At 37.9% G+C, this 120,221-nt stretch overlaps 1 protein-coding gene across 3 annotated transcripts; it reads right to left on the reverse strand.

Moving 5' to 3' along the window:
* Positions 1-2,184: 2,184 nt before the first annotated feature.
* LOC139733914 (rho GTPase-activating protein 21-like) lies at positions 2,185-117,810 on the reverse strand. Of its 3 annotated transcripts, XM_071644727.1 has the most exons (17): positions 117,478-117,810; positions 107,896-108,866; positions 52,104-52,263; positions 51,136-51,322; positions 42,254-44,057; positions 41,708-41,855; positions 32,611-32,743; positions 32,122-32,281; positions 30,660-30,755; positions 23,858-23,986; positions 22,465-22,533; positions 11,119-11,287; positions 10,441-10,613; positions 9,752-9,907; positions 9,076-9,289; positions 8,020-8,361; positions 2,185-7,393 (listed from the first exon to the last, which is right to left on the reverse strand). In XM_071644727.1, the coding sequence occupies exons 2-17, from the start codon at positions 107,938-107,940 to the stop codon at positions 5,559-5,561; spliced, it is 5,820 nt and encodes a 1,939-aa protein (XP_071500828.1). In that variant the 5' UTR covers positions 107,941-108,866; positions 117,478-117,810; the 3' UTR covers positions 2,185-5,558. The 3 variants fall into 3 exon arrangements, with proteins under 3 accessions (XP_071500828.1, XP_071500825.1, XP_071500827.1); XM_071644724.1 differs by lacking the exons at positions 107,896-108,866; positions 117,478-117,810 and adding an exon at positions 97,889-99,435; XM_071644726.1 differs by lacking the exons at positions 107,896-108,866; positions 117,478-117,810 and adding an exon at positions 62,833-63,045.
* Positions 117,811-120,221: the final 2,411 nt, after the last annotated feature.

Here is a 120,221-nt window from a genome sequence, read left to right on the forward strand (position 1 = left end):
CCTTTTTCGAACAAGTTTTTCATGGATAAAAAAAAGTCTCATATGAAACACCTGTAGCACAATACCTCAGTCACTATAGCCACTGCATTATCATTAACCATCACAGTTGCAATACCTTTGTAATCATACAATTTCTACTTCTCCTAGTTCTCATTCTTAATTTCTTTAATCCAAAGCCATGACTACCATCACCATAAACATTCATGACAACAGACCCACTCACCAGCCTCCTTACCCACTGAACAAAATTCCATGTTTCATGGTGACAGTGAAAATCAGCATTAAATATCAAAATCAACAGTAACACACACAAACCACACTGGCATTTCAAAGTTTTTGACTCTGTTCAAAATATTTTATTCTAGCAATATGTCGACCAAACTAATGTCTTCCTTTGTATAAATTACAAACACAATACAAAACATAACAATGAACATAAACATTAAAATACTCTTGCATTTTAATCTCTTAAGAAAATGGCTAAGTAGCTGGTACAATATATTTGCTTTATACAAAATAAGAATGCTAAAATTGTAAATCCCAAAAGAGGGTGTCTTTCTTTTTCTTTTCTGTAGTAAAAAGACCATGTCGCCCAGTCTTGCTATGTTAATCCACGCATTTTTATAACACAAGTTTCACAATACTTCATCTTCATCTGCAGAGGAAAACATTTTTTTCCAAATGTTTAGGCAATGCTACTTCAACTCAGATGAAAAGCCTCTTTGCAATACAAATACAATGTATGTGCCCTACAAATGTCCCCATCAATGATCAAGGAAAAGCCATGTTTCATAGACATCACAACAGGACATGCTAACCCAGTAACAGGCTATCAGGTTGACATCGTGTAAGGCATCATTTATGTGTTTGGATTATTATTACTTTTGTTCTACTATTTTCTCTATTCCCTTCAACAGTAAATATCAACAAGATGATGAATAATCCACTACAATGATTTACAAGTAGTCAAATGATTTCAACTATGTAGAAGAAACAATCTTGTTGAGTGTACCATGTTTGTTTACTAACAAAACAAAAGTTGAAATTAACAATTGCTGGTTAAAAAAACCAACAAAATATATAAAAAAATATAGCGCCTACACTTGGTAGTAGCATCTTGCAGTTTAAACAAAAATCTTGTCATTGATATTCCAGCATTTATTGATTACCCTTTCTTGTGTAAGCACTAAAATCCACTTACATGCGTACAATGCACATAAGCTCACATAACATCTGAAAATTTATGAGTGTTTTCAACCCAGACAAAGGTACCAGCAAAGCCAAGCAAACCACTGCTCCTCATCATTGCACACACACACACACACACACACACACACACACACACACACACACACACACTCTCTCTCTCTCTCTCTCTCTCTCTCTCTCTCTCTCACATAAACAATCATCGATTTGATAAGTGTTCATCTTCACAGCTGGCTAGCGATGTAGTCCCTCAGTGGATGACAAGCAAATACATTGCACAATCTATTTACAGTCTTTTATATATACAAAAGTTCTCGGTTGCAGAGATATCAATAATTTTATTAGCACATGTCAAGTGGTTGAGGAAATCAGAGTTTTGAGAAAAACGCCTTCAAACTTTTCCTTCCGACGCTATCATAATCAATGGGAGGTGAGACACTTTTCACCGCTTTGACCTCCGCGATGTTCATTGACGCTTATCGCCAGCGGTCTACGCACGATCCAATCCATAATCAGGATGCCACGCACTGACCAATAAGATCACTCCCTCGTTGCTAAGGGCGGAGTTTAGCTGCGGCGCTAAATCCAAATCTTCGGACACGTTTCTGTTACGTTGAAAGTCGAAAAATCATGGCCCAGAAAAACACTGATTTCTTGCCTTTCCTTTGATCATTTAGCTTCAAATTTTCGGCAGATGATAGAAAAACCATTAGACTACAAAATTATGCCAAAAACAGAAATCCGTTTGTTTTAACCAATTTTGAATATGTGACTTCAAACTTGATTTTCTTAGCTCAGCCGTCAATATTGTATATGACTAAAGATCCTAAGATTTTACTAATTAAAAGCAAAAATGTCATACAGATCTAATATGCTAAATTGTAAACCACTTTTATTTATTCATTTAAAAAAAATGCATTGAAATGCTTAATTTATGATTCAACCTGTCAACCTTGGACTCCTCAATCAGGTATTTATCTAAATTAATGTTTCATAATGAATCAATACATACAGTATATCATGAATTGGCCAGATGTCATAGTAGATGCAGTCTTTGGCTTTGTTCCATTAGTTTGTGTGTATCCATGGCTGTTAGTCCTTTCACTTCACACACTGACTGAAATTCACATAAACTAATGATGTTGTATAGAATCCAGGTTATGAAACCTGTCCATTTCTATTTATAAGTAGTCAATGTTTTACTGGCAAGGCAAATTATCAGAATATTTTCCTATAATCATTTATGTCTTCTGTTTGCAAAAATTGAATTGTAAGGAAAACAATGCCATCCAAAATCATGCAAATTATTTGTAAATTTTCATATCAGTAATAAATAAATGGGGCTGGGGTAGCTACAATAAGAGAGGAATTGACCAAAATATCTTGCCTATAAAGTAAAACAATGGCAAACCTGCAGACTTGGTAAGAAAGTGTAATTCAAGTTCTCAACCAATTACTCCCGGACATGACTTCCTGATATGTCTACTGAAATAATACAATTTGAGTGATCACTGAAAAGGTGGCAAAAAGAATGAAAACTGGTATGAGAAATGTAAGTTATCTCCTAAAGAATTGGCAAGGTCTGAATCACTTCTTGTCATTGTTATAGTCTATCATGCCTTCAATGAAATGGTATCTTTTTTGGTTAGATCTTTTTTTGACTCTAGGATGTTCTCTTTGATATACAATTCTCAAATTGTTATTTCACAATCACATATGGAATTGGATTCTTCCTGGGGCAACTGAAAATAAAAAGACTTCCAACAGAACATCACAAGTTAAACACTGGACACAAAATCTCCAAACTGAGGATCAACAATGATATGAGTGCTGCAAGTTATATTATTATCTCACCACAGTTTCACAATTTCACTGGCTGCATATAAGACAAAGTGTGCATAAAAATAACCACAATGGACAAATCACACTACCTGGTAGCACGTATCAATCTCTTCTCTGGCAACAAGCCTATATAAAAAAACAAACAAACAAACAAACAAACAAAATCCCCTCCATGAAATTCATAATATAGAGTGCCAAGTTCACATAAACAACCAATCCATTCATGAAGAAAAACAGTAATACCTCTGATATTCTCTAATTACCAATATGTCTGTACATTAGATTTCCAAAGATAGCGCCTGTGCATTAACACTGAGTAGAGGAAGTCCTTGGTTACATGCCAAAATACATGTTATGAAATGCATTCTACCATATCAATTCATCTGACCAGGCCAACAATACTGAAAAAGAATTTGAGGTTTCAATGAGTAGAATGTCTGCCCCAAAGTTTTTGATACAACCTTCCTAGAGAACATAAACCCAATAAATGATAGACATGATAGGGATTCCAAACATTCCTATGAAATCTACACAAAACATATGAACACCTTAAAGTTGCTTGGGACGTTAACATTGAACTGGAACATTCACTCCATTACTTCGGTGATTCATTATGGGGCATGCTCAGCACACATTGTCTTACATACAGACTGGATTTTAATGTGACATACATGGTCTGGCAAACCCTTAAGTGTACTTGGCACTGTCTGAGCCAGATATCTACACTATTTGACTTTAATAAGCATCCAGTTTGATCCATCAGCTGACAAAAAAAAAAGAAAAAAGAGTGATCAAAATAAAAATCTGTTACTTTCTTCATGAGCCATAAAACAATTATACACAATATTTTTGTTGTTTTCGTCACTTTTAACAAAGTGTTGTTCAGCCTTATTTCATCATTTACATGTACATATTTTATTTAAAAAAATCTTTTAAAAATAACACAAGAAAACTCACAAATGTGTGGCTCACACTAATACAGAGACACCTCTCTCCAAAAAGTGAAAGCTGTAACATCCAGAAAATGTGACATTTGCGAAAAGGTTTGGGAGGTTTAAGTTGTGAAACTTTTGAATTGCAAATCTGAAACTGAAAGGAAGGTAGCATTTTTTCTGCAGTGATACATGTCGGAGGCTCAAAGCAAGTCATACAATCTGTTATGAGTGGAGTCTCTTCTATGCCACGTGACTTGTATATCTGTTATGAGAGGAGTCTCTTCTATGTCACATGACTTGTGCAACATTTCCAAATGATTATTTCTTTGCATCTCCCTTTTTTTCTTTCTTCTATTTTCTACAGGCAGCAATTACTGTAAATAGCAAATCATTGTAGAATAAAACAATAAAAGAGAAAACACAAGCTTTGATTTGTTTTCATGTCAGTAGACCACATTATATGATGTCTGGGGAAAAAACTGCAATGGATACACCATTGCACTTTATAACCATGAGACTCTTAAGTTTATTTCTTTCTTTTTTTACTTTCTAACAAAGGGTGTGCTTGTCTTGAAGACATGCACTAAAATGTAAACCTTGCTATAACTTAAAAAGAATGTCAAGGAAATGAAGGTCTGTCTTCCTTTGTAGAGTAAATGATCAGTATGAGAAAATCAAAACTCATCTACATAATATAGTCACATATATCAGGTCTCTATCTGTAGTTTCATTAGGATGATGTACTGCAATTAATGACTTGTGTTTCTCTCAATTTTGTTTTCTTATCTTGAACTATATTTCACTGATTAGATAATGTTGTCTTTGCAAATTCATTTTTTATTCAAATCTTCTGGGTAACTTATCCTTCCAAATATGTATATACTCAATGCATACAGCCATGTCATATAAATGAGCATTCCACAGTAAAGTTGACAACACATATCAAACATTTGCACAATTGTAAGATTTCAAACAAATATTGTAAATGCCTGGCACAAGGTGCGTTCTCCAATTTTACAGTCGAGAAAACAGAAACTAACAGAAGGTGAACTTCGCAAGAATTCATTTCTTATCACTATCTGCCTGGCTGGCGACTTACAGTAGCACCAATAAATAGACACTTCATAGATTCATTCTGTGCCATGACTAATAAGTTATGCTCCATCTAAATGTGTACCAATGTTGCTCAATGGCACATTAACATCTCTAGAGTTGTTACAAATCAACCACGCTTTCACCACCTAAATTTTTGGAAATCAGCATCAAAATTTCCAAACAGACAAAACATAAACGCAACATGCTTTTTTTTTCACTACAATTATGGCATAGACCCGTATGACTTGAAAAAACTACATGTTCCATGAAATTACAGACAATGAAGACAAAAGCAATATCACTCAGTAACATTGTGATATTCTATCATACATACACCAAATCTCAAACACAAATTTTTTTGTAGGGTTAGGGGAAAAAGAGATATCCGATATATACTGAAATATACAGATTTTCTTTGGCGCTATGTACAAAGGTTCATAAATTACACATTTCAAAGGAAACACCAACTAGGCTCTTTCTCTATAAGTAGGATTCAATTTCAAAGTATCTGGGCATTCTTGAGAGTTTGTGCGGCTGAGTATCATTGTTAAAATCAGTGGTTCCAAGGATGGGTGTACTCTTCCGTCGCAGTTCCTTTTCTCTCCGTTGCTTCTCTGTCTCCATGGGGTGTAATCTGGCAATGGAAGCCTGCACGGTGCTCAGTAGGTTTGGGCTGCTGGTCGTGCTGCGCTGGCGCTCTGTCTCCAGCCATGACTTGATGTCTTGTGGTTTTTTGGCCGGTGACTTCACATTCTCTTTGCCAAATGGCTTTAACCTGTCAACTGCACTCATCTTTTGTGAGTCTCCCTTGGGAAAGAAATGCTCTGTGATCGCCTTCTGAAAGTCTTTAAAATCTTTGCCACCAACAGTGTGACGTCGTCGCCTCTTTTCACGCTGCTTGTCCCTCAAAGAGGCAGTGTCCTTTGATGATGCCTTGGGGCTCTTCCCCACCTCTTGTGCTTTGTTGGTGATGTTGTCACGGAGTGTTGCTGGGGTGGTCTCTCTCTTCTCCATGGTCAGGATGACCTCGATGCGGCTGCATTTCTTGGGTGAATGAGAAGGAGAGCTGCTCTTGCTTGACCTGCTTGGAGATTTACTGATGTCTCTTGAGCTTCTGGGTGAGCCAGAGTGGGGACTGGAGCTAGAGGAGATTTCTTTCTTGGGGGAGTCCAGTCTACGCCTCAATGCTTCTGATCTATCCACAGAATTGCTCCTATAATGAATACCTCTTGATTCCTCGCCATGAGAGTGGGCTGGAGATGACGGGTCCTTGTCGCCGACCAAACTTGTTGGCCGTGACGCGTCATCCTCACTCTCATGTTGCAGGACCCTCTGCAGACGCTCCTCAAATGTTGCTTTCATGGACTGCAAAAAGTCACTCTCAATGTCCTTCTCATCAATGTGGAGAGGTGAGCCAAGTCTGCTCCCTCTGTCTGATGATGTCTGCTTCTTCGGTGAGTCCGTCTTAGAATCACACGCTGAAGCAAATGCATTATTATTGTTTGATGACTTGGAGTGAGCCGTCACAACAGATTTTTCTAAGGGCTGCTTTCGACCCGTTGTTGGGCTCTCCACACCTTTCTTTGTGTAGTCCATGATTTTATTTGACATAGCCGATAATTCACTGCGAAAGTCTCTGGCATGGAATAACTCCTCGATATTCGTGCTATCTTCTTTCTCCAGATCACGTAATGCCTCCTGATGCTGACGTTCGACACGCTCACGTTCCTTGGAATAATCAGACTGCACCCAACCCTCAGTCCTGGATGTTGCACTGGTAAGGGATTTCAGTTCACGCTCAAGGTTTACTGGACTGCCACTGTCAGATGATTCAGACAATTTTCTTCCCCGTGTCGATCCAAACTGGAAATTCTGGTAGTATGCTCGTGGATGGTATGACCGATTTGTAGAACCAAACAAAGATCCCTGAAGCAAAGAGTCCATTTCCACTGGGCTACCACTTCCATCGCTGACACCTCCCACCTTGGAGTCTGTGGAGCTCTGAGAGCTGCGTCGCAGCACAACTTTCCCTGGGGTACTCCCACTCCTTCCACTGTCAGCATCAGGTGACCTGGCAGGCCCGAGGTCAATGGTGACTGGTGCCTGGCTGACGGTGAGCTTCAGGGCTTCCTGGTCATGGAGCTTGATGGTGTGTAGCTGGGGCTCTGGGCTTGGCCGCCGATACTTCACCTCTGGGGTGTCTGGAGAGGTGAAGGGTTTGCTTGAAGACTTCATCTTGCGCTGGGCAGCAGCATTCACAGACATGATGATATCTTTGGTGTTGAACATTCTTTCGACATCAATGTGCAATTCTTCTGCAGTTATGAGAGAAATAAGAAATTGGGGAAACATTTTCGATGTAAAAAATTAAAACTTGAAGACATTTAGCTTATATGCTTTTCCAAAAAGAAAAGAATATACACATGCTGTTGTCTTTTTCATTGAGGCAAACTTTAAACAGAAAGACTACTATCTAACCCACCAGAATCTCAATGAAAACACAAAAATCAGTGCCCTCCTCACTTATACACATAGTTTGAACAGATGTTTCAAGCACTTTCAAAAAGATTTCTATGGGCACAGCTATAAGCTTTCTCATTTGACTTTTCCTATATGTATACCATCTGCAATCGTTTGCTGTTTGCTCGGTGAAACAATTTGAGTTTACATGTTGCCATTATCCTTTTCTCTTTTTTCCCAACCTGTATCATTCAAACATTGTATACCAGGTACATAAGAATAATGTACTGTTATGAATGACCTGAAAACAATCAGAGCCTGCAATCACTACTATTGTACATTTCCTTTCCAATGAAAAGAAAAGATGAAAATATACATTACATAGATGCAGACTCATCAGGAAGCCTGCAATTTACTGCTCTGATAGTTGAATATACAGCTAGCTTCAGGACAAAATGTAGGTAAAGTTAATTCCTCATACCCATGGAAGATGTCTTCAGTGGTGGTGTCTTGTCCATCAGGTCTTCTCCATCCTCCTCCTCCTCCTCCTCCTCCTGAGCTGCCTTCTCAGCCAACGGCATTCGCTTCTTGACAGGCTTCTCACCCCGCATAGCATCACTCGGCACATCCTGCTGGCTCTCAACATCATCACTGAAGAACCAATCACAGTGCTGGATTAAACTTTCCACTATCTTGCACTGGTCAGACATGTCTGTCACCATGGTAACCATGCTGTCATCACCTGAGCGTACCAGAGTGGGGCCAAACACAATGGCTAGGTTGCGCACCTCCATGCGGTTGACATCAGCATTTGCAGCCACAACTTAAAGAACAAGGCAAAAAAAGAGAGATTGTGAATTTATTTCATGTCAATGGTCAAAGCAAAACATGGGAAGTGAGCAAAGTGATAGAAACTACAGATCTGACCAGCTTTGCAAAACTACATGTACATTTTGAGGCCACTGGAATGAACAATCAAGAAGGAACCTTTCACATTTTATTTTTAAATGTCACTAAACTTGTCAGTGTTTGAATGTAAAAACTCTGCAGAAATTCAATGGTTATGAATAATGTGATATCTTACATCTAATTTTACACAAATTAGATATGCTCTCGTTAAAATGGTTAACCTTTTGAATTCTGACAAACATGTTTCCAGAGGCAAGTCAACAGGCAATGTGAAAACATGGGTAGGACCAATATCATTTTCAAATTCAACTGTTTTGGACCTTTAGCAGGTTTATAATCCAAATGTTTCAGAGACACAAGCCTTGTGATATATTTGCCACCTTAGTATGGTAGAAATAAAGCAGATTTTTTTTTTTTAAATATTCCCTGTTGCATCTAAAATAACTGAATCTAAAATAGTTCATGTAAACCCTTCCTCCATATAAATTTTTCTGGTAAACTGTGCGCTTAGAAACATCTGTATTAAGTGCCTTATAAATGTATTGTATTATTATTATTATTATCCTCTTTGTTTTTGTTTTCTTCTTTTCCCAAATTTCTGTTCTACCAGCATTGACTACATTGTTACCTTTGAGATGATTGGCCAGGAACTTGAATGTCTCATAGTGATGGTCAGGTAGGTTGTGAATCTGTCGTCTCAAGGCCCACATCCTCTCAGAGGGTTCTTCCAGTCGATTGGCTGCAATGAAGGCTTGGTACTGGGCGTTAGGGACCAGTGGGTTGGGCAGCTTACGGAAGAAGAGCTTCAGGAGACTGCTGATCACATTCACATCTTGCCATCTCTGACAGAGGTTTGTAAGAGAGCAGGGAAACCCAGCAGTTATTACCTGCAACTATCACACTGCCTTTTATCACATGTCTCAAGTAATTCATAGTAGTCAAGATGAGCCTGAAAATTAGCAACTGAATGATTATGGCCCAGAGTTTGAGGAAGGTCAGTGGATCAGTTTACTTCATGCTGCAAAACAGCTGGTAGAAGCCCATTACTAACTTAGATTGGGTCTTTCATAAATCCACTGATGACATTTTAACCCTACTGAATATCAAAAATTTAACATAACACATTATTCTGGACACAAATACCACCAATGTAAAAGCCACAAAGGCCAACAATAGATGTACTTGTACAAAGATTGATTTCTTCTTAAAGCAAGACATTCACATTTCTTAATAGAATTTGGGCGAGACAGAAAACTCTCTGTGAAGAAATTTTTGAAGGATCAGTCATAAAATGGGACATTTACCTCATCAGTGAGATCAATCTCATCCACTCCTTTCTTCAGTTCTTCCTTAAGGTATGTGATTCCAGCTGTATTACCCGGCACTCGATACACACCCACAAATTCCAGCCCCTTGGCCTCCACGATGGAACAGCAAATTTCCACCACCATTGGTACCAGCTACAATAAAAATAATAGATACGAGGAATATCCATGCCAATATATAACAATTATACAATACACTTTAATTGCATTCAAATTTCAACAGCATGGCAGGGTGTTTAACCCGATAAAGTGGTCCTGCCTCTCATCCAACTGGACCCCATGGAAGACCAGCTTAGTGTAGGTGAATATGGGCTATCCAGCCATCTTCTCGCATGGAAAACGAACAAACAAACAAAACAAATAATGATTTGAAACTAAAGTGAATGAGATAGATATAAATGTCAAATTTACTCCATCAGACTGCAGATATTACAGACTGGTTCTTAATACATGAAAAGCACCTTGATTATGAGATAAAGATAAAATTCAGGATTGTTTTTTAAACTTGTGTTCTATTTCTCATATCCATCTTTCATATGGCTTTACAACGAAAGACATAATATCAAGAACAAGACATAACGAATTTGTCACAATCGTATGTATGAAAATACATGTTCAATATACCATCAATGTGTAGGGCAAAGCCTTGGTATAGGCGTATCACTCACCTCATTGGTGTTGGAAGATGTACACTGGTCTAGGGGGACACCAAAAGTGGCACTGGCCTGAGAGTTGTCATCAAGAGGGTGTGTGTAGCCACTGGTACGGACACGCCCACGTATGTGTCGCTTCATGCGATCAGCAAAGCTCTGGCTGGCCTTGGCCTTAGCAAGCATTTCCTCTGTTCAAGTAAAAGGGCCAAGAACATTAATGCCATACACATAGTTTATACATGAAATCTGGTACAACTATACACTGACACAAATGTCAATAAGAATTTTATATACAATGTACAGTATTCCATTTGCCAAATTCATGGTGAGATTTCTTTGCTATTAATTGGAGTAATATTGTACAAACAAAGTAATCAAATTACATCAATTTGACTGTAGAATATAATATTTATTTATATCATGTATTCACAATACTATAAATGACTTATTTCTACTGCTGGGATATATAAGACCCTACTTTACTACGTTATCTCTGTGACATGAAAGCATGCAGCTTCTAAGTTCTTCAACTGTCTTCATCCTACTTCAAAATTCTTACAATTGCCCATTGAATTTTACACCTCTCTGTTGCTTTGCATGCTCAAACTCTCCAGCTTCTTGCTACTTTTGATCTATCATTCATCATTTTTTTTTAATGTGACTTGCGTAGTAATTGGATGGAGGAAGAATTACCTTTAGCTGTGGGTCTAGGTTTGCTTTGTGTGCCACTAGGGGACACAGATTTGAAGAATTTCTTGCGGTATGAACTGGGGGACGGGGCCTTGGCTAGGTGTGAGGAGGAGATAGGTGAGTCACCCTTGCCAGACTTCTCCGATATCTGTGACAAGCTGTTCTCCTTTTCCTGTTCAATGAGAGAAAATATATCATCACTACTATATCAATCTCTTTGACATCTCACATGAAAGATACAATTTCTAAGACTCTATTATGGCATAACTTTGATCTCAGTTTATGACACACAATTTTCATGATGACCATGGTCATTATGATGACCATGTGTCATCATAATGACCATCATAATGACCATGGTCATTATGATGACCATGGTCATCATAATGACCACTTTTACACAGCACCACTTGCTTCCCAAGAAAAGACTGTATATGCACAAGAGAAACTTGTAATTATGAAGAAAAAAAATAGGAGACATTAGACTTTATTTTCATGGGCAGTCATTTGGAGAAAAGGGAAATGCATGGCATGACACACATCCTTAAATAAATATTACTTTTCATGGCATGACACACATCCTTTAATATCACTTTTCAGCATCATGTGTCCATTCTTGAGTCACTATTAAAAATGACACAAAATTGTCAGCAGCATACATCATTACCAATATCATTTATGTCAGAAATTTTGCTTCATTGTGAAAATAGGGCACAGTACTATGTATTTTGATGAAGAGCTAATATGATGCACACATGTTCCTATTGGAAGTTTTGAAACATGCACAGAATAATTTAAAGTAACAAGCCTAAAACAGTACACTATACTGTCAACACTAACACTGGGTGCACATTATGGTTGGCCATTATTACCTAAAAAGAGCTTTATTCATTGTTAATCATTCATTTCTCTTGGCTGAGGCTGGTGTACACACAAATTACCAACAATAAACACCTTGGACTGTTTTTATCAATCCCAGAAAAGAAGCACTGATTTCGAAGAACACTTTAGACATTATTCTCCTGTGTTGGCACAAGCAAAGTTAGACATAAAAGTTCCCTGCCTGTTTCTACCTTGTCTGGACAATTTGGACCATGTACAAAAAAAAAGCAAAGCTAATGTTTGAACACAGTATATTTAGGTGCATGTTTTAATAGCAGGATGTGAGATTTGATGCCCTTGATAAAGCTAGGGACTGACAGCATTTCTTGGCAAAGCCATGCACTTGCCTCCTGATAGAAGAGTGATTATAATACAATTCATTTCCAAGCCATGCTGCTGTGTGCTGTATAATCTACAAACACAGGCTAATTCTATTTCTGGCACATACAGGGGCTTTTTGGCAATCAGTGAAGAACACAGTTTTCCACAGACCCTGTATACATCGTACTTTGCTGGGGCATGACTTGGTGGGAAAATGGCTCACACATAAGAGCAACAAATCAAAATTGAGCAAAGTTTAAGAGAAGAGACTGTGAAAACCCAATCGCCAACCCCTAAAAAGTCAGTCCTGTGACACAATATGGTTAATATGTGTTTATTTTGAAGACGCCATCTTGTAATGTAACTACATAGACCAAGACACCATCTTGTAATGTAACTACATAGACCAAGACACCATTTTGTAATGTAACTACATAGACTTCTCCTGTTTTGATTTTTTTCACGAAATCATGATACATGGTGTACTTTCTTCTTGCTTTGTAAAAACAATGGGTTTCATTGTGCCTTGTAGTTAGTATGGCAAAGAGACGATCTACATGTTAATCAGCCACAGAGAAAATAATTTGGTCTAAAAATATGAAATTTGTGATGTACAATCACATGATTGGCAAACACATGACCAGCATGAGAATCGTGCAAAACGTGCCCACGGGATGTCATTCTGTACCATGTAATACGGGTCATGAGTCCTAATGTCTGCTTAGTACTATACTGGGTCCTACCTCTCATGACATTTACCAACACTGATCTTAACATAGTTACTTCCCACACACACAAGACAAGCTTACATCCAATGCACGATATGAAGTAGGGCTTAAAGACTCTGACATACACTGATGATTAAAACCTTACAACACTTTCTGTTATCAAACTACAGAAGGAAGCCAGTGCAATTAAAGGCAATCCATACCATTCTGGGAACTTTTAAGTGCAGAATATTTTGCAACATAAAATATCAGTAAATTTCTCACCAACAGAACTAGAAGGGAAATTTGAACTCAAAAACATTTGGAGGAGACATTACTACATTGTACATGCACGAGAGAACTCTTATTGGAAAAATAATAAAAAAAGGCAAAGCAGTTCATTGAAAATGTCCTAATGCACGAAGTTAGTTGTGCAAACGTTTCCAATGTTACAGTAGCAGTGCTAACACAGAATCTATAGCAATCTATATTTGACAATACAAGCAAACATACACACATACAAGCACACAAATAAAAACTATACCTCTTCAATGACAATAGTCAGCTTGTGTTCTCTGACTTCTATCTGACTCCTAGTTTCAAAGAATGGTTCCATCTTTCTCAAATAATTCCTGGGGATCCTTTGGGAGATCCAGGATGTAGTTTTGAGCACAATACCAACCAACAAATGTCACAAATCACAGAAGATATCAGAAGTCACTGATCCCAAGGTGGATAACAGCAGGTGACAACAAAAGTTCCCACAAGAAAGGCACAAGTTGAATTCTGTAAGCTTGTCAAGATGATATCAGATACAGGAAGCTAAGAGATAAATGCCAACAATGGTAGGAGTCAATGCAGCCACAGTGTGTTCTATCAGGGTCAACCATCCTACTACCAGCATCCCAATGTTATCATGCATTAAATGTCAACATCACATTCAAATGCATGACTTTATAGGGCTGCTCCACGGACAGGGAGCAAAGGGTGATGATTGGACAGATAGGAATGGGACTGAGGCTGTCCTCTTCCACAACAACAGAAGGAAAAACCATCACGGCTGGCATGATGGGGGTTGGAGTGCCCGGCAGGCATCGTCCATCCTGGAAAACGGCTCTACCTCTCACGGTAGCCAGAAGCCCGCACGCTTTGTTTGCCTATCATAATCGTAAAAACTGCATTTCAGAGAAGCACAGCCAGACATTGGGTGATGTAGAGTTCAAGAGCAATCTGACTATCTCCAAAACTATGGAGAAATCACACACAATGGATGTCAACAAACACTGACAAGGATCAACAAATCATAATTTTCAGGAGACAACACAGCAGCTAGCCCCGCTATGAAGTGTCAATGTGTCCTCCAAGATATACCAGCAGAAAGAGGAGGATGAAATATGACATCAAGGTGTACTAAGGAGAAGAGGCCAGTGATTGGTGGAAACAGGTCTTAAGTAGTGGATGACAGGAAGCTGTCTGGAGTAGTAGCCAACATTAGAGAGATTGCTTGCATAGTGACAAGTTCACACATCTCTCATATCCAGTGTAAGCCACTGAAGGCCAGCCAGTATAGAGTCTCAACCTATGTACAACCTATCTATCCCTCAGCCTCATCCCTGCTATACCTCATTACTCTTCCCATGTGATAATAGTATCATACACTGAAGGTGAAGGGCAGCAGCATGCTTCTCTCTTAGGGGAAGCATCACAAGTATTCCAAATATTCATGGCAAAATATCTGAAAAACATGACTTTTGGCATCTGATGCACATATTACATGCTTACAGATGATGGAATATTATAATTCCATAAGCAGATATGGATACAGTGACAAAGATAGAAAAAACAATTTGCTGAGATGTAGCAACATACACAGCTACATTCTTGTACTCTGAGGGTATATTATGCATGTGTAAGTGTGTGTTGTGAATGCTAATCTAGTACAGAATGGTAAGGAGCCTTTCTAATTCTTGGGAGATAAACTAATCACAATGAAACGATTTACTCAGCTTCAAAATAGAGGAGTTTGTGATCCACATCATGGCCAAAATAATGGCCAAATATGTTTTCTTATGTTTTTGTTGCAGTGTTGCAACACACATGCTGTATACACACACACAAATAATAACCTTGCAGCTAAAAAAGCCTCACATTATCAATGTACTGAGCATCTTTCTTCTCCTCCAATCATGACAAATATCTACACACTTTGTGTTAAATTCTTTATAATTATGTACCATTCTTTACAACAATATAATTGTAGTTTGCTTTGACTTGAGAAGCAGAATAACTGCAAACCAACACTGTGTCAGGCTCTGGTATTAGACGACAGCTTATACACATATGAACCTGATGTCAGAATGATAGACTATGGCTGTGTTTATCTCATTCAAAAGATTAAACTATGTTTCAAAACACATTTCAAAAGGTGTAATACGAACATGGTTTGAAACACATTTCTCTAGATGCCATATTCACTTAAACATCTAACTGAGATGCCTGTTTATGTAAACATCTAGTCAAAATTCACGAGTTGTCACTAAAAGCTGCTTTGTGCTATTTGACCCGTGAAGTAAAAATCTAAAGCAATGTGATGTAACATGTTTCAAAACAGATTATTATCTACTCCACAGAAAGACGCTTGAGGCTCTAATGCATTTCAAATTGTCCTTTTGGGCTTTTCAAATGGTGTTTCTAATCGCAAATGAAAACACTGAATATTTGTCTATTGCCAGAAAATGGAATGAACATATGTTTAGGATGGTGATTACACCTCACAACATTTTTTTAGATAAATGCTGCTAAAGTCATGATTGCAGGTTTCAATAATTATTTGAAGAATACTGTCACAGGATATTTTAGTCCTCAAAAATGGAATCACACATGTGGCACACAGTTTGAAAGGATATCTACAGATACATCTAACATTAAACTATTACCTGCCATGCCCCTGCATACTGCACTGTGATAAACTCAGCAAAAAAAGTGTGCACATTTAGAGTAGATGAGAATGTACATATTGTACAATGTAAGATGTTCCACAGTATGTATATTACAATCTCATTCTTCTATCAAATACTAGATTAATGTAGAAGTTTGTATCATGCAGTCTGGGTTCCAAACGAGCTGAATTCCATGCAGCCATATGATTCATATCCCTGAAGAGTTCCTTATGGTCTCATTTTGTTAATTAATCAATTTTAAATAATCCATGTAGGGCTTCCCTAGTAAACCATTAGGTACAATGTAAGTGGGAACAGGCAGAAATTGGGGACAAAGTATAAGCAATGCATTTAAGAAGTGACAGAGTAACTGGTTCTCTCCACAGACTTTACTACTTACCCTGAAAGGAAAGACGGCAGCAAAAAACATAGGACCCATGGCTCTTCACACAGTGCTCTGAATACACAATTGTAGGTCTGAGAAGAATGTAAGCCTTGCTAGAGTGAAGTCAATCAAGTCTGTGTGATGCTTAGTGTAACAGGTGATGTCAGTTTCCATAGAAACACAGGAACTTCCTTCTAACGATTGACGATGGGACTGAAATTCACTGCCAAGAATCCCGCTGCTTGTTAATTTGTAAGTATCCTGCAGTTAAACTGCCTGCTGTAATGCTGCTCATTTCCTGTACCCGGTAGGCAAAGTTGGCAACAATTCCTCAAAATACGATGGCAATACTTCTCAAGATCAGACGTTGAAGCAAACAGTAGACAAAACTTTGCCTCACAGCCTCACCAATGTCACCAGAAGTCTTTTCTTAGCATTTTTTTTTTCTCTAACTGTGCCAAGTTCGCATGGAAAATGATAGCCAGATGAGCTTGACAAGGCCGTCTTCTCCAGTACTGCACAGCCAGTGAATCAAGAGGCTGCGGTGCTTGGATGGTTTCAGTCAAGGAAGATACTCAGCAGCCTACACATCACCACGTCAGAATGACGTCTCAACATTTCTATGACGGCGCATGCAAACAAGTCAGTAAATGAATGTCTATATTTGTAGATTCTGATTTCTTCTACCACCTCAAATATGGCTTCCTTGGGAATCAAATCAGAGTAGGCTCAGTCAAAATTCTCTGACACAATGGCACAGCAGAGGAATCAATTCCAAATAACATTGTCAAGTTCAATCAGAATGGAAAGCAGAAGTCTTTCTGTCCAGCCTACAGCAGAAGTCTTTCCGTCCACCCTACAGCATAAACCTTCCAGAGAATACAACTTGAAAGCTACATGGGTGTAATTATTTCACACTTCCTGACTGCTGTAACAACCTCCAGCTCTTTTTTCACTCACTCCTTGCAAACCACCTCTCAGTAAACCATGAGATGGCTGCTAATCAGTCTGGGAGAACATTGCCATATATGCTCTCATAACAACCATGTTCACTTCAGGAGGTAGGAAGAGGGAAGGTGTCAATTAGAATCTTGGCCAAGAGTTCTTCTTTTACCCATGGCACAAGCAGCTATACAGACTTCAAAGAAATCGCCTCTGCACCACAGCAGACTGACCACTATCACCACAATTCTTGGACATGTCATCACTTCACCCACACAACTGTTCTTCTGAATCATCATTAAAAATCAAGACATACAAAAGAAATACAAGATTGAAAGTGCAGTGTCAAAGCTGCTAGCCTTTCCAGAAATAAAAACAACAACAAAAAATCTTATGCTAGCTTTCATTTTCACTGCAGGAAAAAAGAATTTTATTTCACGCCTTGTTTGGACAGACTATTTTTAACACACTATTCAACACTAAATATAATTTGTAGCGGTAGTGTGTTGGTAGCGGTTATGTATTGGTAGTGGTAATTAACACATAGAATTCACATCTCTTCATGAATATCTTCATGTTTACCTCAAAATATTTAATGGGCCACATCGGAAAGGATTGAATCTGAAGTATCATGTTATGAATTACTCTGTCCTCCCTGAGAATTGTATATAGCTACATGTATGTAACAATCACACAACATTCAGTCATCTTCTCTATCACTTTGGAATCTATTCATAATAATATCCCCTCCCCCCCCCCCCCCCCCCCCAAATGACCAACACTTCACATCACTTTCACTCCTAGCACCCATTTGGCTTCTATGGTGTGATAAAAGTGTGACGTCCCTTGTTTGGAGCTGATGCAATACAGCAGCACTAGCCAACAAGTTCCGGTCAATTCCGCAGCCAAGAATGTGGCAGCCATGACAGGTGCAATGTATGTTTCATCCACTGAGGCATTCCAGCCAGTGGCAGAGAGAGATGGGAGTTAGCAGTGGGTGCCAGAATCACCCAACCAGAGAGTAAGGGGAAAAATGCCTGGCCGGTCATCCCCCCCCCCCCCCCCCCCAACACCTTCCCCCTCCTTCTCCCAATGTCAGACTGGGGCTGTGATCTGAAGTCAGATGATGCTATACAAGGCAGGAGAGACAGGAGGATGTGAGGCTTGATATCACAGCCACCACACCATGACAGTCAATGTACTTTCAAAGTGGGGAATGGGGCCAGGGAAAGTACGGTGAAAGTCATTCTAAATATAAGCACCATTTAATAACACAGTCTAAAAGAGGATCTTTATGCAGCCTTGAAAACCCAAGATAGACTTCTAGAATCTGGCAGACTGTGCTTTTAATTTCTGAGGTTGCACTTGTTCACAAAAAAGTAATATTAACTAAATAAAAATTTGCACTCGCTAATCTGTTTAAAAAAACAATCAATTATGCCGAATTTTGTTTGTTTGTTTGTTTGTTTGTTTGTTTTGCTAATATTGTGTATTTCCATTCCCAGTTGGAAACGAGAGAGGGAAAAAGCTACCTCAACAAATTAGATTAATGCGAGCAATGAAATGGCAACATCAAATGAATTACAAGGAATATAATCAGTCATGGGAATAAAAGGCATAGCATTGTGGCAACATCTGATTATCTATTGTGTCATTATATACAATGTATATATGACTTCAATATTACCAAATGTAGAATAAATGTAAAGATATTTGGAGAATACAGCAAGCTACCACCATAATCAACATCAAGTATTGAAGAAAAAAAAAATAACAATCCTGATGTTTGTCAGTAAATAGCAGTATGTAGGATCTGTCAGAGTACATGGACTATCTATCCCCTGCTAACAACATCATCACAAGTCTCCCTAGCAGTATATTAACACTTTTGGGCTTACAGCTTTCAATCCACATAAATATTGCTTTGGGACATGCTTCTTTTCATAACTTTTACGTTGAAGAATTCATAATTTTTGATGAATTTATAATTTTGTAAAAGAACTTTTACAAAATAACATGTCATAAATGAAGCCTGATTATTTTTTTTTCTTTTTTATGAAACACAAAGAGGTATGTTATTACTTTTCATTATCAGTACGAAAGAAACCACTATGTGTAGCACAATTGCCTATGAGGTTTGATACAAAAATTATTTTTGACTGAGTCTTTAAACATCATTAAATCTAAAGCAAAAAAAAAAATCTTAACAGCCGACAACTATTTAAATCATTTAAAGGGTGCAAACAATCTATATGAATGCTTTTGCAATAGTTGTTGCTGTGTGATACACAATAGAATGTTACAAGAATGAGTGTAAAAATAGTCTTTTTATCAAAAGTAAAATGTGTCTTGTATAGAAGCATTGTTAAAGATAAGAACACTGAGATCACATGAGACAAACAAAACCAGGTAGTGGGTGAAAGTGGAAGTACCTAATGGTCCAACAAGAATCCACAGGAAGTAATAAAAGAGATCCTGACTGTCAGTTCTATAGTTCACTCTAACATTTCTCAGTTTACACTGATACTGGCAACTACACATAAAAATGAGAACGCCTGCAAAATGATGAAGACATTAATAGAAGTGGGAATACGTATGTCATATATGGGATGAAGGGCTATCGATAATTCTACTATGCACTGCTTGAAAGAATGTATGAAACCAGAAGTACAGTCAAACCTGCCTTAGCGGCCACCTCTCTATAGCGGCCACCTGTCTATAGCGGCCACTGAAAAATCCCCCCGAGAGAAAAGCCATGTTAAAGACCCTGTATATAGCGGCCACCTGTCTAACGCGGCCAGCGGCCACAAATTTTGTTTCCCGCGGTAGATTTTAACCTGTCTATAGCGGCCAAAAACCCGATGGAGCCGTAGCCGAGCTGATAATTTAGGGTGTTTTTCTGCTTTTTAGCTGTGCCAGTCATTTCTGGGCAACATTCAGTGATCGCCACCGTTGCATTCATCACTTATTCAGTCACAATAATGCACTAATTCATGACTGTGCACATGCTACATCTAGTGTACTGTGCAACAATTTCATAAACACCGGCATTGTGCTATGCATGATACACACGTGTGCATACGTACACACATAAATGTACATGTATACAACGATGATACATGTACATGTAGGCAATGCACACAAAGTTGGATTACCTGTCTATAGCGGCCACCTGTCTATAACGGCCACTTTTTCCGTATCCCTTGGGTGGCCGCTATAGACAGGTTTGACTGTATGTGCATATTGTCTTACACCAGAAGTATGCGCATATTGCCTTACAATGTGTCTGACCATTCATCATCACTTAACACTACTTGCTTGAAATGCATAATTTGTACATGTCACTACTCAAATTGCTTTTTATATGCTAAGTGTGAAGGGAGCCCTAATATCATTATCAATTTCCAATTTATAAAGAATTCAAATTTTTGGCTTAGCATAAACTAATGAATGCACTTTTAACTTCGCTTGATTATGTGCTGATTTTTACCTTTGATGGGTCCATTTTAAATGACTGTGTCTTTGAGCATGTATTTATTGTTGCTTTCTTTTGATGACTTGAGAATAGTTTGGGAGGGGGGGGGGCAGAAAGCACTGTACACCCTTAGAGTTATTTCACACACTCTTTTTCACACTGACCTATCTTGATGCATTATTACATCACCAATTACCTTCTTGTTTATTTATACAGCAAATGCAGGCTTTTCTATGCTACATATGAAACTGTGATCATTCGTTCACCCTGAATATGAATTCATTATAGCTAGAAAGATACTTGCATGAAATGTAAGTCAATAAATATATTTCTTGAAACCCAAGAAGCATTTGATGTCTACTTGGCATATGGAATAACATTGTGAAACTAATATAATGTATGAACAAATGTTAGAAGGGACACTGTTCTTGCAATGTAACACAGAGGTCTTTATGAAAGAGGGCAGTGTGCCAATAGTGTTGTACGCGTATTCTTACACTGGTCATACAATGTATGTGTACACGCAGGTATGGCACAATTCATGTCAGCCTATTGCTGCTATTAATTGTACTCAAGAGGTCATAGACTTTACGTCCCATGAGCAACTTGGAACCTACTACAGCTGTATGTTAGTCAAGCCTTCTTAACATCTTTGCCAGTATGGGTGATATCAATCCCTGTACTAGAGATTGATCTAAGGGGAGTATTAAGACTACACCCAAACAAGTCATGAATACTAACAATGTGCTGACATAATGAGACACCCAATCGGTGAAACTGAGAAGGTTGTGATCCACAATTCAAGTCATACAAGACCTTGGTGATATCACCTGACATTTACACTGCACTCAATATCTAGAGAGAGCCCCTTCAGCTAAGCCCATGCTATTATGACACGTGTTGTGAATATCAAGTCTGCATTGTCTTGGGATTATCATCCAACATACATAAGTAGAAGAAGAATCAGAGAGAGGTGTTTCATACTTGTTTCTAGAGATTGATCTCAAATCTGTCAATGTTATCTAGGACTGCGAACTCACTGAAACCAAAGACCTTCACATTAAGGATGAGAGTACTGCAGTCCAACAGAAATATGAAGACAAACCCTCAATGAGGTCTCAGAGATATCATCCCTGAACAATGACAGCTTGATTTCCTTTCCATCTACATAGCATCCTGTGTGACTAGACTTTAACAGCATCACAAATACAGTGAAGCAGAGAGTAGGTAAACTCTTACTTTAGTACAAGTCATTACTCTCAGCTCACACAGCACTGGAACTTATGAGAAGAAAAGACATGGAATCTGATAACAATCAAAAGTGTCTGGTCAAATGGTTAACTAAGAAAGATTAAAGGTTTTACTTCTGGGTCTCGTGACAACACAACCTACTACGATTTGTTTAAAGTTTTTATTTCCAAATGGAAAATAATGTAATAAGCAAGATGGCATACATTGGAAGTGCAAAACTTGTGAAGGATACAATGAGAATATGATGACATTGTTTTGTTCTAAAGAATCCACAGGTTTCTTAATTCAGTGTTTTATGAGCATCAGGTACTTCCAATTGGATATAAATCCGTCCCTTCATGTTCCCTCACCAATGGCTGTCTTTGTTGCCTTGGAGCATGTTAACTCCCTTCTTCATATCCATAATGAAAGTATAACATTTCCTAATATCACTGGTTCTATACTCACGCTTTGGCTTGGATTGTTGTGTTCTTGCATCACCTTAATCCATGCCAGCATCGTATCCCTATCACTGACCTATGGAGGAAAACACAAACAAAAATCAAGTAAGAGCAGAGAGAAAAAAATTCTTCCTATCCTTGTGACAGGTGGCAATGTATGTCATCCAGAAAACCACACCATTATTAGCTTGCCCATCTAGGACAGGTTCATATTCACACCATAAGGCATGTTAATCCTATGAAGCCCAGGACAAGACTGGCTGTTTATCTCATAAGAGCCAGTTAACACGATTATATCCACTGTCAGCTCACAGGATATGATGCCCTACTTATGTATCCTAGCCACAGCCTACACAAAGAGGTTAATCCACGAACTTGTCACGTCACAACTTATTGTGAAAGGTACTGTGGTAGCAAACAATGCATTACCAGCTTTAAGACCAACACACTTTTATTTAAAGAAAAGACGTGGTCTTCAGCTCTTGTCTACTGTAATCAACTGCTGGCTGTCCACACAGATATACACATACGTAAAGTATCTTTCAAACCGTATCAGCTGAATTCAATACAGGAAATGATATGATCAATGTTTAAGACAAAACAGACAGCTTTTCAAGGCTGAAAGAAGGGATGTGGGGTCATACAGGTTATAAACAGTCAAGAAAGAATTTGTGATGCAATAATATGCAGACTTGATAAAAATCTGTAGATGATATTTATAACATGTAGAGTTGGAGAAATGACAGAAGGTAATTGAATGTAGCATATCAATCAGAAAACTACAAAACAAAATTTAGCACTAAATCCAGTCATATAGCCAGTAAAAAAAAAAAAAAAGTATGAAAGCATCCTATCATATGTACATGAAAAGTATAAAACAAGACATTTCATTATCTTGACAGTTATGAAAGACTTGTTGTTCACAGGTAGAAGCCATTTATTAAAGCAAGGAATTAAGTAACACACAACCAAAAATTGAAGAAGGTATCGTAGGAAAAACAGCCTTATATATCCATGAGAGAGACAAACAAGTACATGCCTGGGGATAAAGGCATGAAAATACTTCACACACAAGGATGCAAGTTAAAATTAGAAAAGCCATGATAATAATAATGCTGGAGGGAAAAACTGCACAGACACTCACAAGCCATGTAGCTGTTAGGAGCATCAAATATTTTCAAGGTGTCATAAAAGTATTTATGTGCCACAAATATAGCAAAAGTTTCCTGTTTACTTTTAAAAGAAGTGCACAAATGCAAAATATCATCTTGTGCTGGCTTGCTGGAGTAAGAGAAATTCAATAGAAGAACAGGAAATTGAATTAATGTTAACTATTGAAAAACAGAATTTAAAAAGGGTATTGAATGAGAGGAAATGAGAATAAAAAATGTATAAAATACCTGCAGTAGAATTGTAAGGCCAATGCTATTGGTGAGTTTGATGACATTCCTTCTCTTCTTGATGTACTCATAGGCAATACCAACATTGGAGCCATTGAGACTAATAGGTTGATCCAACAGGCTCAGAGGCTGAAAGAGAAAAGGTAAGAGAGTTTGGAAGTATTATTTATTTTGGCACAAGAATAACCACACAAGCAAATCAATAGTGAAATCTACAGCAGGGTAAATGCTAACACTGGACTGCCACTGTGAAAAAAAACAACAACAACAAATAAATGAATAAATGAATGAATGAATGAATGAATGAATGAATAAATAAATAAATAAATAAATAAATGATAATTAAATTAATAATAAGTAATAATAATAATAACAATAATGATAATAATAACAGAGAAAACAAAAGAAGTACAAATATGCATACATAAAAATGAATAAGTGCATAGACCTGTAGTCATACAAAGAAGTCCTGAAAGGGAAAATCTAGTATACGAAATGATAGTTATCACATTGTGTGATCCACAGAAAGCAGAAGTATACATCTTCATTTGTTGGCAATGAAATACATCTGTACATAGTGTAGAAGAGTTTTAGAGATGAACTAATATGCACTCAAATGAGATTCCTAGAGGGGTCTAGATAAACAAAACAAAAATCACACAGATAGTGTAATCAAGGAAGCAGTGCAAATTTATTTTGTACTGCTACTATTCTGGACAACAACAAAAAAAATCCCAGATGAATGCGAAAAATGTATCACAGACCTTTCATCAAAGTACATGAATGTGGTCTCGGGCAAGACAGCAGAAATGAAGACATTAACCTCAAAGGTATGTTTAAGACATTATCTTTGATGGCACCAAGTATTTAAAGTCTTTAGGCCCATTCTTCGATACAGCTCTCACATCATGTAATATGAAGGGTGACATGAAGCTATGTCAAACACATGCCTCATTAAACAACGCTCATCTGCTGTACAATGTGAATTAGTGAGTATATACAGTCTGTAACAAAATGAGCAGGATATGACGAGAACAACCTTGTAAAGAGATAGAGTGGAAGTGACAAATGTGCTGTTTAATTAATAACGTCCCATACGGCAAAACGGATGTAGACATAATACATTTCCTTATTTCCTGTTATTACACGACCCTATAGGTTACATGGCTTACAAATTGAAATAGATTCTCATGGCTCATCCTAACACATTAGAGTGAAAGTGCAGTACATATTTGGGTCACTATAAATACAAGTATATTATATCTATATATTTATAATATGTAGGGTGTGGATATCCTCCAGAAACTGTATCTAAAGTACAGTTCTATTTCACGTTATATTGACTTTGATGAATTGAGTAAAACAGAATGGTAAAGTTCTACGAGAATTGGACATACAATGTACATGTAAAAAGGTGAAAGTTCCAGCAGAATCAGACATAAAATACAAGGGTAATAGAATTTTGAAGTCCCATGCATGTCTGAAAATAGTAAGATTTGATGAATAAGACCATGATGCATCATCTCACCATTCTGACATTGGTTCTCACACAAACTTTTAATTTACAAATATCATGCTTTCTATTGAATAATGTAGCAGCTTATAATCATGGCATCCTCCAAGTCACCATTGCTTAGTCGTCACAACACTACAATAATTTGATTTAAAAAAAGACACAAGTTTTCTTGTTGCTTTCATTTGAAAACAGGAAATTAAGTAAAAATTTGGCAGTAGGTTAGTGGGAGATGGATAAAGGATGACATCTGATCTAATTTGCATATTTCATTGCAACTCATATTCCTATTCAATAAAAACATTCTACTAACTTTTAAATCCCAAAACTTGTTAATCTCATGTCAAACTCTAACAAAACTTGTCATTCCCTTTGTTTAATTTGACTCTATCATCAGAATCAACTTGAAAAAGAAGAGGAATTGCAATTATTTATAACTTAACTGCGATAAAGCTCTACTGATTTAATAAACATCAAACAAATTTAACCCAATTTGGTTAACAAATACTATCTAAGAAACATTTATAGTTTTACTTTCTGTGTGTGTGTGTGTGTGTGTGTGTGTGTGTGTGTGTGTTTTCTGCTATTTTTAGAATTTTTAGCAGGCATCTTCTCCACTGTCCTTACTGAATGACACATGTGTTTGCAAAAAAGAAAGAAAAAATAGGATCTTAACACATCTACCTAATCACTACTGATGAATGCACATCAATTTGTGTTTGAAGCTAAACAACCAGCTGTTTCAAGTGACAAGAAAATTGCAAATGAGCCAAAAATGCTGAGGCTATATGCTGGATTCAGTCTGAAAACTCTTAGCCACACTGTATCAAAGACAGCACATAGAGTGTGTGTACAACTAAAGCCTGGTGGGCATGAGCCACGACAAATTGGAGTGTGGCCATGACATTTACTTGCCAACCGTCCAAGAAAATCCCTGGGGTATCCAGAGTGATGGCTCACCTGAGGTAAGACTGACAAGACACCCTGATGTAGACAGATTAATTCTATGTCCATAACACGTTCCCCTTTTTGCTATAAGTACCCTGACTCTGTACTCAAGGCACTTTATTCAGCTGGTGTAACACTTGGTTTACCGGTAATAGGGAAGATGACATCGTGCAAAATGCCACTATATCAACATCAGCAGTATGTAGCAATCAGCTACACAAAGCCATCAATTCTTTGTGCCAGGCTTGGGATATTTTACAAGATATCTGACAAAACTGCAATACAAGCACGCTGAAAACTGATATATATGCCAGCATCTCCTTTAGAAGCTGTTGAAAACAAAACAAAACAAAATAATCACACAGGTTCTCACCACTTGAAATCCTTGATGTTCCGTTTATACACATTTAAGATGGGCTACTACTATTAACAAAACATGCTATCAGTATCAAAGACATGGAAATGTGATATTCCTTCCTCCATCCAGACCGACTTCTGATTTGCTAATCAATCACATACAAACAAAATTACAGCATCATGTTATCAAACTGTATCCACACAATCCCATCAAAACTGCACTCCACCTCTGAGTCTGCTCAACAAGCAGTTTGTTGATACTACAAAATAGAGGCTCCAATAAGCATAGCTCAAGCACTTCCTAGTTTTCTTCAATTAAAATGGGATTCCTATCAATATCAGCTCCAGAATGGCACAACACCCAAGGTACTCCACAGCCTGTTCTATTGATCACATACGTAGGGTAGATTCCAGAAGTACATGTAGAAGAGACAAACTTTCATTGTTCATCATGGAACAACTCACAGTCAGACTGAACTTCAAACCTTGTTCTGCTAATATCCCACACTGTACAAGACTTTGCACGTGGTAAAACTAGCACTGCTTCCTTCTCCACAGAGAGAGAGAGAGAGAGAAAACTTGGTGGACGGGGAATATATAAACATATGTCCATATCAGTTATATCCGCACAGTATTTCCTGCAACACTATCTACCTCCCCCTTATCTCTAGTTGCATTTTTTCTTCAGCTGACAGAGTTGCCTCTCTCATATTCATAAAATCCAAATTGAGTCTCTGTACCATATATATACCTTGAAGGAAGTAACATGTGCTAAAACTACTGTGTTCCAAATATGCTAAAACATGCAGTAACATAAAGGATTTGTGGACTTTGGAATGTTTCGATATAAAACAAATCAAATGTAACCTGTTAATATTATGGATAGGTTGAAGTACTGACCATGAAGTTTGTTTTTTGGTTTCTTTTTCTTTTTCTTTTTTTTTCTTTTTTTTTTGTCACGAGTTCCTATCTTGAAACCCGTTCCGTACGGGAATCTTGCAGCCTGCCTATTAAGTCTCTGAGCATTTCAGAATTCAGTATGGAAAGGCTGAGCAATGTCTATATCCAAATCTTGGTTTCAATGGTTATTTTTCACTTTTCAGAAATTCTGAACACTGACTATGCACTTAAAACATTCTTATCAGCTTCCTGTCAATATTACAAGGATTTGTGCTTTTTATTTTCTGACATGACACGATATGATCAAGACTTCATGTCCATGTGAAAATTGCTTTCTTTATTAAACAGTAAAAGTAAAATTTTAAAAAAAGAAAACTTTCTCAGTACTTGAGGTGAGTCACCTTTTCTTTCACCTTTTTCTTTGTGCTTCAACAGGAACCACAGACAATAATTCCCTGATCTATGGTATCAATGACCAAACTTCAATCGAGGTAGACTGAGGTAGGCAGGATATACTGGCTTCATGAGGGATTAAGACAGGAAATGGGACACACATAATTTGCTCTTGTGTTTGTTCTCACCTTCTCTCATTTCTTGTTTCTATTTCAAAGTATAGAATACAAAGAAAACCTGAAACTTGAACATAGCAAAAACTTGATATAACTATTAGAAAGAAAGGGCCAAAACAACTTTTATTTTGAGGGTATACTGATAGATCTAAAGACTCATCATGCAAAAAGAAGAGTGGAAAGAACAGTCTTTATGAGAAAGAATCATGAGTAAGATTTATGTGTGTGGCTGTGTGTATGAGGTAGCCCCCCCCCCCCCCCCCCCCCCAATTGCAAAATACTCTGTAACTTGGTATAAGAAATCTATTAAAAGAAATGAGGCCTATGGATCACACATAAGACATTAAACTGAATATCATGCTTCACAATGTAAATGGCAAGACACTGCAGGGAGTATTATCTATGAGAAAAAGAAGGCAGATTTGACTATGATGGACCTTCATACAATATGTTATAGGGATCCATCATGATATGCAGCTCTCAGAGCCCACACAGAAATGTGAGATGGCAGCGGATTGTCTACTGAGGGCAGCATCACCAAAAACAGCAGGCGTGAAGAGTTTATAACGATGCACCCACATTCAACAGTATATGTCATGAAACACCACCTGGATGGCACAAACAAGACACCCACCAAAATGTGACCTTTGACCTTATGAAAGGCGGACAGCTGGGAGCAGCATTTAAAAAAAAAAAAAAAAAAAGAGATCACCATGATACAAGTTTACATACATTTTGAAAACACACACACAAAAAAAAACCAGAAATGTGGCTGATAGAGCACCAACACGAAAATAATATAACATGGTGCAAGCTTTTTATCTAATTAAAGGCAGAACATTGGGGCCAGCATAAATCTTAACTAGCAGTAGAGATCAAGATTTGGCAATGATACATGTACATCTCTATAAAATAAACTTGACTGAAATCCATTGAGAAATGTGGCCAATAGAGGGCAGACAAAGAGAACTAGAAATCTCAACAATTTTGTATACACAGATAGGAGTGAGGGCACTATACAGACTGTTTCTGGTTGCTAGATTTTTAAATAGCACATTTCCATATAAAAATTGAACAAAATCCACCAAGAAATGTAGCTCATAGGCCACATACACACAGACAGTGACTAAAATGTGACCTTTGACCCTATTAAAGATAGAACACTATGGGCAGCATCACCAAAAAACAATAAGTTTGGCCATGATGCACCTCCATAAAGAGTTTTGAAGAAAAACAAATATCTAGAAATGTGTATGATATATTAAAGGCACACAAGAAATACAACATGGTGGCAGACTTCAGCCCTGTAAATGGCGGAACACTGGGGGCATCATCATCAGATTTGACAAGAAAGGCCTCTGTACAAAACTTCAACAAAATCTGTCAAGAAATGAGGCTAGTAAAGCTGACACAAGCAGACCATCTAAAATCAATCTTTCTTGTGTATGTGAAACAAAACGAATGAGCATGCTACCACCAAAATCACAGGGGACTAGATTTCTTTTTTCACTTTTTGATACACCTTCATACCCAATTTTAAGAAAATTTGTCATGAACTGTGGCCAGTATTAGGCACACTTTAACGTGAAGAAGCAGTGTCATTAGCATAACACTGCTAAATCACAAGTATCCTCCAGCACCATGTATCAGGTGATACAATGAAAGAACTGATAACTGGTAATTCTCATCAAACACCATGGAACAGATGTATGTTTACTGTGACCTTCCGTAGAGAAATCAGGAGTGCTGTAAAACACACTACTAATCACATACGATGTCTGTATTTTTCAAGGAATTCAGAGTGCATATCAAATATGAGTAAAGACTCATGACTGATTTTTTTGAAAATATATTTGTACAATAAATCTATCCAACCCATTATATAAACCAAAGCACTTCATTCCACTGAACAAAATGCATTTTAAATGCCACCTACTAGTTGTGATTCCTCTGTTATCTGAAACATCTGCATAGAACAATATTACACAAGTACTGCACAAGTACAAACCGGCATAATTTCCAGTTGAAATACCATGTATTTTTCTATGAATCTATTGTGATACAGGTCTGAATAGTAAATAAACATTTTCAGTACTAAGGATATGACAGGTAGATTAATAATGTACATGATACACCCTTACTGCCGTAATACTTAAAAATTATATGCCTAAACTGCTAGAATGTCTGCAACATCAGTGTGTCAGTCACTGAGTTAATCAAAAGTCAAATCAGATTATTACACAGATGATGCAGAGCTTATAATGATCAGACTGCAACAAAACATTGTCTTCTTGAACGTTCTAACAGCAACCAAACATGCTACCTCCAGCCATCATTTAATCAGCCTCATATCAAATATAATCTGACAATTTCAGAATGTGCATCTACAGTTCAACACCACTCTAACAGGGTTCAATATGAAATAGCCAGAGGTAAGAGTACCACAAGGTAAAGTACCAAAGCTCAATGTACAAGAGGTAAAGTGAATGATGAATCGGTCGTCCTATAAACTCACCGATGATGGGTCTCTCTCTTCCTTCATGAGGAAAAGTTTGTTGACCTGTCCCTTGAGGACAGCCCACACAGGTTTCCAGGACCGACTGGAGGCCAGCTGGGAGGTGAAAAAAAGAAAAAGAAAAAAAAAAGAGAATATTGTAAGTCCGATTCTCCATCACAGTCCAACAGTCAGACTTGAATCATGAGATGAACAGCTTTGTGCAGCCTTCCTGGTGAAGGCAAACATTGAAGATGTTGACTGGAGAGGGGGGTGTTCACATTTAGCAAGTTATCATGCTATTGAGTGAAGATTTCATGACCAACATGTTTTCTAAACCTTCCTGAAATAGCCCAAGGTTCTGACATTGTTGTAATGGAGGTTGATGAACCAATCAAAGAACAGAATAAATGCATGGTGTATCTCTGGTCAGTCTTTGTCCACTCAGAAGTCTGTCTGTTACTACTAACCCGTAGAGGACGAGTCCCAAGTATACTCAGGCAGGTGTCTATGGGAAATGCATATTGTAGTAAAATCAGTCCGTCCTCACTGGATTACTGTAAAAGTTGATATTTTCCCGCGACTAATTTTTCGCGCTTGGCCGGGTAAGAAGAGTTTCGCGTGTTTTTAATTCCGCGGAATCAAGACATCACGCACAGGAACATATGGCAAGCAAAAATATTCCCATGCTTTTATTTTCGCGCTAGTTTCTGGTTGCGCGAAATGCGCGAAAATTTCGACACCGCGAAAATTTCCACTTTTACAGTAACAGCTACTATAAAATGGTAAATATGGATAATAATCCAATGGCCAGCTGAAAGCAATAACAAGGTCAGTCTTTCATTTTGCCTAACATTCCCCGCGGGCATAAGTTTTTATTAATTACCAGTGCTAAGACCGGTACTAACGACCACTCAGAGATATCACTGCTCAAATATGTGGCTTTGTTCATTTAGTTGGCTTGCCATACGTAATCATGCTCACTGATGTCACACTTGCATACTTTAACCCATTGAAGACGAGTCCCGAGTATACTCAGGCACATGTCTACAGGAAATGCGTGTTGTAGCAAAATCAGCCCGTCCTCAATGGGTTAACAGCATGCACTCTATCAGTTCAGTGTACACTAAATCACTTATTTACTCTATACAATTTCGAAGTTTATGTTCAGCGTGTTGAACATTACTTCAGACATTGTGGCTTTCGAGCAAGTTCTACATGTAATTGAATGATACTCAACCATAAAGCTAAATCAAAATAAGTTCAAAGACCCATTTTATAAAACAAAGAAAGAACGGGTTCAAGTTTGAGATGTTAGCGGAGTTGCAGGACACTCTTGTACATTCACCATGTCATGCAACATACGTGAGGCTGCACCTTGTGCATGTTGCACCATTGTAAATACCCTCGAGTGCACGGCATCTCCACTAATGCACTCTCACCTGTGCATTATTCGAATATACGATTCTATGAGCTAGCTTACCTTGATGTTCATTGGCCCTTCTTTGATATTAGGTTCGCTACCAAGCAGCTCGATGATGGATGGTCGCCGCGGTTGTGTGGCTTCAACCACCTTTGGTGTGCCTTCCCCAAAAAAGGATTTCAGTTTTCGAATACTGGCATTACGCTTTGGTGTTATTTTCCTGAAAAAGACAAAACAAGCAACAACAACAAAAAACATTACTTAAAATATTTTTTTTTTCAAACAAAAATTAGACAAATCAAAGATTGTTTGAATCACATACTCAGATGTCAGAGTTGCACCTTTCAAACATTCATAAAAGAAATTTGGTGTAGTTACACCTTACCCCTGTAGCAAGAGAAGTTCCTGTACAATGAGGATCACTGACGATATTTCACTAGGACATCACACCTTGTGAACACAGCAAAATTGGCGTACGCTTTATTAAAGAAGTGATGAAGGGAGCTGACAGAATGAGAGATTCTATCAATCACAGTCTAATGTACTCACTCTCTGGTAGGCCGTTCACCTTCCTGTGATGAAGTCACGCTCCCAGAGTCCCCCTGTTCATCATCCTCTCCGTCTGAGCCTGTGGCACGCAAGTAAGATGTCCTACGCACCAACCGCTGCCTTCCGCTGGAACCTGGCCACAGAGAACAAAAATCGGATCACAGTATTGTCTTGGGATGAGAGAAGCATTGATTAGAAGCACTACAAATCATGATGTTCCATTGTCTATCATTTCTTCATTTGACATGCAGGCCACATAAGAGGCAACATACCATGTCAAAGAATTCTCAAGAGTTTCTCAAAGCGCTCACACTTCTGTTACTGCGCCATCCAACAATGGAAATTGAAAAGTTTCATGGACAAAATCACTCAATATTGATTTGAGATCAATCTAAAGTGGTTGGCCAGATTTTGAGTGCTATGCAGTGAGTGAGCCAGTGGGTGGCATGCTCATCACGACATGATCCTGTCGAAGCAAATCATAGTCTTTTGAACTGTTCAAACAAAAATAGCTTGACGTGAAGATAAGGTATATCCATAGAAGGCTAACATGCATAAAATGAAAGACACTAATACCCTGTTGAGTAACCACACCCTAGATTCATTTCTAAGATATGACCATTTTATCACTGAGTGGCTTTGAATGCAGGAAATGGCATATTTGAGAGATGACATACACTTTGTATGTGTGTCAAACCAGCAGAGTAAAGCCCTCATTAATGCCTGAAATCTAGTATTGCATGTGATTTTAACTTGATACACCATTTAAAGGGGAATACAGTAACTTTTGGAGGGCTATCTTGATCACTTGTTTCAGTAATTATCAGACAATATAATGATCCAGGACCTACAATTTGTATACTCTGACATACAGATGATCTTAGCCAAGATATCATTTGTACACATTGGGTGTTTTATGTTGTTTAGTTAATCAATGACATGCTTGAATCATTAAATAAGAAGAGTATCAATTCATATTCATACAATGTATGATACAAGCTTTCACTTAATTGCCAGTTCTCATACAAATTTTATCATAATCACTAGATCTGAATGGTATTCATTTGCTTGATTCTTCAAGGAGTGTGTATTTACATAAAGAAAACACTCAACACGACAAGACCATGTACAATTAAAAAGATATAATTTTATGTGAATTTAAAATCATAATCTGGTTCAGTCAAGTCAATATGGTGAAGTGATAAGACATGCATAACTGCAGAGGGAAGTGATACACTGTAGCATTCATTCAAAGCGCAAGTAATAATAATACATGGTCGTGGGGGGGGGGGGGGCAGGGGTTACAGAATAACTTCTATAAACTCAGGGAAACATAACGTTGAAAAACTTGAATGACACTTAATATCTAATTATACATACACCCACACACATACCACATTAATGCACACATTACCATGATCAGTGAAAGCATGAATGATGTTAAATCTACGCCTCCACCATTTCTCATATATTGTTATACCACAGGTAATGAAAATCTATTTCTGCAAATTAAAAGATGATTATCACTGACAGAATATTTTAACCAATTATTCTACATATCATCATGGACAGCAATATTTAGTGTAGAGATGAATTTTTACTGAAACAATGACCAAAATAAGATTCAAAAGATATGGGGAAAAGAAAACCAATTTATCAGCTTTATGACTGTTGTGACATTATCTACAACGCTACACTACTCCTGATAAAACTATTTATTCTTTGAAGAAAATCTTGTTTATAATAGCACTGAGAGCAAACAGAGAGACAAAATCAACATAAAATCAACATGAAATCAACATAAAATCAACGTGAAATCAACATATCAAACTTAAATACATGATTCCCTTTTCATACTATATTTTTTTTTTTAAATCAATCAACCATCTTCCACATCACTTGCATATTAAAGTGTACACCTGTATGGAAAATTCATGAAATGTCTGCTACGAAAACAACAAAATGACATAATTAGGACAACAAAACCCAAATAAACAAGTGAGTACTTAGATGAATACAGAAGTTGTCAACACAAAAATTCTGTCAATTGCAAACATAATACTAGTGAATGTGGAATGCTGCCCTCTAGTGATATCATAGAATAAATCAAGACATGTTCAGAGTGCATATATACATTACATGCATTAGATTCCTGCTTGGTGCTCTTATCCACTGTGGCGTGCTAGTTGTTAATAAAAACAGAATGACACATAGCTCTTATTTTACAAGTCTAAGTCTGCCAATCACAAAAATGTCCACTGTGGTAAAAACCTGTCACCTCAGAAGTCTGACAATATTTCTGCCTTTGAGTGGCAGCTATGACCATTGCAAATCATGCAATAAACTGAACTTCACATCAAATGATGTGGATTTAACCTCATTTGACAACTCAATTGTATGCATAAATACTTAAATGAAATGGACATGTTCCACATTAATCTGAAATAATCCATAACCATAAGCAGTCTTATTGTGAACCCAGAGTAGAATAGCCACAGGACAATATAGAGCACAACACAAGATTTGATTATGATGTTTTGAATGGAGGGATTTTCAGAATTTTGTTTGTTTGTTATCAAACAATGTGGTTGCATGAGACTTTGATATAATTTGTACAACAAATAGCCCTCAATATAATACATGTAATCTCATCATGGCCTATAGAAAAAGACACACACTGACCACATTAAGTTTTGATATCATACGGAACTCAGTGTACTGACAGGGAGGTGTGAGAGACACAGCTGAGATTGTGCAAGGTAGACCTCGTCTTGTTTGTCAGACATGGCTGAGAAATGTGTATGAATGAGATGGGAGCTAGGACCTTGACTATAAGCCCTGCTTGCCTCCATGTCCTGAAATGAGAGGACTGAAGCTTTTCCATAGCAAGCCAGGCTGTGTCAATAGGGAGAACTGAGAAAAATGAGGGTGATCCATTTGATATCTCTTTCAAGGACATGGCTAGAGCATGGATGCCTAAAAGGAATCTGAGTGAGAGAGAAAATTAAAAAAAAAAAAACCTTGAGAAGACTCTAAGAAGACAAATAGAAATTGATTGATAGGTCTTTGCCAACCTCCTTCATACCTGTCCAATTTGTGCAAGTTATCCATGAATTTGCCAAGAAAAAAATATAAGCTACATACATCAAGTAGGCCTACCATTTTCATTGCACTCAAAATAACTTTTTTTTTCTTCTTTTTTTTTTTTTCAGGTTGCAATCTTGATCACAACCCACATCTTGAAACTGTTACAGCAAGAACAGAAATAGCATGTTTTTTCATGAGATTCGGGTTGCATCCCAAATGGCACAATTTTTTTGTGATTTTTTGCAAAAGGATTCAGTTGTGCAGTGAGAGCAGTGACTGCAAACAATTTCCACATTGTATATCCCACAATGCACCATGCGTGTCACTCCATGCTATTTTTACTATGCTGTGGCGTGCCACAGCATGTTGAATTGGCCTTGTGATATACAATACTAAGCATAACATTCATAACATGCACGGGTCAGCTCTTCGCAAATAATCGCAACTAAAAAAGTTTGAGTATGTTTTACAGTGAGAACGCTGAATCAAAAGGTGTGACCCTGATCATGACCAAAATTTCAAAATTTTGCAACGAAAACAGCACTGATGATAATCAATTATTTTCTTCTCTTTTTAAGCCGTAACAAAGACACACATTTGAAATGTCATCTTGACTGAGTTTATCCATGAAGCTGGAGTGTAACTGGAATAGCCAAGTTACAGCTCAATCTCACCTATCATAGATACTGCAGTGTATTTACACACCACACTTGTTAGACATGCTAATTCTATAAGAGGTTATTTTTTCACCCATACCACAGTAGACTGAAATATTAACCACTAGCATATTTTAGTTTGTGCATTGAGGAAATCATAGATTAACAGAGCAGTGCAGTAATATCAACTGGTGGGTGCTAATATCTCTCTTTCCCCCTCTCTCTTAGCACAGTGCCTATAGTGAGTTGGCAAACGCCCAGAGTCACACTGCTCACATACACTTTAGGAGTTTGAGGACAACACACCCACTACACTAGACAGCCAAATTTTCATGGATCAAATGTACACATTTTATGTTCCTCAGTGCTGCTGTTTCTGAACTCTTCATTTTACACAGTAGTTTGTAGGGCTTACATCTGATTACCTATTCACTTTTGTCATTGACAAGAATGTTACAAAAGCATGTCTAAAATTCTTTCTCTAGGGTGGAGTTGATTAGTTTACCCTTTTTTATTCTCCCCTTTTATTACCAGACATGGAAGGAATGTCACTCAATTATATGCAGTAATTCATGTCCACAGTCACTACTTGTGATAATACATGAAGTTGTCAATACCATGCTGCCATTCATCACACAGTTAGACTTGTCATATGCCCTGTGCCCCATTGCATAAAAGTTACTATTGTGGTAACTTTGCCATCCAATGGTAACTACCATGGTAACAATACTCAGCAGCCAATCAAAATCAAGAATCCCATGGTAGTTACCATTGGATGGCAAAGTTACCACAATAGTAACTTTTATGCAATGGGGCCCAGATAGATGTGACTGTGCATCACATAGCCAACAAAAAGCAACACACCCTAATTCTACATGAGGTCTCAAATACTGTAAAAGTGGAAATTTTCGCGGTGTTCAAATTTTCGCGCATTTCGCGCAACCAGAAACTAGTGCGAAAATAAAAGCATGCGAATATTTTTGCTTGCCATATGTGCCTGTGCGTGATGTCTTGATTCCACGGAATTAAAAACACGCGAAACTCTTCCGACCCGGCCAAGCGTGAAAAATTAGTCACGCGAACTTTACAGTAGTAGGGGAATTCAGTCAACTTGGTTAATCTTCAGTTGTTGGTTTGTTTGTTTTTTTCTGAAAGAGCAATTCTTCTTCAACATTATTCTTAAGTTTTGGATCGCAAAACAAATGGCAAATTGTATCTTTTGCAGTTTACGTGGAAATACATTTTCTGTTTAATATCATGATTAGGTAGTCTACAGGCCCCTTTTTCATTTCTTAAGAACCCTCTATGCGCTCTTCATTTTCTACTAAAACTACCTCTAGTAACTTTTGAAAGGATGTTGCTACTGCTGTGATGAATCGAATATGCCTAGAGTGTGCACAATTTCAGCTTAATCTGATAATCCCTTCATTATGGTTGTTATGGAGTTTTACTTCCTGCTTCTAGTTCCATTCACTGCACAGAGCACAGGTTGGTACAAGATTAGCCACTTGAATAGCCCCTGAACTTCACAGAGCACAGGTTGGTACAAGATTAGCCACTTGAATAGCCCCTGAACTTCACAGAGCACAGGTTGGTACAAGATTAGCCACTTGAATAGCCCCTGAACTGCACAGAGCACAGGTTGGTACAAGATTAGCCACTTGAATAGCCCCTGAACTGCACAGAGCACAGGTTGGTACAAGATTAGCCACTTGAATAGCCCCTGAACTGCACAGAGCACAGGTTGGTACAAGATTAGCCACTTGAATAGCCCCTGAACTGCACAGAGCACAGGTTGGTACAAGATTAGCCACTTGAATAGCCCCTGAACTGCACAGAGCACAGGTTGGTACAAGATTAGCCACTTGAATAGCCCCTGAACTGCACAGAGCACAGGTTGGTACAAGATTAGCCACTTGAATAGCCCCTGAACTGCACAGAGCACAGGTTGGTACAAGATTAGCCACTTGAATAGCCCCTGAACTGCACAGAGCACAGGTTGGTACAAGATTAGCCACTTGAATAGCCCCTGAACTTCACAGAGCACAGGTTGGTACAAGATTAGCCACTTGAATAGCCCCTGAACTGCACAGAGCACAGGTTGGTACAAGATTAGCCACTTGAATAGCCCCTGAACTGCACAGAACACAGGTTGGTACAAGATTAGCCACTTGAATAGCCCCTGAACTGCACAGAGCACAGGTTGGTACAAGATTAGCCACTTGAATAGCCCCTGAACTGCACAGAGCACAGGTTGGTACAAGATTAGCCACTTGAATAGCCCCTGAACTGCACAGAGCACAGGTTGGTACAAGATTAGCCACTTGAATAGCCCCTGAACTTCACAGAGCACAGGTTGGTACAAGATTAGCCACTTGAATAGCCCCTGAACTGCACAGAGCACAGGTTGGTACAAGATTAGCCACTTGAATAGCCCCTGAACTTCACAGAGCACAGGTTGGTACAAGATTAGCCACTTGAATAGCCCCTGAACTGCACAGAGCACAGGTTGGTACAAGATTAGGAACTTGAATAGCCCCTGAACTGCACAGAACACAGGTTGGTACAAGATTAGCCACTTGAATAGCCCTGAACTTCACAGAGCACAGGTTGGTACAAGATTAGCCACTTGAATAGCCCCTGAACTTCACAGCCTCTTTTCTAAGTAAACATTTGTTCACAGTATGTTCTTTCTTTCTATTATTTAGACAGGTTATGAAAGTCCATTTGTATTTAGTTATATATTATTTTAAAGCTAAGAGTCTGCTCTTTCAGAATCTACCCTTAACTTAAAATCTGTATCTGGTGACTTTTGGTTGATTTTGTGATGCTGGGTCACATACATGTACATATTTTTCCTCAGGAATACGCCGAAATATCTTTCTCTTGTTTTGGTCAGCAAGTGCAAAGACATTTCAAGTTCTGTAGGATACTAGTATACAATGTACATACACAAACTGCATTCCCTCCAGCCCCTCCCATCACAAACAAAGAACAAACAAAAACAAGCTTATACTTCAACAAATTTGTTCTATTTTGCTGATAAAACATTTACAATAAATATATTTGAAGCATATAGATGTGAATAGTATCGTTACACAAGACTTCCTTTCATACACTGCACATTCTGTTCCAATGAACATAAAAAGCAGAATAGTTTTGGTATCAGTACTATGCAAAGGTGAGCTGACTATGGAATCAAATCCTGCGTAGACAAGTTAGTGCAAATCAAGCAAATGTGATGGCATTGTTAGTAATAAATCATCAAACCAAAACTCTTTCTGGGTGGCCACTCTGCTAAAGCATTACAAGTTATTTGTATCAAGCTTTTGTGAAGCAAATCTACAACTCTTGCAGTGTGTGCAGAATGGGATACTATGGCCTGATGCATAATGATGATAAAAAAGAATATCTGAGAATCAATGTGTGACATAACAACCAAAAAAAAAGAGAAAAATATCTATATGTATATATATATATATATATATATATATATATATATATATATATATATATAGGATCATGAGTTATACCACACGTTAACTTACTTGTCAGCCTGAAATAAAATTTTGTGTTACAGCATATTGAGCAATATTGAGAATTTTCGGATGTTCAGAAGACTGCTGTACAGCATAGCTTTAATTCATCCAGCCACTGAGTCATTAACATACATTCTATCTGTATCTAGGTGCAACAACTTTCAAGAGTTCATATTTTAGAGGCCTCTCACAATTTTAATTTATAATTTATATTCTTAATTTTAATCTATATTTTAGTTAATACCACATTTTGAAAAAAAAATATATATATACATTTTGCTGATTTCTTGTCACATGTTCAAAAGGTCAACTACAAGTGCTAATGCCATTTCTTGTTTTCTGTTTAGTTTTTGTTTGTTTGCTGAGGGCAATTACTGTCTGTAGCTCCATTAACTCGTTGGAGACAAGTCCCGAGTAGACTCTATGGAAAACATACGTTAAAGCAAAATCAGCTCATCCTCAATGGGTTATTTATCTAGGATGATCTTGCAAAAACAAAAAACAACAACTTAATGGCACAGCCAGCATTAACTTTGGCCAGCAGTTTTTATTGGAATCTCATGCTAGGCTTGAAATCATGAAGCTGTGTCTGACAGTTTCTATTAGCAGGACTAACTCAGTGCATGAAACCATAGGTATGCCTTCAACCTGGTGAACTTTAAAGAGTTGCTAGTAAAAACAGATTCATACCCAAACAGTTCCTTCCCCATGATGGAATACATCTTACATAGATGTCATGATGTTTAGATGCTGCTGATGATCTGATATAGGTTTGTGACAAGCATGCTGGCTAGCTGTTCACGACTGGATAAATGGCGATATTTTTTTTTATTTTTTTTAAAAGCAGCTCTACCATTTTCTTCGCGCACACCTTCCTTCATCTGTACAAGTCGCCGGTACGCAGCACCGATGCTCATCTCCTTCATCTTGCCACCGCTCCCACGCTTTGATGACCATGATCCGTACGACTGTATTGCCGACTCTGTGTTGGAACGAGTTCTTGGCTCCTTGAAGTCATAGGACATCGACCGCGGTCGCCAACCTTTAAAGCGGAATGCTGGGTGTTTTTGACAAGGAGGGGGCACAACATGCTGACTCATGCGTAGCTTTTGTCACTGAATATTAACCATTATCTTTCCGTTGTCTATGCTACATGTATCTATCACAGATTTGTCAAAATGCAACACCAGTTCCAATTTTCCACATTGGAAGCCATTCCTACTCTACACATGTGTGCAATGATCATAACACATCAGTGATATGGAGGTACTAACATAGAGGGATGCAGTGAAAGGGAGGAATGGGAGCTTGCCAAGTTATGAAGGATAAAATTACTGTGAAGAGTGATTTCAGTTCAGAGTGATTAGCAGTCGGATTTAAATGAAATTGTATGAAATCATGATTGGGTTTCGTTGTTTCAGTTGAAGCTAAATGAATGATAACAGCCTTTGATTTGAAAAGTAACTGTAATTTGAAGTAGCAGTGATATTTGTGTTTTGCAATCGATTTCTGAAATGATACAAAGTGACCACACACATTCTATTTTGTTTCTCCTTCTAGTAAGAATGGAACTTGTGAAAATCAGAATATGAGTGCTGAAACATATAACTGTTCTGCATTTCTACTGTTGACATACAGTGTATTTTGGATGTAAGGCCAAGAATTGTCTGGTCAAAATGACCAAATAGGGCAGGCAGCAAAATAACATGCAGGATTACAAGACTTGGTACACACAAATACCCACTGCTCACAACATGGAGGATGAAGATGATTACTCTACCACATATAGCAAAGAGTGTTCATTGCAGTGAATACCTGGGTATGATTTGCCTTCTCTCTCTCCACTCACTGACCCAGCGCTGTTACTGCTAGCACTGGAGTCTTTTCTCCCAGACCTCATGAGGGCGCCATCATCCATCTGGACCCCCTCTGGTACAGCATCGCCAGCATTCTTGCGGAAAGCCTGAATGAACAGAATGAGCAGAAACAGAAAGAGGAAAAAAATTGCACTGATAAAAGAAGAAATTCAAAAGGCATATTAGACATGAGTTCATATTCAAAATAATATAAACACATAATAAAACTAAGATCTATCAAACATACAAAATTAGGATAGTTCTTGATCAAAGTATATTTCAGCAAAATGGCAATGTATCACCTGTCAAAACAGAATATCTTTCAGATGTAAAACAATAACAACAATATTACATTGTGACAAATGTTCTTGAGTATTTTTAACATAAATGAATGATAAGCTATGTATTTCAAGGAATATTTTCATTTGTAACAAACAGAGAAATAGCATATATTTGGATAATGTCCATTCTCCTAGAGAAGAACTAAAGAGCAAGGACATCTTACCTGGAACTGAGACCAGTTTGTCCTCTGGTGAGACCTGTCATAGCTACGGCTTCTGTGTCTCTCATGCATGGTGCGTTCACGTTGCCTCTCTCTCTCAAGGCTCCGTTCCCGCACCCTGCCTCGACTGCTGTCCCTCTTTGGCACCGGAGGTTTCTGCTTCCCTTGGTTCGATGATGGTCGTCCTTCACTCCCTTCACTGCCTGCAGATCCCCTCCTTGAGCCCGTCCGCTTCCAGGGAAAGAAGCTTCCGTCTGGGACAGTCAGCTGATTGCTACTGATGTCATTGCTGCTAGAAGACTGCTTCTTGTCTCTGTACTGCAGACTGTCTTGAGGCTTGTCTGGTAACACCTGGCGTTGGCCAACCAGGTGGACAACCCGACCTGAGGCAAGAGTCTGTGATCTGGAGATTGGGAGAGCTGATGCTGATGAACTACTTGAAATATTTCTTGAACCTGATTCATGATTTACAGTCAGTGCTCTGTTCCGTACCTCATGCTTTGGGGACACATTGCTTGATATCACCTCTCCACTATGCACGTTGACGTTCCTGGCGGCTTGTGAAAGGTTATCTGCAGACACAGAGGCCGACACAGTGACTCTAGTGGCTTGGGCTGTGTACTCATTACGGTGCAGGGATGCTTCCTCTGCAAAAGCCTTATGGATGTCTGGATCGTCTACCTTCACAGTGATCCTGGCACTGCCAATCCCTGGACTCTTGCTGACTTTGACACTCTCCTGGTCATTCTGCCATGTGTTTACTACCCCTGAATATCTGCTGGCATCATCAGTCCGCTGGACACTCTGCCCAGCAATGATACTCACCTGTCGATTTTGTCTACCGATGTCAGACCGAGCACCAGACGTCAGTAAATCATCACACGATGAGGAACCATTCATGCTTCTCTGGGGCTGTATTCTGAGCACAGCTTGGTTAGACGACAGGCCAGGCTGTGTGAGTAAATTGTCCACACTTGAACTGTGCCCTCGACTTGAACTCTTACTGGTCTCTGCTTTCTCTGCAGGGGCAGCCATTGAGTTGGCATCGGAGCTAGAAACGGAATTGGCAAGCTTAGCGGCTTCATAGTAACTCTTCAGGGATGCCACATGTTTCCCAGGCTGAGGATCTGGCTTTTCATTCACCTCATCTCGCTTCCTTACATGGACATCTCCTACATTGCTTTGACTACTTTGTGGCTTGTTCAAAGTCTGTGCATTCAATACATTAGTTAATCTGAACGTCCTCTGGTCCTTTTGACTATGTGATGGTGAGTCCCCAGTTGACTGTGAGGTGTTTACCACTGTGACTCTCATTGGTGCTGAGGACTCATGATTGATAGTGGAAGCCGTAACACGCTGTACCTTGTAAGGCTGCTTTGTATCGGAATTTTTCCTTTCATTCTTACAGTTCCTATACCCATCTGAGTTAGATGTGGATGTATGACTGTTCAGCTTGCTCCCCTGGTGTACCTGGATATCTCGATAGGTAGTTGATGGCGAATCATCAGTCAAGAATCTGATATCACTCCTTTCTTTGATGGATTCAGTGTCCTCACTCTCTCGGCCACCCTTACCAACAACAAGCACATCGTGATCATCCGACAAGGAGGAGAGATTGCTACCAGAGTTCTGGCTGTTTAGGTCTGCCTCTCTCTTAGCCTGCTCATTGGGGAAACTCTGCTTTCTGTCACTGCGCCATGACTGTGTAGAGGGTGCACTACTCGATGCTTTGTATGCTGAGGATGGGTAGGCTACCTGTAGGATGTCTTCCTCTCTAGGGACTACAAACAGCGTCAGGTTCTTATCGCTGCAACGAGACAAAAATAGGGGCTTTCTCAATTAATCATCATTGCATTACGGGATGAAAAGCAGAAGATGGATACATTCTTACAAGAAAGGTAGCCATTCTACCTCTTAGGAAAACAGAACCTATACATACACTTAAGAGCACACTCAAGAAGCAGACCCCTTTCTGTTGAAATTGCAGTAATCCCTAGTTTTGGAGGCTAGCTATTAAATAAGCAATGTCCACTTTGTATCAAAAGGCTAAATCTCTGGGCAGAAACTATGAGAATCATGGGAATACAAAATACCAGTCTGATTGGGTAATTACTGCTGGAATGCACATTGAGCTAAGTAATTTGGTAATCATTTTTCAAAAAGAGACTTGGGACTCACATTCTCCCATTCCTACTGACATATTTTAGTCTTCAAATCTAACATGTTCCTCTTTTGTGGAATCCTATGTACACTAGTATACCACAGCACTTGTCTCCATACAAACACAAAACTTTTCAGACTACCAAAACCAAGAGTGATGGCAACATGCAAGTACCAGACAAGGTCCCATTACAACCTGTATGAAACCAGAGAGGAATTCTTTGAACTAGGCAGATCCTGGAAATTACCACTGTCTCAAAATTCCCTATACACAAAGCTTATCCTACCTATTTCTTTCTCTCTTTTTTTCTCTCTCTCTATCAGAATACAATAAAATTACCCTGAAAAAGTTTGATTAGTGATATAACACGACCAAAACAAGTTATTAAAGTTTGTTCTGAGTGAAACATCATAGTAGCATAACCAAGACGACATGAGCCACAGTGTGTAGATGCTGCAAGTATTGAGCATTAAACATTAAAAAGATAATCTATTTCACTCTTATAATTGCTTCACTTTCTTTCTCTGTCTTGTTTCCCTTCACTAAAGTCATCAATGCACTAAACTACTATGGGTATTGTCTGTTCAGATTAATAGAATAAATTACTATGGGTACTGTCTGTTCAGAATAATAAAATAAATTACTATGGGTATTGTCTGTTCAAATTAATAGAATAAAAAAGAATTGTTTGTATGGGAAAAAAATATTTCAAAAACAAGATCAGGAGAAACAGAAATGGTGTCAGCTCAAAGTTTGACATAGACCTTTTCCTATAGGTCTTATTGATGAGAGACAAACCATGCCATGCAATGGACATAAAGAAAACAAAAATGAATATACCAGGAGTGAAGAGATAGAATGACCTGAAGCAGGAATATTTTGTGATATCACCAGTCTCAGATCTAGTAACTGTGGGTGCACAAACTCCCTTTAGAGGTGGATTTCATATCTCTCAACCACTTTCATATTTGATTATTTCCTGATTTAATGCTTGAGAGACTGGACTTTACAAAGTCTGTTGGCTATGACCTTTACTGGACAATAGAAGGCCAGAGGGAAGTATGCTTGACTTATTCTCAACTCACAAGCCTCATCCCAATTTAACCTGTGAAGATAATAATCCTCTAATCAAGAGCAATTCTCAAGAGCAGATCTTACCAGCCAGAAAAAAGACTTAGGCTCAAGATGAGATAGGTTTTCATATATCATGATACTATTTTCTGTGCCGCAAGGCTACAAGAAAGGCTATCTATCTTCATATTCAACCAATTGTTGTCTTTTGTTGAACGGTTTCCTACAGTTTTCCAAGCTGGCAAGAACAATAACAAAGACATTGATAGCTCTTGGAAGTGACATTGTAGTACATCACTCAAATTATGCCTCGTAGCTTACAAGCAGTTTATAGAGCAGACTTAAAGGTCTGACTGCCATCTAAGTGATGTACAGTATGCATTATCATTTGAAACTTAGTCTCACAATTAGGTACTGGAGAATAATTTGTTTGACCTCTTTTTATCTTACATTGTGGGGTTTTCTTTATTTTTTACTTTATTAACAATACAAAAAGTACACTTAGGTGAGCAAACAGTGGAAACAACACACAAAGACAAAAAGACAAACTTGATTTGCTCACCTACTGCTGAGGTTCTCATTCTTACAGGGACATAAAAGGGTTAAGCAAGACTTTTTGTTTTTTGCATATCTTTGTTATAGTAAAAATGGGACTAACAAATCAGGGTGATTTACACAAAACAATCCCTGCTCCTTAATTTTTCACTCCTAAACTTCTGCGGATTTAATTTGTATGTCTGTCTAATATCCAGTATTTGACATTACAACATACACAATACACTACTTCAAATGTTTCTACATAACAACTTCACTACATATCCCAAGCTTCTTGATCTTCTGTCATAGTATTATACCATTGATATTAGTCTTCCTCAAGTGATGGTATTTTCTATTAAAAAGAGAAAACTCCATCTATAGCAGACTTCAGAGACGTCTGGTATTAACTAACCATTATACAGATAAGATTTGAGTACAAGAAAGTAACAGCAGTGGAAGTGGAAAATATCCTGTTTAATGTATGTAGGTTTATATGCTTGTGAAGTAATAAAATATGAAGTGTCTGTATATCTGTCTCTCTAGAGGCAGCACCTCCCTCATATGATCATTATTAGTAGTATTATCATTGGGTGTGACATGAAGATGGAAGAAGAAGAACTATAAAGGATGTGAATATGATAAAAAGTGGTACAGTCCACAAAATAAATACAATAAAAGTAGGTTTGACTAACTGCAAAGACTAGCTCATACAAGAGGTGGATGTACAGATACACAGTACATGGAATGCAGTACACAGGCACTAGACAGGACACCATTGGTTAAGACAGTGCAGACAAATAGACAAATGTGGTTTACTATAAAGAATGCAGATATTAGTCAGAAAGGTAGGTAGACTACAATCAACAAATATATATATACAGTGTACAAAATGGACAATCAGGGGGATACATGGAAAGGGCATGGCACCAAATATAACAATGGACCAACTATGACTAGAAAGAATTAAAGATTGATGGAATAAAGTATTGATAGATGATAGCATAATTATACTATATTGCAAAGAACCATTTGACATAGCATATAATATGCCCAGGTATCGTTTGGACCAGTGAGTCTTGTTACTGAATCTGCCTCAAAGGTCAATGCTTGATTGGTTATTGATGACCAATTAATTCATTGATGAACAGTTTGAAATGATCAATTGATTCCTGATTTAGACTTATTACAAAATATAGCAGTATATGACTTTGAGACGTATGAACCCACTTTAACATAATTAGTACCAATATTATGTTCATATGTGTTTTGCACTGAAAAGTATTAAGCATTAAGAATTGAGTGAAATGCACGAACCAATAATACTGTGTGTTCATATCCAGGATACATTTGGCAAAGGTTAATAGATTCATACATATTGGAAATGATATACAAGGATAATAATCATAAATGCACATTTAATTACCTGTATTTACTGCAGACAACATTGCAAATATGAGATAAAGTGAACATAAAAGAAGACAAAAGTAGATTAGAAACATAAATCCACTGCAGCACAACCCTGGTTTCACTGATTTTGATGTCCATAGACTATAGATATATCTTTCCAGGCATATGTACACATCTATTGTAAGTTGGCACAAAGCTTCAAGATTTGTATTGAATGCCCCAATATTCCTTTTAGTAATACATTATAGAAACTTCATACAAAAGACAAACACAAGATGAGCATACATTATGGCACAGACACGTGAAGACAGTGAGAATTTTGTCAATATATATTGCACTTGCAAGTAAATCAAAGCACTCATTAAAAAAAAAAAAAAAATACAAAAAAAAAAACTTAAAACCCATGCTCATAACAGCTTATTATGTGCCAGTGATATTTCCTGTTGTATTCATATCACCTAGATTTGACAAAATTTCAATAATGATTAAAAACAACAAACCAAATTCATTCATGAGAGCTCTGAGATAACACTGGGATGTTTTATTTAATGAAACTTTTGTTTTATGAAAAAGCAAAAACTAAAAACAAAAATTCACTTTGCTAGCCAATCAAAACTGACATTGGAGATAGCTAAACAAGGCGTGCCCAAATGAACCCTTAAAGCAAACACTTGTGCAATTATGTTTTAACCTGTACACTCAATCCCACTATACATTCAGTTAATAAGTGATGTTGACTTTTCCCATAGTTTAGTCAGGAGTTGGCATTTGTGGGGTTAAAGCAATTGAATATCCCTACACACAATTTCCTTTTCCTTTCAAACAGGAAATTCTCTTGAATTTGATCAAACAAGACGACTCGAATATCAACTGATTTGCCCAGTATCACATGTAATATTCACTACACATGACTGCTTCCTCATTTAACTCTCGTTGTATGTTCACAGAATGCCTATGGTACTATTAACACATTAAACTTGATGGGTGAAATGAAAATTTCATCAGACAGATTTTGATACATCTAATTTCCACACAGGGACTCACTAGTAGTCTGTGAAATCAGACCTGATCAAATGTTTAGCATTGAACCTATATTCACTTCAAGTCTACATGATTTATCACTGAACCCTGGTTACATATCAAGTCTAAGCCCTGCTGTATGAGGTTCTCCGTCTTCAATAAATCAGAAATCAAATGAACATGGCTTTACACTTGAGTCATATTCTATCACTTCCAGCCTTTCACATCAGGTTTTCTATTTGTAATAGAATTAACTGTATTAACTGTACTATATCAAACCAGAGTACACAGAGGAGAAAAATGGCCCCTGTGCTGCACGTATGATTTAATTTTCTTCTTCTTCTTAAGTTTTCTTGAGAGATATTGATATGATTAAGTTATACCACATACATGTATAATAGGTTTAAGATTTCATTTAGATCCAAGCATTTTTATAAACATGTAGCTGTCATAAACCTACAGATATTTTCATCACTCACACAATTAGTGCTATTGTTGATATTGCCTTAGCAGATACTACAAAAATATTAGAAAACACTGAGCTACATAGCAACACATCTTAGTGACATCAGGCATACAAACAAGCATGAGAGGGGAGAGGAGTATTTGTGTGGTTTCAACACTTTTTATGTATATTGGAGTATCTTGAAATAAAGTAGTCTTTAAAGCAATATTCAAAGAAGAGGATATCCTCATCCGAGTCAATGTCAGCTGATATTACCAGGAAGTCCATATGTGATGCATATGTGTGTGGATCTCAAAAATAATATGATTTTTCATAATTCATGCATTTGATACTCAAAAAGTATTACAATCAGTCCCAAATCAACCTACTGAATCTTTTCTTGGCATTCCACACAACATTTGGCTTCACTGGATCACTGTGTCTTTTTTGCATATTTTGCACTATGTATACAGTGTATATCACACTTAGTACCCTGTGTGACCGTATATCTTATCCCTCTGCAATGTATCATAATATATTGTACTTTACAATCATGCAGGACATGTGTAGCTATATTGTATACTCGAGTATACTCGGGCAAGTGTCTGTGGGAAATGCGTGTTGTAGCAAAATCAGCCTGTTCTTAACAGGTTAACGCAAATCTATACTACATTCATACTTCCAATCACAACTTGATTTGAGAGGTGTAAATTATACAAATAAACTTGACTTTTTCTCACCTGACAAGATGACTGATTCTCAATGTCACTAAAGCCAAAGTGAAAATCTTCAGGCAAATGTCTAGCACTTTAGTACAGCAAAGTTGAAGATTTAGTTTGTAAATGGCCAAACTGACCTTTCTTCATATCCAGGTCCTTGTTATCTTACAAGGTTTTTAATTCATTTCACTTGTTATTCAGTTTTGGGGAGGTGTTTGTGCATAAGTAGGATGTATGCCTTGTGAGTTCACCTACGAGACAGATATCACAACAAAGACAGGAAATCTACACCTGGCCATGTTTTACAGATTACAAACTCATTTTTCTCTCTCCCTCTTTTTTTTTTTTTTTTTTTTTTTTGAGGGGGGGGGGGGGGGGGGGGGAGAAATGGTACTATTTTCCTCCAGTGCTGATTCAATGCAGTCTGCTTAAAAGCCGTGCCATAATAATATAGACACAATGGCTCTTTCACCATGCCAATTTCCATTTGTCCTGCCAAAAACATCAATCTTGTGGTCATGACATGGGTAAAGAGAGGATTAAAAGTCAAGTGATGGGTTTATGTCACCCCTTTCCTTCTGAATTTAGACCAAAAATATAACGACAAAGATAGAGGGCTACTGTGTATAGTCCACATTACATTTTCTTCAGCTTCATTTTACTTGTATTATCTTTAATCATCAATTCCATGTCAGGGAAGATAGTATTGCTTTAAAGGGATCATATAGTTTTGGTTGAGACCTAATTTCATGTTTCTATCATCTTTTGGTGAGATAATGAGAAACCTCTTATGAAATATGAAAGAGCATGTGATTCCATGAGGAATTCAATGTTTATTTGATGGAAATTGGTTTTGAAATGGCTGAGATATCCAAAACAGAGCGATTCTAATAAAGTGTGGGACCCACACTGTATTATGATTGCTTTGTTTTACTTTGTTTTTGGATGTTTCAATCATTCTAAACTCGATTTTCATCAAATAAACTTTGAATTCCTCTTAAAATGGTATGAGCTGTACTATTTCATAAGTGTTTTCTTGGTATCTTGCAAAAAAATATTCAAGTAATGTGCAGTTTAATGTTTCCAGCTTAGCGTGCCTGGTCAGTGACGGGGCATTAATCTGCACATTACTTGAATATGAGACCGTTCTGAAGCAAATAATTTTCACACAACAGTAGATATATAATGTACTCTTAAATGAATCCCACAAGGATTGGAACAATCATCCCTCAGCATTCCCACTGATTCCCACTGATCGGTTACTAGCCTTCCCCTTTAAGCTCTAGCCAGTATTTGTCTGCATGATCATGAGTGAATGGGTTATAATACAGGCTGGCAAATGTCCCATATCAAATTTTCAGTGCTACAGTGTACATCACAAATCTGTAAAGTATGTTTTAACCGAGGTTTTTGTTGTATACTACCATGGAGAGGTGTAGTAGGGTGGTGTAATTATTTTACTTTAATCTTGTCCACATTCACAACCCTAGGTAAAGAAGATACATTGTAGGCTAACGATACTAACCATAGTTGAATGAGGTTGACAACTTGTTGATAAGTCTTCCCAGTCACACTCTCTCCATTCACAGACACGATGCGATCACCATTGGCCAGTCCTGCCTTGTGGGCGGGGCCCTCAGCTTTCACCTGTTTGACAAAGATTGTGTCCATTGGTTCTAACGCTGAGATGCGACTCCTCTGCTTCGGCTCATCTGAAAGGGGGAAAATGGCATCAAATACATGGGGGGGGGGGGGGGGGAAGAAGGCCAGAAAGTTATCTAGTCTGGGTCTTTATTTTGTCTTGATACTATTTCTAATCTTTATTTTTTTTCTTTTTCTTTAAACATCTTTCAATGGCAGCATAAACCAGCCACTCATATTTTTCTTCTTTTTTTCTTTTTTCTTTTTGTTATTACAGCCTATTCATCTTTGCAACATGCTACATAACAGATAACTTTGAACTGGGCATTGTTTACAATTGAAGACAACAATATACATACATTTGACTTCGGGGGCTTTTCTGTGACACATCTGCTTCCATGGATTATAGGATTGGAATGTTGATTGATCATGCAAATCCAGTTTTGAGTATACCCTAGGACTTCATTTCTGAATGAAACAATCAGCAAATGTATTAACGAGACAGTAATTGCAGTTACCATGGCCTCAAAAACAAAGCAAACAGCAGATTGGTTGCTATGTGACTGTTGTCAGGGCTACAAACTATATCAAAAGGATCATAAATGTCATACATACTCAAGCTTATATGATGAAATACCCTCACATTGCATGACACAACTAGAGAAGAAATCCTCTAATTATTATCTGGGTTATATTGTAAACATGTAACAAATGTACCCTGTGGCAACAAAACGTGTAATTCTTCCAAATTTTATAAAGGTTGTGAATGTTGCCATTGTCTGATTCAACACTTTTTATTTGTGCCATGGTTTCAAACTGATAAATGTCAGAGAGTGGTTTAAGCTGACCCACCTCCACCGGTCTCCTGTTGTCGGTTGAGCTCTGCAACAGCCGACTCTGGTGGGTAGACGATGAAATGTCTGAGAGTAAAGCCGAAGCCATTAGCCCAACGCTGCAAGGTTACCTTACGAGGACCCTTCCAGGATGCCAAAGAGTCTTGCGGCTGGGGGTCCTGAAAGATACAGGAAAAGATGGGGGATGTTGTGATTAGATTCAATTACATGTAACTTGTAAACTTGATTTATCACATGACAGGAGACATACAAGTGTATCACTTGAGACAAGAATGGACACAAACTAGTTTCAGCTTCAACTGATACGAGTGTAGTGCACTGGGTATTGCATTCCTTCACAAGATCATGACATTGCAACTCTCCAAGGACAGAATAAAGTGGAAGGAGGCACGACTTTAAATTCAAGTTGGTGACTTCTCCACTCCTTCCTCCTGAGACATTGTAATCCTCATAATGCCAACACACACAACTCCCATAAGCAATCACTTCATACAAATATCAGCTAAATATTCATCATAAATGTTTTCAGTGGGCAAAATAACATGAACACCATTTTTTAGGGCTAGCAATCAATACTCACTCCTGAAACAAATTCTTTGTGACAAAGGTGAGATTCACAATTATGATAATTTTTCTTATATACAAAACTTGCATCTTTTCAAAAGGAATGCAGCACTTTTTTGTTATCCATCCACACACATACATAATGATGCTTGCAAAATGTTTCAAAGCAAAGCAATTTGATTTGCAAAGAAATTGAAAGTGTTTCTGATAAGTTATATTGTTTCCCTTTAATGTGTTCAACAAACGAAGAAGAATGATGCTGGTATGCCAAAACATCCCTAGGCATTGTGCAACATATGCAATAAATACTTTATCTATCGACTGAATGTCTGTTTCAATGTTTCTCTAACACTAGGCAGGTTTCCTTAAAAGCTATCACATATTTTCACAGAACTCTAGCAAACATCTGGCCAAGAGAAAAGTGCCATACTGCTGACATGCCAACAACACTAAAGACTACAGCTTCCTATGTTTTACGCACAGTGGTAAATTATCTCTTGCCACGTTTCCTCCTCAACTTGTTAACATCCTGTGACATAATGATGCTTGGAATTCAAAACATGGAAAGCTCTTACTCAGAACTGATATCTCCTGGAAAGAAACTTTAGAGTGAGAGGTAAAGTGACTGGTATAATGGTGCATGTAAAGACAGCATGGCTATGGACTCATCTTGGGATATTGGACCATGAAAGTGATGTTGGTCAAGTGATGTTGGTCAAGTGATGTTCACAGCGTTTTCCCAAATCTGATTTTAGTGCACATTGAATGACACTGGTTTAACATTTTCTGCTAATACAACAATTCCTTCAAGATTCCATGCAACGCTCAATGTATTCCGGTCATTGCATTCATATTAAGTTACAACATAAGATTTTCAACCAATATCAACTATTAAAGACTAGTTTAAATATGACACACAATGAACCTTGTAAAAGAGTGTATAATCATTTTACAATATCGCGAACACACTCATTACAGATACAATATGGGGAAATGTTTTAAAGCAAGAGAAAATCCAAGGAGTGTATTTGTTGCCTGACAACAACATGAATAAAGAAGTTGAGCTGAAATTTGACAGTGTGTGATACTCTTCAATCCCATCATTTAATCTTCCTCAGACAAGACAAGAAGTAAATTAGAAGGGCGTGGAAAGAAAAGGGCTGCTACCGCTACAGCAGGAATGCCATTTGAGAAAATAGCCACATCACTATGCATGGCATAGGGAGGCATGCTGAGCAGCGATTGCCTCGTCCCAAACTCATTCATCTCATATCCTCCTCCCTTCCTATTCCAATTAACAGGATTGTCTTATCATCCTTCTTTCCTCACAAACTTTCTTTCTCTCTCTCTCTTATCAAGACATAAACACACACAAACACACTGACACATTCTGGATGTGTTTCTCCTCATGAACTTGAGAAGGCAGGAAATGATCCCAATAACATCTTGTTATCAAGAGGCCAGCCACTTTCATGTCATGGCTACACACACTTCCTATTCAAGACATTCCAAGAACAACTCTACTGCATCCTTTAAGGCTTGCCTAACAAGCAGCACAAAATGAAAGCAATTTACAAAGCGCTGAAACCTGAATTATGTTTCACAGTTCTCTAACATTTTGCTTTAGTTGAATGATTAACAAACATCTTTATCTTGTGATATTTCCCACGGTATATTAATACACATTTCTTTCCTCTACATAGTATTTGTCAGTTAGTCAAGCTCACAGTAGTGTGCTTAAGTAGTGAACAGTAAAGTATTTGACAAACAAACCACAGCCAGAACCACTCAACTAAAAAGACTTTACACATAGCAGTACGATATGCAGAAGTAATAATCCAGCCACTTGGTTCTCTCAAGAAGTGTTCTGCTGATATTGAATCTGAATGACTGATATCAAAACAATAGCCAGGACTGACACACCTAACAACTAACATGTTTCTTCCCTACTTCTTTATCTGTTCTAACACAATCGAGCATGCCTATATATTTGCTCCTAAATGAGTTGGACTAGCAAAGTAGCCAACAAACAAAATGCAAAATGAAGTTGTTGTGATCATAAAGAAATATGTCAAAGGTAAAAACACACAATAAATATAAGATGGTTAATGCAAATGATATTTTCAATGCTGAATCATGACTTCCAATGCATGATTAGGTTATAGCTCCCATAAACTTCATATGAACTTTTTGAACAAGGATGCATCCAGGAACAACTTCATGTAAACACCAGCAAGCAAGTTGACTTAACAAGATGTCTCCTCTAGAGGTCTTTTCCTGGGTCAGGAGGACAGGAGTGCATGGCTGAGTGCTTTGCTCCTTCTACTGGAGACACCCTGGAACCCATGATGGGTGACATTGTATCCCATGGACAGATTTCCTTCCTTCTGATTGGTTGAAAGTTGGGGCATTGTTTACACCACTTCATTATATCTCCAGAGTCAGAAGGTGTTTGCCCTATGGAGATAAGCTGTGTCTGTCCCAGGGGTGTCCTATAGGCACAATGCAGAACCCTACAGTCATCCTCTCAGCCTGATTCCCAGTAAACACAACTTTAACCTCATCATGAGCAAACTTTCTAATGTGATGGCACAATTAATGACAACATCTTATTTGTGGGTCTGTGCAGATAAAGATTACTGGTGGAGCTGTTTGTGACAGAAATGATATAAGCTTCGGTAACAAGCATTCAAAAATATATCACTATCCAGTAAGGAAAATATATTCATCGTAAACATATATTTCAAACACATTTCTTGCCTACAGTGAGCATTTTGATGAAATGTTAGGCTTACTGAGATTGGGAATGTGTCATTTTGATATTCTGACGAGTAAAAAATATTTCAATGCGGGCAAAGTATTGGTTGAACTTGTTGTAAGTGAAATCAAACTTAGTATTCAGGTCTGGACGGTATACAGAATTCCATTCCACCAGGATATCAATCAGATTTAAAATCAATATGAAATGTATTCTGAATACAACCTCCACAACTAGACTTCCACCGCCATCTCTCTCTCTTATCACGGATATTACAGATAAAGATGATCCAATCAAGACTCAACAATGCAATACTGACGCCAGCTAATTGTTGGTCTAAGGAAGAGAGAGAGACGAGATTACTTGGATGTGGCTACTAAAAGGAGGAAAGAGCTCACATGATAGCTGAGGTACATGTATGTGCGTCATGATGGAGATTGGGAAGGAGATAGCGCCCTCTATCTACCAAGGATCAATATATGGATGAGAAGTCATCTTTTGGGGTGGTATGTCTTACACTATGGAAAGGAGACTGGCTACTGGCTATCACTAGCCTTCAGGGACAAGGTTTACTGAAATAAAAAGTTATGAATCAAGTTAATGCTTCCAACAAACTTGTCTTTGCCTATAAGATGTGAGCTAAAATCAAATTTTCAAAGAACATCTGTCACTTTAATCTTTTCAATATCAACCTTTTTGTCATTTCAGAATAACATAATAGTTGTGATCATTTGGATTCAATATAATATTAGGGCCAGAAAACATGCATATAAATAATCTGAATAGTTATAACTGTTCACAAATTATTTGAATGTTTCATTCATGAGTTTTGATTGATTATTTCCCTATACTACAATCATTTGACAATTTTAGGATTGCAGTAACTGGGCCTAAAGCAAGATAAAAGGGATTTGGAAATATGTATTTTTCATTCTTCAAGAAAGGACTTGATACCTGTGCAGACATTGCACGGCATAAACTCACATTCTCAAGAATCAAAACTCCTGCTGGGTGAGCCTCAAAGATCAAAGGGAGTTCATCGTTGGAATTACCAGCCGCCTCTAGCATCAGTGAAAGTGAAATTCTGTCTAATACTTTTCCTACCAAACTACACATAACTAAGCTCTGATGGTTTGTCTCAACACCAAGTTCACTTTTTCTCATGGCGATCAAATGCAGACAGCAGAGCTTAACAAGCAGACCTAAAATAGATGTGGGATTATCATGACACATCTAACAAAATGGCATTCATGTTCTCCCTCAGGCTTGTGAAACCCGAATTGAAATGGCACAATATTTAAAGGACAGCATCACTCTGATGAAGAGTCTATAACAAGTAACTGATTAGCAACATGCTTGAACAAATCAGACCAGTATAGAAAGGTCAATCAGATTGTATTCTGTGGTATAATGTTTTGGACACTGTAGACTGCAACTATGGTTATGTGACTGCAACAGCTCTTCTATGATACTCTCAACTTGTCTTCTAGACATGTAACCTTATATCTTCTCTTGCTAGACATATATTGTTTATGAGCCTCCTCATAAAATATAAAGGGTATTCTGATCTTATTCATCTTGCACAACAAAGTCATAAATTTAAAACAATGTAAGAAATCTTGTATAATGAAAGTCCCATGCAGGCAATTTCACAATCATGTGACAGAGTTGGATATCAATTTTGAGATGCCTATTATACACAATGTATTCTGTGTGTCTTGTACAGGGCTGTGACAAAATATTTCCATCATAGGAAACTATTATTTCAACCCTTAAGGCCCTGAATCATCCATGGGGTACTGGGATATCATTGATCTTCTTTTGGTTTTCCTTGCATTGAATTTTGCATACACTGCTGGAACCTGGAGTGTGAAAATGAGAATGTATCTCTGCCTTGTTGAAATCATTCCTATTCTTATATCACCTTTCCTTGCATGCTGGTGTCATTCAATCTCCATGACTGCATGATTTATCAAACCCATGCAGAACTACATGAAATTATTGCAAAAGGGTTAAGCTGTCTACTGCAAAACAAAAGCTGTAGTTTACACCAAGTCAAATAGTCATAACTATTCTAATATTTGTACCATTTTTATAGATATTTCCCTGCATTGGTTGTTAGTACTTTAATGCATACATTCACTATTTTGTCACCATGACAACACATCCTTTAATATTGTGAAATCATCATCGCTGTGATACACTCCTCAGCCTGGGGAAGGCTGCTCAGGTTTCCAGTAGAAGGTCCAATGCTATCTCATCCCAGCATGTCAATTGGGATCTTCTCTGTGATCTGTTAAACGTTCATCTCTCATCACTAGTTTGTTCTAGCCATGCACTCATCATTGCACTGAGTCATCCTTACTGCTGCCTCCTCCCTGCCATCTGCTGTGCTAAATATGTAGAGAAATCTACTCTCCATCCCACCCCACAAATCCTTAAATATTAACACAGCATGAAACAACAGGGTCAAATGTTCAACCATGGTGTGCATTAACTGGCCTGCACTGCATGATGAATTCCCCTGCTAATGAAAATCTACAATGACTATAAATGCTAAGTTGATGGCAATACAAAAGACTTTGGGTTTTTTTTCTGTTATCATGGCAACAAAATGATAATCAAGTCATTTTTCTTCTTACTTAATCTATTTTGCACAGGCTCTTTTTGCAAAGTCTACATTGGTAACATGTATGACATTGCACAAATTTATGGAAAGGTTTAATTGCCCCATTCCACACTAAGACAAACAACTTAACCCACTGAAGACTAGCGTCAAGTATACTAGGGCAGTTCCTGTATCTATTCTCACAGGTCATCAAATCGCTAATGGAAATTGATTTACCGAGCATAACAGCTGTGTTTATCATAGAAACATGAAAACTCAATTTGATATAAATGTTATTGATGTACCACTTCCACCATACCTATTTCATATCCAACTTGTAAGCCAGTATAAGATCACTCACTGCTTTCCAAGACATACTGTATGTTACCCTTTAAAGTAGCCACTAATAGTCATTTTATTCAACACACGTACACCAAACTTCCTGTGGTGTCAAGGTGGAGTCTTCAAGCAAAGAAAAAAAAAGCCTTTCAGTACAGAAAATGATGGAAGCTGCTACATGGACAACTAAACTATAACTTATTACAGCTTCCCATTGTTTACTAATCGCATAAACCCTGAACACATGAAAGAGGGATGGGTGTATTCAGACATTCCACCTCCAACACAATAAAAAGATCCCATGACATGAAATCCTGATCAGCCTAAATTGTGGGGAGAACAGACAGGGACTGACAACACGGTCATGCAAGTCTGAACACGATGACAATCAAGGTATTGTGTATGTGTGCTGTACTGTGAGAACAAAACACATGATAATCTCATTGTCACAAGTTTGTTCAACCTTGCAACATGCAGGAACTGAAGGCAGGTATGCAAATAAAATTTTCATTGTTTGCCTGTAATTCATCCACCATAAAGTCACCTGACTTTCTGCCCACTGGATAGAAAATACGGGTACCAAATGACAATCACTCACTGGCACACTCACATCTCAACATATGTAATTTTAGGCACATTCTTAGTTATTATCAAATCTCTTGAAAGATGCTACATTAACCTGGCAAAAATTGGTTCTTTCATTTGAGGGGTCCTCAAAATATACAAATGGACTGTGATTATACTTTTCTGGTCAAATAAAATCATTCTCATTAATTCATTTTGATATAGAATGAAAGAGTTTGCTCTCAAAGTACTCACCACAAATAAACTTTCCCTCTGGCAAACATTCATTTTCAATCTTTCCTAACACCTAGTCACATCCTGCTTGAAGAGTGTCTTGATATTAAAGTGAAACTAACAACAGAAACTCTTTACTCTAGAACCAAGTCTACTGCCAAGTAAGTAGTTTCAAAATGAATTCTGCAGAGTCCTTGCATAGTTCATGCCATTAAACACAGCACATCAGTGTGTATCCTGATCTCATTCAAAATATATCAAAATAAATGAAAAAAAGAAAAGTTTCATGATTTCACAATGAGCAGAGATGCCAACCTTTGGAAGCACAAATCCGGACTCAGCAGCTCCAAAATCCGTATTTTTCCACCAGAATCCGTAATTTCTCCATCTCCCTCTTTTTGCTATTTTGAATAAAACTCGTCGACTTTTGAGGCCTACAGGCTCTAAACAAAACATTACGACACATGCCGAAGTATCGAGCTGGACACCAGCACGATAAAGAATCCAAACTACGCAATTTTCAGCGTTGATTGATTGCTTTCTCGCGCAATGCATGTGTACAAGTGCATGTATGTACCTCCAGAAACTTGCTGGGCTGGTTATGGAAGCTTCCACTATCTAGCAGGGGAGGGGGAACCTTTCATCTTCTCAAGAAAGCTTTTGTGTGAGCGAATGCAAAACTCTCTTCGGTGTTTCCAACTATTGTTTACTATAAAACATAATCATGCGTTGTTTTCAGGCTTTTTCATTTTACTGGATTTTAAACATCAGTATTTTCCGAAGTATTCCAATTTCTTTTACCCTGACTGGAATCGGAAACTCTGCTGTAGATGATCGCAAAAATGCCGCGCTGTGTGTGGTTGCGCCAATGTGCAAACACGTGGTTTCACTTTCAAGTTTAAAGGAAAGACCCATGTGCTCCTGCCTAAGAGGTTACTGCAAGTTCGATGGATCGAATGCGCCATAGCTGAGCTGAATGGCTTGTTTACGGTAAACATGGAGTTTAAATTCGATACGAAAAAGTCATTACGTCTTTCACGAGGAAAAACATACAAAACAAACAAACAAAAAAAAAAAACACCTACGAACGAATGTTGATAGCCAAAACTTTGAAAAGTAATAAGCAGCTATGATGAGCGTGAACTGAAATTAATTGTCATGATTTTGCTGTCTAACCAGGTGATGAGTGCATCTCATTGGACTTAATCTTGAATTTGTCTGGGCATACGAGACCTAAGTATTTCCGTGATTGCATTTTTAATTGACTGATTAATCGATCCTTTTTTATTGTTCAGGGAGCATAAGATATTCGATTAAGTACAATATATTCGACTGTTTGATGTTTCCTACTATGCGCCAAAAGAAAGGATATAGAATCACGATATCTTTGCAATGATTCCTTTAATTCAACTAATGAGCTGGTTCTTCGATCGATATTTCCAGGATACTAACACGCTGTTTATTCCAGTGCGCGCATTCTTTCGTCTGGCACGCACCTGGGTGTGGCACCTGTTTTTGTGGAAATTTCCACAAGGGGAGAGGCCGGGTGGGTGTCCAGTTTCTTCGAGCCGAAGAGACTGCGTGTATTCAGTATTTCACAATCTCTTCGCTCTAATTTATTGTCATTCGTGCTTTCCCCTTATTCTTTGCTGATATTGAACATTTAGATTTAACTTTACGAAGGTTGGTAGAGCGTGGATCTTTTTGTTGTGAGGTGTATGCAATTTCTTTTTTTATCATTCTTTGGAGGGGAAAGAAGAGTAAGGGGGAAAGAAGAATACGAGGGAAAGTGAAATAAAACGAACGGCACGTACGCTCAGCATTCACAGTAAGACGTCTTTTTGTACCAGCATACGGTTTTCATCATCACCATCAGACATCACTCATATCATTTTAGCCTTTTCCTATTAACATTAAGAAACACGCATAGTCCCTCGAGATAAACACCGAGGAAAATAAATACGTATAACATATACAAAGTATCAACACCTCCCAACAACACAAATATTTAGAAAAGACAACACACGTCGCTTCGATTCCAAAAAGTATTGCACGAAAGCGGAGAAATCGCCGTTACGAAAATAACATTGCGAGACACTTGAAAAAATTACGTTTAAATATTTCAAAGCATAAAGAGAACGGATAAAGTGACATAAAATGGAAGAAATCTACCAAACGAGGTGTGAGAAACAACAGAAATAGAACGATACGTTTTTGTAGTAAGATTAGGCCCTAGCAAAAGTTTGCAGCACCGAAAGCTACGCGAAAATCAAATAGATCTACACATTGGAAATTACGACGAGATCCTTGAGATCGTCAATAAACGATACAAAACAAGGGAAATTAATTCACTTTGACCTGAAAATAGTTTGTTATAAGTATTCTGTTACATGAGATCTCCTTTTATAGGCCTAGAAATACATCGAGTTTCCACGATACTCGGGAAAGAAAGTTCGAACGCTTTTCACCTGCACATACTGCAGTGCACGTCATCAGTACACGAACAGAAACTCACCTCTTCCTTGCAGAAAAATGATGCAATAACGTTACAAAAAACACACACAACACTCTAAAAATCATTTCGTACTTGGGAGGCAAGGGAAAAATGGAAGAAGTAGAGAAAAAGAAGCAGACATTGCACAACGGAGCGCTTCTACCCCGACTCAAAACGAAATAGGGTACTGTCTATAGTGGCAGCTGGCTACAGTGTGTAGCTAAGCTACTCACGCTCCAGTCCCCAGCCGGCCGGCCACACATGGGGATCCCATGGCGATCGATGGAAACATCCAGGGTCCGTAGGCGACAGGGATTCACGCGCGCGAATTTCCGTTCGGTGTACAAAGTACGCAAGCAGCGAATTGCGTGTGCGCACACTTTTCTATAATGGAAGCTACGAACACACACGTCGAGTACACAGACACCGACACACACAAATGCGGGCAACCAGGCAACGCGGGCCGGCTGGAGAATGAAACATGTACAGTGTGTAGTCTGCTAGTACAACACATTGTATATTGCAATTGCTGCATAGGCGATAGGGCATTATCGGAATTTCCAAAAACCGTAATTTTGAGGCGACATTCCGTACTCCCGTAATCGTGATCATTTCCCGTAACAATTACGGGAAATCCGTAATAGTTGGCATCTCTGAATGAGTAAAATGCATGAATGGAAGCACATCTATCTTTTTATTAATATCTTTCATCATGTTAAGTTATTGTCACATTTTTACTTGAGATCATATACCACAGATTCAAAACAACATGAATTTTTGTAATGGCACATTGAGAATGCATACATGATTTTGTGATGAAATTTATGCCTTGATTCATGTAAAGAAGCAATTAGCAAACAAGAAAACAAATTAGCTTTTATTTCTAGAGACAACTTCATCAAAAAGACCCGATTATATTTGGGACTAATGTGAAAATTTACTCAAAATTTGAAAGAGGGGAAAGAGAGTAGCAAGAAATTCTATTGCCTAAATATATTTATTTGTCTGAAGGCAACTTGTTCAATTAACCGTGCTAAATACATGATACTGACATTCATCTTTCAAGTTTGTGAAACTACATTAAAAGACAGGGCATGTGGTGAGCCACTATACAACTGTCATGAAAATTGAAACTGTATTGCACTGATTTCAGTAGGATATATTACCATTCTGATGCCAGGGATGAGTGGAGAGAGAGCTAGTGTTAGTCCATAGGGCACCAGGTATAGCAGGCCACCCACTGCAGTGGTGATGAGGGGGACTGCTACAACCAGATATCCCACAAACGCTTCAAACCACGACATTGGGGCTGGTGGTAGGGGTACTGTAGGCTGGTGGTAGGGGTACTGTAGGCAGGTGGTTGGGGTACTGTAGGCTGGTGGTAGGGGTACTGTAGGCAGGTGGTTGGGGGTACTGTAGGCTGGTGGTAGGGGTACTGTAGGCTGGTGGTAGGGGTACTGTCGGCAGGTGGTTGAGGTACTGTCGGCTGGTGGTAGGCTGGTGGTTCCTGCAACTGTCACAGTATGAGGAGATGCCTAACTACATTGTAGGCAGCAGTAAAACAGTCAAGCAATAAGGCATTATCCAGTTGTGGTGATGGATCCAGTGCTAGTCTTAGAATTAGTGAGTGATGTCCAATATTAGTCACTAATGATCACTCCTGTATCTCGTACCTCGTAATGACAACTTTTATCAAATTCAAAACTTGTCCAAGAAATGCTGCTGCCCTTTTCACCTGTTGAATCAGCTGTTGCTGTACTCCAAGCAGAACTGAGGGAATCCAGCTATCTTATTTCCCTTCATATTGATGTGTGCTGTTGCAATGAGAGATGTGAAAGTTCAGCAACACTATATCTGGAGCTGTATTGGTGCTATATCCGGTAATCTGTATCAGCGAGCTGCCGTGCTCTATGCTGTACTCGTCTGCTTCCTACATTACTGAGACTGAACTATTTCAGCTGAGCTATCTCCTCTTCACTGGGTCAATAGTTCCTCCTGACCAAAGAAAGTAGTCACATATGGTGTAGAGATTAAAATGCTTTCTCTTGAAACAAAAGTAGTTGAGGAACACTGCACTGTTGATGGAAATGTGAGTACATTCCAGTATCTGTGTCCCAGTGGGTTGATGTCCTCCTTTCCTTGACAATAGGCCCTGCTAGAAGTTTGCCCACTTTAAAGTACTTCTTTTTAAACAAAGTCGATCACTTAATCTCACGAAGGAAGAGACAAAAAGTATGAGTTCAGTTTTTTAAGCAGATGGCTCTGTGCTGCAGGGTGAAGAAAGTGGTGTAAACCTAGTAGAGGCTGGTCTGGATGAGAGCAATGACAAAACTAGCACTAAAACTAGCAGAGATCAAAAACTTCCAGATTCCATTGCTTGAATCAGGACAATATCCAATGCTGAGGTCAGCAACAAAGAATCCAAATTCACAGTCAGATAGCTGAGAGTCACTACCGTCCAAGGCTCAAGCGCATTGGCATGTAACTCGCTTGACTCCAAATTACAATCTTGTATTTGTGATAATGAAGACACAGACTGGGCCCACATTCAATCTGTATCCACGTAGTTTCCTGTTTGTGTATCAGACACTATGTCACTGTGGTCCCACTACGCAAGTATCATAACCAATATGATGTCATCAGCCAACACAGGTCTCATCGCAAAACTTCCTTAGATACTGGTATGGGTGGATTCTCCCTGAATACCAGAGATATATTCACACACATATCGCTGAAACATATCTCACTCCTTTCACAGGTCGTGTACTCACTCCAAGACACACTATGAAAACAAGAGTCTTCATATTTGTAGCACAGCTTGCATGAAACTTTGGTGTCAGTCTGACGGCAGACGACCCAGAACGGGATCTAAAGCACCCAGTGTGCTGCCTGACAGTATTGAAGATCCCTCTGTACTACAGACAGACCAAAGAGTCCCTCCCCCGGACAGTGTTGAGATCAACCCCTCTCTCTCTCTTCCTCTCTACAGTCAGGTCAGCATGAAGTCTGATCCTGTGGCTATCCGAAACAAAAACCACCACATTCCTAAACCAAGTAGGAGTTACAATTGCAGACACAGCCCAAGCAGTCCCGTTTTCACAACTACCTAATACATAATTATCCCATTTCTGGTAATTTCTGCTCTATTGAGCGCAGAAAGAACAAAACATTCCCTCTGCTCACTGAAAAATATTGTTTTCTACTGGCATTGAGGAAGTGAACAGAACCTAGTCAGGCATACAGTTACTTCTACCTAAATAAAGACATTTTATGGATGAGAGCAAAAGAGAAGGGGGTGGGTGTTTGGAAGGGTAAGGGGCCACGAGGTGGTAGAAAAAGGGAACAAGAGGGGGGTTTGGTCTGTTACAATCACCAGTTGACAGGAAGACAGGGGTGTTAGTGATCAGGGGTGCTAATGAGGGTGTGACTAGTCTTACATACAGTATCTTTTTACATGGCTAAATATCCAGTAACCAGGGGTTGCAATGCTATGAAATTTCATATCATATGGAACTATGTAGGTATACTTCATGCAAGAACTTTCTATTTTGTTTTCCAGCAAACCAAAAGTTCAGTGTAGGCCTACATTTGTCTGTCTATACTTTGGTTTGACTGAAGCATGTACAGAACAAAAAGAGTTTTTACTTTCATATGATTACTTCTGGTAAACATGTAATTTATGAATGTCAAAAGTGTTTTGGAAATATGTAATAGCAGCGGCAATGCAGTAGCTTTTTAATATGATATATTACAAGTCAAATATAATAATCTTAAACTTATATTGGACTGTGGGTACGCTGCAGCATAATCCACACACCCAGCTGCAGAACTATGGATCTCCAAAAATCATTGCAAAGTGTGCCTTTGAATGTATAGAATGGTCAAGCAGAATACAATACAAGTCCAGTATGAGAAGGTATTTTGTATACACAGTTATAGCATGTAGCAAGTTCGTGGATCAAAAACAAAGAGTAATCTCACCCACAAAACATATTTCATATGCTAGTCTATATAGATTACATCTGGACAGTCTTCACAAAAATTTGAGGAGTTTTGTTTACTTTGGCTGGCCAACAAACTCCAATGCTGATTAACGATATTCATTCTATGTAATCAATCATTCAGAAAGGCTCTATGAGAGTTCTCGCAAAACGGATTTTCCTTGACAAATCAAAAGAGTGGCTTTGAATAGAATCTCAAATTCTTCACATTTTCTCCATCACGTCATATTTTTTTTCTTCAAATGGTACTGCATACCAATGTTTATTTCCTGGTCTGCTTAAAGTTTGCAACCGATTGACAAATTGCCCGACAATCAACCCCCCCCCCAAAAAAAAAAAAAAAAAACTAACAAAACTAACAAACAAAAAAGCTAAGCACTGAATTGATCAGTGTTTTAGTAGCAGCTATGACAAAAGAAGTCTTTCATCATGGCTCCTACTAAAACACTGACTGAATAACGTCATAGGAAACGCAATCCAAATTTCTAGAAATATTGTGATTATTTCAGAATTATCGCAATAATTTGAGAAAAGCGAGGTAATTGCAGTGAGTGTGTGAATGCTGGAGATAAAAACAAAACAAAACAGATTTTTCATACCACACATCACAACAGTGCCCAAAAATAAGGGAAAGTACCACAATTATGGTACATTTCAGGCATGCGCATTTTGGTTGACAAATTATGATTGGCATTTAGCAGGATATTTCTGTCCATTGCGAAGGTGCAAAAATCTTGGTACTTTGATGGCAATCTCGTTTTGTCTGTGTGAATGAATCTACTAAGTACTGCCACTGGGAGGTCAGAATCATCAAAACAAGCTGTTTTGTGGTTACCTTCAGGGTTTATGTGACCTCATCTATGACCAAATGGTCAACAGACCAGTACAAATGCCCAGATCACTCATAGCACATGACTACTGCAAATCTGCTATCACTACTGCAAATCTGCTATCACTACAGCAAATAAAATCGTGCCCATTGAGTACAAAATAATGATCACAGATCACATTACAATAGACCAGTTTTGTATAGTATTCAGATTTTATGTATGCTTTCTTCACAAAAGTTGCCCTTAACAATCACAAAGTTGGCCAGAGGCTTGCCCCAACTACGATGAAGGTGGATTCCTGCCTATGGTTAATGGGAGGGAGCAGGTGAATGAAATACTTTGTTACTAGGCTGAAAGAAAAAAAAAATCCCTAAATTGTGCTACACTGTACACTACAAAAATGGTCTATTGTAAGAAAACATGGTAGAATTTTGATCACATTTAAAAGAAAATACACAAATGTTTCATTGCAACACTTGGCAAGTACGCTATTGACAATAAACAATAACAACACCATGCAGGTGAAGCGTTCTTTCACAGTTCATTTCCCAACTGAGTTTACAGTCATACCAAGATTTAGTGTGTCACATGCCTCCTCTATTCTGAATCATACTATGAATATAGCATACACTTGTATAATGCACCATATGTGTATTTTAAGTCAGAGTCAATATAATTGCAATTTGATGAGAATCAATCAATCATTAATAAAAAGCAATTTTTTTGGTACTGTAGAAGAAAAGAAATACTACAGAATATACATTGAGGGAAGAAATTAAAACTTATTTTAAAGTATAATCAAAGCCTTCACATGTACATTGTATCAGCACATTAACCTGTTTTCAACAGTCTGAACATTTAGACTAGAGAGTAAAAAAAGGAAGACAGAAGGTAGAATGAGGGGAAGGATGAGTTTGGGAGTGAGGGGGAAGGAATGAGAGAGTGAAAGATAAAAATGTGGCTGAGAAGATTATTTTAGTCAACATGAATGCCCCCAACTTGGTAATAAGGGAAATCCTGACAAGCAGGCCTCCAACAACAGTGTTTTAAGTGTCACCACATCAAAGGCACAGATTGCTTAAAGGGGGTAAAAACCTTTTCTTGATTTTTGTCCTCAGTTGTACTAACCCTGACATGAAATGAACAAGTCATTGACAATTTCAATAAAGATAAGTTAATAACTCAGTAATGGCTAGTTCAATGTTTGTCTCACAATCTTGTATTGCAAACCATTGGAGCAGCAGACTGCAATAATGAACCTACATCTGTATGTGACCACATTTAAATCTACCCTAAAATGTGTGTGCTCTGACCTATATCATTCATTTACATTTTCTTGAAAAAAAAAAAATATATATATATATATATATTCCTTTACAACCCAGCTCAGTGATAATCAAGCATGTCATGTCAAACATCCTCTCATACAGGATGTGGCTAGTCTCGTTACTTCAAGGACAATACATCCCGGTTGTTGTGCTGCACAAAACACTGCAGTTAAAAATCAAACTGCCATAATGTCACATGATTGTAACACCAATATAATTCAATATTTAAGGATTCAATCCGAAAAAAAGGCAGAAAAATAGAAATATTGTGCTTTATGCTTTCTATGAGGGGTGCTTCTTCATGTTTGATGCTCTCAAAAAGATCTTTTATAAAAAAAGACAAAACTAAAACTGAACCAGTTAGAAATGAGAGATACAATCTTTCTTTTGTATTTGTTTCATCTTTTATCACCAGGGCCCCATGTTTTTGCTTTCTGTCTTGAACAGTGTTGTCGGAGTAGGAAAAATCATGTCAAAGATCAAAGTCAACGTGTGGGTGTGTTATTGTGGTCTGGCTATGTCATAGACAATGCCAGTGTCCAGTAGAGCGGAACTTGTTAGGCAGCTTGGAATGATTTGAGGAGGGCAGGCTGCACTCTATACACACCCACGTCACCTGACAAACCTTTGTATTGGAGCTCATTTCCTATCAACCTTGAAGGATTCCATACCAAGTTCAGAATACAGACATGTAATGAGCTCACATTATTTGCCAGGCAAACATGATGAGTTGCATCTCTTTTCAAGTTTAACGAGCATGGCAAAGAAGCAACGGCTTGGCTCCTATGTCAATAAATTCTGAGACAATGAAGATTTTCAGCTTCATATACTTTTGGCCCACTTTTTTTCGGGGGGGGGGGGGTTACAATGTTAATCCATAGAGCAAGATAGACAAGATGTTTATGTTTATTCTGTAAGGATAGCTGTGCATGTTCTATATCTTGTTACCATAATAACATCCAAACAATAATGTCATACATTTAGTATCTACTGTTTGTTTTGTAATGTCAAACATTTGAACCTTCTGATTCTGAACTTGAAAACAGGCTCTGTCATCTACATTGTAACCCCTAAAAAACCCTTAAAAAAACACTTGACAATATTTTTGTGACACACATCCCTAATATTAGCAATCCAGAGTAATAGCATCAGGTACTAGTAGCGTCCAACACATGGAACTTTTTGTTTGCTTTTTATTAGCACAATATTCTTTACTAAGTGCGGTTTGCATTTCACTTTATAGCTAAGCTTTAAAAAAAACCTTGAAAATACCCACAAAAAAAAAATGCATGACAATACATTCTAAGCAAAATTTTGGACATTCTGTAAAGCAAGTTATTATGAGACTAAGTCATTATTGGTTGAAAGGCATGAAGCCTACAAATACTGATCAGTGCCATTGAGCTAATACACTGCATTTTCAATAAATAATTAATCTGTTTCCCCTGATATTTCAAACATTTGTTTTACGATGCGCAGAGCATTATCTTGTCTCCACCACGGGGTAAATCCATTGAGGTTTAAGCCACTCATGTTTGCCAAAAGGTTCTAAGACTTGTAGCACTGACAGGCAAGCGATAACAAGAGGAAACTGATGATTCTTGGCAAGGCTAGCAATATCAGACAGGAACACATTCATTAACTAATCTTTCTTACATCAACAGCTATTAGCCAGATTGGGAGCAAACATTAGCCCACAACAAACTGTCTCAAAGGGACAAATTCACAAATCTCTTTTCTACTCAAATTGTTTTAGACTTACCAAATTATAACAAACAGCATATAAACAAGGTCATGACTATATATCTTCTAGCAAGGCAGGTGTAATCACGCCTTTTATGGTCATGTGGCTGTATAGTGATATCACACATTTCAAACAGGAAGCTGTTCATTTGTTGCCATCACAACAATTTGTCATATCTTCAGTTTATGAACAATTCCAAAAGCATTCAAAATTTTATGAACAATTCCAAAAGCATTCAATTTTTTATAAACAATTCCAAAAGCATTCAAAACTTTTGAAATAAATTTTAGATAAACAACACTGTATAAGCAAAGTGATCTATCAGAACCTGTTCTAACATATTTTAGATTTGATAGTAATTCCTTCAATAATTGCATCATGTCCTCACTCAAGACTATGATGTTGAGAAAAGGGGATTGTCATTCATGCAACATATACAGCATCTGTGTGTCATTATGTATTTATTTGAACAAATCTGCTTTTAGAAGAAAAAAAAAATCTTGACAGAATAAGAAACATTCATTGCAGTTATGTGGTATTATGCAGCTGATGTCATGCATGGACAGTAAGCAGAAAAAGGCCCGTAGGATGTGGGCATTATACCAACTGTTTTTACATTGGGCCAAGAATCATACAAAAAGTAGCCATGACAAGTATCAACAAACATTTTAAAAACATCCACATCCTCAAAGAAAGTGTGCATACATGTAGCTTGAGACTTTGTAGCATGTCACACAGAAGACATGTAGGCTGCACTGAGTTACATCCAGCATTGTCTGAGCCACTCATCATTCATGCTATATACATGTAGTGTGGAAATTCCTTTCCATGATTTCCACCACGCCACATAATAGCAGTCAATACGTAAATGCAAATTTTGTGGTAGGAGTGATACAAATGGTGTAGGTTCATACCCATTTGAGGTTGTTAAAAAGGGGGGGGGGGGAGAAAAAGCCCAACAAATTCCTGTCTGAAGATTAATCACTTGTGAAGTTTTCAGGAATCAGGAGTCTTCTAACAAGGAAGAGATTATACCCTTGAAAGGGTTTTTCTTTGAAGAAAACTGGATTATAAGCTTAACCCAATGACACAGTTATTGCACATGTTTTGGCTAAAGCTTCACACTGCACACAGGCAAAGATGGGAGTGGATTTGTTACCCCCTATTGCACAAGTCAGTGGACACTTTAGCCTGCCTGTGTGTGGTAACAATGGTTTGCTACCAGGTAGATACAGGAACTTTCTATAGATCAGAAGAGGCATGAAATTACACAGAACCCAGTTTTTTGTTAGCATAGAGGGGTGGTATTGATATCTAACAGAGGATACAAAAACCTTGAGTATCAGTCAATGGTGAATGCAGAGTACCAAATTCTGTGCACACTCTAAATATCATACAAGCATATGAAGTCAGGTACCATCCATGATCGCTGCGTGGAACCACACATTTCACCTGCTAGCAGTCTTTCTGTTCTTTACAGGAGTTTGAGAACAATGCCTCGTGAGAAAGAGTTAGACAAGATAGGAAAACATGCACACAAACGAAATAGAGTCACTCAGAAGGCTTTCACAAAGGCTACAGAAATCAGGTTAAGTCTAGATGACATGGCAGGGTCCAACCCAGCAGGGAGGAAGATGCAGTAAATGAAGCATGGTGTTTAAGGCGTTTTCCCTCTTCCTCCTACTGACAGAGACATCCATTGAACTTTACCATGAAGACAAAGAGCCAAGAATATTCAATGACTTTCCAAAAATATCCAACATCACTAGTCAAGTACAAGAAGGACACAAATGCAAATATGTGATTGCAAATGTTACATGCTACAGGTTGATTATGAAGTGTAATTACAAATTTCTGATGTTTTGATTTCTGATAGTTTGTACTGTCATATACACTTTGATACAGAACAGCCACCAAGATAATGATTCCTATTCCCCCCCCCCCCCCCCCCTTGTCAGAACTGTCTGGCTTTAGGACCTGCTGATTGAAGACACAAACTGTATGTACTATGAAGTTTTAAAAATTAGAACCGTCTGCAGTCACTATCTTTTTTTTCTTCTTCTTTTTTGACAAAATGATTTTGGTTGGAAGAGTTAAAAAAATAATGAATTTTGCGATAAAGAGAGGTATGATACAATGTATGTAAATGACTGTCAGATGATTTAATAATTTCAAATCGAGTGAATGTCCTACTGGCTCCATGATCCAAGAAAAGATGAACATTGGTTTTGGTAGTAGAGGCAAAATACTATTGATCTAAAGATGGGGGATAACCTTGATACATTACTTTGGCTCATGTGGAAATGTGAAATACAGTGACTGTCCATACAGCGCGTTGTAACATCCAGTTTTCAAAAAAATACTGACAGTGTGATGTCTATATTCAAAGTGGAAAGCTCTCAACTGGTAAAACATTCCGCATCTGTTCACAATTTCATCCTGTTCCTACATACATGCACCATACCATACTTCCTCTTCCTATTTTGATCTAACAACCTTGTACAGTTACTACAGTTTTCGTTCTACAAGCTGAAGAATTGCAATACACTTTTAACCTTGTGTAACTGTGAGCAGTATTCATATGAGTGGTATTTAAAGAATATTTGCACTAAACTATGAAGTACAGCTGTGTACAATCAAATAACAACTAGGTGTTCTGTTGGGTTTTTTTTTCTAATATCCTTGGTTCAAGAGGGATATGGCATTGATTTGCCATCAGTTGATACCAGTAACTGAAAAAATAAAAATAGTCTGAAAGATCAAAGTAAGCATTGCAATGGATGCAAGAATCAACATGCTGAGAAACAATTAGGCTATGTACACAATGTAGGCCCTACATCTGAATATCAAAGGTGTTCCCATCTAACTGAGATGAAACCATGCTGTAATCCTCTCAGACCTACACATAAGGCAAGGGGTGGGGCACACATTGAACAGACAATACTGTCTGCTATCTTGAACAGTGTCTACATATCCTTGCCTTGGAGTACGTATAGGATATCTGTGAGAGTGTGCACCTGTAACATATGGCCTCTCAGGTAAGGTTACCGTGTGATATCATGCTACTGTATCAGGGAGGAGGCTGTACGTACCTCCATCCCATGCACACATACACACTGATTTTTCTACCGGAATCCATTATTATACTTCCTGCTAACCGAGATATGGAGACAAAGTCACATAATAGGGATGAAATAAAGAGGTATAAAGTTGGCAGACAGAACTGGTTGCATGAGCTATGTCCTCCTTGCTATTTCTTGGAATTTAGAAGAAATATTATTCTGCTAGGAAAAGTCATATTTGTTTGAATAATAGACCTCAGCTTGGACTGCCATGCTACATGTACACTCCATTGTGACTTCAGTGAGTTCAATTACTCCTACTCTCTCTCTCTCTCTCTCCTTCTCTCCCTCTCTATCTATCTATCTATCTTCCTTTCTTTCTCTCTCTCTCTCTCACACACACACACACAAACACCCACACACACACACACACACACTGTCACACATACACACACAAAGTTCATAAAGCTTCTCATTACTCATGGCAAAACAATTTCAAGCAGAGGATCAACAGCCTTGGCATGGCAAACCGATCAGCGATCACATGACTACTGCTGCCATTAGGAAGCCCTCGCTGCCTGCCAGCATTTAGCCTTGCTTCAAGGCTGCTTTTCTCTTTTAACTAAATTTCTAGACCCATAATGATAATGGACATTTATATTGTGCAGTTACTATAACAATGATGATCACAGTGTTGGTGCTATTAAAATACATACACCAAAACGTGATAAAAAATATATCAGTTCATACAAAGACATACTCTGTACTGTACAGTTGTATCAGCTTTAAGTCTTGCTATTTTCTCTGGGAAACAGAGAGAGAAAAAAATATTTCCAGTTTTTCTCTTTTTTATTTTTTCCAGTGCAATTATCCCACAGTCTCAAATCTTGAAACATCTGACTGAAAATTAGCTTGAACTTGTTCAGACAGGAATAACATTATATTTCACACATTGCAAAGCAGAAAATAATTTATTTTTTCAATTTCTTTTCTTTTTTACAGGATCAATGGAAAATGGGTGATGACATCATCAGCTCACTCATTTACATATTCATACCAACTGAGAACTGTCTCGCAAATACAAGCAAAACTTCACAATTTCATAATTTCCCTGATCTTTATCTGATTTTGATCAAATTTTCAATGTTGTGCTCATGAAATTTTACTCAAGATTTTCTTTCAGACTAACTTTTAACATGTTTGGAGTTCCCTTATGAGAAAAATCATGTTGGCAATGCACTGGCCTGTTTAAAAATTCATAACTGTCCTACAAAAATTCATCAATGTGCAACATCAACACAACATGTTCATTATTCACTATGATGTAAAAAAGAAAAAACTGGGGGAAATGATATACTATTCTAAGTCATTCTAAAGCCTGCACTGCATGAACTCTACTAGCAAAGAGCCATTTTCTTCCAGATTTTTTAGGTACACTTCTGATATGGGAATCTTACACAAATCAGATTTCACTGTAAAAGATAGTGAACTTACTGTGACATTAACTGACTTCAAATGTTGATGATCTCAGTACATGAGAGAACTCTACTATCACAGGTATGAACACCAAGTGGAGGGTGTGCAATGGCAAGTCTCTCTGCCCACATTTTTTTAATCATATTAAGACATTTCTCAATCAAAAGCAAATAAAACACATTCATGATAGTCAACTGTGCAAAGAGAGTTACACCTCCCATAATGGAAAGTACATAAATAACAATTTGGTTTCACTGTAAATTTTGTTTTGTAAGTTTTCCCTCCTTCCTTTACTGTAGAGAAAAATAATTTGTGTCCTGGTATAGCCACACTACCTTGAATACACAAATATTTGAAGTGTACACACTCACATGCTTAAAGTTACTCAATAGCAAAAGAGTGATTTGCATTTTCTCTTTAGCTCATCTTGATTATCCGAGGGTAATTAAATAAGCTGCAACTTACAGCCAAGTAGGGGAAAGGAAACTATTTTGACCTACACAAGGCTTTGACGGAAGAGTAAATACAGTATGTCTTCACAAAGTCCTACTACAAAAGCGTCATCACGCAGAACTTCCCTTTCCTATTTCAGGCTTAGTGTTTTCCGATTCATTCTTACGTCTAGACTCTACCTCCTGCCCTTTTCACTAAAATAGCAGACTACGAGAGACCTATCACATCATCTCTGACTGCAGAACTTACCTAGGTGTGAATGACCTACACCACACATTTCATATTACCTACATCACAATTTAACAGTAGTATTTTCACATTTATTATAATTATTCTGAAATTAGCATCACTCATTGCTTGTGCATTGTATGGAAGGATGTTTTAATGGTCTGCATGTTTTACCAGTTGTGGTATTACCAGAAAATAATGACTTTTAGCAGTGTAAAGAGCACTGACGCTTTCATAACATGTAGCATGCATGCTTGGTACATTCACGATAAATGCCACATTATTTCATCCTAAACAACTAATTTTGTGATTGGCTGGTCCAGCTCAATGATCACAAACCATTATTTCTCAACTTCCCTTCATCTATCTTTCACTATTCAATTATCTAGAATGCAAGATACAGTGTAGTACACATTTTGACTATTTCGTAACTGAATACAGCATAGAATTCTTCTATACCTTAAAGGCAAACGCCACAAGGCAGATGAAATGTTGAGAGATAGCTTCATACTGTCATGACAAGGTAAAGAGAACATTGACACAGATGAAGTCAAGCTACCGTAGTCTCATCCTTTACCAGTATGAGAGGATGATAGTTCAGCTGTCAGCTGTATGACATGTCACTACTCATGGTAACTACAAGGATGAAAGTCTGTTCTACTCCTGACTATTATAATATGCCTCAACTACTGAACTGGCTGCTGGAAGCAAGAGATTGATTTGATCTGTCAAGCAACAATAGTGAGACCCGCTGTTAGCTCCTCTCTCAGAATGAGGTAATCACAGCTCAGTGTGTGTCTAGACACCCATTTCTCCTATTAGGTGAAGGCTTTAACGTCCATTGCTTTCATTCCATGCTCAACACTCACTCCTGTCATAACATTTGATACTGCGGACCTCACACTCCCCTGTTCTAAGACCAATGAAGAATATCTTTCATATACTGGAGTGATTTCTTAGCAAACAATGTTTAACACAAACTATTTCCATCTGTCTATGGCGTGGAGTTTCAAACTGTTTCTGTTTTTGTTTTTATCAGTTTTGCGATAAAATCATTTCAACAGATGGGGAGAAGACACCCTTCATACTTGAGACTGTCACATGGATCTTTTTATGACAAAAACTTTTCAGTAGAGTGCATTTTGTTTGTACCTTTTTTTCCCCACAGTCCAAGTATTTCTGGCAAATTGTTTAAAGCCACAAACACAATAGCTACCAGTGGTTTTCCTGTTACACTTCCCTCACAGAGTGATCACTGCTATATCTAGAGCTGAGTAAGCTGTAGGGTTTGGCTGTCCAGACAAGACTGGACAGGCTAAATCAAAGATGGACATGCTTTCAGCTTCTTCTTCTCATTATTTTCTGAAATGTCAACTAATGTCAACTACTGCATTGTTCAAGAAAAGTAATGTGATAGGCTATACACCTACTTTAATCACAATATTACCATGAATTTTAGATCAGCCATAATTTCATGCTGAAATAAGCATCTATGCTTCAAAGAGATACACTGAAGTTCAACTATTCTCAAAGGAACAATTTTTCAAGAATTAATTCTTGAAGCATTTCTTCAAGAATCTATTCTTGAGGCAAGTTATTAGAGTTTTGTAACCCTTGTATAACTTTTCTTATAGATATTCCACATCAATTTTTTTGACTGCCACAGAAAATCACATTTCCTGCTTGTCTTGTAAAAAGAGTTATACTAATTTGACATAATATATGTAACAATGAGCAACAGGGATACTTCTGGTACAGCATCAATATTACAATAAACTTACTTCCAAATGTACCCCTAGATTTACTGATTAACTGTTTCAATGCTTGAATCCATTACTGCAAATCAAATCATCTTCTAATTTGGTTCATTCCCTCTTAATCACTTGTGATTACACTTCTTTTGATTATATGTTTGTGTGTTTCAATTATTGTTGCTTAGACATCTGAAAACAAATCAAACACTGTTCTTCTCTATCAAGTCCATTAAAGGGGAAATCCAGTCCAAATATAAGTTAGTCTGACAATAAAAAACATAAAATCTTATGAGTTCAACAGTAAAACTTTTTAAAAGTTATGACGTTTTGAAGTTTTGCTAATTTCTCCCAAACAGTTTTTGTACAGTGGATATGAATATGCAAATGAGTGAGCTAACTGTGTCACACCCTCACAATTTTCTATTGATTGTGTACACAAAAAAAAAATGATGAAAATTCAATGTTTCTGTCATTGAAGTCTGAAGCATAATGTTATTCCTGGTTGAATAACTTCAGAATAGTGATCAGTTAGAGATATACGAGGATTTGAGACTCGGGCATAAATGCATTTGAATGAAAAATAGGAAATTTCAAAATTGTATTATGTACAAACTATATGGTAAGTTGTGAGGGGATGACACGCTCAATTTTCCACATTGCATACTTATAATGACTATTCAAGAACTGTTTCCCCCAAAAAATAGAAACATTTCAAAATGTCACAGCTTCCTTATTTTTCATCCGATTTCGAGCAAAATTATACCGTAGTACTCATAATATTTCACTCTTTCTTATCAGACTAACTTATATTTGGACTGGATTTCCCCTTTAAGTCCCACGCAAGAGACTTTGATAATGAATTCACACTCAGTATGAAAGTTTAATGTCTACGTGCCAGATAATGTGGGTAAAATCAGTGACAGATCCTTGACAGGGGGTCACATGACACTATTAAATGATTTTTACCAATGATCAAAATATAATTATGGTAATAAATGTATAATATCCTGCTTGTCAGCCAGCGCTAAAACCATCTCATCACATATTTATACCTCAACCTCTCTTTTAGCCAGAAGTGTGGTTTTGTTGGTATTATCAATGTCAATTATTTCTCAATGACCTTGTAATACATGACCTTACATGAATTACAGAGCTTATCCATTTCTACTACTTTGTAAAAACTTCTGATGGTTAATAGCACAAATTATGACCTTCTAACAGAATGGTCAAACCAACTATAGGATCATGTTGTTTAGAGTTGATTCATTCAGTTTATTTCAGAACAGACACAGAAAGCCAGTGGTCTCACATTAACTCAACTCTAGTTTTAGCAACAAATCTGATAAACACTAATAGTGGGTCACTGCTCTTAACTTGGAGGTAATCACTTATTGCTAGGCCAATGAACTCTGTATCTGAAGGGCTACAGCAGACACTACAGTATGCAATGTACAAGTGTTGTGCCCATCCCCTCTTGCTGTAGCCACTTCACTATAAGCCACTTTGCCAATAGAGGGTGCTATTCCAACACGGGTATACCGTCATGGTCAGCTTCAAGAGGGATCAAACTCATATTTGACAAGCATTGCTCTCCGACTCTCATCTTCCACAGGCACTGTTGTGATGTCTGAAGCACCAGATTCTTTGTTTTTTTGTTTCTTTTTGTAAGCTCCATTGTAAGCTAACCAACATACTCACTTCCCAAAAGAATTTATTGCAATAATGAGATGAAAGTCATTACCGTGCTAGGTGAGTCACCTGAAATCTTTTAGGTCTAGTAGCATTGCAGTTGATCAATATACATGGCTTTGACTGTCAAAAAGTAGAGTACACCACAGGGGAGGAGTTTTCCCTCCTTCAAATTTGAAGATTAAATTTCTAATTTGTCTGGACTTTGGGTTCATCTCCTCAGTACTGGTATGGACTAATTTCAAAATTATTCAGTGCCTTGATTTGTGTTGCATATTGCAAACAAATCTCGAGGCTGCATAGTAACTTGATATCATATGTAAAGAACACTTGAAGTGTATGATTAAATGAATGATGTATATGCCAGCAAATACTTGTGGGAAGGTGACATTATGTACAAATACTGAACAAATACACAAATACATGCACACATTTTAAATGGCTTCTTAATCAGCCTGTTCAGAAAGTCAAAATACATCATATGTTACAAAACAATTTGAGGTCTGGAAAACAAATTCCAAGGTATTTAAGATGCAAGTCTATTTCAATGTATTGGTTCACATCAAGTGTTTCTCCTGGTGAATTCTCCTTTTCTAGGGTTTCTTTCCATATTCTTCTAATCCACTGTCAACAAGACTGGCCTCATACAAGTACAGATAATTGCAGATCATTTTTACAAACATGTATTTATAGTAAATTCTGTATTACTGTAAAAGTGGATATTTTCAAGCGACTAATTTTTTGAGCTCTGCGGGGTAAGAAGAGTTTCGCGTGTTTTTGATTTCGCGGAATCAAGACAACAACTCATGGAACATATGGCAAGCAAAAATATTTGCATTCTTTTATTTTCGCGCTAGTTTCGGGTTGCGCGAAATGTGTGAAAATTTCAACACCGTGAAAATTTCCACTTTTACAGTAAATGATATTCAAGTGTGATTCCCACAGCATTCAGGAACTACTGCAAGTACATGATTACAGGTACACTGCAGGGAGGTGGATGAGAACTTCCATGAACACTGTCGTCTAGTCCTAGAGTGAATGTGTGATATGAAAAGAAATTGAATTGTCTCCAACAGGCTGCAGCATAGACGTCAGTATTTAAAACACTCATTGTCCACATGCAGAGGAAATTACAACTTGGCTCTCTATCCTCTCTTGAATACTAATACAACACAGGTGTGCTTATGGAGTGCCAAACTACACTATGACCAGTGGGAAGATTAACATTGTCTACTCATTTTTCATGACAGCCTGCTAATATTATTCCTTCCTCATATTCAATTGTACTTCATATATCATACATATTTATCAAACATGACATTCACACGCAACTGAACAATTTTTCAAGGCACTGTGTATAGTTAGGGACATTAGTTGATTGAGCTGAGCTTAGGTAAAAATACTTTGTGCATATTTGAAATCAAACAGTTCTTGCACTTACACTGTACAAAGTTTGTATCATATGCACACACATCCACACAGCTAGCAACATCATAGTCAATGTGTTCATCCAGGATATCACCTTCATCAAAGATACATTTGTTTTCATGTGGAACACAGCTTCATCACCCAATGTTTCTTTTCAGTGTCAAAATTCACAAACTGTGAAATGTCATCCTACCAGGTGGAGACCTCCTATTCAATGTCCATGGCAAGACATTCAAACTTAAAAGTATAATGTACATCCATAGCCACGTTACGGGCAGACTATCAAATAGCCATGACTATACTCTAAAGACTTGACTATTACAGGCATATTACATTAGAGCCATGCATCCCAGTCTGAGCACAAAGTTACACCGCCACACGACAGAATCTAATTAAGCTCTTGGCTTGCTGTGATGTCTCATCATGTCTGTCACTGAGTACAGCAATGCTGCTGCTACCTTTGACTAGTCACACAAATCTATGCACTCCAAACACAATACCCCACATCCATGTATGAATTACTCCCTCTGATCTCTTTATTGGTAGCTGTGAAGGGATGGGGAAGGGCACACAAAAGAATACGAGGAGTATGAATTTGTCCACACGTTCTGTAGCTGATTTCCGTGATTTCGTACCCCTTGTTCATATCCCACTGACTTCACCAAGATCTGCAATTTCATCTTAATAGAAATAAAGTTTTCACATATTTGAGACCCTTTACTCTGGTCAATAAATGTAACAGTATGAAATTGAAGACAACAATAAAGAGGAATACTGATTTTCCCTATAAATATTACCTGACAAATACAGCATGGTGGCACCACTTGTGATGGGAATGGTTTGCATTTTACTGTGCATTGAAGTGATGCAATGAATTTGTACATGAACTATAACACTCAGCTTTATTTGTCCACTTCTTCTTTTCAAGAAATCCGGGATGAGCAAAGCTGAGACCTTTAACCCGTTGAGGACGGACTGATTTTGCTACAACACGCATTTCCCATAGACCCCTGCCCGAGTATACTCGGGACTCGTCCTCAACGGGTTAAGCAGCTTTAGAGATACTGCTAACATTTGTTCTGCCTGGTTGAACCATGGACCTAGCAACCTAGGTCCATGGTTGAACAAAGAATGCCAGATTCCCACAATGCTATGTTAAGAAGCGAGGTTTTAACAAGCTACTAATAAAGTTGAATACAAAATTCACACACTTCGCCACTGGAGTGATACAATGATGCATCATTTCTGCACACATGGTCCTGCAGGTTTTCTTTTTAGAAACATGTATTAAAGATCCTTTTTTTTCTGTAAAATTCTGCTGAGGCTTTGATGTTGCCCTGATATCATTTTGGAGATACAGAACATAATTAGGCAAGTCCTTTCCACCTACATAAGATGCCAGGCCAATAAAATAGAAGCCCAAAATAGCTGTGAAGTTGAGAGAGAGGAAAGAGTGCCAAGTAGAATAGGATGTATAGAGAGGGAGAGGGGGAGAGATGGGATAGAAAGATATGAAATGGAGAGACAGCATTGATCTACACAACATACAGTGCGTACGTACATAAAAATCTACAAGTGTATGACAAGTTAAAACTGTTCCTCACTGAACTCCAGAATTTCTATAACCTTGCAACTGAAGACAATACAGGTAGTGCTCAATGGGGAGGAGGATACACAAGAATCTTCCCATTGGATACAGGAAGATACGTAGGAGGCTATTGCCTTGATCACATCATCTATATTGGGCACTACAGGCAATGATGTGTTATGATTGACGAGATGTCATACTTGGTTACAAGAAACATGTTACAGAAAATACCTGTGCATACCTTGCTCTGTGCTCCTAAAAAGTAGCACATAAAATAATGGGTGATTTAAGGACAATCTAAACTAGACAGTCAATGCTCTGCTGGTAGATTACCACTCTGAATGCAAATGATGCATTATATGCTTCGTAAATTATTCATCAATGCATGATTTAGCGAGATGAGGCAGATATCAGTGTGAAAAGGCCAAGTGGCTTCCCTACCCATCCCTCTTCATTCTCCAACATAATGAGCTAGGCTCCATTAAGTCGACCAGTGAGGACTAAAGCCTAAGCCATTAAAGGTCTGATCGACTAAGGGCCTCTTAATATTAACTATAACCCTTACACCTTACACTCTACACCAAAAACCAAACATCCACATCAAACACCAGCACCAGTACCCTAATAACATATAGTGTGCTCACAACAGTAAAATCTAACATCAGGATTTTTGTTCCTCTATGAGATGAAATACGCTTGGCATCTACAATGTACGACCAGCACTGATGTAGCAGCAAGCTTTTTGACTATTAAAACGGGCAACAGAAAGGTTACCCAAACAAGTTGACACAGGGAGGAAAATAGCTGCCTTCCAGATTGCTTGGCATGTGTGTCTAGGTGTCAATTCATGGAGTTGATATTAGAGATGCGATGGACACCAAGCCAAAACAAACAAATCCCCTTTGATACCTGTAGTAGAAACCTCTGGGAATGCATAGCCGATGTAGACTACATGGTCTCATATTACAGCACCTTTTCACATCCTCGGCATATTAAGGACTCCACATAACATTTTTGTGTTGACTAATATTCCCGATTAAATCAATAACTAATACCTCACACAAATTATACTGAGATGAAAACATCACCAATCAACTTTGGGTGTGATTGAACTTTGACCTCCAGCAGCTGTACAATTCCTAATCCAAAAGATGTAGAACTCTTATCAGACGAATGCCTGGGTATTATCATGCTAGTGCACTTTGCGGCAACATCATTACTGTATGCATAATATACAATGTAGGCCTACAATTGTACTTTAACTGATCAGTTTCCCATGTGTACAACATAATGCTATAATTAATTGCACACTGCTTAGTTAAAATCACTAACATAAATTACTATCACACAGACTTGACTGACATGATGGTGACATTTATGAAGAGGACTACAAATGAGGATTACTGTATTTGTGAAGAAGACTTGAAGCATGTACATGTACATACAACAGGAAACTGTTATCCTAATTTTGTTAGCATGCTGAAAGAAAACAGTATTACTCATGCTTTGCCTGTATCAATATTTGCAGACCTGTCTCTCACTTACCCTAATCCCATTGTGAGGTAAGGTTGGTCACCTTTTCATTGTGTTTGCACAATGCTTCAATCTGAATTACCTCCTAGACAACCAGGTCATTAGAGAGAGACACACACACACTGTACACAAAGATGCCCATCCCAAACTTGACATTGCCAAATACGTCCAAACCAACATACCAAACCACCTGCAGCAAATAACATCATTTTCTTCTTTAAAAATCCTTAAAGACATTTAATTACAGACTGAATTTCAACAATTATAATCTATAACAAAATGAATACAAAACTAATTCTTCATGAAATTTCCTCTTCCACACTGGACTTTTAAGATCTATTGTTAAAATCAAGTTATTTACATTTGTAAGAATTAATAAGACTGTAATGACCTTCAAATGGAGTCATTTGCAGCATTTTTTTTTTCTACACCAAGAGTTGGAAGGAAATGGGTATTGCACCTGATATAGTTTTGTATATTATGCCAGTGACCACTATGACTGTATAAATATAAAAATATATCACAGAAACTTTAGTGACATTAATTTTCCTTCTTTTCTGCATATTAATGAAATTTTCAAGGTTCTGATGTATGATATTTGTCTGTTGTCAAAGTTGACAATACATCCATTCCCACTATCATCTTCTAAATTACAGAATAAACAGTAGAGGTCTAACTAACTGCATAAAGAAATCTCTTGTACATCTAGAATGTGGGAAGGTTGGTCATGTACCTGTAGGGGCAGAAGGTACAGATCTGCCTCCTTGGCAAGGAGAAGGATTGACTACAGAAGTTTGCTATGCTATGGGGGTGCATGTACATTGTAGCACTTTTGGTGCCCTTTCAAACCATCAAAGCAAGAGGCAATATGATTCTGTACTTATTTTTCATAGTTCAATAAGTAGTCATTTTCAAAGTTACACCATTGATCCGAAACAGGACCATATTCCTTGTGACTGATATCATGAGGTTGTGTTCAATTAACCTCTTACCACACAATGCACTGATCACAATGACAGCCATCAGTCACTCCACAGCACCGGTATACAATGTATACCAGGCTGTAGGAAATAAAAGGATATCATTTGTACAGAGATACAATGAATTAGGACCATATTCCTTGTGACTGATATCATGAGGTTGTGTTCAATTAATAAAAAGAATTTTTTACAGTTTTCAAATTACACTTTAACCCGTTGAGGACGAGTCCCAAGTATACTAGGGCAAGTGTCTATGGGAAATGTGTGTTGTAGCAAAATCCAACCGTCCTCAACGGGTTAAAAACCATTTGGCTATGTAACGTTTCTCTATTCACTCCAAAGAGAAGTATTAATATTCAATACAAAATAGTAAAAGACCACCACAAGTGCCATGTGTACTGTATATGTATAATGTATGCAAATACCACAGTCAATTGATTCCTGAATGACTGGATTTGACAAATGAACCCTCATTTAACTGCTTTGAATAGTTCAATACAATACTATTCAAGTATGGAGCACGTGTACAGCCATATGATCATTTACAATACTGAATTTGCTTGAAGGAATCTAAAAATCTCTTTTCAGATTTCAGAGTTCAAATACTTTATTATCAGACATGCCTTGTCAAACTTCAGTATTGATGGCCTGTATTGTTATCATACTACACCTATCTGTAAATCTATGTTTCCTTGCTTCACTGATCACTGACTGTACAGTACTGGTTGAGGTAGGGATTAATGTTTTGAACATTCCTAAGTGAGATAATGAAGAGCCTCTTATGAAATATGAAAGAGCATGTAATTTTAAGAAGGATTCAACGTTTATTTGATGAAAATTGGTTTTCAAATGGCCGAGATATCCAAATAAGTACTAATAATAAAAGGCGACATGCCCCAACTTTATTAGTATCTCTTTGTTTCACCTTGTTTTTGGATATCTCAGCCATTTCAAAACCGATTTTCATCTATTAAATTAACTTTTGATACCCCTTAGAACTGCATGCTCTTTGACATCTCATAGAGTGGTTTCTGAATATCTCACAAAACGTTAAAAGCTAAATCTTCACCTCGACCAGAACTGTACACACCCTTTAATGGTAACACTACAATGTAGCATATATTTGCCCTCTCGCCATACAAATGGCATTCAATTCAAGTTCAAAGTTGCTTTGTTCAGTATTGAAACAAGTTTTATCCTCAAGAGAAAAGGATATCTCAGGTTGCTAAACTCTCTTGAAACCATCACCTCCAAATACCTGCGCCACTGAAGTTACCACTTTTTGCCATAATTGGGGGATTGCAAGATACAGGTATTCCACACATTGGGGGATAGCAGGACTGCACACTAACCAATTTTTTTCTGGTCCCACGGACAGGTCGAACCAGAAGGTACCCAGTTTTTCAAGTTTTTACTGGTCCATTCCTGAAAAAGTTACTGGTCTGACAGTGATTTTTACCGGGCAGGAACTGTGAAACCAGTGCCAGTGTGTGCATTGGGGATAGTAAGATACTGGTATGCCACTCACTGGGGGATAGTAAAGATATTCCATATACTGGGGAATAGCAAGACATTCCATCTACTGAAGGATAGTAAGATATAGATATTATACACATATGATACAGGTATTCTATATACTGGGAGATAGTAACATGCAGGTACAGTACAATGTACATACCACTCAACGGGGGATAGTAAGATACAGATACATGTATTCCATGGAATGATACCAGTGCTATCAAATCTCTCTTTATAGTACCTGTAGCTACAACTGACTTTGTAAATCCTAACTTCAAGACAAGTGATTCAAAGTATGGCAGCATGCATGACTTAAACACAGGAAACCAAGGAGGGAAAAAAATGATATCAATATGTACTTTGTATGATAAGGATTGTTTTACTCAAGAATGAGGAGTAGAAATGAGCATTTGTGTCATCACTTCATACCCACACAGGAGTAGAGAAAAACCATCCTGAAGTAAGAAAAAACTTGCATTAAACATTTCAAACACAGCCCAGTCTACTGAACATTTATCTTCCTGAAGAGTTTAATAATATTTACATATGATCAGAGAAAAAAATATTAATAAATACATTTGACAACATTGACAATTCAATGACAAATTCAACCACTGACAAAATTGTTGGGAAGTCATAATTCGCAAGAAAAAAAAAATCTACTTGCTAAATATGTTGTACAATGTCGTATCACTTATGCATTTTGCACTTGTAAAATGTAAGAAAACAAATTTTACATACAGTACATTCTATAAAAATTGTTTTGAATCTTGAATGTCAGGAATGTGATTAAGAGTAAATTCTCTCTGGAGTATGACACTCCTGTGAAATGAATTGTGTTATTGAAGCTCTCACTTCATATGCTGTTCTTGCCTCAGGGTACAATGTGACTCTGTTCTATAAGAGCCAGTAACCAAAGAACCTGACCTATTTGCTAATGGGTTTGAAAACCTCTAATGCACTCCTACAGATCACATCATACTTGGAATATCATGGACCCTATTTCCACCAATAAGCATCTCAGTAAAAGAAATAAATAAATAAAAAATAAAAACATATAAATGAAGCAATCATGAGCTACAAAGTGTAAAGGCAGCACATCTCTTTGGGCAAAATTTGGATAGCAAAGAAAATTCATAACAAATGCTAAAAGGTGATTAACTGAAGAGATAAATGTTACAAAAAGCATCCTTGTAGCAGGAAGAACTGCCTATCATTTAAACATTGACTTCATTCTACTCACTTTGACTTTTTCTTTTCTTTTCACAAATGGTTCATTTGCAGTCTCCTATACAATGTAATGTGCAAACACATACTGCTTTTTTTCACAGACTACAAATGCTGCAATCTCTAAAAAAACAAACAAACAAACAAACAAACAATGCCATGATGTTCACTGTTCATCTACCTGTAAAAGGGAATTGTACACAATGATGCACCAAGGACAGAAAGAGTCTGTAATGTAACCCACAGGAGTCAAACCAAAATGTTTGACAAAAAGCTTTGTTTTCAAACTATAATAATCAGGTATTCAGTGGCACATTATGGAGTTATAGCCTCGGCCTTGTGAATGATTTAAGATTGCAGTTTTGCTTATTTTCTTTGAATTCAAACTGTCATCCATGGTACTACATGTACATTTGTATGTTTACTGAGGTCATCAGTTTCTGTAAAAATTAGAATTCAACCAATTAATTAAGAATTGGAATGATTATGGGATAAAGAAATCATTTTTGTTGGAATATCACATTTTTATAGTCCACACAATGAAATTTGAATTGTAGGATGTTCAATTTATTTGTTATTAAAAATGTAACTATCTTATCCACTAAAAACCTGAATCTAGCATATTATTCAGGAGGCATTCTCTCTGCAACATCACCTCGCATCATCAGCTTTGACTTGGTTTCAGAACATATGGAATTTCACTCCTTCTACAACCCTTAACCTTTCACAGACACAGCACCATCCCAATACACCCCTGCTCTTTCACTCCATTCTACTCATTTTCAATGGGATCTGGGTTGCTTGTGCCGTTTTGCATGTGTCGTGTGTATGCGGTAATGAGTTGTACTGCGCTCCCTACATTGTACAACCACTAGGTGTCACAGTCGAAACTTCATTTGTACACATATGTTCAGAAGCTGCAGTAATGGTGAAAACAGTGTATGCAGGAATCAGTAAACATTCATGAAGAACTTTTATTACTGCATGTATCAACATTGTCTTCTCTCTCCTGCATTACTTTATCTGCCATTAAAAATGAGACGAGAAATGCAATGCTCTGAAATCAGACAGTGTAAGGTTACTATGTCCCAGATTACTGCAGCATCCAGCAGTCTTAAATCATACCTGCTTCTTCATCCCTCTCCCCTGTCATACATGTACTTCTTCTGCTTACCTGCAATACACACATGACTCGTTTCCTTCCAACACTCATCACTGTCATGGAAAATGTGTGATGTGGCAAGAACCTCTGGTGTGATTACAATATAAACATGCTCTCCAAATGTGCACATGATCCACCTATGCAAGAATATTGGCCACGGACGCTATGTATGCATTAACCACATACACTTTGTAGCATCAATGTCTTCAGTTGTTAAAGCCACTCTAGTATAAGCTGCATAAAACCCCAAACCACCAATTCAGTTATTGAAAGGCCAGTCATTGATTAGCCACAGATGATCGATGATTTGAATTGAGTGACCGAAGAATGACTTTCACGCTGCTAAAAAGACGCGAGAGATGCACAAGCCTGTAGGGGATGCCCACATACCTACAGGTGTATTGTCAGTCTCAAGCCTATTCACAGCATCAATCTAAACAATGGCAAAACAATGCCAGAGGCATGTCGGCAAAATCAGATTCCAGACTCATACAGTGGGGTGGGTCAATGAAACTAGCGTCTCTAACGTCACATACAATACAATAGATGGGACCATTTCCAGGGGGACCACAAAAAATTGCCTAGCTTCATTTTTGTGTGGTCAATCATGAAAAATGATCAGAGATTGTAGGTACAATGTAACAATGAAAGTGTAATATAACGGCTTTGCCTTCTCACAAGCTTGACTACAAGCACACATGTATCTGTACAAGGTGTACAAGACATTTCAATGTGTTGTCATTAGAATGACTCATTGGAATATATGGGAAGTTTGTCCCATATCGAAGGATTGAAAGCACAAGAAAAATCTTCTGACATCAACTTCAAAGGATACCAAAGACAAGGTGTATATCTTACCAGCATCGTCAAATCCCTAGTCTCCTTCCCAATCCTGACACAAATTCCACTGACAGACAACAGACTCACACATTGCACACAGAGAGAACATGAAAGACACATCCAAGACCATTGTGACAATTGCATGTAACAAGTGTTGCACAAAAGGTACATGTACCTCGGTAATGGACTGGTACCTGGTAAATACCACATGAATTGTAACACACTTTCGAAAGTGGCTGAATTCAACATTGAGAGCCATGATCACAGACTGGGAAATACAGTGTAGGTTTTGATTTTAATCCCTTTTCTGAATAAAAAAAACTCCATTTAGAGACAATGTGCTATAGGAGGCAATATTTTCATGCATAATCAATTTCCCCAAATCAGTCAACATGCAAAATATACTGCGTATGAAACATCAAGTGTTAGGCCCTACTCTAGACTGAAGAGGGGCTTTTAACTAGAAAAGGACATACAGTCTCACGGCTGATATTTTGATTGGTGCAATAATGAGGTTACAGCTCGTTATTCCGAAGGTTCGTTATTCTGAAGGCTCTTTATTCCTAAAGATTCGTTATTCCGAAGGTTCATTGTTCCGAATTTCATTTTCGGATTAACTAATCTTCGGAATAACGCCACAAATTTTCGGATTAACGAACCCTTTGTCATTTTCGGATTAACGAACCTCTAGGTATAGGGAATTTGTGTGTTTCGGATTAACGACCCTTCGGAATAACGAACCTTCAGAATAGCGCGAACCTTCGGAATAACGAACAGCACCCAATAATGATATGATGCTTTATTGTTGTTAAATATCATGCTTTGCATTCTACAGACAAATGACTGTCTATCAATTCAACACTTCCCCTCATGCATCTACTGTACAGACATGTACATGTACGAGGGGGGTTCACACGTACACCAATTAGCGGGATACAAATCTCAGGATTTGCATCGCGATCGGTATCTCGAGATTTTTGCACGTGTGGACACAAAAAACCCGAAAGTTAGCGTGATCAGCATCGCAATGCTAATCCCAAGAAATCTTGCGCTAATTCCTCGATTAGCGCGCTAATTTGCCCCACGCTGGTACGTGTGAACGGTCGGGTTTAGAATCTCGAGTTCTTATATCCCATCATGCAATGCACACATCACAACAGCGAGGCCTCTGCGAAGAGGTCCTTAACCTCTTTGGCGCACCACAACAACAGCACGCGAACCACACCACTGACGCGCCAAAAACAATGGGCAAAGAGAAGCGCAGGCAGTGAAGCATGCTGCGTGACCCAGTTTGCAGGTTTGGCTCTTATCTTGATTGGCAATTAGCGGATAATTCTGTACGTGTGAACGGTTGCAAAAAACTCGAGATTCCGAGAGCGATCGCTATCCCACTAATTTGGAGCATGTGAACGGTTGCAAAAAATCTCGAGATATGGAGCGCGATCGTCATCCCGCTATTTTGTACATGTGAATCCGGCTACTGTCTTGTCCATGCCCTCTGAGCCACTTCATGCAAATCAAAGCTGGCCATCTGTGCTAACAAAAGTAAGTCACAGGCTGACCTATGAAGGTCCATAGGATCCACTCAGCACCATACAGTACGCATCAGTTTTCTTTGCCTTGGTACAAAGGAGTCTACACATTTGGAGCAATCCAGAATACCACTGTGGCAACACCTATTCAAGCATGTTTCTACTGGGACACCTCATATCACCTCTCATCACTTCGCATCACCGCAAATTTTTGTCCCAGCATCACCACGTATTTTACGACTACCCAAACTGTTTCTACTGAGCGATGTATGCGGTGATGCAGTGATGTGAGAGACCGGGGAACTTGCTGTGAACGCAGGAAGTAACATATTTTGGGTTGCAGATCAGGTCACACTTGCACTGCCTTGTGGGAGAAGGTAAATAACAATCAAGATGGCACAAATTAGATCTAGACATGAAATGTGTAGGGCCCATTAGTACAATTTATATCAAGTTTTTTAGCTAAATACAGCTATCAGCCATCCCTACCAGTCAAAGAGTCAATTTCTGCTGCTTCGAGAAGGAGAAGGTATAGTCGAATGTTTTGGGAGATGTGACGTCTAAAGTTAGATTTTTAAAGCATGTACAGGCTACATAACAGCATTTTACTTTTGTTTTGCTATCCCAAATAAAAAAATAATTATACTAAATAAATGCCCTTCACTGAATCATCCCCTGTCACTTTGGAATTAAAAAACAGCTGCAGATCCAATGTCAACTTGATATTCTCTGACACATTCAAACAGCAACAAACAAGCTTGATATTCAAATCTTTCAAGAAACGTTACATACATGTATGTACTCCAACAGCATGCGAGACATGAGATGAGAAGTACGCAGTGCAAGTGTATAGACTGTATAGTACAATGTGAACAAATGCGAGATGCACCAGCGTTGTGTGTGCAAAGCATGTGTGTGATGATTTTAATACTTGACTAGCGTGGGTGAAATCTCCCAATAATTTGAGACTTTCGATACACCACAAATTTTGTTACCCGCTGTGTTTCTACTCAAAATCGTCCCTCGCAAAACCGTGCATCGACCACCTCAAAGGTGGACGACGGAGCACCTCACATCACCATGCATCGGCCATTACCCAATGTGTTTCTAAGGAAAAATTTGAGGTGTCAATGTGCGTCGCCACGCATCATTGTATCACTATGCATCACCTTGAAATTTTCAGCGCTCAGTAGAAACACGCTCTTAAGATTGCCTTCCCATTGTAAAGTCCCATACTCCCCAATCCTATCAGCCTTAAATATTGGATTGTGCATGCAATCAGCACAGGGCATTTCTCCTACTCAAAGTGGCTGAAGTCATTTATTCCTCATTAAAGAGTGACAGAGTAAATTATAACCAATCTAGCTCATTTAGCATCACACTGACACAAGGCATTATGTAAACCCTTTAAATGAAAAAAAATGGTTGAAGTTTTCAACTGTTACTTTATGTTGATTACTGTCAAGAGACTGTGCCTTACATACAAATGTAGAACAACAAATTTCATGCAGAACACAATTCACCAGAATGGTACAAGACACTACAAATTTATACGCATATGGTACTGCAACTCAAATGAAATTACTTCATACAGCAAAAGGTTTTTTCAGAGACTACAGTTTCCCAGTCTGTGAGAACTTTCTCTTCAGGTTGGACTTGGAGAGAAGCAAACTTATGTGGGTCAACCCACGGGTGGTGACTGTCAAGGTCAAGGGAGGCCTGTTTACCCTGGGAGGCAAACCCACACCGGTACCAACACACCGTCCATCACCTGTACTCATTTATCACTAGTGAGGAAGAGAACATGGCAAGGACTTGTTAGTCTATCCTCCAGACCTTTCCCTTTCAACCAATGAGCACTGATCTATTGATGTCATGGAATGTCACTCAGTCCCATCCTATGTGATCCATCTTTTGATTTCTGTCAAATAGCGTGACATTAGTTGGGACTACAGGGTTATTACACCATGTCAGTTAAAGATTAAATTTAAGTACAAGTGTTCAAGATTTGTTAAAAGAAGAAACAGAGGAATTCATTTATTTGGCATGTGTCACTATGAAAATAAATGGAGAAAATGCATTTTATGGGATTACAGTATACAGTAGGACCTACGTACTTCCTTTATGTAACAAAGTTAACCCTAAGAACTGGGGAAAACTATGAAACAATTCTCAACTCCTAAAAGGTTCTGCAGTTGGATATTCCTGATTGGTGACAAAGATATACGGATTATAGAAAATAGCTGTTCTGGGAGGTGGAAGCAGCTTCCAAATGTCTGTTATTATATCCCACATAAGTATGTTTGACCAATGGGATTACTTGAATTTGGAACATGTGACCAAGAGATGCTTTTCTCCCAACATCTATGCCGTGGTACTATCACATACTTTTTCGTTAGCGCTTTTTACCATACCAGCAATTGCAATGAATCAATAAAGAGACTGCTCGCATTCATCGGCCACGGTCAAGTCCGGTAGATGCGCCAGTAAGTTTTAGTGGCACAAATCCGTACACATCGTACAATTATCGATACATCAGTATCATCAGGAATCCCTTGTTATCGTCTTGATATCGGCATGGTCTGCGGTTGTACCGCCTGTGTTGTAATATTCAGCACGATTACAAAATAAAAGTCTGCGCGGTTGATGGAATACATTTTTATCAAATCTCAAGTTTGTTAATCTTTGTGGGATATAAAGCAAATAATCGTCTCCTATTTCTCGGGCAATGGTTACAATTTAACATCGCCTCAGTGATGTTAGATTGTACCATCACCCTTGCAGTCGATGATTATTTGCTTTAATACTGTCATCATATCATGCTTGTGTAATTGAAAGTTCTCCTCTTGGTACACTACCAGGTTTTCACACATCACACTATTCATCATACATGCTTACAGATACAGGTGCATGAATTTCCATATTGCACGAACCCCTGTCTATGATATTAATTAATGACAAGTACAAGTAGCATGGAACTGACACACCATTAGTCCAGTGGTATTACCATTAGAGTTGAAGGTTGTTATCACAAGAGGACTGCCAGGCTATAAAAGAAGACTTTTGTCAATTTGTCATTCCTTTAAAAATATGTTGTATGCCAATGAGATGTAAAGTAGCATGGCCATGGTTTTCATGAAGAAGAAACCAAAACACAATTTATGGCATTCACAGCATTTGTCATGTATTACATATGAATTACATAGACCTACATGTAGGCCTACACTGTACAATGTAAGTTCCAGTGCAACTTTCGCCCATTTGTGCTTACTGCTTCTAATTTATTGGGTCCACTCTTATCTTTTAACAGCGTAGTATTGAAAGCATTAATGTACAGCAGGTATACAATACACTAGCTATAATATCATGTATTTAGATATTTATACAGTGCTTGTGACTGTGTCACACATTGTAGTACACGTCCAGAGAATTTTTACCCTAAGAGAACCAACAATGTATTGTATCCTACATGAATACTGAATATCATCAAAGTAAACAAGGAAATAAGTCACTTCACAGCCTGCACAATGACCATGTCAAAATATTATATAAATAGTGCATGCTCTATGATGCACTATACTGGATTAGAGAACGACAAATACTAAATTATCCCGAGTGCTGTTTTGTTTCACCGAGGCCGCAGGCCGAGGTGAATAGAACTGCACGAGGGATAATTTAGTATTTGGAGTTCTATAGTCCAGTACTGGTGCATCAATAGAACATGCACTAATTATTATAGTAAATAGGTCCCTCGATCTACATGTATTTCCGTAGGTCTAGGCCCTAATTTAGATCTAACAAGACTCACCGTACCGCCGGCACTGCACTTGTTACACGCAGAGTTAAACAACCGCAACCTACCGTACGTAGTTTACGTGCAAACTGTACACAGCGTGCGACGCTAGCTAGTACAGCCGTGTATGCGTATTGCACATCACAGAAGAGACTCGGTTATAAACTCCTACATTCTGCGTCCAGGCGGCTGTACGTACGCGCGCATGACGTTGAAATGCTTGGCCTTGTCTTACTACGTCCATCGGCCGCCTAGCTCCCTAGGCCTTGCGCGAATCTCTCTTCGTACATAAAGCGTAGGCACGCACTGTAAGCGTTCGGTATAGTGGCACGGTCGTGCCACTATACCGGAATTTTTGCACAATCACGTGATACTATCCAACCAATCACAACGCAAATTTCACTCTACCTATTTACTATAAACATATGTCTACAGATGTACCTGTCGATAATAACAAAAACATGAAAAGAAATTTGTTCTGAAGTAAAGTTGACTTCAGCATCACCAAGACTGCACCAAAAATTTAGCCATATCAATTAGAACAGCGTTCCTTGTCTTAGAATTGAATCTCAAAGAAATTTCTGTCAAATGTAGCACACATGCTTGCTACAAGACTCAGAATAGAAGGCCTTCATACCATTCATCATCACAAATCCACACAATGGATTGTAAAATCAAAGATATGGCACCTGGGGCCTCCTAGGGTACACATAACCTCCTCTCACAGCTACTATTTAATTTGATGAATTGACCACATTACTGCTTACATACCTAGCTGGCAGGAGGCTTAAAGGACCAATGTTTGGTGGGAAACCAAGGAAAGGTAGGGAGAGATGCACACTTTCCTCCTATTTGACATCTAAAGGGTAAAACCTACTTTATAAAAGAAACTACGAACAATTAATTACTTCGAAAACAATGAAGATTTTAAATTTTGTACTAAATTGTCCTTTTTTATATTAATGGAGAAATTGCTTTTCATGTTTTGGAGTTTTAATGTTAGGACATTTGATACAGATAGCTTCATACACTGTATACAAACATTATTATAAATAAAAGCAAATCAACATTTACTATATCACTCAACATATGGTGAATTAGATGCAGTTCTTCAAACACAAATGTCATTAAATTGTATTAAAGTCATAACAAAAACCATCAACATATAGGTCTACAATTGAGAGTTGAATGCAGACCATTACAATGATTTTGAATAGTTTGAACTGAGTGATGAAGACTTTCATCGATTAGTCTGCAAACATTTGACAATTTGCAACTTTTAAAAGCATTCTGTGTGGCAGCCAAACATTGATGGGAATAGACTGTTAGAACGCTATATCCTTTCTGCTATTTAAATAACTATAGCACACACGCATGTTTACAAAGAATGCAAAAGACAAGTTTCAGTTTCATGAATCCTAGGCCCTATATCTTGTCACATAAGGGCTTTTTACACTTGTAAAATTTTGCTTAGCCCCGGACCAACGGTGGGGCTAAGGGGGGCCTTAGCCCCACCGTTGGTACGGGACTATCCTTAGCCCACTTTCTGTTTACACTCGTTTTTGCCAAAGTGGGCTAGCCCCACCGATAGTACGGTACTATCTGGCCCTGCAAAATAGCAGGGGTTAGCACCGCAATTGCGGTGCTAGCACCGCAATTGCGGTGCCAAGCAAGTGAGTGTAAACAGAATGAAAAAATAATCCTGGGCTAAGCGACGGAGACGAAGTCCGACCCTCACTGACCAATCAGAAACGAGGTAATCAAGTGCTGCCGGTGCGTGCGTGTACGTGTACAGTACACAGCGTAATTATGAATATTCATGTGGTTTGGAAAGTCCGGGGCTAAGAAATACGAGTGTAAAAAGGTCAGTTTTCTCCTTAGCCCCGGACAAGAGATAGTACGGGACTAATTGGCGAGTGTAAAAAGCTGAAAAAATTGGTACGGGACTAACGATAGTCCTGGGTCAGAGAAAGTCCGGGGTTAAGAAACACAAGTGTAAAAAGCCCTATAGAGTAATGGTCTACATGTCCAGCCTATACTATACAGTGTATTTTGTATTTATTTCATGTTAAATGCCTTGCATCATCTTAAAAATCACTTCCATAAATAGCTTTAATATCTCTTATGGTACGAGCCAGACAGTAGGATGTATTAAGGAATGATTCAGGCAGCACTCTTCACCGTGTTTAATATATCAATGAATTAAACAACTTTTTGAACGGACATAGACTACAACTGAAAAGCGGGACATGAGATGCCTTAAATGCACATTGTATGGATCATAGTTTGCTAGCTAAAGGTCACATGTTCATACAAAATCAAAAATAGATTGCTTTTTAAACATAACAATGTAATTAGCCTATATAATTAAATGTGCAATTCTGCAACTAGAACCTTGCTACTGTATGCCGGCGGTTCTGAATGAAATCACTGGTTTGGAAGGGCAGGGGGAAAGGATCCCTGTCTGCCTTAATTTCTGGCTGATTTTATCAATCTGTCAAACATGAATTAATTCAATGTGTATGGTGCAAATTTCAATACATGATGAAAAGTTTCTGGCTTGTGTGCAACACATGCACTGGAGATTATATACAAAATATTGTAAAGTATTATGGAACATAAATCTCTCATGGACACTAAATGGATTATATACATAGGCTGCCAGTATGCATGTAAATAATAGTATCAATTCACTGTTTGTTTTGTGAACACTTGTACTTTGCTCGAGATGTCAATAATAATAGCACTGAGATACATGGTATAAAGTCAGTTTTAGTACACATATATGGGTGGACCATCCCATGCCAGTCTTTTACGTCATGTTTGAGTCATGTTCCACAAAGCTATGAGTTTTAAAAGTGACCTTGAAGCATATCCTGTAAATTGTACTGTATCGTAAACAGTGACATACAATGTACCATAAGTATATAAAAAGCCACACATCTTGTCTTCTTGAAACACAAATTATATCTCACTAAAAATACATCCTGATCACCAGCATTGGCAAATATTAGTGGTAAGTATAATTCTTAGTGACAAACACTGTATGATATTTGATTACATCAAACCAAAAGGTTATCATGAATTTATTTACCATAATACCAAACATTAGTACACAATTGTATGTAGATCCCATACACTGCATATTCTACAAGTGTTGAAGCCACAGATCATGTACCATCTTCATTCTGAAAGTGTTTCACACTGTTCATGAATGTAGAACACATTACTATTCAACAGCCATACTGTAGGACCTACATGGTGGTTGCGAACGGGCAAATGAACACATGGGATTATAGCCTTAACAGACTCTTCCTGTATATCACGGATGTTTACTCTCATGTAGAGGAAGACAGAGATCCTTCACACATCTAGACAAACAAACATTCGCTCACCGTCACCAACCTTTTTTTATAAATCACATTTAACAAGCAGTTCTGGGAAGCTGTGACGTGAGTGAAAGTTGTGGAAACAATGCCTGACCCCTCACCCTTAGCACTGCTTCTCCTATCAAACCATCCATGAGCATTTCGCATGATTCTTCATACACACAAATATCGTACAAATGTACATCACACGCAAACACAATCTGTGTGATGCATCATGTCATCATACCTTGATACAGACTTGCAGAAAACAGGAACAAGACATGTGCAATCATCAAGATGTTGTACCACTATGTTAAACTATTTTAAAAAATAAGAGAATTTAACGGTTCATATTTTTCTTTGAATAGTGGTAATAACAAGCAGGCCAATACATGTACATGCTGTACATGAGGCATTATATAAAATGCATAACACTGTGTTTGCATTCTTACAGTATTCTGAATAGACGTGAGAGAAATGAAACAGATCTGAAATACTACAAGAAGATTCACATGGCCTTCAGGTCAACTCATACAATGTTCAGGGAAAGATACATACATTTGTAGTATCAAGCACAGCAGACTGGTACAAAGTACATTTGTACAAATGAAACACAATGTTGACATTGACTTTCCATGTCTTTCTCAAAGTCCTCAAACATCTCAAAGAGACAAGATATCTTTCTTACCCTGAAGTAGAAGATTGGTCCTATCTCTCTGGGTTCTTCCTTCACGGCTCCAAGGGAATCATCAGGATAACGGAAAGACAGGACATTCCTGTGTGAGTTTCTCTGTGAGCCAGAGACAAGGGCCCCAAACTGGATCCTCAGGAGGCTCTGATAGTGGTTGGAAGGACCTCGAACGGTCGGAGTATCCATGATGCCTCTAGAAGCCTGGTCTACGGGCCAGTCAGCAACAGGACCCAGGCATCCAACAAACACACATGTACACTTCCTTCAGAAAACAGCAAACAATGCTCGATACAGCATACACATCACACTTGTCTTGTCAAGTAATTGCTATCCGAAGTATCAAAGGCTGGACACCAATGAGAGAGAGAACCAGTAAACAGGATCTCTCTCCCCTTCATGCACTCAGACTTCTCCCTCTTCCACTGAGTCTGTCTACTTCTATAAAGTTTTCCTCTTTCCTTGACTCCAGTAATGAACTGAGCGACCTTTGGAATGTGTGTGCGTAGATGATTGATAAAGGGAGGGGGTAGTTGTTGGCAAATCAAATGTTGGTGGGTGTACCGGGATAATGCCTTGGGCACGTGTGCCGGATAGACGGAGTAACCAGTAAACAATACTAGCACCCAGAAGAGGACTTCAAAAATTCAGTCGTTGAAAATAGCATGACCCTGCCTCAGTATAGCTTGAGTGTTCCCTTGTCCAATACACAGGAGACAGACCACTTCCACATGAACCCCAAAATGCCAACACAACAGGAAGTTCTCATTTTGCTATTAATTTCTCTGTCTTCTCTGAAGCTCCCTCTTTAGTAACTCAGCCTCACTCTTGTTATACCTCCTGACTCAAAGCACTAAAGACAGAGAAGATCCTGGAATAGTGAGACACATCCTAAACTGTAGTCCACTATGGCATTCGTCTCTCCTTTCTATACCCGTGAGTCTCTGCAAAGGATTCCACCGGCAAATAAAACCTTCCTGAAGTCTGGCTAAGGTACAGTTTGTATCATCCACATTATCAGAGCACTGGGCCACGAATGATTTACTGTTGTGTCAGGGATACAAAGGAAGGCAGATATACACTTTGTAAGATTCATAAGAAGATTTCAGGTCATGAGACGAAGAAAGAAGCCAATCAGAAAAGAGCTGCAGGCTTTGAGTCTTGTGCCAGGAATGGACGGATTTGGGGTCACCGTGTATGCATGATTAATACGCACTGGGTATTAGCCATTGCTCATCAACAAGCGTGGTTGTCAAAGACAGGATTGAACAATAAAAATAAAAATAAAATACTACTTTGCAGAGAAAAGTTGGAGTCATGCTCAAGTGGTTGAACTTAATAGCTGAATTCCAAAACCAGACAGGACGAAGTTCATCCAGGCTAACAATAGGTCATTCAGAGTTCAAGATTTTATAAATAAGACCTTCACAGAAGCTCACCTCTAAATGCCATTGATTTCTATATCCTGACAAACATTTAATTCTACAATTTGATGGCAATTATGAGTATACAATGTCATGGGTTGTTGAGCACATGCACGAATAGTAACAAGCAAATAATCACTTCCTGATTTTCTGTGTACTATTGACATTAAAGGAATTCCAAATCTTGATTGCTAATGACACTTTCAATCTTTACTTTTTTTTCATTTCAATTTTTATTTTAGTGACCTCATTCCTCTTTTTAATGCTGCAAAAGGTCTTAAAGGCAGGTACAATACTGGACACACAATGTACTGTATGATGGTACTGCACAAAAAAAAATGAAAGTTCCATGAATTAAATATTGTTACTTTTTACAAATGTCTTATGCTAAAACTTGCATGTTTGAGATTTTTTTTTATTGCAATGACCCCTTTTCGAATGTTACACACACATGTAAAGTACTGTAGGTTGATATGATCTGTGAGCACGCTCCATCCTTGAGTGTAAGCAATTCAGTCTGCTTCATGTCCAAGCTGACTTTGGCAAAATGGTAAAAATTTACAAATTCAGACATGAGACTGAAAGTTCTAGAATTTGAAATTTTTACATACAACGTATCTTAACTGTGAACAAACTGACATCAATTGCAGTCATACAAATATGTATTCAAAGTAGGGTACACTGTAATGTAATCACCTCACAACTTTCCTCGTGGTTGTACCTACGACCTTGTAAAGAAATATGACAAAAACTAGGTATGGTTGATAATATAGCATAATGTAACACATTTCTCCAAAAGTCATCACTGTTAAATCATACCAACATGTACAACTGGCATAACAATAATCTCATACCAAGAATACAAGTTTTCTCTTTGGTTTCATATTTAAGAAGTAAAGAGGTGAAGACTTGTAAACATTGTTGAGGCTATGACATCATCATCATTGTCTGATTGTGATCTGTATGGCTATTAAGAACAGAATCACATTTTGATTCTTGCAGCTCTCTCTTGCCATAACACAAACAAAGTATAATACAAAATACTGAAAGCACACGACACGATTATACCGTACTTAAAACACAATTCATGAAGTATCCAATGTTGCACACTGGCAGTGGTCCAGAGGTCCCTGACCAGTAAAAATCACTGTCGGACCAGTAACTTTTTCACAAATTTATCAGTGAAAAAAATAGAAAAAGTGTCTAGCTACTGGTCTCTGTCGGACCAATAGAAGAAATAGGTTTATAGTGTGCAGCCCTGAGGTATCAATGTGTATTGTTCCATATACCACAGTAATGAAGAGGTGTACGTGTACATAATATACATTGTATATATCCACTTTTTTGTATCAATAGCAAACACTACATATTATAGTCAATAGATGGACCACATACACACAAAAAAATCCAGATTCAAAATTTGTTTTATCTTTAAAACTAGGCCTATATCAAGGAAAGCAAGTACCATAAAAACATAAAACTATTATGCAGAACATTCAAAAAATCAAATTTAGAACTATTCACTGCCTTTTTTTTTTGTTGCAATATTTGTACTTGTCTGATTTTTCACATTCATGGTGGTACATATGGTGTATATATCATTTTCATACGATCTTCAAAAAGTTTCCTGTTTAATATATCCAACAAAACATAAGAGAAATTTTATCTTCTCAAATCCACTTTGCCAACTGTGGTGAGGATAGAGATTGCATACAGTAATTCTGGGTGTGCATCTGTGTAGACCTCGTAGAACACTGTTGAGGAAGTGGAGCTTACGATAGCTTGACCTCGCATGTAGTAGTTCCGTGTACATTGCACTTCCATGATAGCACATGTGCATGTTTTTTTTTCTTTTCTTTTTTCTTTCAATTTTTTTATTAAACAACATCATAAAGTGTTCTGAAATTAGATGTTTGATGAACAGGCCATGGAATTTGTACCATTCAAATGTAGTTGGTGGGTGTTTTCAACAATACCTGAACTCTTTTAGTTTTGATGTTATTGCACTACAACACCAATTACAATTTCAAGGTTAGTTGTATCATGACCAGAATCTTGGGTTTGTTTAATGATATTAATGACTTTTATGCAAGCTAATCTTCCCAATATCTAAAGAAACATTAATTCTGCCAACCTCCTAAGACCTACAAGATGAACAAACACTTTATTGTATTTATTTATATGTGTACATACATGTACATGAATGTACGTATGTATAGAAAATATGTATGCAGATATTCCTACACAATATGTGTACACCCATATGCCAACAAGAATAATTTCCTATATGGACAATAAATGAATCTGAATCTGAATCTGAATTTAATACAAAACATTCCTCCACATATCAGCAAGACTAACATCCAAGTCTAGGATGATGGAGTTTGGAACAATGCTTCTGTACTCTCAACAATCACAGCAACTTTAACATCACATCTTATGGCCTTGTAATATTAAGGTGACCAAAGATTTTGGTTTCCTGTAGCGTGCTGTTCTACCATGGCTGTCATGTGAAAGTACCAGTAGTGTAAACAACCACACATAGTTGGTTAATTAATGGCCGCTTCCTCTCCCTCTCTCTTCATTCTATCCCCTCGTGCTTTACAATGCCTGTCTGGTGTCTTGAGGACCCAAGCATTAGTCATCACCAAGATATTATACTACTCAGGTGGTTTCACAAGTCAGATTACCCCAGGTAGACAACACTGCGATTCTCACATCCAGTCTGCTAGGAATGCCATTGTACAGTATGCACTAGGTGCTTGTCAATTACAACGTAAGCCTACTCCATAGATCTTGTAGTGCTTACATGGAGTTGTCATTGAGTATTTTGACAAAATGTTCAAAGTAAGAGTTACACCAAAGAAATTAGTTGATTCCTGAGAGTTGGTGTACTACACAGGTACAACCCTGTATAGGGAAGGTTCCGTGACATCAAATGACGCTTTGGCTGAGGGGCAAAAATAAATTTCATGCGTATTACGCGCATGGCTCAAGCGCGCTGTACGCGTAGCGTATACCCGCCTGATATCATGAGACGTGGTATGTAACTCGCGCTCGCGCTTGCCCATTCGTATGGGGGTCCCCTTACGCAATTTTTGCCCCTCAGCATGACTTGGTGACGTCATTGGAACCTCGTCTATTTGACATGCAAGAATGCATTTCATCAGTACAACTGTATGTTCACTACACATGTATTTGTTACAGGGGAGAGACTATGTAAGGGTGCTGGTTCATGCGCAGGGCACAAACAAACACCCTAAGCAAATACAATGGAGCTAATCTGAGTGAGGTGTGACATCATGTCAAAGTTTTGACTACAGAGGGCTTACACAAACAACAGCTTCAAAGTGTATCAAGCTTCTGCAATTGTGATCCACAGAAATGGGGAAATTAAAACTGTTTACAAGGCCAACAATGTGACACATTTTCTTTTTGTGTTCAAAAAAATAACAAAAACTTACAAGAGTTTCATTGTTTTTTCATATACATGTCACTGAATCATCAATAGAAACTCACCACCTTAATTAAATATGTTCAGGTCCGGCAAAATGAATATTTTCTGAAAATGAATAAAAACTATCTCAAGGGTAAAATGCATAGCTTGGGCAATCACAAGACAAATATGACATACATTAATCAACAAATTGTCTTTTAAAAAAAAACAGCTTGAAGAGATACAGTGTACATGTACGTTGTAATTCTGATATTTAAATTCCTGTACGGGATCAAGCTACGATTGAGCTGGATTGCAATGCTATAATGCCCACTGTATCTTTACCCACAATCCTGATTATGAAGTAGCAGGTTTACAGTACAAGCTCACATTTCCCAGCCTCCTTGCAGCTGACAAGAAATGTACTAGTCTAAATATTGCATCTCACTTTGCTTTATGAATCAAATTACTTTGCCAAAGTACAAAGTTAACCCATTCCATACGGGAACCTGGTGGCCTGTGTATTAAGTCTATGGGGGTTTCAGAATTCAGTATGGAACGGGTTAATATAAGTTCAGTTAAATTGTCATTTGTACATATGTATCATAATTTTTTTCTTAAGTTACACATATGTAAATAACATTTTACAAAAAGATGGATATATTATGATTTCAATGTATTTTTTTTTCTGAACAAAAAGGGAACAATCCTCATTCACACTGTAATGCAAACAAATATATTACATGTACTTAAACTACTGTATGCTACCCGGTACTTTGAATTACACATGTCGTACCATTCATTTCAATTCTGTATAGTAACCACCCTCCTCTGAAAACATTACCATACTCCATTTGCTTAATACAACTGCAATCTTTTTCTACAAGTGAGATTTTCTTGGAATTCTTTTAGAATGTTCCTGTGAGGTTGTTGATATCACAGTATAGAGGGGTTCACCACCAGATCATCTGAAAAACCTGCATCACTTTAATACTTGCCATTTGAGTCTTTTGCACAGTACATTGTATGAAGTGTTATGATGACATCACACAAACTTGAGTTTGATGACAGTTATGTGCACTATCAAACTCTACTATCAAGCTCCTTTTTAATATGTTCAAGCTTTAGTGAGTGAGGTGATGGCATGGACTGCTCACTTTCTCATTACACTCGTAAGAGAGTATGTGAGTGTTGTCAACATCACTGAATCAGGAAAATGTGATGTGACACACGCAACTTTTTTCTTATCTTGATGTAATTTGTTCTGTTCTTACTCTCTCCAAACTGACTTTCCACATGGAGTGGGAGAGTTTAACTCTAGTAATTACTATTTATTAAATGCAGGCACAGGGCTTTAGGAACTCTTCTTCAAAGAGAGCCTCTGATCCAAGCCATTTGACTAGAGATTTCACATGGCATGTTTTGTTAATGGTGACAATTAAAAGCTTCATACCTACAGTACATGCCTCTTTACCCCATTGAGGATGGTTTGATTTTGCTACAACACGCATTTTCTATAGACGCTTGCCTGAATATATACTTGGGCCTCGCCCTCAACGGGTTAACTGCCCTTTCACTCCAGGCAAAATAAAGTGCAAAGGCACTCTGAGAAATAATTGTTTGGTATGAACAATAGAACTGCAAAATACTCTGTAGAGCAGAGTACTTGTACTACAAGTGTATGCATCCAGAGTGATCAAAATGTACTGTCCATGACTACAGTGCAAGTGATGTAGCTCGGAGATGCTATGAGAGCAGGGTACAACCTGTACATACTCTAAAATGGTAATGAGGAATGAGAGGTGAAAAGTACATTGTTTACTCCCATCTTTGTTTGTCAGAAAAGCATCGGTTGGTTTGAAGATATTACTGAATAATTGAGTTTTTCAGCTTAGTTTCAATACCTTGTTTACTATGCACAACTGCTTTTGCTCATGTGGTTAGCAATCACTACCAAAGACACATGTGAACATACTCAAACATACACAGAAGTGCTTTGACCTCGACAGCTTCTGAGAATCTTCCAGGTCATGTTTTGAGTTGGGCTGGTGTTCACTGAAATGGCTAACAGATCTGCACAAAATTAATTTCCTCTCCCCCTCCCTTTGGGATTCTTTCTTCAAATCTCATCAAAATGTAGGAATCTATGAAATGTAATTTTTCATTCATTTTTATTCTCTTGAATGGGGATAAAATAATAAATTTACACTAGGCTACATTCAAAATTTTGGCTACACACATAACAGTTTTGAGGACTGTCTGATAATCATGTGCTGAATTTATCCATGTGCAGCCATGAATGAACACTTGAGAATTTGACATTCAAGTTTCCTCAGTTTCTGGGTAATCCTACAATATCCACAGTATGACAGTCACAGACGCTAATTCTTGTGGATTAGCCTTGCCTGATCCGGGAGATCCATGATTTCAAACTCAGATCACAACCAGTGTGGGAGAAAGTTTGACAGTAAAAGTTCATCGACCTATATTTGCTCCACCAGATTAATCTGAGAGGAAATCAGTGCAACCAGGATGCAGGTCAAGCAAATCACCAACTCAAGCCTTACCTGTGTAATGAACATTACTGGTACTTTACACTCACATCTGTTCTTACAATAGTACCTGTATGCTCAGCTCATCAGACTAACTAGCACAAAGTTTATATTTTCCAGAATCCACATTTGCATACTTCCCAATTGGTCATTTTATACATACAGATGCTAGTTATTAAATATCAAATTGTTTCTCACCACACTGCCTTACACACATCCTGTAGGACCATTCAAACAAAACAAGAATTGGTTTCGTTTGTGAAACAAAGATAAATTTTCATTCTTTTTTCTAGCCTGTTCAAATAAAGAGGAAATACAGGTTTCTCCCTGAACTGCAAGCATACATGTAGTACCTTTAATGTTCCAATGAAGTACAGCATGCCTACACAACAACCAGAGTCTGACCGACTTCAAGTAGCTTGAGACCAGTGGTCTTGGTAACCGAATATGACTTTTCATTTAATAGTCTCACTTCTGCTGGGGTCAACATTGGCAAGGTATCTGTTTCTTTGGTTTTCAGAAAAATCTCCAACTCACTTCAGGGGTCGCACTTAACTTTTTTTTAAACTAGCCAGGCGGATTACTTAGAATCAATTTTGACACTGAAGCAATATTTTGGCTAGCCAGACGGACTAGTTACTTCAGAATTTTATGATTTTTAGCTAGTCCGACATGATTTTGGGTGGCCAATGGCCAGCGGACCATCGCCAATTTCGAACCCTGCACTTGATATCTCTATAACTGTTTGCACTTTCTTGTCTTTAGAAAGCAAAACAGGAATATTTGACCCTTTTAGCCAACATAAGTACTTTTTGTCTATAAACACTGCATTCAAAACTTGGCACAAAGCAGTGAACAAGACACGCCCAAGTCTACAAATCTGTAGACTGATGTTGTACAAGTGTATGTTGTAACCAATGAACCTTCTTATTGATCAAACATTTATGAACAGCTCTCTTAATCATGGGATCAACAAAATTGATCCTTGATTCACAACTGTTCACACACATGTACTCCCACTTGGTAAATTTCAAGATAATTCCTCAAGTGCAAGACCTACATTGTACGACAAATCTGATTGAAGTGTGCATACGGATGACATTTTTGCATCTACACACAATAAACGGAAACAAAATTTGCATTGTGATTCTTACCTTAAATTCTAAATATCACAATTTGATGTGAGTATAAACAGCCATTATACTGTAGTATTATGCAGTGTTATTTGTTCTCTGTCTCAGTACACCGATGACTACTTGTACAGTCTGATCCCCAGTATTTTCATTTCACAACAGAACCAACATTTTTTAATGTTTAAATTGCAATATGTGTATGATTTGTTTTCAAGGGTACATTCTATTCTAACAAGCCTCTGGCTTTCTCAGAACTGTACCTGCTACATTTTGTAAACATTTTATATCGACAGAATTTTTATTACTGAATAAATGCATGAATTGAATTGAATTGAATTGAACACTATATGGTACCGATTTCTAATAGTTAACAAATCACATTGGATAGATAAAACGGTTTCACAGCTACATGAGTGCTTCATGGTTTATATTTTATACATAAAACAGTCAACCATCAAGAAATGGAAAAGTTCAACCTGTATGATGATGGTAGAAAAAGTGTGTGAACTTAATTAAAAAGTTTATAAAAATATCCTATCAAAAGGGAAATTCATCGTACAAGTGTAGGTAACGAAAAATCAAAAGCATTTACTACAGGATGTAATAATTACTGCAAAGGTTTGTTTGATGAGCATCATTGGTGTCCATGTGACCTTTAAGACTTTAGATATAATTTCAGGACAGCATCACATTATGTACCATGACATATTGTTGAAATAATAATGTTATGTTTTCATATCTATGATATGTATACATACAGTGTATGATAATATATTGCCTGATGTGAAAAGTTTACATTTGTTTTGTTGTTGTTGGTTGTTTTGTTTTGTTTTGTTTTTCATTTATTATATCACAACATTGTCTTTGGGTCAATACTGGTTGGAAAGAATCAGTTGACTCCTAAGTATTGCATTACTGGAAACTCTTACCAACAATAGGTCAAATGCTATTTTCAAAAGGAATCCCTTTTAAACATATTTCTTGCATCCTTAAGATTATGATTGTATCTATGCCTTTGCATCCTTTGGGACAGAGGCATAAAACTTTCACATTCTTTGCTTTAAAGGGGATGGCTAGTAACTGATCAGTGGGAATGCTGGGGGTGATTGTTCCAATCCTTGTGGGATTCATTTAAGAGTACATTATATATTTATTGTTGTGTGAAAATTACTTGCTTCACAATGCTCTCATATTCAAGAAATGTGCAGTTTAATGCTTCCAGGTTAGCATGCCTGTACAGTGACGGGGCGATCGTTAACATTGAACTGCACATTACTTGAATATGAGGCCATTGTGAAGCAAATAATTTTCACACAATAATAGATATATAAATAATGTACTCTTAAATAAATCCCACAAGGATTGGAACAATAATCCCCCTGCATTGCCACTGATTCCCACTGACCAGTTACTAGCCATCCCCTTTAAATCAACATTAAAAGAAAGGGAGAATGATTCTTACCTCAACCGAAGATCCTTGACCAGAATTACATGCTGGCATCGCCATTATCACATGAGCAGCATCACGCAGAAAAGAACAAAAAATCAGAAACTGGGCTGAAAAGAAAACAAAATTATATTCCTCTCAAAGTCAATGCCTCATGGTTCCTGGTGTCCGCTTTAACTGAAAGCACAGTTCCTTAGTACCCATAGCACTGATTTCCAAGAATTGTTGTTTTAGGCTCGACTGCTGATCTCACTGCAAAATGCTACCATGTGCTAGATCTGATCTGGTTTGAACATCAGTCCTGTTTGGGAGAGTCTAACATTCCATCAGGAGTTTGTTTCCATGTGCACACATCATTAAAACACAGTGAGATGATAGCTTGAGCAGAATTATCATGAGCTGAGCGGTAAAAAACAATCAAACAATGGAACATAAACAGGAATGGCAACACAGGCTGTATACTTTGTGGATGCCAATATGATTACAAGGACACCACCTTCCATGCAAGGAAAATTTGTGAGCCACACCAGATACTGATCTACATTTTCAAATCCAGCATATCAGTGCAATGTCCTTGTCTACAATCCAATTCAAGAAGTTGAGATAAAAATATTCCAAGTGCGCTGCATCGGTTGACAAACACACACACACTTTATGCGAAGCTTCCTCCTTCAGGCTTGCATGGGGTCTACCATGCCCTTGTGACTTATCACTGCTGATCGGCGCACTAGGCAAACAGCCAAGCCACATACGTGATAATTGGCATGGCCGTTCAAGAGTTAGATGGAAAGTGGGTGTGGGTGTGGGGGGGGGGGGGTCAGATGAGGAAGAGGAAGACCCTTGAAGAGGATGGCTTTTGGACAAGAAGGCAGGTTGCTGCTTGACAAACTTCCAGTGTAACTTGGCCTGGCTTGGCTTGGCTGTCCACTGTGAGGGGATCCACAGCCAGCATCAGGCTACAATTCCAGCAGGAAGCTCGGGTCATCCTGTCCGTGATTGCAGGGAAATGAGGAAGAGCGAAAGGGAAAAAAGAATCACTGCAAAATACACTGACGAAATTCACTGACGCACATGGCAGAAATCAACTTTAATAGATAAATGCCACTCATAAATATGGATTACAACTCCAATGAACAGTTTTGTTTTCACACATTGTATTGAATAATATGTCAATCTCTAACATCGAACAGAAAGTATCAACATCTGCCTAGGTCATTTATAACTGACTTTCTATACTATAAAAAAAAAAAATGCACAAAAGCAACACAATTTTGCAATTATCCCTGTTTCATGCAATACAATGTCTTCCACACTACTGTTGCAAATATCAATAATAAACTAAATATGTTTGTTGCCACTATCTAAAGGAAACATATCCCCAGGGTCTTTAAAGGCATAATTTACCATTTGCAGAAGAAACAAAAACCCAGCATTAGTGCTTTAAAATAGATCTGAAATGTGAGTTAGGGATAGAAACAATCACTGTAAAAATTTGAATCCGTATAATCGATGTTCAATATTGTTAAATACACAAAATGTAAACAACGGTTATAATAAAAATGCTTCCAGACTAAACCCCAGGTACAGTTACGGTTTAACCAGACAATATTGATATCTTCTTGATATTTTAGGCTTTATTGCAAAAATGTTAATGGTAGGATGTTTTGTGATGCAACAGACCTACTGTGTACACATATACATCAAATGTGATATCTTGAATATCTTTTTAAATCACTGCTCCCAAAGGTAAACAAGACCTTTAATCTTTAGGGGTGATACAATATGTAGGATACCATGATGGTTACTACCAAAAGTTATAGGCAGCAAGATATTTTACTTCTCAATACTAAATTAAAATTTTGTTAAAGAAATAGTATGGCCAGAGTTTTGCACAAAAAATGTGATGGTGTACATGCAGTTGCATAGCACTTCTGAATCTGAAATATCTATATTAATTTTCTAGCACAGACTTTTATTCCATTTTGGGTATGTAGGGCTATTAGTATCATACCCATGAATCAAGGGATTTTCATCACGTGAAATATTACCTTTGGGTGCAAAATCTTTTATTGTTAGTATTTTCAATCATCTTTAATAAATCAATGTTTTCAATACTATTTTCTTACTGTATTAGATGCCATCACACAAGAAACCTTGTACGGTGATTTAGAATAAAGAGATGAGGTTGCTGAATAGTCTGGTAATCTAATGACATGATCCATACATTGTACAAATGTTGTAGATATGAACCTCAGTGGCACAAAGACAAAGATGTCCATTTGATAGAGTACACCATATATTTGTAGCTCCCACTAAATACATGTATTTTATTCAGCAGTTTATAAAAGCATTTTTTTTTAAATCTGATCAATCAAAAGTAAAAAGCAATTACCTTTACAGAGAATACACAAACAGTTAGATTTGAACATACACTACATGTAAGTAGTGCTTTGAAAAATGATAAAGCAAAAGAGAGACTGACCAAAATTCGCAAACAGCTGTCACAGTGTATTAAAGCCTAGATGAGGATTTTGTGGATTTTCTCTTGCTGTCTGACATTCTTCTATGTGGTTTGATGTCATCACAAAGTGATGCATGTGCCCAGTTAATATGCATCAACAAGACAAATTGTGCCAACTCTTTATAGTACGAGATCTGCTGAGCCCTTAGTTCCCACCAAAGTCTAGCTGCTCAGTAGTCTCCATGGAGATTAGCATGTCATCCAAAGTCACATCTGATTATCATACAAGCATGCTTAATATCTCAAGGAATGAACAGAAAAACAAACAAACAAACAAATAGAAACGACTTTATTGCCATGCACAAAGAAAGGACACTGAACAAACAACATGCTGTGGTCCACGCTTTGAAAGCACATGTGTATGAACGGATGTAATTCAGACAATACGCATGCCAATATCACACACATAAAATGCACAAAGCAGCGTTGAAAGACCATACATTTTTGTAGCATTCCAGAAGTTTAACCTGTTGAGGACGAGTCCCGAGTATACTCGGGCAATTGTTTATGGGAAATGCGTGTTGTAGCAAAATCAGTTCGTCCTCAATGGGTTAAATAAAAGACCCTGCAGTATACACCATGGAGTGAGAAGGCTGGCCTGGCTCTGATAATATATTTGAAAATCCCTTTACGTAACAAATTGTGTACCGGGTACACTTTTTATTTATTTATTTATTTATATGTTTTATTTTCACAGGGTGGCTCCGTCAGTGGGTTAAACACTGTTGTTCTTGGAGGCCCTGCATGAACACATACATACAAATAAACACAAAAATGTATGATATCATACAATACCAACAACAAAATCATATTTGCAGTATCAAATCTGTATATATCTTAATATACTGTATACTGATGTATATTAAACTCAAAATTTAACAAATATTATGCAACACATTACATCCTCATATCCTTAAATTTCCCCTACCTCAGAAAGAAAAGAAAAACAAGCAGAAAAAAAAAAAGAAATGACAACAGAACTATACTTGGGCACAGTGGAGTGCCCTCCAAAATTGGGCTGAGAACGAATGTTTAGATGGAGCATGCCTTAAGTTTATTGGTAAACTGTTCCATTCGAGTGCGCCGGTGTATGAAAAAGACTGTTTCCCAGCATTCGTTCGAGCTCTAGTTACTATCAGCCCGTCAGAGACTGCTGATCTAGTCTGGTAGTTGTGTGTATTACAAACTTTCTGAAACAAGAGTGACAGGTACTCTGGAGCGTCCCCATTTAGTGCCCTATAAACCAGTTTGCACCTTTGAAGCTTCCACCTATCCTCTATCGTGGTCCAGTTTAGTTGACTTAGTACGTAGTCAGTAGATGTACGTGTGTCTACCCCTAAGACTATTCTGGCCATTCGTTTGTGTTGTCTCACAATAATATCTTTCGTAGTAGAGGGACATTTTGACCAGGCGATGCTGCAGTAGTCAAACAATGGGAGAACTAAAGAGTTTGCAAGAAGTTTTAGTGAATTCAGAGGTAGGGATTTTTTCAGACGACTCATCAGACTTAATCTGGAACTTATTTTCTTACTTGTATGATATACGTGTTCCTTCCAGTTAAGAGCCGGGTCTAAGTGTACCCCAAGATATTTGTAAGACTTTACTTGGGAGAGTGTGTGGCTCTCCAGCTTTATGTTGACAGGATTTGGGATAGCAGCTAGTTTTTGAGGCGTTCCGAAAATCATAAATTGTGTCTTACTAGGGTTAAGTGTGAGGCCATTTTCTTGTACCCAGTTGTTAACAAGATCTAAATCCTTATTTAGATGAAATTCAAGTTCATCGACATGCTTAGCACTGTATATTAAAACAGTATCGTCAGCGTACATTATGACCTTGCTCTTGAAAGTGACACTGGGTAAGTCGTTTACCATTATGGTGAACAGTTTACCATTATGGTGAACGTTTACCATTATGGTGAACACTTAATACTGATCCGTGTGTGTGTACACACATAGCCTAAGAATCTCGACTAGAGTCTAACCGTTACCAATGACCTTACATTTTGATGTACCTGTACATGTTTATTCGCTGACACGTGGCTGACGGGCGCTATTAGAAGTATTGGGATGTACAATGTACCCTGGTGGGCAGTGAATAAAGACCGAATTAATCGGGTCACCCATGTTTCCCCACCCTACCAGATCTTTAAACATGCTCACATTGGGCAAGATCAGTCTCAAATAGAGCAAAGACAAAATGTAAAAAATGATTGTGTATCACTCTTGTACATAAAATTCAAACTGCAGTCCATATTATATCATTTAAATCATGATATGGTAAGTTTGTGGCCCAGTTTGGATTCAAGCAGCTTTAGTGGCATGATACAGTACACCCTGAACCATGTCAGATGGTCCACTGTGGCACCCTTAAAATGCCTGGTGCAGTGCAGTACAACACCTTTCAAATTATTACATAGGATTGTAGTACAGTGTATGTACCTCACCTCCCCATGCATTCTTCTGGCATGGACTAGCATGGTTCAGTACATTTGGAAATGCAAAGTGATTTTTCACAAGACACAAGAATGCTACAAAGTGTAAGTGTACATCATGAAACTATTTCTCAGAGTCAAGCACAGAAATAGATCTTTTTTAAAGGAATTAATTATTGCAACAATATTCCACTAATTACTCTCTGGAAAAAGGAGAAAATTAGAATCACATGCTGATAAAATAAAGCACAGATGACAGGGATATTAGGTATTATAACATCTTTGCAGGAAACAACTGCAGGGGAAAGGTACGTACATGTATACCTTTCAAAGCCAATTATTTGTCTATAATACCAAATCTTGCAATGTCTTGATGTACCATGAAACATAACACTTCCACATTTCCGGTTAGTCTTAAAGGAAAGCTCTCAACATATCACAGGCTGATGTTCTGTTCACTTTTCTTGTCATACAATAGATCTACACGTGTAGATCTGTTTTGGTTTTTTTTTTCTCAAGACATGACCCAGACCTAAAGATATTGAATCCCTGACAAAGAAAATATTTGAGTCTGTGCCTGGTGAACACACTTGTTAACGATAATGCAGGCTTCCTCCTGTGGGATCCACCAAGATTTCCTCTTCTTCTGAGGACAAAGCCTTCCCAAGATCTCAGTCAGCCTTGAGAAATCCCCCTTCACTATATCTCCCTTCCCTGACTTCAACACTACCATTCCCTCTCTGGCCCGACCAGGGAGGGAGACCAGGGAGGGAACGGCAGCTCTCATCACTCTCCCCTCCTCACCTTAAACTTCTGTTTACATGAAGATTCTTTCCCATCACACAGTACATGCACATAGTAAATCTTTATAGATATCTCTGGAAAATTCTTCCTCCAAGTATAAAAATCAAACTACACGTAAGTGTATCGCATTCATATTTTTTTTCTAAATAAACAAAGAAAAGAGTCTACAGATTGAATATTGTTCTTTTCTTTTCTGAAGCTCCATTAATATATACTGGCCTAGTAGTTACATTTACAATTTCTTTCTCAACCTTTTAATTTCTTTCATCACATGTAATAAACAGAATGAATCTATATATACAGTTGTACTTCACTATCTTTTACAACATAATTTTTCAATATCTCAAACATAGTACAACTTATATGCCTGTAATCATGATTTCCTAATCGTTCTTTCAGTTCTGATACTTTATAGGACCCTGAATTTATGTCTGCTTCTTCATCTTGTAACCATCTACTTTATGCTGTTTTGCACCATCTAGATGTATGTTGTTCCTGTTATATTTTGAACTACATTTGTACATGTTTACAGTACTTTTCCTCACCTCTTTAGAGTTTTGAGTTGATATTTCATCCATTATCTCTTTGTATCCATTTGCATAATTGTCTTTATTTTTTATCTATCTTTATCTATTGATTTTTTTATTTCTAATTTTGTTATTCATTTTTTAAAGATACATTTAGGAATGACTTACTTATTCTCTGGCAAGCTATCCAGGGATTCCATGTCAGGGTCTTTGGGTGTTTAACAACATGCTTCACTTTATAATCTTTATATTTTTTTTGCACATTATTGTAGGCACTACTAGTATGCTAAATTTGATTATGCTGAAAATAAGATCCTTGTATTATAAGTCAAATTTGTACACAAATTTTCAATATAAAGAATCTGGGTCATGACTTGGACTACAGCTCATTCACTGAGGTCATATGTTCTAAAATAACACTAATACCCTGTCTTTAGACTTTACCCAGTACACTCTCTGAAAATAAAACACAGAGAATCACTCCAAAAAAAAGTCTGTGGTAATCACAACCAGCACTGGATGAAGGAGGTGTCCATGTGCCTCCTTGAAAGGCATTGCTTGAAGACCTCCAGGTCCCTCTATTGTAACTTTTTGCTTGGGGAGGGGGAATACAACAAAACAATACAAAAATACACGACAACCTTGCATTGCAGTCGCTTATAATATTATACACAGCATAGGACAGAAGTAGATGTGAATACAATATGTGTGGGCTAGGCTGTACTATACTCGTACAGGCTTTTCTTTCATACTTACATGTACAAAGACGTTTTAAATGAATTACTGCTTTCATCTCTAAAATATGTCAACCGTGTAAACAATTTTTTGTTCTCTTGTTTCTTAATAATCATCAGTAATTACAAAGAAAATATATAATCGGCAAAGCCACAAAAGCGTAGTGTGAAAAGCATGAAGGACAATTATAATGTTTTTAAGTTTCCAAGGTGCCAGAGGCTTTAAGCAGTCTAATGTATCATCTATCATCTGCCAAAATTTCGAAGCTAAATGATCAACAGAAAGGTAAGAAATCAGCATTTTTCTAAGCCCTAATTTTCTGACATTCAATGGAACGGAAATGTGTCCGAAAATTTGGATTTAGCGCAGCAGATAGACTCCATCCCTAGCAACAGGGAAGTGATCTCATTGGTCAGTGCGTGGCATCCTGGTTACTGATTGGTTGTGCGTAGACCGCTGGCGCTAAGCTTCAAAGAACATCAAGGAGGTTGCTAGGAGCATACCGGAACTATTGTCAAGAGGTGAAAATTGCCTTGATCACTATTGCGTTGGAAGGAAAACTTTGACGGCGGTTTTCTCGAAACGCTGATTTCTTAAACAACTCGACATGCTCTAATAAAATCATTGATATCTCCGCAACCGAGTACTTTCATGAGCTGTGTTAATATATGACATTAAAGTGGAAGAGTAAGGGAATAATGTCACATCATTTGTGCCCAGAAAATCGACCTTTGCCGACTTTCGGATCCTTTTGTATAGCAGGTCACAATTATTCTCATATTGGCATTGCATTGCACACACTAAACATGCTACCAAGTAGACAGAAAAATCTGTCTGTCCAGAGGAGTATTCTATTTTTTGGGACATTATCGCTCTCCTCTGTAGACAAACAGAATCGAGTCCCACACATCGTTGTAGTGAAGCTCCTAACCACTGTCTCTACAGAGCATTGGGTGAGGTGCCTTATCCTTCTCGATTGCATCTAATTCACAGCCCTACACTGTAGATCAGCAAATTTAGACTTGTGCAAAATCAACATTTCAAGAATGCATTGCACTCACCAGATTAATGAATTATCCACCATTTTGGTAGAAATTTCATGTAAAACACACAACTACCAGCCCATCGATACGATAGTCACAGCTCTCTGCAACATATGAATCCCTTAGGCTCAGCTAATCACATGCGATGTACGTGCAAAAGGAACAGTCCCTTCGGCCAATTAGAGCATGGCTTACATAGGCCTACGTACATATTAATGGCGACTTACAGCTAGCAAACAGCAATGTTGCGATATCACTCTATGTGGATACAAATTTCTGTGATCTAAACTCGTTAGATCTACTGTATTTAAATTGCATAATGTGGAAAAGTTACCCCAAATATTGCTGCATAATACGTTATGTCATGTCAAACTTGTTTAATGTACAATTGTACTAAGAAAAGCTGTGCATGGTAATGTTTGGTCCATGCGCAACAGCAGGCAGAGCAGCCCCACAGGAGCATCAGGAGCCAGTAGGCCTACTTTTACTTAGGTTAGCCTAGTGGCCTTCGGTCTGTATAGGAGGGTATCCGTGAAGCCAGACGCAGTCTCCGCAGAACATATCCCAGACGACCAGATACAGCTACAGACCAATCTTTTGATCAAGCTACCGAGTAGCAGGGGTGTATCCAGGATTTTTTCTCGGGGGGTCGTAATCCAAATTTTTGGACCTTTACCTTTGCAAGGGAGCGGAGCGACCGAGCGGGGGAGGGTGTGGGAGGGGGGTATCCCCCCTCCCACGGTAGGGAGTTTTTGAATTTTATATCTTAATATGGGGCCATTTGGTGCATACAAAAGTGACTTTTTCGGCATGGCAGTGCGGCTCAGTAGAAATAAGGTATGGCATATTAAAACTAAGTTACGAAATTTATGAGGTTTCTGCCAATTTGCTGGAACACCACCTGGTCACTTTTTTTCCTGTTGTATAGATCTATAGGGTAAAAAGCCCTCGAAAAACAAAAATGTCTTTTACAAAAAGTGGACCTTTTGAAAATTTGGGGGGGTCGTATGACCCTCCCGACCCCCCCCTTGCATACACCCATGAGTAGATAATCCAATGGTTTGTCTGCAACTACGTTGTAAGCATAAAACTACCAGTACCACACCAACCAAGGGCAAGGCCCCATTTCTTACAACTTAATACCAGATGAGATGTTATTGTTAATACATTGTAGGATAGCAATTCTTGCTGGAATGGCAACTTCCAATACAAACGACCAATCAGAAAGCTGGATTCTTATTGTTACCATGACAACTGCCATTCCAGCAAGAGTTGCTATCAATCATATCAACTTTTTGTGAAATGGGGCCCAGCCCAGGTCAGCTCAACACTCAGTCTCAGGCCAGGTAAGTAAAGCCCTAACGCCGGTTAGGTCTAACATTACCACACATACATGTACACAGTTTTCCACAATGGCCATGCACACATGCTCCATATCCAAGGGAATGTCCCACAAACCACCACTGTCATGTCCTTTCTCTGAATGAATGTGAATCTCACGCCTGCGATGTCGCCTTGCCCTTATCTGGTTCTTACCATTTATCTTGTCCACACCCGTCTCGTCTTCATCTTCTACGGACCCTGGCCTGGCTACGCTACACCGTGTTACATCTAACGTAGTGCATCATGGATGTCACGGATGGGCCTGCACTGTGCTCACAGTGGTGCTCTCTGACTCTGTGTGTAACATAGACGTCAAGCTCAAAGCTTCCAGTAAGTTAAGGATGTGATATCGCTGCCTTCAGCTCCACAGTCGTACAGTACACCTCGGAAATTTCGAAATCAATGAACAGTACTTCCGAACTCAGCAGAAAAAGAAAGATACTGTAACCGACATTAATAATTGATAATAAACACAGTAGCCGCCCATTGTGGTTACTGGATGGGGAAAATCAAAGGAGATCGTATCAGTATAGGATATATGTTTGCTGCCATCAACGTTCAGATGAAGGGAATGTGGGATTAGAAGACATTTACTAGCATCCTCATGTACTAGTAGTACACAATTGAATATTAACTCCTGTAGATCTAGTACATTGTACTGTAACCAGTTATGTAATCGCAATGCTCTATCGCAATAATATCACAGTGGTTGGTTTCATTTCCAACAAGGGCCATCTGAGGCGGTCCGCTTTTTGATAATTTTGTGTTTAACTGTTTCCACGTGCAATATGTGATTGAGTATACTTGAGGAAGGTTACGGGTCAGCAGGGATGTGTCGGAATTGTTTCTGTGATGAGGTCTTTTGGTGGAGTCCTGGGCTATCAAACGGATGAATTTGACAGGGGTAAATGTGTGGTGATTTATTTTGCATGGACTGGAAAGTTGTTGGGATGGGATGGGAGGGGGGGGGGTATTGTAAAACTGTTCTGAAGATCCCATGTTTTTATCACCATTATCATTATCATCACCTTCATCACCATCATATTGTCACCTTCATCATCATCATCATCATCATCTCCATAGTGCACGACAACATTATCGCCACCTTCATTATCAGCTTTACCATCATAATCATTGTTTTTTTTAATAGTCATTGACATTGACTGGTCATTATCATCATCACCTCATCTTGGGATTTTACAGTTTTTGGATTTATGATGTTATTGCTAATGATTTTGATATATGTTATTTGTGAGCTGTTATATACCTCTGCTTCCCTTTCCTTTCTTATTCTTTTTCTTTGTTTCTTCTCTCTACCGCTAATCCTCCCTTTATATTTCTTTTTTCTGGCAAGTTGACGTACAACTACAATGATTGTATTCGTTATCATTATTATATCTCAGAATTTGTAAAGTGATTATGTGCAATATTGGTGGGATTTAGAAAGAAATTTATATGATATGATTATAATCACTGATATTGTTTTCGTTTGTGTTTATTTGTTTGTTGTGTTGTATTTTAGGGCGAGTTGGTTTGAGTTCTTTCAGTTTATCGCGGGTTGACATGGGGGGGGGGGTTGAGACTGTGGGAACGTAGCAACAGGGAAGGTTTCTGGAGTTTTTAACATCATGCCGTCGGTTTTCATGCCACGTTTTTATACATTTGTTCTTTTCAGTTTAACTTTGCATACATGTTCGGTTATTTATTTATCTATCTATCAAGTACTATTCCGTGTTGTTCTCTCTCTATGTATATATTGTATTTGTTATGCTTCGCCATTTATATGTAAAAAGCCCCCCACTGAATTTCCTGTAATGTTTTTTATTGGACGATTAAAATGAATTAAATTGAATTGAATTGAATTGAATGATGTATACCCTCGCCACCACCCTTTATCTTACTGGGAGGAAGAGCCAGTTTCTTGTAAGCGTCCTCATGACATAAAGTTTCCAAGATATAGAAATGGATGTTTAATGGATGTAGGTTTAGGCTGTATGCAGTCAAGTCCTGGGCCTAGACGTACCCAAAGTTGGCTTACACTGTTAAAATGTTGCTTTTTTTTTTCTTTGAGGACACTTACATCATGTATGCCATCATGACACCTCTAAACAAATTTGTTTACTCGTATCTAGTGATTCGTATAGACCCCCTAAATAATTTTCTTAAAAGCATGGTAAAGTTTGGGTTGAGATGGAGATTCAAAGTTTAACTTTTTGTGAGATAGATACAAACCACTTATAATATGAAAGAGCATACAAAATCAGAGAAATTAAGTTTATTTGATAAGAATTGGTTTGAAAATGGCGGAGATATCCAGAAACAAAGAGATCCTAATAAAAGCTGGGACTCACCTATAATTAGGACCACTTTGTTTTACCTTGATTCTTGATATCTCAGCCATTTAAAACCGATTTTCATCAAAGTACTCCTCTTTGAATGGTATGCTCTTTAATATTCATAAGTGGTTTCTAATTATCTCGCAAAAAGTAAAAATCTGAATCATTCCTCCCAACCAAAGCTATCGCTCGCTTGCAAACAGTAAGTTCGACATGCAATGCATGATTCAGATGTTGAAACCGTATGAAATCCCACTCTCAAAATAAAAAATGTGTAAGAAAAGCAATTAAAGTGCGCGCTCCCTCAGCTTTTCTATTATCAAATTGTATAAATCACTTCATCATCTCATTCAAACATTGTATAGGATCCGCTGTTTTATTTTCAGTAGGTTTGTATTGTGTTGTGTTGGCTTGTGTTTAATTAGGACATGGAGGTACAATGTTTGTTTGTACCTCCATGATTGATTAGGATGAACCTGCTGAGAATATATGAAAGTGCAGAAAAAAAAATTATAGGAGCGAGGAAACGATTTTGAATACGAGCCTTTAGAGGAGACTCAG

Source organism: Diadema antillarum, unplaced genomic scaffold (assembly GCF_040938485.1).
Source record: "Diadema antillarum isolate AM-2024a unplaced genomic scaffold, OU_Dant_1.0 seq00000503_RagTag, whole genome shotgun sequence".
NCBI classification, from domain to species: Eukaryota; Metazoa; Echinodermata; class Echinoidea; order Diadematoida; family Diadematidae; genus Diadema; species Diadema antillarum.

Bases quoted from the DNA above. Each gene is read 5' to 3' on its own strand.
- LOC139733914 (XM_071644724.1), bottom strand. From the start codon at position 98,077: ATGGATACTCCGACCGTTCGAGGTCCTTCCAACCACTATCAGAGCCTC. The intron at 9,290-9,751 runs GTAAATGTCCCA...AACCTCTGTCAG, and splicing joins AGATTGATCTCACTGATGAG to AGATGGCAAGATGTGAATGT. The intron at 8,362-9,075 runs GTAACAATGTAG...TTGTTCTTTAAG, and splicing joins CCTGGCCAATCATCTCAAAG to TTGTGGCTGCAAATGCTGAT.